We start from the raw sequence: 121,896 nt of genomic DNA, 5'->3' as shown, positions 1-121,896 counted from the left end.
GCGTTGCACGATCCATGTTTTATGCACAACCAGTAAATACGCGAGAAAGTTTTCAACTGAAAACTGGACCAATACATTGAAAAACTTATTGCTTACTGTTATTAAATTTACATCTAGGTTTTTTCATCGGAATACTACAGTGAGCCCGCAACACGATTTTTCACTCAGCCTTTACCAATAAATATCACAACTCAGCAATAAATTGCTTCACTCATATTTTTGCTGAAAAATTCAATTACAAAGCTTAAAAAAAGCTATATTCTAAAGTTTTACTCTTGGCTTCAAATGAATAGGCTAAACTCTATTCTTTGAATCCCAGTGGAGTCATTTAACTAAGAACGTCAGAAAGACAAAACAAGACAAACGAAGGCGACACAGGTGCAAACTCAATGTACACGGTCAATCGCGAGTGTGCGCCCGTAGATCATTGCTCTTTCTCTCCCTACCGCTGCTGCCGCTGCTGGCTGAAAGCGAGAGAGTGAGAGAGAGAGAAAGAGAGAGAAGTTCAGCAGCCCCGGGGAAGCGTATAGCGCGCGCGTGAAACTCTCAGTCTCACTCGAACCGCGCATCGAGCTACCTCGAACAACCGTGCGCCCATTCTCACACCTGATTCTCAACAATTTTTACGTGTTGTTCCATCCTTTCTTTTAAGAATTTACTATTCCATGTTCAGTGTAATTTTAGAAATGATTTTCTATATACTGGTAAAATAATTTGAGTTCTGTTATGATTTAGTTTTAGTAAAATAAGAGATAGTTGCCGTTTGCGTTTTAATACAAGAATTAAGTAGCAAGCAGCAGTGTTAAAGTGACATTTGTTTTATTCGAAAATATTTATTTTTCAAGGGCTAGATACAATGACGTGTAAATTGACAAAAAAAAATTTGATCGGCTGTTTTTTAGCGTGAGAACTATTATCAGATAGGTGCGAAAAAAATCACGATTTGAAAAAGTAAACAATTACAAAAAAGTGTTTACGACGGTATCGAAGACATTCAAGTGCTAAAGACAATTGCATTGAATTTAACGCGCAAAGAAATTTGGGAGAGAGAGAGAAAAGAAAAGGAAATATCTTGGCACTTAATTAGAGTGAGGTAGGTCGAAATGCAGTCAATTGACGTCTACAATACCAGAGCCTAAATATCCTTGGGAAGATGACGTGAGCTGGAAAGGGTCAGAGGTTGGTGTATGCGTGCGCGAGCCACACATATCGTGTGCATTCGCCCGTAACTATATGTATACACATACACGCGTGTATAACAACGGGGCGTGCAGTGCGAAGAACGTCAGTCGAGCTGCAAAGTGATGTGTTACTCTCTTCGCGAAGCCTGCTTTCGGTAAGCAATTTCATCCGACGTATACTATACCTATATATATATCATCTATATGTGCACGCGAGGATGTGACGTTTGTGTATGGTCCGAAGCGATATGTTCGCTCGAGCGTGTTTAACGAGTTCCTCCGCGTGTGCGCTCTAATTAAAATGATAGCTATCGGTATTTGTTGTATATATGCTCTGCCTCTCACTCTCTCGCGTGTTTTTTGCTCCTTTTGTCATTGCCCGTTGCTTTTGCGAATTGTTTCTGTTGCTTGCTGCCCTCGAGGCTTGATTTTTCATTAGGTTGAAAGAATCCAATTCGGATAATCATATCTAGTGAACTTTTATTAAGTTTATTTATGACCAAACAAGTTTGTTTAATGGAAATAGATTAGACGCCGCACTAACTCTAATTAGGCTGTAATCAAAGGCTAATTGGAAGCGCTACGAACTTGATTGAATTTCTATTTGAACTGGCGAGCTTTAGTCTTGAATATCCGGGTTAATTTGGCCAAATATTTGATCGACAGAGCAAGAGAGAAAAAATAAAAATGTGTTGGTAAGTATATATGTATATATATTTTTAATGACACCTTTTTCAATTATCTCGCTTTTATTGAAAAATCTTTTATTTTTGCGTCATACAGCATACGGAAATTAAAAACTCTTACCATGGCGTTATTGACAGAAATGAATGGATTGATTTTGATGAATTCCTTTTTCAATACGCGATTACACACACAAAAGTTACATTTAAAAGTGATTTATGTTATTCAGTTTTTCAGCTACAAAGATTGTATTTTTATAAAATATATTCGAAATATTGAACAAATTACAAGCTCAATGCTCTTGACGTTTATCTTACTGAAAGTGATGAAGTAAAAGCTCACTACGATAAGCTCCAAATAAAAAGGAGCAAGAATCTTTTATACAACATATGAATGAATAATTGAATTAACTCTTTTTTTTATTTGATAAATGTGCAAAATTCTAGAACTGAGCATTAATACATTTTTAAATTATGCAAAAGAAGAAGCACGCCTGAACATTTACGGGTACACTCGATTTCCAAACGTTACATGTTTTAAAAATATCCATAGCTCCATACGAAGAGTAAAAACAACAAATTATTCAGCCATAAAAGTTTTGTCACTATAAAAAGTTCTAACTAATTTGGCTTGGTAATACTAAAGCAATAACCAATAAGCTATACAAGCAAAATATAAACTAACAAGAAGGAATTAAGTAACGAAGAGTACGCCATACTCAGCGAAATCGCCACTAGGGTATCATTTGCTGTCCGCAGCATTCTACTCGTAGATACATGCCGTTGTCTACAGCTTTATGTGTACTAGCGTTGTTATTCTTCCCGCGTACGCGTACCTCTTAACGATAAGAGATCGTTCGAAAATTGCGTCAGCAACTAGAGGATTAGCAATTATATAATGTGCTCTCAGTTTCGTACCAACGACTTTAATTGTTAAAGACAGACCGCATGAAAAATCAAGTTTTCGTTTGTCGTCGCGTGAACGACGGATCATGTTATCCTCCTAGGGATTTCCTGTTAATCTGTGTCAGAATCCTCGTGTGATTAATCCATTGTTTTGGGCCAATGGTAGTGCGTGGGTTTTGTGCGGAATCCCCAGTTTGAAAAATTATAGCACGTGATGTGAAGAACAACAGTTCAAAATCATTTTCAATTATTGTAAATAAAGAATAATTATGATCTTTTGAATACATTTATTTTACGTTTTCAACATTAGAGTAAATCATTCATAAGTGTAAATAAATTTAGTTTAACGTTAAATAAATTTATTTTAAACCTATATATTGTGCATTCAAAAGTAAATGTAATTGAATAAAATACAAAAAGCAGCATTTTCCAGAGCTATACCGGCTAATGAAGGCTGAAAGAATGAACAAGCAAGAGTGTAGGACATTGGCGAAAATTAGAATTGCTTATATACCTAACCACGTCGAAACTTTCTCGGTACCGTTTCATAATCAACTATCGGAGGGAACGATTGGTTCGCTCGTACGTTTTTTCTCGCTCTCTATCAACAGAAAGATACAGGAATGATACGTATAATAATAGCTGCAATAAAAATATTTCGTACCATTGTTCGTATCAGTGGTTATCGCCTTTACGATCTTATATGATAAAGACTGTCAAGATAGTTGAGTATAAAAGTGACTTTTTGTATTTATAGGGCCATATTTTTATGTCAAAGAGAAACTTTTTGCTGCTCGAGTAGATATCTTATTACTTTGAACACCGAAAAGAAAATACGATCAACATATTTTTTCGAAGCACAATTTATAAACCGAGCGTTAGAGTATAATGATTTTCGATGTTGCTCTCTAGTAATGCACATAGGCCTTCAGTAGACTGGTGTTTTAAAAGGGAGATCGTCGACCTAAAACATTAAGGTCGGCAGGTTCTTAAAGTCGCACGCGCGTCCTTATCGAAAGGCTCAGTGATGACGGCAATGGGGTTGAAGCTACTTCATTGTCGCTAAGGGGGTGGCCCTACCAACACGCAATTTGACAATTAGAGAAGCAGCGGTTCTATATGTATGCTACTCTCCCCCTCTATACGGAGAACAAATGTGTATCGCTCGCCTATAAGGTAATGCCAGCCGGTCGTTAGTTTTACGACGAAGGCTTGTAGGTCATTCGATTGAAAGCTACTGTATTTACATAGAAGTTTCAGGAACTTCCGGGTGTTTCTGATGTATTTCAAATTCTGAAAATATTATTGAAAGTATTCGTATAAACGAAAAAATTTATCAATTACTTAAATTTCTTAAATATATCAAATTTCGATTTTTACCAATCGTCGACTTGTGTAATGTCTGACTAAACGTTGACCCGATCACTTAATTTCAAGTTAGTGTGTACATATGAATGATATTTTTCTTCATAATCCTTTATTAAATGTTATAGTCGATAAAAAATAATACTAAAAATAGAAATACACATCTGATTACCATAAAGAACGTAAAAAATTGTTCATATAGAAGAGATATATAGAATGCTCAAATATCCAAACTATATATCAAGGAAGCAATAGGTTTCTTTACTTATCAGGAATGAAATTTCGATATTGTAGCAGACTAAATTATACATTTCGTAAACAGGCATAATAAGTGGCGTTATTGAAATATTCCATAATACTATGAGCAAAGAAGTGGGAAAGTCATAATCCTTTGTATCCTAAAATATAGAAAAAAAGAGCGATAGCGAAAGAAAAGCACCGCGGGCAGAGGAGTAGAAATAAGCGGCCATCTGCATAATTTTCGCAAACAATTTCCCGTCTAGCTCGTATATAAATATTTGCAGCGTCCTCGTTCTCCGGTCTCTCGCTCAGCGTATTTCCGGGCGCAACGGAGCAAGCATCTTCGCCTACCCCTGCGTCTTCTCTCTTCTCTCTCTCTCTCTCTCTCTCTCTCTCTCTCTCTCTCTCTCTCTCTCTCTCTCTCTCTCTCTCGGACAGACACACTCAAATATAAGTCGAGCTCGACGATCTCGCCACGCTCTGCTCTGCTTTCCACGTATATAAGAGAGCGAAAAGTATGAGAAATTGAAAGATCAAAGATAAACGTCGAGAGTCACGAGAGCTCCGACCGAGTTACACTCGCCGCCACCTCCTTATAAACCGGCACGCCAGCGCACACGAAAATACACTTATGCTGGGACATTCATTTTCCGGTATCGTGCTCGCCGCACGTTTATACGGCGCTCGATTGAGACACTGAAGGAGAGAGAAAGAGAGAGAGAGAGAGAGAGAGAGAAAGAGAGAAAAGCTTCTCGCGATTCAAAAAGAAATTGCTTAAAATTTCAAATACACTGCGCGGCGCTCGAATCGATGGTGGTATGTGCAGGAAACCACGACATACTCTCATGTTGTAGGAGTATTTGGATTCTTTGAGCCTTAGTAGATTTCGTGATTGCGTTATTATGTTTGTATTCAGAAATCATTTTGTCCCTTTTTTGATGAAGCTGATATAATTGGGCTGTTCCTGCTATTACTGCGTGATTAAGATAAACAAGATATATTAAAAACTACTTTTCTTGAGACATTAATTACTACAGATAATATTCATTATGAATATTTAAATACTCAATGAAACTTTTCAAATTATACACAAATTTGAAAGTACTTTATCTATTTAAAAATATTTTTAAATTACGTACAAGGATCGAATAATAGTTATTTAGAAACTATAATATTATTTATATTACGACTAGTTGCAGACAATATCGATTGATAAACTAAATATGCTAAAAAATAAGCTATTGTTTTATTGATGGATACCGATCTCTCTATGAAAATATCCTATTCGATATATTCTTATCAGTATTCAGTTCAAATTTCGATATAAACCTCGTATTCGAATTCCCATTTTGATTAAAAACTGAAAACATTGAAGATCAACAAACGAACGAAGAAGTTCCTATCATTCACCTATTAAATTACAATCTTATAAAACGAATAAACGAAATATAATTATTATGGCAATCATAAAACTGCATATCGTTGTTTCGAACATTCTGATAACAATGTTATCAGATGATCTGATATTCAATGAAAATAGTTTTAAGTTATGACACTAAAAAAAATAATAATTAATAAAATCCATTCTGCAATGCAGATATGTATCAGAAATATTATAAAATCTATAGTTGTGTTAAATAAATAAGGAACGAAATTCAAATTACTTGAATTTTGTGTTTTTAAAGAGAAAACTCTCAATACTTTATATTAAATTATTCCTAAGCTGCACAATCAGTTGATAATATTGTTCAAGCGCTGCGCTGAACTATTACGCAACAAATATGACATTATAGTTGTTCGAAGAAATGACGAATTATATGTTTAGCTAGACAAAAACTCGCGTAAATCTTGAACGTTGTAAAAATATAATACTAAAAGTTAAAGCGGATGACAGAAAAAAGGGTAGCTCACAGTATATAGAGAGAAAAAATAATAATAGAATTTGTGCAGAAAAAAAACAATGCATCTTGTCTCATCTCATTTATGACTCGTGCGAGCGCTTATGCGGGCGGTTGCGCGGCGTTTGCAGGTCGAAACTCGTAGAGTTATGTTTGTCGGGTACTCGACTTTTTCTAGTAGGCTTGGGGAGTCCCGTGAGAGATTAAAAATTCCTGGGATAAAATGACGAGCTAGATTCGCAAAAAATTAACTCTAGTAGCTATGTGCGATGCCGCAGCAAGGAGAAGATTTAAAGAGACAGAAATAGTACTTGTTTTCCTACATATTATGCAGATTATATGTTCTGACACGTTGGATTAGTCAAAGCGGAATGTTGTTTGCTTTGCTGCTGCGCATTATTAGGATATCGGGATTTTTATGAGAAACTTGAAGCAGACTAAGTTATATGAGTAGTCAAAGATTACGAATAAGATAAAGTATGAAAATTTTAATTAAAAACTTTCCTTTATTATCAAATTGTAAGTCCTGAGTATGAAGTCTAGTGATAATTAACATAAATATTTAAATCTATTTGAAATCAAAGCATAGAGTCGATTCAATAATTCTTTTCTAAAAGTATTAAATTTACTTATATAACGTATGTGCAAAATTTTCGTAAAATTTGTACGGAGTTGCTATCATTCACTCAGGAAATTGATATTACGCAGGGATGGGCTGAACGCAAATGCGCAAACAGATGCAGCTTTCGCTAGGCTAAATACAATAACTGAACGACTTGTTTACCCTAACCTAAAGAATTTGAAAGAGGTCTTAGAACGCGCACACGATATTTTAATTTTGAAACAACGTTGGTTTTATAAGTATGATTACTTCTTGTATATCCATTTCTAGTATATTGACATTGATATTGTAAAACAATGAGAGGTTAACCAAAAATGATGTTATCATTAACTTGAATGCCACAAAACTTTGAAAATAGCACACATATTCTACATCCTAATGATCCGATAAATCATTACAGTTATTGGGTTGCCTCCTGGATCAAATTATTCTGGTCATTTCCATGCCTAGTTGTACCCTGCAATTTTGGGCTACGAGCGAATTGATTAGTGGTAGACCACGTGGAGCTGGACAGTCGATACTGTGATTTTAGTTTCAAACTATCATTAGAAATATGAACACCATTGTAAAGAACTATACTAATGGCTATTTTCATTCAGGCATCTGTATTATTTTTACTTAAGATAAAATATTACAAGCGCAAATGCTATTCCGTGATATTAAAATGAGATTTGATGTGGAAATTTAATTTTCCAAAAAATGATAATGGTTATATTGATATAATTTATTTATTAATTGTCAAAGTACGATGCTCTGCATTGGCAGATTTTTTCGGAGAACTTTTTAAATAAATATAACGTCAATTACGAGTGAATACTTTTTGATGTAATTAAACTTTTCACGATTTCACTAATTGGCTTTCAACACTGCTGGTTTTAAAAGCAGCAAACTGTGCAAACATAAATTACCGTGGGGCCTCGCCTAGCATCTAGAAAATTAAAATTTCTGCGCGAAACTCAGCCGACGTCAATTAACACCAAAATAATTCAAACCAGTCCAATAAATTTACATCGAGTGTGCGGTACATCTTTCGAAAAAAAGATCAAATTAACTTTTGAGAAGGCGTGAATTTATTTGGTGGTCGGTTGCGGTCGCTTGATTAGTTGTTCTGGTAGATTCACAGTGCGTCAACGAGATGTTTGATTTGTGCTGCAGCTGTTGTAGCTGAATACGATATGGAATTTTTTATAAGTATCTGGGAATGTCGTCAGATTTGAATGAATCACTGTCTGGCTTGCAGCTGAAAGTTCAATAATAAATTAGGAAAGCGCTCTCTTCGTTGTTAATATACCGTTGAATGATATCTATTGATTTCCAATATATAACATCATATATTTCTATATGTTCTGATTCTCTTCTATTTTTACTCGTGGAAAATCTGAAAATTTGATCGACGCATCGATAAAGTGTCAGCGAAACACGTTGCCGAATCAGCGTATTTTCAGAAATCTACAACACTTTAACGAAATTCGAACAATAGGTACACAAGACTTCTCTCTCTTTTTCAATTAATAGAGTGTTTACAGTTCATTGTAATTCTAATTCCATTTATTTCATGCGTCAAATCCTATCTTCAAGAATTGGGCTTGGGCTACGACAAGAAAAAACCATAAAGCAGTCACATAAGTATTTTCACGTTTTTTCACAATTTACGTATTTCAATTTAATTTTATTAATTGAAATTAGTTAACATTTTTTAGTTTACTATCATTGTTAGGACTCAATAAATATTATTTGAAATATAATCAATAAATATTTCATCAGTAAATCATTTACGCAGCCGACTAGTAGATGAAACAATCAAATAAGATTAAATAATAAATCGTTCTAAAATATTGATTCAAAATTTTTCTCCGTGGAAAAAGTAAAATTAAGCTAATAATAAGCCTTACCTCGATGAAATCCAAGCTTTGCAAAGATCTAATGTGGCCTAGGCCGAAAAAAGCTCATCTTCCCACAACACAGTAGCATAACATTTTGTGCGTAGCAAAAAAATCAGTTCTAATATTGTAAATTTCCAGTTTACATTCAGTCAGTCCAAGCGAAAACGAGAGCATGCTAGAGAAAAGCGTGCTCGCCGTTTCGAGTCGTGGGGGCGCTTTATTATTGCACGGTGGTCTCATAAATAAGAAAAATGGTCGTCTGCGGTGTGTGCGAGTGCCACTTGCAATTATGCAAAAAGAAGGGAAAGATAGAAAGAGAGAGAGAGAGAGAGAGAGAGAGAGAGAGAGATCGAGCAAACCAGAAAAAGAAGACTCTCTGGCGATGTATTCAAAACGCTACGGATACGCTTTTTAATGAGTCCTGGAGCAAAGCGATAAGCGGAAAAGATCGAGCTTAATAAGTTCAATTTGCCGACTTGAGCGTGCTGCTCGCTTGAAAATCTAGGTTAAATCGCGCAGATATTTCCTTGCACTCTCAACCTCTATACGCCGTTGCCGCTCTTGCTGCTGCGGTGACGACAACGTCGAGTACAGCAGCTCTGCCGCATGAATTTTTTATTAAAATTCTTGACGTGACGAAGCTTTTTATAGCGCTGCATCGTACGATGCGAGCATGCTGCTGCGTAAAGTCGAGCTGTTTATTTTTTTTCTTCGCAGTATTCACCGCGAATGCTCGCTGTAACTTGACGTATGATTGCTTGAAACTTTGATCATTAGATCACATTCGAGATGGAGTTATTTTTCATTTGCAGATGTCAACTGCTTTGAAGTATCCTTGTTACTTTCTTAAGTTCCATAATTTAAATGGACGTTGAACGAGTCCGAAGTGAAAAGATATAGATTAATATTTTATTTATATATATTACGATACAATTTCTTTTTTATTATACAATATTTGCTGTGGATAGTAATGTTTCAGTTGATTAGTTAGATATAGTTGACCTATGCTAACTGAAAATGTTCTTTGTCCACGAAACATAGCTTACCACTTTAACAAATGTATTTGGATCCGGAGATCTGTTGTATTTTTCCGTTTCTGGTAATACTTCAGTTTGTACTCCATTAAGAACTAATGGCAAACCAAAGTCATCCTTAAATAATATACTCAGTTGGTACATCAAGAAGAAAGAAAAATGATATAATTGATTTATAGTACGTTGCACGTTTCACCATTTTCGGAAATTTTTCAGAATTTCACACACAATTTAGTCGTTTAGATACGATATTTATAAATTAATATATTATAAATTTTACAGATCCTTCACGATATTCAGAACTAACATAAAGAAGTCAGGAAAGAAAATTATCCATACACATGGAGTTCATAGGTACATCGGTACCTATGAACTCCAATATTTCCATAATTTGAAGTTCAATTAATTTCTTACAAAACTATTCAGAACTAACTATCATGCACTGTTTATTCATTTTATGAAGAACATTTAAGCAAGTATAATCTACAATTGAAAAGTGAATGAAGAACAGTGATAGCACGATTTGAATCTCCGTTAACCTGGCGCCCCTCGGTAAATTATGCATTCTTGAAATAACTAATGAATCTCTCTAGAGGTTGTGCGCTCATATATCGAGAGATTCGCGTTCAACGAGTTAGCTGGTGTTATTATCGGAAAGCGAGTCTGTCTCTCTCTGCACGCGCGCCGGTAATGGAAGTTAAACACATATTAATAGGCACCGGATGTGAGGCTATAATTGCGCACGTTGCTAACGAGTCCAAATGGTGCTAGGATGCTCTGCTGGAGCAGTTAAATGCTACTTAACCGTCTGATCCTCTCGACGCATCTACCCTCCTCTTCCATACCTGTACACCAACGATTTCGACTAATCAGTGACTATAAGTAGCGAAGATGAAATCCTTCTCATTGACGTATTTATGTGTGTGTGTTGTCCGCCGCACGCTGCTGCTGGCTCACGACGATAAGCTTATATACCTACAGACGTTATATTTTGTGATTTGCAGTGTGGGATTAGAAGAGCTTTGGCTTCAACCAGCTTCCCTAATATCAAACCTGATCACGAGATTCTACTCTATCGAACGTGGAGATTACGAGCGTTCATCTAACGAGTCGTAATAAATATTCATTATGAATACTTTTCACATTATAAAAATTTAGCAAATTCATCAAGTTTCTTAGGATCTTCTTAATTCAACTGAGTATGCCGTGTCGTGTAGCTTCTAATCTCCATAAGAAAATTGAAAATTTTGCGATCACGTGGGGGATGGTTTCAACTCTGGGATATGCGAAAACGATGTAGTGGTAATGTCTCGGTAAAACTTTGATAACTTTTCAACTTTAGAAAAGTTGTGCACTTTCAAACTTTTCTTAAACGTTTTTCTTTAGAAAAAAGTGAAGAAGAAGAAACTGAATAGTAGCGTAGCTACTGCGTTCAATTAACTAACCAAGTTAATTATTGTATTTTTCAAAGGTAAGCGATAAATTCCATCGCCTTTTATAATATTCATATTACCTTTGTTTGTTTGCAATTTCAATTTGCTTAAATTTTATTTCGTTCAATAAGATTATATAATTTTGAGAAAATTGAAATTCCAGCTATAAATAATACTGCAACGTCAAAGAACTGTAATATTGAATTTAAAGACAAAGCATTTCATTATGAGCAAAATGTACAAAAATATTTCACTAAAAAGATTACAATAATATAATTCCTTTTCCGTCACGAGTGAATTGCTAGAGTTTTATTTTAAAAGAATGCCAATAACAAGAAGAACGTTGCTATTATCATATAGCAATTATGGAACATCAGTTTACACTTACATTACCTCTAACTCAAAGAAAAAATCGATTCAACTGATTTTTGGTAATGAAATCCATTTCTCTCACGAATCTGAGCCATTAAATTAGAGCATACGAGCCCTGCTCCTCGCCGAGAGACTCGTAACTTAATTAACTAAATAAACGTATAAAGCTGCATGTATGTATCCTAATAAACCTTCTCCAAGAAGATGCTTTCGTCGGGTTTAACCATGCTAAACAGAGGCGCAACCTATCACATTACACATTGCAACTTCGTATAACAACTGGATATGTAATGCAACTGTATCTGCACGCTCTACCTTTATATTGGGTTATATGATCTCACTAAGTTATGGCAACGGTTTGATGCATGGTTTAGATGAATTTTGAGAGAAACATATATGTGCGTGCACACTTTGCATATGTACCTAAGTGTATCATTTTTTATTGTTCTCTAGAAATAAAATATTCTATTAAAAATTTTGCTTGATCTGCGTTTGATAAGTTTGCTATGAAAAGCAATTGAAGGCAATGATTCGATTCGAATTTGGAATATTCATTAAGTAAAATTTTCGTACGAAACATCAGCTTGTAACTCTACCGTCTATATCACCAATATTGCACAGATGCCCGGTATGATTGGAGCTATTATTGGCAAGACGATATCTTGATGCGATATTGAACGCGGCCAGGACCGCCATTGTTCGTCGAAGGGGAGAATTCTTTTTGCTTTCTCCCTTTCCTCTCCGAAAATGCCTTGTCGATTTTTCATTTGAGATTCCAAACAACGATTACGCCAGCTGAATTGAAACCAGATGCGTGAACGCCAACCCGTCGTTTTTCTTGCGTCGCTCAACCGCCGCTAGTGTAAATGAAGTATTTCAAGAGGTTTTGATTTTTCGATGCTTGTTGACTGTTCAAAAGGACAATCCGCGCACTTTTATTTGCGGTTCAATTCCGTTACGGTAATGATTGCTGATTGAATTTGAGTCATTAAGTGCTTTGGACGATTTTTATTTTAAGAGCATTCTCATTAAAATTGCGACCAGTTTGCTTCTCAAGGTTGTTTACTTGTTTCAATCGACGGATTACTCATCGAAAAAGGCAATCAATTCCACGTTTGAAATAATGTCAATAAAAACAAAAATAACGAAATAATTTATTACTGTATAGTTAATCATTTGTAATAGCGTCGGCCGTCCTTGGCCGATAATCCTTTCCCGCTATCACCAAATTCTTTAAGGGAGAGGTAAGGGTAGCGGTGTATCGCTCCCAGCAAGGCAGAAAAGGAAAGGCGATCGCAATAAACATTCAAACCTTTTACCAACCAAATACGTTTATTATAAAATCGCTACCTTGAGCGATGACGAACCAAACAATCTATCAAACCTTAACCTAATACACAATAACTTCTTACCACTAAATGAGATGACCGGCACGTGAGCGCCTTGCCATCTCACAACCGACTCGATACAAAAATAAAGAAAGAAAACTTAACCACTAATTCAGCTGTGTCGGCTCGCGAGAGCCTGGCACAGCGCACAAGCCGCGAATAGCCAAAAAGGGTTAAAACCGATTAAGGAAGAGAAACGAGAGGAGAGAGTAAGACCTGTTAATTGACGAAGTCCACTGGGCTGGCACGTTGATCTTCTCTCTGCCGGCTGGTGACTTCCTTGGATATGGCGTGACTGGTGGACAAAGGGCCGCTTTCGAGGATACTCTTCTGGTGCGTTAGCTGGTATACTCTCGCTCGCGAGGTCACTTCCTTAATGCTCGCGAGAAGCGACGCAATAGTGCGTGAGAGACTGCTTCTCGCGCCCTCCCCACTCACTTACCTAATCAGCGGCACGCGGCACCGCCAAGCGTGGCCAGTGTCGCGCGCCTAGCCGCACTATAGTTGCACTATAGCAGCTCTCTCTCTCTCTCTCTCTCTCTCCTCTCTCTCTCTCTCTCTCTCTCTCTCTCTCTCTCTCTCTCTCTCTCTCTCTCTCTCTCTCTCTCTCTCTCTCTCTCTCTCTCTCTCTCTCGATGACTAACGAGAGCGCATGTTGTTGCGCGCTCCTGGCCACTAATACTGCTGCTGCTCTCTCTTTCTTTCTTGATGAAGAGAGAAACCGAAATATACGTGCGCCAGATGCCCGCCATGAACCCTTGCCGATGTCGGAGAGAAAGAAGGGACGCACGGTGTAGGCCATGACCAACTTACACCGCTACACACATTAATATATTAAAATAAAGTATTTAATAGAATTTTATCTAAAGAATCACACACATTTTGATTGTTGAAAAGTTTAATATTCGTTCATTTTCACTGCACGAATACAGAAATATTAGCTTATTCACCAATTTAATTCTATTCTTTTTTATAGCGTAAGCCAAAAGGACATAACATGTAAAAAAAGAAAGTGATTAAATATTCGATGAATTGAGTGCATAGACTATCAAGCAGTCGAGCGAGCGTAATCTCTTTTATCGAGGTGATTAATTTTGAAACGCGTTCGGTAATGGGACGCGGAATATGCCTCGTTCGCTTAGCGGAAAAAAAAAACGAAGCGTGAAAAGGATTCTTTTGCAGCGTGCAAACTCATGAATAGAATTCGTATTATTGAATGACGCGCCTGTACACGCGAAAGAGGCGTTTCTCTCTCTCTCTCTCGCTCTCTTTCTCTCTCGCTCTTTCGCAATCTCTCTCTCTCTCTCTTTTTTCATTCGCGTTGCAAAATTTCAACTGCGCCCAGACTAGTTCGATTTTCTGCATCGAATTGCCTGATACGAAAGGGATGAGGTTAAAAGAAAGAAGAGGAAGAGTGAAAATCTTAGCAGAAACCTGAGAGACATTGCTTCTCGCGCCCGACGAAGCATGAGAATTTTTCTTTCTTTTCTTTTCTTCAGTCTTCTTGTTCCTTCACCTTGGCTTAGTGGATTCGCGTGAAGCAAGAAAAAGCATGAGATTTCGTAGAATGTCTTTTTCTGAAGCCAGCGACCTTTCAATTTTTTTATCTTTACCTTCCTTGACTGAGTATCTGACTTGGTATGAAGTAATGTGTCGGTCGCACATGACCTAGAATGATAGTCCATCAAATGAATCACTACTTGTTTAAATATCCAATATTTACGTTTTATTACATAAGATATCTGTATACATTGAAATTCATATTGCTCGTGAAAATGGCCCCAAATAGAAAATTCAATATGTAGTCAGACAGACAGCCAAATTCTTTTAGTTTCAAATGGCGTTTCAGCTTATATCAGCCAGGACATACAACTTATAAAATTTGTTCAATTGTTGAGGAAATATTTAATCCTTAACAATTTGATTCATCCCAAAGCTCAGCTTGAAACCAGTGGGTATTTTAGTAAAACTCAAGTGAAGAGTTATTCGAGCATAACGGCCTAATAGAACACTACGAAAGTCTTTAGCTTCAGGGTGGATACTACTTGGCCCAAGCTTTCTCGGCTTCAAGCTGTGATTTTCATAGTTCCCTCGGGTGTTTGTTCACTCGTTGCCCTGCAAGATCAAATACGCCATAGCTACTGCTTCTGCGGTTACATCCACCTAAAAAGCGCTGCCAAGACATTCACTTGCGATTATTAAAACTATTCATCATCCCAGAGCTTATTGCGCTTTTTTCTACTATTGCCTTACTCTATTTTTTTCGTTGCTGCCATTTAAAATTCTTCAGGGGTTTCGCGAGCGCGGGCATGTGTGTGCGTGTTATATTTGGAAATATTAAGTTATTGCTGGGTGTTTTCTCTTAGAGATACCTACGTTTTATAATCAAATGAATCCTTGATATTTCATGAAAGTTTGTTAGCAATAATAATAAAGTTTCATTGATAAACATTCCGTATAAAAAGTAACATTTTCGATATATTTTACGCGAAAATATATTTAAAATAATTATTTTTAAATCTGGTTATTATTTTATTTTAAATTCAACGTCTTTTGCTCAAACCGACAATTAAAGCTTATTCTAGAATTGTGTTGAGTATATATATCTGAAAAGGTCAGGAAACGTACGACCACATTATGTCAGTTAAATTACAAACGTTTAATACTGTTTCAGTGGATGCTCATCATTGTAATTGAAGTGATGAATAAAATTTGCGCTAAGATTAGTCGCTCGCCAAAGTCTAGTACATAATTCAATCATTCCACAACGTGGAACATTTCTATTCCAATAACAGTAAATCTATTACCTCTGAAATTGTATGCCTGACGCATAGCTTTTAGCGAAATTCATTAAGTATTTGTGAAAAGGGCAAAATTTAACCGAGAGAGAGAGAGAGAGAGAGAGAAAGAGTGAGAGAACTTGCTGGTTCATTTCCGTTACTCCTCAAACATGTTTCTTTCCTCCTTACTCGTGATGTCTATTACTCACAAAGCGAATAATTTAAAAGCTCATTTGCTCGACCGTTTCGTAAGTTTGGTTAAAGTTCCATTTCCTTCTCTCTCTCTCACTCTCTCTAGATATATATATAATACAATATGTATATAATACATATACGCACACAATACACTTGCGCAGAGACACACACAGACGTACCTTTCTCTTTATGGCACGCGTTACCACTCCACGCAGAACTATCTCAAGATTCTAGAAGGCACGACGATTGTTATATAAAAGACAAAGCTGTGCGACTCAATGCAGCGAGTATCTTGTAAACTCGCTCTTTACGTCATCTGTGTGATCTATTTAAATTAAAAGATCTCTCAAGTAAATTTTTAAAACTCTTTAGCGCTAAAAAAATATTTTTATAAAATAATAATGAATTCCTGGAATTTATGGAATGCGAAGATATTGATAATTGAAAAAAATATAAAAGTTGGTTAATTTATATATCATACTTTTAGTTAAGTCTGAGAAATTGTAATAATATAAAAGCTCCACAAATATGCATGTGCCGTTCAAATTCATTTAGTTGTAAAAATGTAACTTTCTCAGTTCTGGATGTTGACATCAAGAGGTATAAGTGAAATAAAACAAAACAAACGATAATATATGAAGGTTTACCCGATTTAAAATAATGATAGAGTACGTAACCGTGATCATGGAATGACAAAGACTTTCTTACATAAACGTAAGTGGCTCGTTCTGTTTATTTGGCGACTACACATTATTGTTTTTAATTATCAACGCATCTATCTTCTTGTCTTTGACGCTTTCTGGACGGTCCCCACTCGGTCCCTTAGGAAAAATGAACCAACATGCAAGAGATGCGCACCCGGTGCCTCGGATCTGTTGCTGGCCGTTCACTGATATCGTTGGGCAATGGGCAGCCTCTGATGACAGCATCGATGCTGCGTGAAACTTGACGGTAAACTTCCTGAGTGTCGTCGTTTTTCCCGGGATGGAGCGTCAAAACGCAAAATAATGATGTTTGAATGACGGACTCAAATGTCTGTCTCACCTTGAAAACCAGCACGACGCCTCCTGCCATATGGCAAGCAACTCTCGCTGCGTGTCCACTGCGACTATTGATCTGTAATCGATATCAATAGCACGTGGCACTTTAAAAAACGTATGTTACATCATTCTATCGAATATTTGTCGCCAGAACTCAAATTACGGATATTTAAATTTACAAGTTTCATTACATCATAAAAGTAATGGATAGGTTTCAAGAAGTGTATATGGTCAATTTCAAAAAATATTGTAACTTAACGCAGATTTGGATAAATTATTACATTTTATCGAAATACATGATACGTGCTCCTAATTTTTTGATTCTATCAATCTAAGATATTAGTATACATTTAAACAAGAGCCCCAGCTAAAACAACTTGATAATAGCTTTTATCTCGTATCCTATTAAAGGAAAATAGGACAAAAAAAGAAGTACACAAAAATAATACCCAGTTGTTACTGTGAAAATAACTTACAACTTAAAGGAGTTTCAGAGAGGTAGCACCTGACGTGCATGTGTGTATATATACACGTGAGAGAAGTACGGAGAGAGAGAGAGAGAGAAAGAGAGAGAGGAGGATATCTTGTTTGGCCAACTTGGCTATTGGGATGTTTCTATCTGTCTTGTGGGCCGCCTTTGCCTTCATCGATTGCGACGTCCATTTTCTCTCGTACTGCCTTGCACTTGTTATCCTAGTTATAGCCATGTTTGTACTCATTACGTGCGTTTCATTTCGTTTTCCTCTATATTTCTCTTTTTTACTTTTCTTCTTTTTCCTTCTGCTCTACTTTCAAGTGGTGGGCGTCTAAAAAGCTTGATAATGCTCGTTGGATTTCCTTTCCGAACGTTTGCAAGAAGTAAATTAGAGTCGTACGAGTCTCTTGAGATTTATCGATAGGGGATACTTTTATACCATTATCGGTTGTATTTTACTTTTATTCCAGAGCTCGTTCATTAAGATCGCGTTTCAAGTTTCTCTCTCTCTCTCTCTCTCTCTCTCTCTCTCTCTCTCTCTCTCTCTCTCTCTTTCTCTTTCTCTCTCTCTCTCTCTCTCTCTCTCTCTCTCTTTCTCTCTTTCTCTCTTTCTCTCTCTCTCTCTCTCTCTCTCTCTCGAAATTCTCTAATTAGCAACGTGAGAGCATCGAGTGATTTGCAGTAAAATGGCGAATCTAAGGTAATTTTCATTTTGAATTGCTCTGTACTCACAAGTAATATCGTTAATTGCTAGAATCTCGGAAGAGAGAACCAGTCCACTTGCGGCTTTACATTTTAATGAAGTGTAATAAGCACACGTGAACGTGAAATCATAGTTACTATCAAGTTCGTTGTTAATAATGCAGAATGTAACTGTCAAAGTTTCTCGCAAAAATCAACGGACCGCCGATGCGGGAAGTCCAATTAGCTTTCAGTCTGACAGTTTCATAATTGTAACTTCTATTTACAGCGAACGGATATCAATAATACCAGTGGCAAGGATCTAGATAAAGCACAATGGTTTAATAGACACAGATGTTTGGAAAGATGCCGTTCTTAAAAGTCGCTTTACGCGCAACCAGCAAATATCCATCAAGCTGTTGCGCGTTGAGAGAAGCTACGCTCAAGTACTTACGTGACTTATCGATCAGTCAATATAACTGCTTTTGAGCCAATTGCAATTAGCGCTATAGTTAGGTGCACTTAGAGGTTCCCTATAGCTTCGAGGAAGGGGTCTATATAAGGGTTTAGCGAGCTACTCGACGGAATCATCGCAATTGCTAGTGGAATTTCACTCATGGGAGGCTCGCGGGCATCGATCATCAGCGTGCTAAGCTTGCACGAGTGTACTTGGATTATATCTGCTCTAAGTAATTTCACTGCGGGAAACCTAAATTTCTTCAATCACCTTCTGACTTTCCGCTAGTCATGCAGATAATTAATATTACTAATTATTCCGAAATGGTCAGTGATTCGCTCAAAAATTAATTTTGTTGATTGCTTTTCAATGTTGGTTAGCATTCATTGCGTGGCAACAATAACCATACTCTAATCAATCATTTGATTAATCTGTCGACATAGTATACACACTTGCGAACAGAGGCAATCCTCCAACAAAAAAGACCCGAGAGAGACTGTATTCCTCGTTGCGCAGACTTTTTTCGCAATCAACGAACAGCGAAGACCTAACTACCCCCCGACATAGCAGAGTCGTTCTATTCGAGTAATGATCGACGCGTAATCCCGAGTGCACAAAACTCGCGCGCGACACACGCGATTCCCCCGAGAGTCAACGGCTCGAATCAATACAACCGCGACAGCTGAAGTATCACTCTTATCCTCTTCCACTCTCCCTCGTCTTTTCCCCCTATCCTACCGAAAACATATTTTTTTGTTCTTCTTTTATTTACGCTGCTCCTTTATCCCGACAGCTTTTATTCTTCTCTTAGGTTTGTTCTTTTTATTTTTCGTGAGCTCGTCACGTTTCTATCCTCCTCTCTTGCTCCCTTTATCTTTTTCGTGCGGCGAGCAAAAAGCGCGCGCGCGCGCACGGTATTCCGCTTGAATTCTCTTTTCATTCGTGCGCTCTCTCCACTCTCGCAAGCAGGCCTATTCGTGTGCACGATTTGGCCCTGGGATATGTGGAAATTAGGTGGTGTGTATATTGAAAAACGTATAGTGCGTGGAAATATATGCGGGACATTTTTTTATTAACAATTTTTTTCTGATATGTACTTTGATAATTTGTCTTCAAACCAAGTACGATTCAATTCTTTTTAAAGATAACTATTGTTGTTTATTAGAATATTCAATTAGAATTTTGTTGAGTAGCCAGGTGAAAACTGAAAAACAAATTATACCTTCTCCATGTAAAGTTAATTAAGTTTCTTAGAGTGTGAAATATTATAAGATAGCAAAGAGATATTTCATTTTCTTTCTTTGGGAAACTTTTGACTCAATTTTGTCGTAGCTCAACCACCTTAGTTTGTTGAGCGAATCTTCGTTAAACGGAATTTTCACGAGAAAAGTGTAGTTGTATACCGTGGACGTATATATAGTATCCGTATCGGCTTTTCTCTCTCGAGCTCGTAAAATTTATATTTTTTTGCGACGATAATGACTTCATTATAGCGGAGCGCGCGCTCGCGAAAAATTACTTTCGGAATGGAGTAATAATTGGAGAGTTTATTTTGAGGAAAAAAAAAGAGCTAACAAAATATTACGTTAATGTTTATTACAAATGACGAAATTGATATTCCAACGTAAACTTACCCGTTTTATAAATTTCTTTAAAAAATTGAAATATGATCTAGTTTTTTTAACTTTACTGTTTTTAGATGACTTATTACGTACAAACGCAAAATTACTACATTGAAAACTAGATATATTCTTTTACCATGTCTTATATTCACTTTCACGTATATAACGGCTCGCACTCGAGAGAGGTGTGCAGATAATACGCACCAACGCGCAACACAAAGTCCGTCGTCCGAGCTCGGCTTGACTGATGATCACGATTACGGATAACGCCGCTTGTCGCGAGCGATTCGACTACTCCGAGGCGTTTCCCTTATATATGACACATTAGATGTCGCCCCGCTGAGCCTTTAAACTCTGGACGTGTGTGACAGGGATACATGGCCGTCGGCTTCCCCTTTGATGCTTGTTGCACTTATGGTTTGGACGGATATCGTACGTAGGCGCTTGCATACGTGTGTGCATGTATACACGTGTAATTTCATTGAAGTTTAATTTACAAAGAGGTTAGTGGTTGCCTCAACGACCGATATAAGACCACATCGCATATCGTATATCTTATAATAAGAATTTCATTAAGTACTTCCAAGCACATATCAATCTCTTATTCACGCTTCTTGAAATATTTTTTCCCGTTGAATAAATTCACAATCCAATTTTTGTTTATTTTCAGCATATTAGACATGCAATGGCACATATATTGATGGATTTTATTAATTTAATTTATTTCTAACTTTTCAAAAAAATTTTCGATTGCATCGCGCTTCTAACGATTCAGTATGCATATGGCACGGAAACTTTCGACTATTCATAACAACATACGTAACTCATATAGCGTTCTCTTATATAAAGTCATCAAAGATACCGCATAGTACACACTTGGCAAACAAAATGCAGCATATATATAAACTGTGGTGAACAATTGAATACGTAGACGTACACGTACATACAGCTGTATCCTTGTGCGTATATCTCATACTTACACGAACATATTCAGTAGCGTCTTGAGAACGTAGTAGAGCAGTTTCCATGGGTACAGGGAGAGCCTAATAACGCCATTAGATGCATCTAATCTGAAACTGCGGCATTGCACGAACATGCCAAATGCATGGGTTGCTATATATGTATTCTTGGCAAAGCCGAGAGATGAGATGCCCAAGGGGGATAGAGCAATTTTTACGAGAGTGCGAAGCTCGAGATATCGTCTTTAATTTATACGCCTCTCTCTCTCTCTCTCTCTCTTCCTCTCTTTCTCTTTCTACGTCGGCAGCTTCGTCGTCGTCGTCTGAAACTCATTACGCCAAGCGATAGGGCCTGTTTAAACTGCCTGCTTCCGCGTAATTTCAGAGGAATTATTTCTTCTCCCTCTCCCCTCTCTTACTCTTCTTTTTTAAGTTTGTTTTTTGTTGTTTACTGTCGAGGAATTCGCTGATTTGTATGGCGCAATTGTATTTCCGATGTTCTGCTGCTGCTGCCTGGAATGAATGGAATTGTAAACACTGCGCGCAATGTTTCGATTAACAGAAATACCGAGCTCGCGTGTATCTCGATCAAAAATCCAATTGTACCGACGTAAACGCGCGATTCAATCAATCGAGAGGCTCTTGTTGAAAATTTATTCGCAGCAGTGTATGTTTGCACAACCGAAATGCCGAAATGGGATATAACAACCAACTAAAACGCTACCAGTTCAAAGATACATTGACGGAAGGCATAAAAAAATTAAATTATTTTCATGCTTGCGTTTCCAAACAAACGCTATCGTTATTCCTTATAGTCAATAAGGGGATAATTGGATTGGAAATAAAAATGAGCATTAAAACTGGATACGTACTTCCTTTTTAAATCATTTATAAATTAAATTATCGTGACCTAAGTTGGTACAATCAATAATACCTTACGAACAATACACGGTCAAACTCTCGTAAATGGAATATCCATGACTATAGTTTTACAACGTGTGCATATTCGCGTTCAATTAGAAAATATCAGTCTTGCGATCAAGTGTCACAGCAACAGTACCTGTATACTTGGCGCATGCGATTTTCGAAGTCTTGAAAAGGAAGAGAGAAAAAAAATAGGAGAAGAAAGAAGCAGCTCGAACGAAGATTTATCGTCGAGCCGAGAAAGAAAATAGAGGGAAAGCCGTTTTTCGCGGCTTCACCGAAGAATTACGTGATCCGGATGCGCGATATATAACAAGCAAGCCTTTGCTTTCTCTCTCTCTCCCTCTCTCTTTCTCTCTCTTCGCGCGGTTCGCGCTAACGGACCGACGGGCTAACTACTAATGAAAGTTTTCACGGAGTAATTACTTTATTGATACGAGCGCAAGCGAAAGCGGGAGGCGTCAGTATGATTTTTCTCAATTTCGTGACTTGAAAGTCCGAGCGCTCTGCGAGGAATACGCTGACGTTGCTAAAGGAGATCCACCTTTACGGGAATAAAGTTCGTTACCTTACTTAATCGTTGGTTAATTAACGCAAATATAGTTGATGCTTATTTCTCGAGCACAACTTCAAGTTTTTTGTAATTATTTCATTTGATAAGGGAAATAATTTACTTTCTTACCTCGCGACAATTGCAATCAATTGAAAATTCCTCACGTACTTTCTCTATAAATGAAAAAGGACAGTGAGTAAACTTTTGATTAGAGACAAAAAAAGTAAACTACGATCACTTTTCTAATCCCGCGATACACCGATATCTTAATTAAACTATTTTCTCGCTTTTTCCTTCCTTCACATGGATCTTTATATAGCTTGGTATTACTAGAGCCGACGGTCCAAGAGAGAGAGAGAGAGAGATCTTATCCCCACAGGATACCGCGTAGGGAGGATTTATTTATAGAGTAACTATCGGGGACATAAGTTTGTCAGGTGTGCACCACCTCGCTCTTGGCTTTGATATACCACCACGATATCCTCGGCGCTGCTGTCGGTCACGAGGGAGCACAAGATGCTGCTTCTGTCCAGCGGTCTCGTGGCGAAACTTTACTTGCTGTCGCGGCGCTCAAGATCTATATATGTGTATAGCTCAGCTACTGTCGCGAGTATCTCACGTGGAAATTATATGGGATCGTTGTTGTCGCGAACAAGCAACCGTCTTACTGGTGGCGCGTACGAGAGCACGCGATTTCATGAGTACACGCCTGTTACGGTAATTGTTAAGCTAGCCTTTTAGCCGTGTTGAAGTGACTTTTAGACGCTTTGAGATTTAAGACTCGTTTGTTCGAGTTTCTTGAAAGGCCGGATAGATGATTAAAAAAATTTATTTTTGGTCAATTGAAAGCTTTTCTATTGATCATTAAGTGAGTAAGTGAAAATACTTCTGTATAGATGAATAGATGCAGAAATATGCGAATGCGATTGTGGAAGTCTCGAGCTCGACTAATTTCAGGGAACTATCACTGGCTGGAGCTTCGAAAGCAAGCGGAGAGAACGACGACATTCGATGTTATGAGAAACCGCGAGAATTTAGCGCTTCGAAGGAAACTCGTGACATCGTCGCTGCTGTGCTAATAATCTCCTGCGCACTAGTGGTATTTTGGTCACTCGTTGTACAGTGCCAGCTCTCCGTGTCGCTGCTGCAGCTTCGCCTTTTGTTAACTTTCTCGGAACTCTCCAATACCCATGGCATTTTCGTTGATATTTCTCGTTTTTTTTCAATTTCGTCCGAAAATTAGATAAAAATTGACGGCAATTTAATTAGCACCTGCATTGTACTTACAAATAAAAATTTAATATTTTACGATTATCGTCTCGTTCTTAAATTATTTTTAACAGATTTAATCGTAAAACGAGAAAATCTTCATTGAAAAGACTGTTTGTGAATGTCCGCTTTTCAATACTAAAATTACTAATTATTCAAAAGCACGCGAATATTTCATAGCCATATACTTTTATATTTTTATTGTGCATAGTAATATATTAGACAATATACTAATGCCTATAGTAATCACGATAGGAGAGGTGCGTTAATGCCAATATACGCTGTATGCAATCGTTGTTGCGCATCGACGCTCATCGACTGCCGTAACAAAGTATCGGAGGGATTATAATATTCGTCGGTACCGTAGCTGTTGTATTATATGAAAATTGCACGTATACAAAGCTAACTTATCAGATCAATTAGGGATGTTATTTTATTTAAACATGGATGTATATAGCTGGTGTGCTGCTGCCGGGTTAAATTTGCACTTTAGGCTGCTGCTCTTTCACTTGTTTCATATTCTGTTTGTTATGATAGAATTAATGCATATTATTAACATTGGTTGGATCTTGTCATGGCACATCCTGATATAGATGATAAAATTATTTTACAACGAATATGGATATCCATTTTCGATTCCTAGTAACCCACACTTATGTGTCAAAAAATTCACGGAATTTCGAGTGCTTCTGAGAATTATTTAAAGGATAGTAAGGACATATGACGCTCACGTCAAAAGTACCTCTCATTCATTAAATTGAATTCCTATTATGATATGACAAGATTGATTCTATCATCGTTTGGAAACAGTCAGAATATAATTTCAGATATTAATTGAACAGTCACAAAAAAATGATCAGTACTAATGAGTTTTCGTCGAATCTCGTAAATTTGACGGTAATGATGGAATATTGTGTGGTTGACATATTTAATAGGAGTGACATTTATATTTTGACGGAAAATTTTGGACATTCCCCATATAAATTCGCATGGAAAGCATAAAGAAAACATTTTTCCAATCAAAACAATATAAATAAGCGAGAAACAGAGATAATAAAAAATAGCAAAATCCCAGAGATTCGACAAAAGTTATGTTGCTAGCAGAGAAAAGGTTTAAGTTTGAAACGCAATCGGATTCAAATGAACGGGTGATCGCCTCTTAACCTAGTCCCTCTTATACGGTGCTGCTAGTGCGGTATGCTAGAGTGATTTTCTCTCCCCTACACTCACGCACACACTCATGGTAGCAGCAACGTTTCTCTGGCTCGTTTCGCGTTTTGCACTCAATGCAAATGAGTCACTATGGTCATTTACGTTTCCATTAGCCCGCAAGCTACACACTCGACCAGAGGACCAATAAATTCAGCTTCATCGGCACTGCTGCTGCTACCCGACAGTCTACCATTAAGTGGCACTCTCTCACTCTCTCACCCAGCTTTTGGAGCAAACGGTCACCCTTCGATAGCAGACGGCCACCTCTCCATTCTTACAGCGGACACAGGGGTCCCACTACCCAACAAATCCCCGAAATGTAACGACTTTTAAGACATCGCGAAGCTTATCAGCATTACGGACCTACCACTCTCTGCTTGTATGTTTCAATTTTCCGAAGCTTTCCGACATCGTACAACTGAGATGGAGCGTTCCTTCGATAGCAGACGGGCCCTTCTCTACTCTTATGGTGGTCACAAGGGTCCCGCTACCCGACAAATCCTCCAAACGTAACGACTTTTGAGACATCGCGAAGCTCATCGACACTACAGATCTGCTGCTCTCCGCTTACATTTATTCATTTTCCGAAGCTTGCCGACGTAGTACAACTGAGCGGGGACGTCCCTTCGCGATGAGCTTTGCGATGGATTGATGAGATCACCAGCTTTTGCGGTGAGTTTGATGGTTCGCTGATTGCTTTCGCGGTAAAGGAATATTTATTTTTCAAAGAACAGAAAATTAAGTGTATCTTATATTTCTGCTTTTATTCTTCTTTTAAAAATTCATCGATACTTTTAAAGTGATTTGATCGAACGTCATATTTACAGAACTTGTACCAACTAAAAGCAAATATTAATAAGTAATATTGTTATCTATGCTATTGAATCTACTTTCAGGAGAAACCGCGCACATTAAAGACCGATAGTTTGACATGACGCTGATTCATACTACTAGATACAAATTGAAAAGTTTTATAACTATCTTTATGGGTCTAGTTCATAAAATAAATAAATAATTTTTATTATAATCTATATTATCAGTTTTCTTATTTTCTAGTGATCAATAACTACTTGATTGCAGGATTCTCGTTGGTTCAAGTGAAAATTGTTGAAGCCCGCCTATATGGAAGTTCGACAGACTCATCGATGAATTCCCAGGTAAATTAATAATAACTAAAACTTGGCGAAATGAATATAGATTTTCAATAGAAATGTATAAAATATTATCCTTCCTACTTAATATAGAATGATGAAAATTCTGGGTCTAACAGTATTTCGAAAAATGTTAGAATATATGTAATTTTGAACTGTCATTTACACAATTGTTTTGATAACTTTCAATTTTTTATTGCTAGATATCTAGAAATATTACATTAGGATGTCAGTGGAAATGTGAATTTTATTGTATAAATGTTATAATAAAAGAATATTTAAATTTTTAAACAAAAGAAAACAATATAGTTATCGGGTATAGCTGTACCTCACGTATTATCATCTACCGTGTCGTCTTTTTTATTCTTTCTTTTTCACTCACTCAGCAGAATGCGAGGAGGCTTAATTGTTATAAATTGCCCTCTTTGGCCGGTGAAATGATTTAGCACGACGGTCTGCATAAATTGCAACAAAGATTTCGCTCTAAAAGAGTAATTTACGGGCTTCAACCTTATGCAGGATTTATGCGCGACACGAGAACGGCGCCGCTGTTCGCGGGATATTTCGCTTCTCCGGTTTCTCTCCATGACGCACACTACCTGCAAAGGAGACGAGCCCACCCGCTTCGCGCGTCGCGCTATTCATTGCGCTTCGACTTTGCCGGCGTGCAACATCTCGTGGCGCGCGTCCGCGCTCATTTAACTGTCATGCGATTTTGCCCGCGAGTTTTCTTTTCGGTTAGCTTCATTCGAATTTTTCACACGTACACGTCATATAAGTTTCTTCTTTCGACGGTATCTAATGGACTTACATAAAGTTTGACATCAATTTTTTCCGCAGTGTTTTGTTCTGCGCGAGTATCGCGCAACGAGTACTTGAATTCATATGCGGTTAGGAATTACAGCATCTAAAAGGTGAAAACACATAATAAAAACAATTGGGAAAACTGTTTGACTCTTGATCATCATAATTATAAAGCAGTGACACAGTAAAAGTAATATTCGTGCAATAAGAATGATCATGACAACGTAAAAACGAAAGCACAAAGCCCGAAGTAAGCCGAGATTTGACAATATACCTCATGTGTGTCATAAAGTCAAGCCATTTAATTTTCCAGTTCCTTCCTAGCCTCTCAGCTTTTGCTGTCGGGGTGTCGCAAAGACAGGCGCACGCTATTGCACACGTGTGCGCGTGTACGCCTGCAGTAATTTCCATGCGCTCGCGTTCTAATTCCTCCATTTAACAGGCGTGCGCCGCACTTCTGTGAAACTCGCGCCACATAGTCCTTTTGTGTCGTGTGCGCGCCTCTTTGACGTCGTCGTCGCAGTCTCGGGGATTTCAAGCCTCATTCGGAACCGCACCGTAACGCTCGCGAGGTTTTCGCTGCTGGCGCTAATACCACTAATTGAATAACGACGAGAGACGCTTTGCTTTTTAGGCTTTTGACGAGCCGCTTATTTCTTCTGCTGGGGATTTGGATTACTCGAGAGTTATACGACGCACAGCTGCTTTTAAAATGTTTTCGCGAATTCGAAGCTAAACTTTCACTGATTTGATTTGTTCAGTGAAAAGAGATTATTAAATTAGTTAACGAACATTGACTAGCTTTTCTAAAGTTATCTAATCATTATCCGTTTAACTCGGGGTTTCTTTCAAAATGATATTTACAGTAATATATAAGGAATCTTAAAAAAAGCATATCATAATTCGACATCGTTTCAATTTCCATGTTATAGCATCAAAAAATTTCATATTGCAAACTCATAGTTTTACAACATTACCACTTTGTAAATTATTCAATACCTAAATATAATCTAGAACCTTGACTTAGAACCGTGCATATTTATTTCATCCTGTTTTGACTCATGGTAGTAGTAAAATTAATTAGAACATGGTTTTTTGTGTTTTAGTTTTCTTTTTATAATTTATCGTCCTTTATCGACTGAATCATATTCAAATTCCTTGAACAAGAATAATCTCGAAATGTATCAGTATTACTTCAAGAACTATTGATATGTTGAACGCGATATAATTAAGAAACATCGATATGAAAACTGGCTACAACAGTCGCACGTTCAATGCTTGGTACTTAGGTGATAAGCCCGAAGGCGTTTGAAGATTGTACAGATCGAGCAAGCGAGTATGCTTTAATCACAGGCGTGTGGTTTGACCTGTTATCCAAAACTCCCGCAGCAGTAACGGCATCAACGAGAAATCGCATTCGCGCCTTGTATATGACGTGATCTCCCTTACCTTCGCATAAGCTCCCGCGTAGCGATATGGATAAGGCACGTACGTGGACGAGCGAGTGGGTCTGATCACTGCATAATTCCCACAGCTACAACTACCGGTATTTACCCACCGTCTATCTCTTTAAGGCAAGAGGGGATAAGAGCTAACTACCTATCTTTTATCCTGATATGGTGCTCTATTTTGGCTCAGCGTTCATTATAAGAATTCGCTCTCTAATCAATTTTATCCTTTATTTATATTATTACCGTGAAGATGAAAGTGATATTTTACCTTACTTGGAATATACTTTGAATTGTTAGCTTGTTTTAAGACCTAGCGTTTTAAGATCATTTATACTTGCGTTATCGTTTAAACTCAACGCCAAATTTACTATGGAAAAAATTTTGTTCCAAAATAACAACTCATCATCAACAGGTTGATTTTAGCGAACATTTTTCTTATTTATGATCGCAAAGCTAGGAAACACGCGGCTGGAATGGTGCAGCACCTAACAGTCCAAAAATCTCGGCACACGGAAGTATAGCTGTGAGGTCCCTGGTGAACCTACATCATACAAACCTCTCACGGTGGAGATGGGCTTAATCTGGAAGATGTCTGGCTGCAGTTCCGCTGGCGGAGGTTTATTGCCTCGTATAAACTTGCGCTTGCTTGCTCGCGCGTGTGTGTATGTGGCCGCGTGCGCGCAAAAACCGACCACAGCCGAGATTTACTTCTGTCGTAAGCTTTCACAGCACTTTGTCCTAAGAGACGTCACCAACACAGTCGGAGCGAGACTTTTGATCTGGCATATCTTACTCAATAATCTTTTCCTCGATACTTTTTTATAGTGCCTGCATCGTAAAACCCTTACAATTGGAATTTGCCAGAGAATATATAATTCGATTTCACACCTAGTTTGCATAATTCCTGAAAAAAGATTCTCGCGATCTTGCCCAAATCCTAAAATAAACTTTACGGTGGTAACACAAATTTTGGTCAGCCCACAATGAAAGAGATAGTCCGCGTGGAATAATTATGCAAATCGACTGCAAGAGCTAACACAAGAAAACAAATGAGCGCACTACTACAATTCTCTCTCACCAATGCCTATAACACTCGAAAACTTTGTGTCTGCAGCTGCTGCAGTTTGACGCGGCTAATCGGAGCTCTCTCTCTCTCTCTCTCTCTCTCTCTCTCTCTCTCTCTCTCTCTCTCTCTCTCTCTCTCTGCCTCTGCGTTTGTTATTACACAGATCCATAGGTCTGCACGGTTTGTTTTTTTGACACAATAAAGGTCATTTCCCAACTAATTTATTGCGTAGAATCCAAAACCGAAGTCTTTCGAATTTTAATTGTCTTTTTTTTATTGAGATATCGTAAATTGAAGTTAAGTATTTCAACCATTTTGAGATAGTATTAAAATATAATACATTAACCCTAGAACCTTGTGACCTGCGAGATCATAACCCCAGATCCTTAAATCACAAGTTTTTCAAAGTTCGAGTATTAACCCGCGAAAATATATCCCCGAATTCTTAAAACGTCAATTCCATAATACTCAAGTCCTTTAATCTTAAAGGCTATTACCTTAAACCCTCAAATCTCATTTTTCTTAGTATTGACTAATGTACAACCCATAGGTTGCAAGGCTTGACAATTTTCGACAAATTTTAATTTCAATTTCAGAAAAAAAGTATTTTTTGCGATATTACAGAACCTTAAATAAAAAAAATCGCTGTGTTCATTCTTTCAGGTTAGAATACCTTATAAATTCGCAAAAAATTGCTTAGGAAATAACCCTTAGTTGGCCAACAATAATCACAACCTATAATTTTGTAAATCTGTAGTATTATCATATATACACATATATATGAGTACCGATTTTGCCGTTGCGACAGATTAGCGCGTTTCCGTTTATTTTCATCAACATTTATTCGCTCGACCTCCTTGACGAGGAAGAGAGATAGAGAGGAGAGAGAGAGAGATGGACAGAAAGCAGCGCCAATGCATTTTACTTTTCATCAATAATCCGATCTCTGTCGCGATAATTTGGCATTAAAACGCCCTCGTGCTGCTGCGCAATATGCATGTCTGATAATTTCGTCCTGTGAATATGTTAAAACACGTCTAAATGAATTGCTGAAGAATACTTGCAGATGAATTATTCACTAATGACCTATGTAATCTCAACGTTGCAATTTTTCGATTAATAGAACAAATTTATCAATAATTTATTTATCAAACAATTTTCATCATTAAATATGTTATCGTATTTAATGATCCTTATGATTTGAAATTTAAATAAAAAGTAAAATGTACATGAAAATAGTACAACTGATTCAATCATTACTGCATACTACGCATGAGTATATCATTTATCAGTTATCCAATATACATATCTACTGCAACATGAAGCAAATGTAGGTGAACGAGCTAATGTAAATATTTATTCATGAATATATTAACAGTAAGGTAAAAATGAGAGAACGAGAGAGAGAGAGAGAGAAAGAGAGAGAGAGATTACAATCAACTACGTTCTCACTTGTGAGAAATGTTAGTTTGCCAACTCGAAGCAGGATGGTATTTTTTTTAAGAATTATAGAATCGCGAACGACAAACGCATGTAGGAGAGTCAGTCTGGAGAGATACGCCATTGGTGTAACACGCATACACGTGGCCCGCTCCGTTTTGAGCTTATTAAAGTTTGTATTTATAAAATAATACAGAGAGTCTCAACAATTTATTTACCATTACTTCACTCCCTTTCGTTTTATAAACTTTAAAATCACTAATGATATTGCATTTCAACAATGTTTGCCTGCAACAAATGGCACTTTTGCAGACTCGTTATTGCAAGTTTTATTAAAATAATTACTTTGATCACGAGATTATTATTTGTTTTTGTAATTTAATTATTTTGGATTATAGGGTGAATATTAAATAAATAAAGATGGAATTATATTTTAAATGTAAGTTCTTTATTCAAAGTGCACTAGAAAGGCACGTCTATATCGGAGAACTGTCCTGCCTTGACTAAAAAGTGAAAACAAGTGTTTTCATGATTCGGAGATTTTATCGCCCTTTCTCAATATCGGCGCTGTGAGAACGGCAATACTATACATACTACACTACTCTTGTTACACTTTATAGTTTTCTCGAAGTTTCGATAAGACATAATAGAAATTGATTTTTGTTCTCACGTCTGACTCATACACATACATTCCAACAAATTAAATATGAATTCGAGTTACCTTATCAGCATGAGAAATTCCTTTCTATAGTGTAAATTCGTTTTTGTAATCTAATTAATACTAGTGTCATTTATGCAATATATTAAACAAACACTATTTAAAAATGTCTTTCGGGAATTACATAAAGTCAATCAAGCCACGTGAAATCTTTTGAAAATTCAATTATCATGCCTCATCGCTAACTAACAATGTTTAAAGGATTTACTTCGATGACTATAACTCGAGTGAATTTCTCGTGAAAAAGAAATAATTTATATCGTGCTCGGCCAAACACATACAAACATACAAACATTATGACCAAAGCCAAATCTATACATATCCAACGAAATATCTGGCACTTTTACTGGATGGGGGTTTTGGCCTCGTTGTGTTTTATGATAATCCCCGCGGTGCGTGGATATTTTGCCGCGTAAATTTTTGCCTCAAAAACATAATCGAGTGCTTATAAAATTCGTGTAATCGTTATCGGCTTCGTTTTACATGACCGTGGGAGGCTTTAATAGCTATGCAAATGAAAATGAAATGGCTCCAGTGATACGATTATTCATCATTTGTTTCGTTTATACAGTTATTTTGGAAAATATGTCGTACTGATAAAAATTAACGCTAACGAATAATGCCTCCAAGTTTATGTATGTATCTCGCGTTCAAGAAAATTCAATTTAAAATTATTATGGCAAATCGTTTGCCAACGTTTATAGACATTTTTAAATTTATACGGATAATTATTCATACATTTATATGTAATGAATCAGAGTGAATGGCAGTTTTCAATTAATGTTTTACGAGATTATAAAACATTCAAGAGGTATCCTATTCATTCGCATATCTCCAAGTACCTATATACACGAAAGTAGCAGTACAACGCGCGACGATGAGGATGAAAATTTATTTCATTAAGTAGAGCTCCGCTGCGCATTACATCTAGCTTATTATGGATATATTACTCCATAACTGTCTTCAAGGGCGAGGATTTACTTCCAAGTCCAAACTAACCCCTGGCATAGTCACTGTATTTTTTCAACCCACTTTTTTCTGTCCAATACAGTTACTTATCTTGCTCTTTATTATTTCCCTTTTTTCGCTTGAATAATCTATTTAAGATACCGACGAGCAGTGCTCGCTTTTAACAGCAAGTCTGAGCTTTATGAAGCGCGAGAAATATCCCAACGAAAGGAAATCGAACGAAGGAAGGGAATATAGCTCACTGGCATACATACGTATGAGAGGAGGAAAGAAAAGGACTGGACTGGTGCACATGCGCGCGGACTCGATCTCCTTTTTTTTATCTTTTAGTTTTTTTTTTTACTTTATTTTATTATACGATGGACAAATTAAAAATTAAGGTATGTGTGATAAAGGAAAAAATAGGAAACCATTCTGAGATCAAATCGAACGAGCTACACACGCTCACTCGACAAAATTCAGTACTCTGAAGTTATTCCGGAAATACGTTTCATCATGCCCACTAAAGTACACACTACGAAAGTTGACGTATGTACAATAAAAAATTTCTATACGAGACTCGATTGCAAAAACGTTAGCACACGAAGCGCGCGCACGCACGCACACGCACACGCGCACATAAACTGCACATGAGCGACCAGTAGAGTTACTAACGTATACATTGTAGTGTAGAGGTCCAGACACAGGTAATCAAGACAATAGCAGAGAGAAAGAGAGTGTGAGAGAGAGAACATACAAACATCGCGGGCAATAATGAAGCTACGAGAGTGCTTTATCCGAGGAAATTTGCATTGGCGCAACACCAAGAGTCAGAGCCGCCGGCGGAACGGAAAAAAAGTAAAAAAGGAAAAACAGTCGGTACGAAATGGCTCAGCTGTGTGTATATATGTGTGTGAGTGTTTTATTGGCAGCAGCCCGAATAAATAGGCGCTCATTTTGCCAGCCATAAAAATGATGAAGCTTCCAAGCGGGATATCGCCAGATTCAAAAGTACTGCTGCTACATACATATGGACGAGAGACACGTACGTGTTGTACGCATTGGAAATCAATGCGTCGTTCATTCTGTCGCACTAGCTCGGTCGCGACCAATCGTTTGAAAGCCTCTGCATTCTTGGTAGAAATGCGCTGCGATCGATTATTCTTTGAACCGCGAGGTTTCCGCGAGTTTTTGAATTTTTTCGTCACGGTATGTCGAGTTGATGTATAGGCTTGCGATTTTTTTAATCACTGGAATGGAAAATTTTTGTGATTGAAGGCATGCTTTTGAAAAATAGCGTACATTTCATATTTCATATTTCATATTTTTCTTAGTTTTTTAATGCATTTTTATGTCTAAGTCACTTCTTAGAATAGGCTGAAGTTGTACAAAAATTTGATAAAATAATTCAAGGGATTACTATCTTCAAATGTGGAGAAAAATATATGGATAATTCTTAGCTATTTCAATCAGCTCATTAATACTGAATGATGGATTTTCTTTAAAGTTGGCACAATTATTGTACATATAAAAGGTCATCATTCTCCTAAATTTTTATAGCAAACTATCAATTAGATCAAAAGTTATTAACTTAAAAAAAATAATAACAATTTTTCAAAAGGCTGTATTTTTAAAACTAATAAATATATAGGGATCAACTTTATTTATTTGGCGTAAAGTCTTAAGCTTTGAAGATATTTGTATTTTTTTCTTATACAAATTCAAATATCTCAAAAAGTACTTTTTTTTTATTCTTGCATTTATGCATTTCTGAGGATATTTTTCTATAAAAAGCTGTTATAAAATTCAAATGCCCGACATAAGGAAACACGTGGCACTAATTAAAAGAAAACACTCTGACATTCGTCCGAACGCTCGTGAGTTGCGCATTGATTACTAAATGGGAATTCAATCCTTAAAAGATACGCACTTACCGACATCACTTGAACACGTGGTACAAGAAGAAAGGACGCCTCCTAGAGTAGCACAGTGTCAACGTTTCGATCACGGCCGCGGCCCGCACTATGCTGCTCCTAACGGTCGCGGTGGGCCGGTTTGCCGCAGTTTTGGCTGCCCTGATACAGAGACTCCCCAGAGGATACTGCGTGTGTCTCCAGTTAAGTCAACGGGTGCCGCTAGCCCTTGTTGCGGTTGTCGGTTCGCCAAGTCTCAGTCGCAAGGAGACCCACATAGGTGCACGCACGCAACGGCGTTTCATAGGAACGTAGTGGAGACGCAAGGCGCTCACATTCACGCACAGTACGTGACGCAAGGGACACTCAGCGCAAGACAACGCAATACCGAGGAACGCGAACGAGATCGTCGATGCTAAGTTGAACTCTGCCGGTACACAGAAACGCAAAAGTAAACACAAAATCGATAGCAAGAGAAAGAAGGTGGTGTTAGTGCAACGAGTTGTCACACAGAGCTGAATTCATTCTTCCGCTTTTCCGAGCGGGTGGAAAGGAGGAAATGCCCTTGCCATATTGGGCCTTGTCGTGGGCAAGTTAAGAAGACGCGAAGATGGCACGCCCAATTTCGGATTTGACTACCGGTGCGCTAATAACCATGTGACCCTTTCTTATGTCGCAACGCGAGGCATTCACCGTGTCACACGTGTTGGCGTTCTGGTTTGTTTCTCGTACGTGACGAACTTGGAAAACCCAAAGCTGGAAAGCAGCTTAATTCCACGTGTTTGAAGGAAGCGAACGAATTGCATAGTTGAATACGTTTATCTTGCTTTCTCTCTGATGTTACGTACATGGAGCACTCATACTGCAAACAAATATACAAAACTACGTAGTTTTAAGCATTGCTTGCAGTGTTCAATTATTCAACTTCAATGAATCACTTATAATTTTAACTTTCACACTAGCATTTCGAGCAAACCTTTTCACTTTCCCTCCAATTCTATCACAAGCACTTTTACCACGACAGCTCGCGAAAAAATACCACTCAGCTTTTATTCCATAATCGCTATAGTGACTAGTTAAATTAATAAAACTACATTTATTTTTGTATTTTCCCGCTGCTCTATCTGACACGTCTATAAAATAATCAAGCAATTTAAAAACAAAAATTTTGAAGCTAGGATATTCCTAATACGTATTAAATCTACATGCTTCGGTTACATCATTGTGTGAATCGTTTGATTACCTTTTATTTTATATTTTTTTTTTATTTTGCGACATTCAACATTGGATTTACATTTTAATTATGTATACATACGTAAATATTGTGAAATTCTTTTGAAACATTAATTAAAATCCAATCTTTTGGTCGTAAACTATAAAATAAGGAAAAGCTTATTTTAACGTTAGGGTATTGATTCTTAAAAAGTGTGAAAGCCTTGTACAATATGTGAAACAGTAACAAAAATTCATAAATTACCATTATTTAACTGTGTTCTGATTATTTAATGATCACACTCTTAACAGAAAAATGTTTTCTTTTCGTAAAATTAAATGCAAGTTAGAGCATAATTTGTACTGAACCAAAATAACTTAAAATACTTTTATGACTTTGAAAATCACTTTATTATTTTTAAAGTCATAAAAGAGACAGCTTATATGGATTTTAATGAGACAGAACGATGAAAGCCGTTAAAAAGACCCTAAGACGAAGTTAAAGGTCTTTTATAGCGACCACGGTCTAGCGCCGAGCGTTCTAGCGCTGGGCCCGCTCGGTATCGCAAGGCAGAACGTCTTCTTTTAATTAGTGCCACGTATTCCTTTATGTCGGATACTTGAATTTTATAACGGTTTCTTTATAGAAAAAATCGTCAGGAATGCGTAATTTGAATAACAGGATGCAAGAATTGGAAAAAACTATTTTTTGAGATATTCGAATTTGTATAAGCTAACAACTTTTTGTAATAAAAATTATCGTTTATCGTTTCAAAGCTAAAGGCTTTACACGTATTTAAAAAAAATAGTTGTTTCCTACATTTTTATTAGTTTTTTAAATAAAGCCATTGAAAAATTGTTATAATTTTTATAAAATTAATAACTTGATCTAATTAATATTTTGTTATAAATATTCAGGAAAATTATGACCTTTTATATACATAACAATTGTACAAAGTTTAAAAAATCTATCACCCTGTATTCTTGAGTTGATTGAAAATAGTTAAAAATTACCCATATATACGAATACTGTCGTTTATAAAATAAAAAAGAAATATTATACTGTCGTTTTATAAAATATAATACAATTCATCGTAAATGCATGCTAGCATATTTATGTAAGTAATTTATGAAAAAATACCGTTGGAATGCATAAGTGAAGAAGTTCGTAGCTAACCTACATAAGTTTTCTCGAAAAATTCTGAAAACTCACGAACGAAGTAATTTATCACCAAGCATAGCATTTGTATCGCGCTAGCGTAGATCGGCGACTCACGACAGGTAAATTAAGGACAAGCGTACTCTTGTATTATGTTTTATTTTTTTCTTCCCTGAGATCTCTCCCAGACGATAAAAGATAAGCTTGAGCACACGGCAAGTCCATTGTAGATGCGTAAACGAATTATGGTCAACTTTCTCTTGACGGGCAAAGAGAACTACGAAAGCCATCTTGTTATCTACATACGGAAGAAAGAAGAAAAGAAAGTGAGCTGTTTGGGATCATCGTGAGAAGACTGTGAAAAATAGAGAAGGAAAAAAAATTCAGACGAAAGTTCGCTGCTAAGTTTTTTTACTGACAAGATAAATTATATGAATGTCTCAGTCGGCCTACCAAAAAATGTTTTCCTTAATAAAATATATTACATTTCTTTTACCATCAAACGTGAATGTTCACTGGGTAAATATCCTAAAAGATGTTTAAAATAAGGAAATGATGAAATTGGTATGCTGTCTAAAGTAGACATTTGTTAACACCCATTAGTATATTCGTTACTTATATATGCGAACATAAATTTGAAATTTATGTGGGGCATATTCATGTATCCTATCTATACAATAATATAGATGGAAGCCTTTGCTAGCTGAGCATATTGGACTTGAATCAATATGAAGTAATTGATAGTATGCAAAATTAATAATAATTGATAAAGAGTGGCTTGCAACTTACGAATAAAGAAGTTAACTAACATTTGAATTTGGCATGAATACCATTGAAAAATTAATTTGCTAAACGCTTGATTTCTGGATTAATCATATCTGGTGGAATAATTTATGATAAATAAAAACTTGTATATTCATTTTGGGAAATCAATAGAAAAATATAAAATATAGTGGATAAAATACATTAATATAAGAGGAAAAATTAAAGTTTTCCCGGCAACGATGATAGTGGGTTTTTTATTAATGAGATTATAATTATAATACTATAGATTACTTATTTTCAGTTTAACAAGTAATAATGACAAGTGTCGAGAGTGAAATATCTGATATATTGTTCATTATAATGACTCGACAGAATGCTGTATAAAATTCGGTTTAAAATATTATAAAAGCATTCAACAATAAAGACATAAAAGAGACGAGCGAACAGTCTATTTGTATGTTCCACTCATTGCAAGTGTATCGCCTCTTAATGATCAACGGCATTAAAATGTATTCAAATAACATTGAAATAAGATGCAAGTGGAGCGCTCGGAGGAAGCGATCACAAGATAAAAAGAAAAAGCTCCGTCGAGTGGAGAAATCTCAAGCGTCGAATTGGAAAACATGGGTAATGGTGGGCGCCTTGCAAACAAATGAATACCACTACTACCATCTTCCTTCCTGCTACTGGTGAAAGCGGAATGAGCAGCATTGCAAAAGCCTCTTTCAGGCGATTTTCATTTGTTATCCCTGCAGACTCTCTTGACGTTTTTGTCGGGGAGAGGCTACAAAGTTCGCTAGATCCTGAGAGCTCCGAGTTAGCTCGAGTGGCAATGCAAGTACAAGCATTAAGCTAAGCTGTAATCGTCTTATTTCTTCGTGTTAAACCCTTCGTGGTATAGTCTTTTGTCATATATCTTTCTACTTGTCTATTTGTATTACTAAGATACAATTTTCACGTCTTCTCTAAGTTAGGTTCAACTATTGAAGAGCTTTACATGTAAAATTCATTTCATGAATATTGTAGTAAAAGTAATTTAGATAGGAGAAAATCATGTTTCTTTTTCCAGAAGGCGAACGCATTATTACGCTCGGATAACATTAGAACAACAATACGTCGGGTAATAGCTATTGCATGACAATTATAGTAGCACGAGGTTTTTAAACACAGCTGTTTGAATGTTCTCAAGCATAAATTCTTCCATCTTCCGGAATCATATTTTACGCCACAAAACTTTCTTTTCTGCAATTGAGAATTCTATTTGCAGCGAATTATTCAAGCACACAAAAGCTTGCCACGCGTGCACATATATAAAGGAAAAAGCTCTCGTTCGCGCAAGCGAGGGAAAATATGCTTTCGTTGTCCAAGGGCTTACGTATTACATCGTTATAAGCCGGCACTCTCGAGTAGCCGAGCATTTTGCCTGGGATTAAGAGCCCATTTTACCTTCTGGTAAATATTTTCCATTATATACGGTAACATACGTATATGTATAACCAAACATTGCCTCGTCAAATTTACCGTCTCGATAAGCGTTCGAAAGAAAGCGACGCTAGCTGCGAGAGATGTCGGATTACGCCCAACTCTTTTGTCAAAGACTTTACTCGAGAGGAGACTGCTCGACGGATTTCTTAGTGAGATCCTTGAAAATTTCTCTCTCGCTTATAATCCTCGCTTTTCGAAATAACTTGTTACGATCTTATAACCGAGAAAAGTGGTGTTATAACATGACAGGTGTCCTATTAATGTCGAATTAATCGGTTACTTAGCTCAATACTTATAACATTCTGAATTGTATGCCCAAAATACTTTCGCACTATTCTACATGTGATCTGATTGTATACGAGTATTTTCAGAAGACGATTCATTTGGTTTGCTTGAAGTACGAATTTTCATAGTTGTAAGTTCTTGTATTTAATTGTAGTATAATAACAAAAAGACTTTTTTCTTCACGACTGAACTAACAATATAAAGTCATGCTCAATCTTTTGAAATTTTACGATCCATTAAAAGCCGCTTGAAAACGGTTAAAACCTCAGTCACCGCAAAAAGCTCGTTAACGACAAAAGAGGCTGAAAGCGTTGCAATTCGCGTGTACGTCTCTCCTTTGCTCTCTTCCTTCTGATCGTTCCGATTCCGCTGCCACTGCCGCCACCTCTGTCAGCAATATTCCACATCGATAAATGCCAATTTCGCTAATGTACCCTCGATCGATCTTTACTCGCCCGAACATTAAAGCTATCTCTATCTCTTTCTACGTTGCTATCTTTTTTTTCTTCCATTCGAGTTGCTCGTTTACCATCTAGTTGATTCTTCGCATCTTTTTACCTGCTTTCAATTGACTGTCTTCGATTTTTAGCTATTCGACTGTGATTGTGAATCTCGATTGTGAATACTGAATCCACATGCTTCAATTTGAACAAATTAATTAGTTAAAAAGAAAAAGATGAAAATATAAGTAATTTTTTTTTCTCTAAAATATTCGAGTGTATAAGAAAATTTTATATTTATACTACTCCACAAAATCATAAAAGCTTGGTTGAAATGAGAGGCAAAATTGCCCAAAGTCAAGCAGTAAACGCAAAGTGGCGCACGAAATATTCCTCAGTGACCTATATACCCTCAGTTCTGTTTTTTGCTTTCTTGCTTCATTTGTTTCCAAACAATCGCATACCAGAGTATTTTTTACAAAATGCTGTTACGATAACATATATTTCTCCGGTCCACAGATCTACGGTATCACTTCAAATTTTTCCAAATTAGTTTCTAACGTGCAAAGCTCAGCACTTTTTTCTCTAGTATATTTCGTGATAGGTCAGTATCAGAGAATCCACGTGTTATCTTTATCTACTGAGCAATCGGTAGGCTGGTTAGGTCGACTCAAGCAGGTGCGACCTTTGTAGCAGAGTCTCATTTCCAGTAGAGAGCAAACTTTCTCTTGCTGAGAGAACTCTCGTCCGGCGAGATCGTGCTGATTCGCCTCGAACGACTTCTCTCTCGATCCAACATAATCCCCCTACCGATTATTAGATCGTAGTCCCATCGTCATCAGGACTTACACGAGGCTCATTCTCTTTCTTACGGAGCCGATACATTTCCGTGCTAGGTAAGCTCTTAGCGTACAGAGCGGACCCTTGTAAGTGCGGCACGCTGCCGAGTTTTATGGAGTTTACGCTAGAGTGTGAGATATTAGGTCAAGCGAAGAATTTGATTTACGATGTGGAATAATTTCGTTACGTTGTTAGCTGCGGAGAGCCATTTTCATCAAATAATACTCATGGTTATATAGCATTGTTCATGCAAAACAGAAAGATATATTGCTCTAGCAAAAAAAATATGAGAAATATGTAAATTTTATACTTTCACAGTGCATGCTGTAAATAATATTTTGGTAGTTGCAAATTAGGCAGGAGCGTTTGCATTTTTTATAAATTTCAATATGTAGGTCAATAGCAGCTCAATAGCTGCGCAGCGTACTTAACTTTGTAAGTGCGTAGCCTTAATTTTAACGTACAGTGCTCTCTCTCTCTCTCTCTCTCTCTCTCTTTCACTCTGATGGCTTGAATGTTATCCCATATACTTGATAATTTTCTCAACCGACGCTACTCATGAGTTTCATCGTGCACGAACTTTCCGTAAGATCCAATTTCGCGATGGGGCAAGTAGCCTTTGAAATCGACTGAGAGTAATTTTGACTTTGCGGCATTATCATCGCATTCATGCTTCATAATTTCTCTCTCTCTCTCTCTCTTTCTTTCTCCCTCTCTCCTAGTCCCGATTCCATCATTTATAACATTTTCAAGATGCCCTTGATGTATACGTATCATACTGAATAATACGTGAAAAGTAGTCTCACAAATTTTAATAGTTATCAATACAGAATTCAACAGCAACAAGGAATACTTATTTATTACAGATTTTTTAATACCGGCTGGCGAGAAAATTCTATCTAGAGTCGGCTAATTACAAAGTGCGAATAGATGAACAAGAGGTGATTAGCATGACATAGTTCAAGCTTGTCGTGCTAGCATATGATAAGACGATATTACTTTTGCCGCGCGATGAAAATTGAAAAAGTCGCGCTTGTAGCCTATTGGGTTATCGTGTTTATCGCGCCGAGACAAAAAAAAATCATTACAAATTGTCGGTAGCCTGGAAGTTTTCCGTCTATTTTCATTGTCGAAGGCTCGCGTGTTACCTACCATTACCAAGTAATTTAGAGGAATCATTATTGGGCTTTGAGGACAAAAGAAAAATGTCATATACGCAAGTAATTTCTCGTATGACTCTTTTTAAATTATATTATTCAATCATTTAATGAACCTACCAAATTACACGATGTAGACAAGTCTATAAATTCATCTAAAAATAGTTTTACGAGCAATGCAGCGAAAAGTAATGATTATTCAAAAATATATCTAACCATGCGAACATAATATTGTTTCCAGGCGAAGGGATTCAACTGGGATAGTGTAATCCATCGTAAAAATGACTCGACAGACCGATGAAAACCGAATGAGGCAACGATGCCTAAACATCGATTAAATTGCGCGCTCGATTATAAAATAGTCGCCGGTAGCCTCAAATGAGTTCCGGCGAATTTTGCCAAAATTTCCGGGCGATAGCAGCGAGAGAGATACACGTTCAAGATGCGCCTACCATCGCGAAGGGTATACAACTCCGAATCGCGCGCACCTAAGTAGGTCAGCGATAATTGAAACAGCCCGTCGTCGTCGCCGTAGTCGTCGGGTGATTGCGTGAGATTTTCATTAAGGGAGCTGCCGCCGATGTGCGCGCGCGCTCTCTTAGACTATCTCCTCTTGCGCGTGTAATATAGGCTTCTGTTTGGCCTCTATCTCTTATTCTCTGTCCACTAATATCTTCGCCTAGCTTGGAGATTGGAAGATCCTTTAAATTGTCTGAATATTCATTTGAATAAATAAGAATTCCAAACTGTCGCTAAATCTACTAAAATATTGTGCTGTGGTTATTCAGTGATGCGCACCAAAATATTTCAGCGAATTTCCAGGTCCACTCAACGCTCTCAAGATTTAGCTTTTTATTGTTCTTTTCATGTTGATGTGTTGAAAAATGTTTATTGATCGTTGACTATAATTATAGCATAATTTTTTGAAATAAATTGCAAAATTAATCGAATTCTCACGAAATATGATAATCGAGATAATGTGAAAAACGCTAAAACTTGAATATGACGTTAGAAAATTTGTCAGAAAATAAGAGGCTTTATTCATGATTCTGTACGAAAGGCAATGTAAAGTTTGCCGAAGAAACTCCAGTTAATTAAAGGAGCGGCTATTAAGTATAAAAGAGGTGAGAAGCGTTCCCTCGGGAGATGAGAGGCGGAAAACGGACGTGTGTCATGCGGTAGAAAGACAAGCAGCTAGGATTAAGGAATATGACCCACCTACGCGAGCAACCTGACAAATTGAGTTGGGTTAGTTAAGTTGAATTCAAGATAGGCAAGCAACGCTGCAGCACTGCAGTGCTGGATTAGGCGTAGCCGCAGCGAGTTAACTCGACGATATTTGGCTTAACGTGGGCTCAACACTGTGACGACACCTTTTTTTACTTGCTGTGATTCTTCTTGTTCTTCTTCTTCCTACAAAACTCACGCGAGAGTAAAAAAGGTTTCATCAAGGGGTAACTACTTTGTAATTTGGAACGCTAGCAAGAGAAGAAATTCGAGGTCTCTGCTGAATATCGTTCGAAAAAGTTGGCGACAAGTTTTTTTCTTCCTTTTCGCTCGGTTGCTCCTTGGCTCTCATGTCGCACGTTTTCAGAGAATGAAAAAGTGAAAGTACTTAGTTTGATAAGAAGTCAGAATCGTCTACGTGAGGGTGAACTATGAGTGATGCTATGGGATAAGATTTGAGGTTTCGTAAAATTTTTAAAAGTTTCATTTTAATAATTGTAGTAAAAATTTGGACTTTTGCTTTCAATTTTAGCTTGATAACAATTGAGGATGCAAATTAGAGAAATTTATTTAGAAGAAGATATATAACACGGCAGAACCTTAAAATCCTATGTGTTTAAATTTAAACGTTTTAAGTGTGTAATTGTGACGTCACTCATAAGAAATACATTGTCGCTGAATTTAAACGTTTAGAAGTGTTTAAAATTGAGGACAATGTATTTCTTATGGGTGACGTCATATTAAACGTTTAAATTTAAACACATGGGTTTACCGTGTAATGAGTTCGAGTAGTTGGCTAACCAAGGTAACTTTTGTTTTTACTTGTACCTATACTAAGGGACTAAGTTATTTCTATCTATTTATGTTTCTAATATTTATTTAGATTGTGCTATTTATAAAAGAACATTCTATCTACTTTAATACGCAAATCTAAAAAAATTAGATTTGATCAAAGTGTAGATAACGAACAATTTGATATTTAAAAAGATTTCAATAATTGAACTATGCGAGTTTACAGTGTGTGAGACTAGAATTTGAATAATTTATAGATAATATCAATTTTAACCATTCTTCTCATATATATTATTTTAAAAAACTCAGAATCGATCTTAAGTAATTAGAATAGTATATTACGATACAAGTGCAGGAACGTAGAGTTTTGTATCGTGCGGCGTTCTACGCCCGAGCGAAGTGAGGGTGGAAAGGCACACGAGACGAGAAACTCGTACCCGAATATGTGCCGTATTTTTCGGTACGACGTGTTGGAAGTGCGATTTTCAACGCACGTTTTTCGTTTAACGTGCGAAAAAGATGCATTTTGTCGAAGGATCAATTCAACAATAAATGAAACTGTCTATAGTATATCAAGAAACGTTTTTTATAAAAATAAATAATTTTTCCAAACTTTATTCATTCTTTGCACTCATTTATTATTTTATTTATATCACAATATAGCAAAAGATAATGTCAGATTATTTATGGAAAACGTATGAATTAATCATCATGGGGATTACATTTTATCGCACCCGTCATAAACGCAATTTAGTGAACTTTTTTTTCAATGCAACATCTATTATTGTATATTTGAGTTTATGATATTTAACTTTTGTCAATAAAGATATTTAAAATACCTTTAATTATTTTGAATATTTAAATAAGTATGAAGCATAATTCGAATTATTGATAATTAAATGACACTCTCAAAATAACATGAAATAATCAATACGCCTTTACAGATTACCTTTTTTGGGTGTGTCTGATAATATGAACTTTATCCATTGTCAATAAATGCTGATAGATCAAACATTTTCCGAGTTTCTTTTTATATAATATCCACGTAGTTATATCGGTACATATAGAAACGGAAGCTCGTTTATGCAGACACGCACGCAAAGAGAGGCGGGAGAGGAGAGAAAAAAAGTCGTCTGCTTGCTTGGTTCAGCACAAGCTCACGCGTAATATAAATACACCGAACGAGCTCATGTCGGGCAAAACATAAAGCCGGTCATAAATTTGTCGGCAATAATTAGGCCGAGTTAATTGCCTATCATTTGGGCGGCGTTACAATTCATCACAGACGATTTTATCGTTTTGCAAGCTGAATCAATAAAAGTTCTTGGGAAAAGAGGTCATGTTTCCTCTTTTTATATTTTATTTTTTCTTATTCCACGCCAAACGCTTAATACAGCTTCAATTTGGTGACGAATTTCATAAATTAATGTTGAAAAAATTTAAATGTAAATCTATTTTCCTTCTACAGTTTTTGGGATAAAATTTTCATTGAGAACTTATAGAAGCTGTAAATTCCAGCTCTCTACTCGATATAAGATTTTGATAAACCAAATGCCACTTCACCTCAGCAGTTTTATGTACTTTTTTTCTTTTCAGGCAGCATTTATCCGTCAATTAGATATCATGTAAAAGCTATCCTGGAAACAATTTCATTTATCGTTGAGCGTCTGCAAAAAACAAGCTTTGCCGTATACCTTTTTTCGAAGGTTTCTTATTCGGAAAAATGTAATTTATATTAACGAAGTATCAAACTTCAACGGTATCATTGAAAAAAATTTCCTTTTGATATATGTAAAAAAACACAGTTTTTTATCAAGTATAATCTTTGATTTATGAATTTCTAGTACATTGACAGTTAATTAAATGCCTGGTCGTCTGTTAAATATTCGAAAATCGAGATCATACTAGCGTCACTCGTTAGCGTCGAATCATCCGGCTGATGAGAGAAATAACGCCAACGATCTGTGAAGAAAATACGCTAATCGATTAGAGAGAGAGAGAGAGAGTGTGTGTGTGTGTAAGAGAGAGAGAGAGAGAGAGAGAGAGAGAGAGACAGACAGACAGACAGAGTGAGAGAGGGAGAGAGAAGCAGCAAGTGAACTAACCGGGTATAAGGGTTTTGCCGGCCCGAAGCGCATCAACCTACTGGCGCGCGATAAACACATCACCTAATTACTCGCGGTGGCTCGCTCGACTCGACTCTCTCCCTTGCGCCTCAATAAGCTCGTCTTGCCTGCGTGATACACGCATGTACTCGCGCTTGGCTACACACTTCACCAACACGGTCGCTTGCATGTGCACTTGGGTTATAGATCTGTATGGGCGTACGTGTATGCAGAGAGAAACCTGATGTACACGCATATTTTTAATCTGCACGACGTGGAGTGATCAACTTATATATTTTTCATAATATGTTCTCTCTTTCTTCCTTTATTTCTCATCGAGATACGATGTATGACTCAGGAAACATTATTAATTATTAAAAAAATTATACTTTATTGTGCACGTATTCTGAATAGATTTCTGTTCACATGGGATATAAGTATATATTCTTAAGCGTGTATACATCGTATTAGGCTGTGTGATTGCCTCGATAAAGTAGCGTGAGTTCTAAGAGAGCTTTTGCCTCAACCTGCAAGCTTTAACCTCAACGGCGCTGCTACGAGCTTTCGTGCATATCGTGCAGTCATTACTGGAACACAGAAAGTTGTGGAGATTAAGAAAAAAATCATAGCTAAGTATAGGAGACTTGCAAGTACAGCGAGAAAACGTCACGTAGACAACGTTCATTAAAGAATTCAATTAATCACTTTACAAAACTGTACCGCACCAAACAAGATTTATTTCTATAGATTTTTGTGATTAGCATATGTACGACGCGGGTTGCCATTATAAATAATAATAGTAAGTCATGTTATCCTTTGAAAAGTTTACGTGTATTATGAAGTAACTATTGGATGTCGTGAAAAAGTATTCGTGATATTCCAAATTGCATGTTATTTTTTTCGCTGATATTGATATTTGATAAACAAAGACAATCCGCAAGAGATAATTTTTTAAAAATATTTTACACGTTTTCTCCATTTCGCAAACTAAATTTAGCTATGGCATATGATTTTTATAAACTTAATACGAATCTATAAGTAGTTGCTTATATATATCCCTACAATCAAAAGGAGCACCGTCAGTATCAGAGCACCGAGCAGAAAGGAAAGTTCGGTTTCTTTTCCGCTAGCAATACAACACGCATTACCGACAGCGAATGTCATGAAAAGTTTCGAGCAAATATTCAAATCTTGCTCCGAGTGCACACGCGAGAGAAAAAGAGATGAGAACGAGCAAAAGGAATGACATCGAGAAACAATTCGCGCGCGCCGTAGAACGATCGCTTATCGTAATAAAACTCTTTTGCTCGTAAAATTGACACCAATGGAATTTTCTCGGCTGCTATATCATAAATTTGTTACTGCTTTTCACGTTGCTTGTTGCGTACAATAAGCATTACGTTTTTTAAACGCAAAAATGCTTTAACTGAAAAAAATACCCTCGTTGTTATTTCGTTTAACTACATCCGCGAATACTTCTTCTGCGATCTTATATTTCATTTTAATGTAAAAGAAAAAACGAAATTAGAAAATTGTATCCTAGTAACTTTTTTCAATACGTAGATTCCGTAACATAATATTTGAAGAGTTCGTACGTTATTGCGTCGCATTTTTTCAGAGAGTCGTGTATTGAGTATCCGTATACCAATCAAACAAACCTTATATTATGTATCATAATATCGTTCTAGATCACCGGGGCTATACTCTACACGACATGCGTAACTTCAACACGAAAATATTGATTCAAAGCAACAAATTTTTTTGTATACATACCTAGCAGTACCTCGTTACGTAGTTTCCGAATAGCGGACGATCTGCTCTTGTGTGCTTGATTCAAACCTCGAAAAGAAGAAATTTTCTGCTAGTCATGGCTGGTGTGGCTTCTTTCTTCCATTTCAAGAGGTTCTCTTTTTTTTTAATTTCTTTTTTTAGCTGAATCAGCCTTAGATTTTGTTGGTTGGGAAAAATGCTTTTAGGGAATTAGATACGTGTAGATTTCGTGGTTTCGGCACGTGAAAAAGTTTCAATTCACGATAATGGAATGAAAAGCTTTTCATGCGTCACAATAGAACGACTCACTCCATTGATTTTTTTCGTCAAAGGGACTTTTTTTATATGAAAAAATAGTTGTCAAGAAAAAGTAGGCTGAAAATGTGAGGGGTGCCACAGTGAGAAACGAAAAATAACTGTAATGTAGTTATTGACGATGTCTCTTAACTCGATTATGTTAAGCGAAATTCAATAATTTACACGAGAGGACTCTAAAAATCAAGTTAAATGAAAATCAAAGTCCTGCACGTAAATATAAGTACGCAAGTATTCTCGAGTAGTAGACCCAAAGGGCCGAGTTATCAATGAAAAGGAAAGAAAAAAATACAGAGAGAAGCGCTAGCGACAAGCCAATGGAGTCTTTCGTGTAATAGATATCGGACAGAAAGGATCACGCGAAGTTTGAGTGAATGGTTAAAAAAATCACGTGCATAACAGGATTTGCCCATCAAAGTCATATTGTTAAGTCCGATAGGTAAATCTGGGCCGAAATGCTTGGGTTTTAGTTTGAATGGCATAAATTTGTATGCTAACATTTTTTTCTACTCTCACTCAGCACGAACAATAATATTCAACATCACTATTGATATTGTGAAATTGATTTAAAGCGTTGAAATGTTAAATATTGCATATACAAAACACCTTGAACAAAATTCTCAATACATTTCATTCTGTAGACAGAAAATTCTTATCGAGAAAGCTGAAATATTCTCTCGTAGTGAAACATATGCTATTGCAGTAAAGTGCAAAGTCTCTTACTACGGAAGAGCTCTGGCATCGTATGAAATTTTAAAACGCCACCTCTGAGTCGCGAAAACAAAAGCAAGTATGCATTAACATGCGCGTTAGAGCAGTAGCAGTAGAAAACAATCGAGTAAAAGAGTCGAGTGCAAGGAGTATATGTATAGAGCATGTCAGTGAAGGAAAAAAAGCTTTCCTTGGGGGCAAAAGAGTTCGGAAAATCCATTCTCGACAGAAGGTGTCATCGTGTTGTCTTGCAAAAAGCTTTGAACTTTTTATTTCATTCACAGTGGACAGTTTGAAAACTTGGCCTTTTTCGATGCATTCGCATTGGCTCCTTTTCTTGTATTCCTTTATATTTTCTTTTGAAGAGAGAAGTGAAGTGGCATTTGTAATATTGCGGTATTGCGCTTTCGTGAGCTCTGCGAGTAAATTAAAAGGCTGAACTTTTCAGACTAAGAATCAGGATGCCACTGGCGAACTCTTCTTTGTAATTAAAGTGCGCCGTCTCGCCGATTGCCGATGACAGGCTTACCGAGTTAGTTGGCGTTAATTACGTCAAGAGATTAAATTTTTCAGTAAATCATTTTTCTTAATGCTCTTTTTACCTTTCTGAACTCGTCGACTTTTTTCACGAAACATCTTATATTTCAAGAACACTAACAAAGAAATTTATTATATTTTGTCGGTCTCTATCGAATGTTTGGATTTCATTTAAAAAAATATAATATCAACTTTATCTATATTTTTAACTAGTAATGAAAAGTAAAATTTCAAAAATATATTTTTTAATAAACCATGCTGGTTTTATTCTATTCACGTGTGTGATTAAATTCTTATGTCGTAAATAATTTTTTTTTTCAAACAAATTATGATGAGAAAAGTATTGCATGATAAACTAAAATTCCAAAGAAACAGAACATTTGAAACATTCAATTGACCTATTTTAATAATAATTTGCTATATTTCGAATATAAAAAAGCTTTTCATTATTGCTTATTTGGCTATACGACATCGTAACATGAGAAGGAAAATAAGAAAATTATAGATAAGATAGCAGGAATTTAATTCGGGTGTTATTGATAGGATTCGTCAGCAATATAGCGTCGAGAAACCTTGTGTTAGACGCTCGGAATGGGTCCGTAGCTATGCCGTATATATATTAACTGAGCACTAATCCAGCCACTTGTAGGTATTGTTGGCAAGAGACCATCAGAATGTAGATATACGTATCGCATTTAGAAACCTGCAAGAACATCGTATTTATTAATGTTTATTTCGCATAAAATTTAATTGCGTCATATTCTCTGATCTATGACAGTTCCTGGCACTTTCTCGAAAATAATATACATAATTCATGGGTCAAAGTGTGTTTCGTTGAATAGATCAGCAATTGATCATGATAAAGAAAAAGCTTGTTTCGCGTAGCTCGTAAATAAACGTGCATAGATAGAGAAAGAGTGAGAGAGGGTAGGAGGGAGGGAGAGAGAAGTCGTTCTGTGCACGATGATACCTGCGCAACAGCTCGAGTAGTCCTCGAGCTTTGTGCAACTTTCTCGCGTAAACAAGATACTCGTGCAGTTGTTCAACGTTTCTATCAAGCGTTCTTTCAGAAATAAAATCCGATTTCCTGGCAACACGTGTAGCAAACTTCAATGGCGCGTCAAGTTTGACGACGTCGTCGTTGTCATTCTTCCTTTCTCTGCTTTTTCTTTGATATTGCTACGCGAGCTTGTTAAATATAGTCGCAGCTGACGATATTCTACGCGCTGGGCGACAACGTACGAGAATCTGTAAACAGTAACTCTAGAGAGAGAGAGAGAGAGAGAGAGGAAAATTATTTATCGTTGTCGCAAGTGTATACGCGACACAACCTCATTTTATAGATGCTTTCTTTACGGCAAAACTTGCGAACAAGATATAGTCAGAAAATGAAAAAGTTGATTGATTAGATTGTGACGATCGAAATATTTTTCATCGTCGACAACGACGAACATGCCTATTACACTTTCACGAGTCGGAGTTTTTTATATCCTATCGGCTGAGTACGTGTATTAAGATTCGATTACTTAAATGTTTTTTCATTTAATAGTCAATCAGCAAAATATCTCACAATTAACGTTTATTTCTGAATTGTCGCAATTACTCCTTCCTTTTTAATAACAGATTGCAATCACAAATTTCTTACGATAAAATTAAAATAATTTATCCGCTCGGCGAGTCTGTCTGACGAAATAACAGATAGTCAACTTCGAAGTAATTACTTATCGAGTCAAGCGATCACCGCAGAAACCTACATTAATTAATTAATCCATCTAAAAAAGGAAGATCCAAGCGATCACGATCAGTAGACGAGAAAACGAGACTAATCGTGGAGAGAACAAATTAGTCGATAAATTGATTGTCTCGTGCGCACTAGCAGAGAGGAAGAAACCCGGAGCGTATTTTCGTATGGAACGCAAAGCTAAATTAGAGAGGTGAGCTCTGTATGATCGATATAGATGCGCCTAAGTGCCGTTCGTATATATGTATGTATATCGTGCATGTGTGTGCGCGCGCGCGAAATTAACAATAAGCCAAACTCGCTTGCGTTCCATTACGGGTCCGTCATTCAGCCTGCCACGGAAATCGATTTAACGAGCGAGAGAGAGACAGAAAGCCAACGAGAGACGGAATAATGCTTAGTAAATTATGACTCAAGCGCCGTGAAACTATAAATATACTCTAACGTCCAATATTTTACTCGTAATATCAACAAACTTGATGATTGTAGGTGCCTTATTACAATTCTTCTAATCTAATCTTATTTTGTCGTATCCCTCTATTATAGTACACTCGTAACCTAGTGAAATAGCCTAGCTATGAACTAATTAAACTTATTACAGAAATACATAGGAGGATTTGAATTTCCTTAAAATAATTTATATTCAAATTATTTTCATTTATATATTCTTCTATTATTATTGTTATACGTGATTGTTTCTCTCTAAAAAGCAACTGAAGAATTGATAAAAAACTTTTGAAGAATATAGTAACTTTTAATTATGATTTTGTTTGTGATTTAGCGAGCAAACAGAGGGGAAGTGCGAGTGGTGCACAGTACGCGTTCTGCACAGCGTCAGCTGTTACCGTTCGGAAAGGCCCCGGTGATTTTCAGTCTCGTTCAAGCAAAGTCGGAAAAATCGAGAATATTGAATGGAACCTTAGTTTGCGAGGATATATTTCGACATAAAATTTGGTACTTTACAACTTTGTTCGAAAACTGTCGATATTCACTATGGTTTCGGAAATAATGGGGAAAAATAAATTTAAGGTAGGTTATTCGCTAATTTCCATTATTTCCCGGTCGATTTAGACTCCAATATTGTATGCATTCAATTCTACGCACAAGAATTATCCTTATAATCGCATTCGCAGAGACTGATTAAACACTATCAATTCCCAGGCCATTTTACTGGACTATTGAATACGTAACATTTTAAACTGTTGGACAGAGATTGATGTGATAAGAAGTTGATTACTATTTGTTAAAAGGAGAGATATAAATCTATTAAATTATTGGACATTTTTTGTCACAATGGAACTTGAAAATTATGTATTGATAAAATAGGAAATTTCAAAACCGCAGTAGTAGTTTTTCACGATTGAAGTAAAAAAAAAGTTTTAAATTGTAAAACGACTATGAAAAAGTAATAAAAGATGACACATCCGTTGTGATGTATTATAGTTAAATTCATATTCGTATTATACGAGTGAAGCGTATTATACAATGCCGGAATGATGATATGCATCTGAAGTTATAATGTTTTGCTCGTAGAATCTGACATTTGAGTGTGAACGTATACATCTTCTGTTTGTTTCGTTATATCAGTTTTCAATGTTTTTTTTTGCGATAAATATATACATTATACCGATAATAATCATTAACAATACTTAAAAATATTTTGATAGTATTTTGTATGTCGTTCGACAACATGTTCGAATTAACATTATAATATGCGTGTAAAATTTTCTCCTCCTACGTCATATTCAAAATATGATGAGAGAGGTGGGTCTATATATTGATGATTATTGGGAATCAAAACTAATGCGTACAGACATCTAATGACGTAGTTCTTCAAGTGTCAACAACGATAACAATAACAATGATAGCAGACGTCAAAATTAAAAACTATATCAATGGTAATATGGGTTTACCAAATAATAAGAAGAGTTAATTGTAATAAAATTATCTAGCTAATTATTATCAAATTTGTTACTCTTCATATAGTTTATATTTCGATAAATACGAAAGGATAAAGACTGTCACAAGTATTGCTTCATTGTAAAACTAACGTTTGTCATGGTTATGATGGAAATATTGACCGACATTTCTTTAGCCAAAATTTTTATAGAACATTCTAACATTATAATTATGATCTTGATCATTATTAAAGAAAAATATAATTTATCTACAGATATATTCCATATAATATTCCGAATAAAATAAGAAAGTATAAAAAATACTATTTACTAAAAATCCACTTTATTAACTAATAAAGCATCTTATACTCGCATATTCAATTCTATTAAGTATAATCGTTAAAATATTACCTTTAAAGTGATAAATAAAATTATCGAATTATGGTTCCATTTCGTTTTATACAGAATTCTGTAGAAGCGTAGTGTGATTTTCCCTATACTTATTAGCTGATTTTGCGTAAAACATTTGCTAACTACCTCATAAATTCATATTACAGAAACTCGCGCATCTAATGGATGCGTAATTTAATTATTGCTCATTCGGGTGTACCAAATCAACGTTCTATATCGCGCATATCATCGGTTAACAAGTGCTTAATGCTTCGCGAATAAGATAGCGAACATGCATATGTCTTTCTCGCTATCCGTGTCAAGGCGAAATATCATTGTCGGTCTACTATTGCGGCGTATTTAATTGTGAGCTTGAAGGCATAATTGCAATTGTGATACTTTTCTTTCCTCTTTTATAACAATTAGAAGCTTTTAGCTTATGAAGTTGTTACTTTTAGCGCAATGGAACACTGGTTCTGCTCTTTCATCAATCAATAACTCTGACTGTTTTAACCGGATGAGATCAAACCTTTTGGGACAGCTATCCATCCGCGAGTTCCATCTTTTAAACTCGATCATTGTTACCTCACATCTTGATCATCGCAGTTCATTCTCACAATATCAAATAATGTTGTATTTGCGCGCGTACCTCATCGCGACAATGAAAATCTCTCTGTGCATACGATCGCGTATTACAGGCGATAGGACGCTTGAGGTTTCCGTGGTAGTAGAGACCGAGAGACGGAATGAAACAGAACGAGACAGAGAGAGAGAGAGAGAGAGAGAGAGGAGGGCATATCATCGCCATCTGGATATTGCATCGCGGCTGGCCAGCTATTCGGCTGCCAGAGGAAATTGGAAAACAGCAGCCAGCGCGAGCATCCGGTGCAATCTCTATCTCTTTCTCTCGCGCTTGCGCGATTCTCTTATTTTACGGTCACTTTGCCATTCTTTTTCTCACTTCACTATCGGTAACCCTCTCCTTTCGTCTCTTTTTTTTCATCCCATGCGTCGACAGTTTAATTCCCATTTTCACTTTGTGCTATTTTTTCTAAAAATTCTTTTGCCCTAGTTATTTTTTGTTGCGTGCTTATTTTGTCTTAGTTTTCTTCACCTTCCTCGCATCAGGTTTGTATTCAGTGTTATCTTATGTATACTTTTGAAATTAAATTTTCAATTGTCTTGAATTAACGTATCATAGCCACTATCGCGATGACTGGATTTTCATAATTTTTTCTATTACAAAAAAGACAGAATATCGTTAATACTATCGTTATCATCTTATTGAATATTGAACTTTTATTATAAAAAATTTTGTTTTTTGTATTTTTAAATACCATTTCTTAAAGTTTTCCATCTGATATACCTTTACCTTTTCTCCTCGATTTTACGGAGCTTGGTTGCATCGATCGTAATTTTCAAGAGTACGACCGTAGCCAGAGTCTCGATTCTAGCGATACGGCACGAGTGAACGCGCAAGTCTGTATACCTGACTATCACAGTGGCCACTTGGCGAAATCACTAAAGGCCAACTAGAACAGAACAAGACTAGGTGGGTGGGAAGATTTATACGCCATCCCAGTGGACCTAGCCGTTTCGCGTTGTTGTCTGTCACTTCGTTCTTTTTTTTCTTTTTTTTCTCATTCTCAAACCTTGTAGTGGTATCCACAACTGAATCCACTGAACTTGGTAAGAAAATGCTTGTAAAGACGCTTGAGAGACCATTGTGTGGACAACATACTCTCGCATTTTGATAACGTTGGTACTTGCAAACTGTGATACAAGAATCTTATTGAGTGCTTTGTTGCTTAAACATAAAACTGGAAGATTTCAAAATCAATAAGAATGGGTTTTATCTATCTTGATTCGGTGCATTCGTAGTAAGTATACTGATAGAAAACGCGCAAACCGATAATTGTAAAAAATAATTTTAATTTGTAATTTTTGCAACTAACCGAAACAACAATATTACCTGTAAGTAGTAAAGGTAGAATCACGTCAGAAGTGAATTTCGTGAGATTATATCGCGCTTTTACAAAGTACTAACTTTAAAGCTGCGCTTTTCACTGGTATTTCCAGACAAAGCGGGTATTTGCGGTTCCGAAATACTAAGTATCTAGACCTAAAAATATGTAGAAGAAGAATGCAGCAGTGAGTCCAAAAAAACTTTCTTTTTCCTTGAGCTTAATCTTTACAAATCAAAGCGCTCCATTACGAAGATTCTGCAGAGTTACGATGAATCTATCTTAAACTATACTACTTCTTCTACAACTTCTTCTACCGTTTCTTTCGTTTCTTTTTCTTCTTTTTAACTTTCATTACCCGCAGTTGCGAGGTTTCAGCTTGGAGGCGCAAGCTAGCACCTTCCTGACCTATCGATGAGCTTTTCAGGGCAATTACAGCCTCCTTCGACTTTCGGGACGAGAGCAAGCGCGTTCGCCACGTTATATCATACTCTCCGACGAAGTTGGTCTTTCATCTCCTTTTTAAAATGAAGTTTCATTCCACGCGCTCATACCTCGCCAGCGTAGAGTAGTGGAGCTTCCAAAGTTTTCGAGAAGTCGACGAGGAAGAGAGAGAGAGAGAGAGAGTGAGAGAGAGCAATGCGGAGGCGTTCTCTCTCTTTCTCTCTCGTTGGTTTTCGGCGTTTACTGCGCCGATAACTATACTAATCATCGTTGCCTTTTCTTACCAGTTTCTGTAATGGCCTTTGAAAAGTTATTTTTAATTGGTAAAGATCAATTGTTAAGTTCCAACTTGTCTACTAACTGACATTATAAGTTAATAAAAATAATAAACTTATTTTCACCTTCATGTTCATAGTTATGACTATAAAAATTGCTCAGATAAAAACCGCACATTAATCAATCACATGAAACACGTACAGTTGAAACCCGAGAATGAGCGAACGAAGTTGTGAAGTGGACTAAGTCCCCGCGGGCAATAAATCATCAGCTTGGCGAGTGGAGCCACCAATAACCAAAGATTGCAACATGCACACCGTCAAGAGTTGAACGTGATGTTATTGAGTTCCGGAGATGTGTATATACCATTAGACAAATCTCGAAAATATTGATTAAGTTATTATTTATGGCTGATTTTGTGATTAGTAATAACATATTTCAACATTCATACCATAAGTTCATTATATATTAACGGCTATTTTTATTTCTATTATAACTGTTAGACAAAAAGTTTCTTAAGTAGTTTTTCAATTGAAAAAAGTAAATTTTTACTAAATATACTTCATAGCTGCTGTTCAATATCGACAGAACTCTCAATCTCTTTATCGCATATAACTAGTTCGAAAGCTATAATAAAAAAATTACAGTTTAGGCCGAGTTTTTAAAGTGAAAAAAGTTTAAAATGATATCTTTAGAATACCTCCGTTTCCATCGAAATAAAGAAAACTTGTCATGTTAACTTTGTAGCTGACTGGCTAACCCACTGAAATGTGATAATAAAATCTGGCTTCAAGAAATTATTAGTAGCAATTTGCTCGCGAATATTTTTGGAATATCTGCGAATAGAATCACTTACTGTAATGGATTTAGTTTGCATGAAATTGTCGAGTAAAATATTTTTTCAAAATACTTACTGTCCAAATTATTAATTATATTATCACGTTCACGTACAGAGAATATCGAATATTTAAAATAAATGTCAGTACCGGAGCGGTAAAAGTATATGAGTATTAAATTATTCCATGTTGGACTGAGTTTGTTTCGTACATTAATTCTACATGATTTGATTCTACACAAATTTTCAAATTTTATTTATTTAACGTGATAGTTCTTTAATTGAACAAAAACACAAAATAGTACTTATTAAGAAAGAAGATAGTATTAAACATATAAACTTTCTACAGAAAATTTATTTGGAAAATAACTGTTCCAGAGTCATCTACATAAAATATTCCAAAAATAAATAAACATATAAAAGATATATATGTTTCATATTCTACCCATTGATAAAAAATTATTCAATGTACGGTTGTGGCAAATATAATATTTTATGTTAATTAATTTTTTGTTCATGTTACTGCAGAAAAATATGTCAGATAATATTTCGTTTTTGAAGAAAATAGTAGTTCATTGTTTTTGTGATCAATAAATTTGTATAAAATCAAATTGTGTAGAATTTATATCCGTACAAAATGAATCTAGTCGAATATTGCTAAAGTTTTGTAAAAATATATGATTTTTCCAGGAATATTGATTACGAAATCACGAAAATGGCGATAAATATTAAAAACTGTTTACTATCGCTGCTGATAGAATTGAAAGGTGTCTAAAATGGTAAAGTGGAGAATACATTTACAGAGGAGAAAAAAAAAGAAACTTGTTTGAAATTCAAGTAACATTTCACAAGCCACGTTCTTTTCCTTTATATGACATACCGATACCGACACCGTCAAGCTTGCACACGCCAGCAAAAGAAAATTCCACTAGCGATATTTTGAGCGTTCGAGACACGCGCGCGAGTCCGCTCAGGGCTCGTAAAGCAGGCGTGATTAAAATTTTTCATAAAGCCGTCCGACATTCTTCTACCCCCTTTCTCTCGTTCTCTTATCCTCTGGGGCATATAGACTGGACTTGCCGAGCCGAACTTTCGAGCAGCCACTTGAAAACTTTTCAACTTTTACCCTTACCATTCGCCTAACAATGTAGCCATTCCTCTTGTTCTCTCTCTCTCTCTCTCTCTCTCTCTCTCTCTCTCTCTCTCTCTCTCTCTCTCTCTCTCTCTTTGCAGCTCTTTTGGCGAACGCCAAATGACGTATTACTTAGCTCTTTTGCGAATGGAGTTTCCAGTGGATAGAGTGTTTCGCCGCAGCTTTTTGAGATGTTTGGCTTTTACGTACGCTGCAGGAATTTTTCTGATAGTTGAAGCTCTTTTTGTTTTACTGCTGTAGGTGAAGCTTTGATCTATAACGATCATGGCAAGTTTAAAATATTTTTGCGGCTATGAGGTTTTCACTGGTTACCGCTCACACTTTTAATCGTTTATTAAATTACATCATATTTTCTGGTAAATGTATAGGGATTGTTGTATTACCTTATTAGTTTATCAGATTATGGACATGCAAAAACTTTGAACATTGTACGCGATAGATTATTAAATGATATTTCACTCATTCAGTCAAGTTAAATTTAACTGTGAAAATTTCGGAATACCTAATAAATCAATTAAACTCTCAATGCTTTCCAAGTTTTGCACTACTACATTATTCGGAACAGCATTGCAATATTCAATGCTGCTCATTGGTTTTCCGCAAGCTATATTTAAAGTTAGGAACTGAATATCAGACAATATAGCTATTACATCGATGCATCATGGTTTAGAATGTCAATCTGTAGATGTTGAAAATAAAATCGACGTTTATAATTGTTTTATTTTTGAACTCGATAACCGAATGTATTCAAATTTTGTAAATATCGAACTGTTGGATTATTATTGCGATGAACTCAACAATTGTGAGCCTTCAGTGAATGGAGGGCACACGCCTTGTAAACGTCGAACTGAATTTCTCGCTCGGCGAAACAGCAAGAGACTTTTAAAAACCTGGCGAGCGCGGTAATCATCTTTGTTTTTCCTTCAACTCCCTCGACAATCTCCATCGAGGAAGCGCATTTTCCGAATTTCCCCTTTCTATTTAGCTTATTTACCGCATATTTCAGCGTCCCCACGGCACATACTCAGATTGCCTTTAGCAAATCTTTGTCCTAGCTCCCGCTGCCGCTCTCTCGAATATGCGGGATATTATTTAAAATGGAAAATGCTCTCCGAGGAAGACGACAACGACGGCGTCGACGGTGGTGGTACGTATTGGAAAACGATTCGAAGCTTAAAGATAAAAACGTCGTGCTTTCTCTCCCTCTCTCCATCTCTTCTTTCTCTCGCGTGCAGCCTCCCTTTTCTTTCGTGCGTGATGCGTCGGCAGACAATATCGCACCGAAGATTTTCCTTTGATTTTTCGCGATGACGGAGAGATTAAAAAAGACTGGAGTGACTGTGTTCCTCATCCCATCTGACGCAAAAAACTCCGTCATATTATTCGATGGGCTTTCGTCATTTGCAGTAGAAATTTTTTTACATGGAATTTTTTTCACCGTGCAATTGTTCTTTTATCTCTTGTTGGTTTTATTCTGACTTTTTGATGAATCATTGGTTGAAAACGTAAAAATGTCTTGCGGACACGTATTATTGAAGTGCTTGAATAGACACATGAAATGCCTTCTGGCTGTTGGTAGTGCGATGTAAAAAAATATACAGCCTTCATGTTGGAGTTTTGGTGTTTACTTTTTTGAACGCATCCGCAAGAGTAGTTCATCTTCTGAATAAAATAGAACGATTCGTGCACAAAATATTTGTTTTCGATATATTGATATAAAAACTTTGTTTTAGAAAATAGAAGAGCAGAAATATTGCTCGAAAATAAACGATACGATATTTATTTACTTTCAATTTAGCTAGAATTTAATTATTAACTGAATCGAGAAACTAATCCAACAACGATTTCACCTAAGTGTTTCTGTTATAGTCATTGTAACAATTTTGATACAAAGAACCCGAAATAAAGAGCTATTGTTCTGTATCAATCGAAAATAGTACAATAAAAAAAATCGCAACCTCCGACACCAAGCACTGAGTCAGCGAATTGGTCTGAGCTTTCGAAGTTTCTAATTTCAAAGCTCGATATTACAGATCGCACATTCTGTAGCGAATGTGCAGACTAGCGAAAAACAAAGAGAGGTAAAATGGAGGGGCGGGTTCGGGACAAACAACGAATGATTGGTCGACGAGCCAAAATATTGCCTGCGAGGGAAAAAATAAAAGAAAATAGTTCATAGTGTTGTTCTGTTCTACATTTTACAACTTTATAAGCATTTAGTATGGAGTTGATGAACGTATTGTTACATTCAATATTTAGTGAAATTAAAATCGTAAGCGGCTCCATTCGGTGTTAGTGAAATTTCCACGTCCTAAAGCAATGTTTATTCAAATAAAAAATATTCAATGCAGAAACTGATTCTACCGTCTATTAAGAGAACTGTATTTTCAGTGCATTTCGAACGAAATATAACGAATTCATTATACTATGCATGTAATCTGCCACTCTAAATAATCATGTATAATATAATTTACTAAAGCTGAAAGAGATTGATCGTGGATTAGAGTTTTTGAATTATTATTGTTAATATTCTTATAAGTTGTAAAGTGGTAATATAACGTTGAACGTTTGATTTAAATATTGAAGTGAATGTACTAAAGTTTAAAGGAAACATGATGATTGTTATTGTTTTATTTTCTTTTCAAACTGCATAAAAAATACTTGAGGCCTGCTACAATTTTATTCCAAACAATAGTGTGTCGACGCATATTCCCTATGTTCCAGTGACACAAAACGATATTAACAAATATTCAGTATATTCCGAAGAAATGAATGATAAAAGGTCAGAATAAAACGCTCGATACTGTAAATAAACGATTTCTTTAAAAAATCCACGGTATTTTCATCTTTGTAATCGAAGATTCCGCGTGTTGAAAATATACCAATACGCTTGACGCGAGTACATGCACGTGCCACATACATATCTAAAACGGTGACGCGGATCCGTCGAAATAACCTGCTTGTAAACTGGGATATTTTTTTACGCTGTCGCTCGCTTGAGGGCAGCACGCCACGCCCACCGAGGTCGAGTGTAAATTTTCGATGATCGATGATCTCCGCAGTGCAAATAAACCGCGCTGACAGTTTGCGATTTCACCGAGGGCGCGTGCGTGATTCAAAAGAAAATAAAGCGGGACCTGTATATATACATGCTGCATATACACAAGTGAAACCATTTCGGCCAATTGAATCGACGATCGGCAATAAATATTTCGTATATTCCGCAGCGTATACCACACACAGGTCAATGAACGTGCAATTTCTTTCTTTTTGTTTCGCGGTTGAATGGCTTTTACAGAGAAAAGAAATTTCCTCGAGAGTTTATTATTTTTCACTGTGTTTCGCGCTTTTAATCAGTAGACTTACGATTCATTACCGCTGATTTTGTTTACTTATAATTAATACATTTATTATCAGATTCAATATTACAATTTTGGAAAATCATTTTCCACGTGACGAGTAGGAAACTCTCAGGTATATATATACCTTAATTTTTGTGAAATAACGTATCATCTATGGAAACTGAAAAAGAAATAAATCAAATCAATATGACATTGAAAGTGCCATTGTCATACGAACCAAACCGAAATGTTACAATGCGGTACTTACCCTCGGAAGTCCAACTACAATTCAAGCGAGAGAGAGGCAATCGCAAGGGTAAAAAAGGGAAAAGTGCATAAGAAAGCGACACTAGCACTTTATTACCTTTCTACCCCTCTCGCCTAAACTCGTAAGTAGCAAGTACGCGTATTCCAGTCACGCGTTGCAAGTAATTTTTCGTTTACTCTTCTCCGCGCTGCAGAGAACATTTTCTCAGCGCGGCGGCGCACCGGCAGTCAGGACTTTCAGGGTTGCATCGACGGTCCGTCACTCGATAAGATGCGATATATATAGTCGCAATCACCTCTCTCTCTCTTCTTCTTCTCCACACCTTTACTTTCGGATATATCTAAGGCTCTGTATTCTCAACAGCAGTCGCGGAACACTCAGTAATGTGCTTTGGAAAATTTCGTGACGGCAATGCCAACAACGCCATGCACTACTATTCGCGTTATTGAGAAGTACCTCCCCCCCCCTCTTTTTTTCTCTCTCTCTCTCCTCTGCGTTTTTACTCTTTTCTTTTACTTAGGTTTCTTTCTCTTTTTTTTCGTCTCGCTGCTGCTGCTGCGCTGTGTTTAAGTACTTTTCGATGTCGGATTTTATAGTGCTGAGTTTACGGTAGACTGAGTGGGTTTGAGTGACCTCTGATTGCTTCTCGCGCTACTTTATTTTGCAGGTACTTTTTTGCTTGGGCTCGCAAAAAAATTTTCGAGAGATTTTATGTAATGTTAGTTCGTTTATTTATTGTTCAATAACAAATAACGATTAAAATGTATCGAGAATTCATGTTTCTGTTAATAAATAAGTGCTGTCAATACGTAGAATGCTGAATTTGATTCGTTATTCTGTTCGATAATATTTACAAAGCATCTACTATCAAGTACGTAATCGATATTCTCGTCTGCAGCAGAGTTAGCTGGCTGTCAGAATAAAGTGAAGAAAAAAGAGCGGCATGAAGATTCCAATGCGACCCGAGGAGAGAGAGAAAGAGCCACTTACTCACCTAACGCGATGAGTAATGAACTTAATACGCCAGCGGAGGACGATAAACCGCAGTACATCGCCACCACTAAGCGGTATCAACGCCCGACCAGGCGATGATAAACGTGTGTACGTGTCATTCAACTTGTATATATATGTACGTGACTTTTATCGTTTTTTTTGACAGCGTTTGTTGATGGCTTACAAAGTCGCATCTGATGTGTGCGAGGGTAGAAAGATGATGTTGATGGAATGTAGTGTATATATATATATGTGTATATATACATATATATGTGTAGAGGATGAGTAAAGATGATAAAAATTTACTTTGCAATGGCGCGTATATGGCGATGTCGTGTTTGACGTCAATTTAGAAGAGAACCCAATTGCTGTTTTGCTAGATGCTCGAGTGACATGGCATACTACGATTCATACGACGAAAAGGCTACTGTACTTTTCTTTTTTGATAAAAACTGATTTTTGTTTCATTGCTATATTATTATTATTATATACTAATATTATTTACTGTTCACGATCGAAAACATAAAATGAAGTTGCATTACAATCTAAAACAAAATACTGTCGGTAAGATAAAATGGAAAATTGCACGTGTATCCGTACGAAAATGTAATTTTGTGACCAGCCAGTATTCTAATAAATGCTTTGAAAATGAGCATGGTTTGAGCTCTTTGAAAATCCAAATATTACACCCTCTTTATATATGTGCAGTCGAGTATAAGAGCACGAATTCTGAATTCTCAAAGAGAAACTTGTGTACGCGAGTCGTCTTCTCCATACTTCATGACTAGCTTTTCCCTACGAGGCTACAAACTTACGCGCCCGAATTTCACGTGTACTTTCCCTCGTTGCGCAGTTAAAGCATGATTTGCCTGTAAGATATATACCAGTAGTTGATTGAAGCTCTTGTAATATTCATTGGGCCACGCAGCAGCACAGAAGCTTCTTCTACTAACATAAAATTGAACTTCTGGGACTTGTAATCAACAAAATGAAATTTGAAAGTTTGCTTTTTACCTAATCATTCCGTTTGGCTATCCTAATCTAGTATTTATGAGCAAAGTTTATTTGAGAATGCTTGGATATTTTTACAGAATCGTCTTAGATTCTTGTGGAAAGTCGTAGCACATTCGTATAATAGTAATAGGCACTAGTGATTTTTCATTGTTCAGGAAGGTTCGTTACAGTCCACTTACGTAGCAGTAGCTAACGTATAAGGTTGGGTGACGCCAAGCAAGCACAAAACCACAATCAGCCGGCGAGACTGCAGGACTGCCAGGCTTCCCGTATTTCGCTAATTGTCGCGGCTCATTGGCGAGTATCCAGACGCTTTTCGGTGGAGAGAGGCAGGCAGCCCTCGTGAATGCGAGTCATTAACGTACTTAAAAGTCCTCTTGAATTCCCGAGGCAGCCGCTACTATATGTACACTATATATATCGCGCGGCTCGAAGACAGAGACGTGATGCGCAGCCCGAGTCGAGGCTAGAATCGCTAAGCGACGACGCGCGAGCAGAGAGGCGCCGTAATTGCAGCTGCTGCTACTGCTGCTGAGAGGGAATGCATTCCCTTCGCGAAATCGCAAATGGCCGCTGCAATTACCACTGGCGAGTGATTGCGTCTGCTTCCGCGTGCGCGCGCTTGTTTGCGTCCACTTCCGTGGGTTTTCCACTCTTCCGAATGAGATGCTTCGCCGGCGTGGAACATTGCCCTGTCAACTGATTATTATACAATATTTCATAATGCGCTTCAGCATTGTAATTTTATCCTGTAACTATTTCATTGCCCATTGGCTAGTAAACATGATTTGATTTTCGTAATCTCATGCTTATAACTTTGTACTCACTTTAACTCCATTCAGCTTTCCGCACGTCTCTATTTAAGCAGTTCAAGTGTATAAGGTTTAATGGGGTAATCAAAGTAAGTAGCTGACAAAGCATCGATGCCGGAGAAGAACAAAGGAGTTGCTATAGAGCAAAACTCAGTGAAGTTTCATTGAGCTCTTAATTCTTCACTTCCAGCCTTCAAAGGTAGTCCAAGTACGCATACGTGCGCCCAAAAGTCGTTATCAACTAATTGAAGGGCATCTCCGGCTGAAATTACAATGGCCTCTTCTTTCGTCTTTCGCTGCTTTCAATTGTACGCACCATTCCATAATTTTCTACTGATTTTCTGGAAAAATATGAATAGACCTTTACTCAAGTTTATATCTCTTAATTATGGCTTTTAAAAAGATAATAAGATATTTATTTTGATTGTAAAGAGTACGTTATTACTCTTGTGAAAATCTATTCCATAAAAAATTGCCTTAACGCATCTCTTTTCACGCTTCGATGCAAGGTCTTTACTTAAGCTCAGCACGTACATAAATACCAATAGAAAAAGTACATTTTTCTGGCCGCCATTGCTATTGCTGCAGGTGTGCGTGCTCCTCGTTTTCTAGATGCACCTACGGGAATACAGAGAGAGAGAGAGAGAGCGCGCACATCTTGTATTCTTGAAACGTGCTGGTCGGTCGCGCGATTGTCAGTCACAGACAAACAGAAATAAGGTCAAGCACGCGCGTGCGGATGATTTGCCGATGAATTTCCGAAAGTCCCTGTGAAAAATTCTCTTTTACAGGATAATGGACCTTTCGGTGCATTATAACCAAAATAAATGTTTATATTTTTGTTTATGGCTCATAATTCTCTTGCTGCAGATGTATTGTATGGAAATTGAACAAGAAATGGTGGCAGAACCGGCAACGGTTTTGAAACTGGAAAAACTTAAATGTATAATGAAATGATAGTGAAAATATATCGAGTTTTATTAATAAAATGGCTTCATTGATAATTTATTTAAAATATACGAGCCAATTATTTCAATGAATTTTAACTCATTTCATTGCAAAAAAAAATTCATACTTATCCTCTTGTCACTTCATTATATGATTCCAAGAGGAATCAAAACCATTAAACGCATATTAAATTTCACTCGAAAATTCACTCCACCCTTGTTACGTTAAAGTACAAGCGCGGTCTCTTAAAACGCAGGAGAAATCACCAAGATAAAGGATAGATTTGCCAAGTCGCGTAATATCATTTTTGACGGGTCGCGAAAATCGAGTTCATAAAATTAGAGCGTCGTGACGTTATTAAACTTTTCCTCCGCGTGCAAAGCCCCGACTAAGTAACGTCCGCGCGCTCATGGCGCCTTTGAGAGCGTCATAAATGCAATTGCGCCTCGTTGCGCGAACGGGCGTGTTCCACTTTTTTCTCTCTTTCTCTCTCTCTCTTTTCCTTTCTATACACGAGAGGGAGAAATCCTCAGTTCTCGCGTAACTACCTCTCTGCGCGCAAGCGTTTCTTCATCGGGAAATGGCTAAGGCCTTATTTCTGATTGGGGCGCTTTTTTATTTTTAAATTGAGCAACGCAGCAAGAGAACAAACAATTACGACGTCTGTCGCTTAACGCGACTAAGCTTAATCCTTGGGATTTATGAAGAAAAATATAAAAGACGCGCGGACAAGACAAACTGTAGCTTCTTGGCGAAAGGAGGGAAGGCGATAGGAGATGAGCAGTAAGAGAAAGACGTGCAGCTGCAAAACTTTCCAGTCGCTTCCTCGGCTCTATCTCGTTAAGCGAGGATTTGGCGGTTCCTCGAACGGGATAATGAGGAATACCTCAGACTATCTGTTACGGCGAGTGCCTATGAAACGCTTTTGCTCTAGGCAATTATGACTGGATTTATTACCATCCGACTGAAAAAGTACCGGGAAGCAGGTGTCTTGTAAGGAGCTAGACAAAGTAGGCTTAAGATAAATAAAATCTTGATGGATTACTCAATCCTCAAAGTACACTCGATTTTTCAAATTATACAACTCTGTAGATATACGTAATTGCATGATTTTGAAATAAAATACTATTGCGTAACAAATACTTTACATACTAATGAGTCAAAAATTAATCAATAACGAAACTATCAATTCGATAGTACGACGATAGAACTGTTATTTATACAAGTGTGCCTAGACGATTGCATTGTAGTATCTATGCAGAGTAATTGATCACTATTCAAACAATCATACATAGACATTTGGATTATGTATAAATTGCAGAATAATTTATCATTCTTATAAGCTTTGTATTTCACTGCAGATTTTTTACAGGATTTTTAAAAACACCGACAATAATTGATATTCATCACGTCGCAGTCACATTTAACGTATGAAAAAGTCTCGTCTTTGGAAACATGATCTGATTTATTTTCAATTCTTTTTTATCTTCCACGGATAACGTGCTACTTCAATATACATAACCCTACTCAACGTCGGCCATATCAAAAGAATCCGCCAAAAAATATCGCCGGTATACTATGATTTGCGCAGGGACTATACAGTGCAAGTGGTATATGCGTATATCGCGTCAGCCATAGAGAGTCAGACGAACAAGCTCTTGTATCGCGCTTGCTTTAATATTCGCTGGTTCGCAGCGTAATGCACCACTCAGTCGCGTCATATGACTGCGAACACTAGCACGTTTAACCGTTCTAGGCTCAATGATTAAAGCGACTCACCACGTCAAAGGCTAGTTGACAATTGTGCAGAGTGGTGCAAAAACCGTTGGAAACGAAAAGAGGTACTTGTAGCTTTATACTAACAAAGAAATTTTCTGCGCTTTTACAGTTTGTTTCACTATCCAGGAGAACTACATAGTTTTTATCCAATATGCCACATTCCCATGTTAAAGAAACCGCAACAATGCCGAATGCGTTGCAATTCTTCAATAAATTTTCCTCTTTTCCCAGGCCGTTGGTGAGAAAAATAAAAGCGTTTATCTTATTGGGATGCAAGCCGCGTAAGTAAATGTCATTGGCGGTACACACGAGTGTAACGTTCGTCGCGGGGGGTGCGAATAGAACCGTCTTTCCCCGTGTGAATGATGCATCAGGCTGTGCGTTCGTAATGCTGATCACGTACGTGGCTTCGCGCAGTCTACCCGTGAGAAGCCTCGAATCTAGCGATTGATTTCTTTGTTTTTCAAATGGAAGACTACCAAAAAAAAGAATGCCAACTAATGGCTGTTGTGCTCTAACAATGCTGCGGCTAGAAAATCCATCGTTTCAGAACAACAATTTCGCTGTACCTAGTTATAGAATGGATTTTGTGGAAATGCGAAAACTTTCATAAGCTACGGAATCGTTATAATGGATTTTGAGTCACATATATGCGTTGTTATATGGAGTTCGGACTCGAATGATTTTAACGAATCTCTTTTAATTGTCAAGCTTTTCACTGAGTCGCTATAAGTTTTTGCTTCGTTAAAAAGTCAATTCCACACAAACCCCAGGAATGAATATATACTCGCTCGTAAAGTTACGTCAGTCTGAAACTTTATTGAGAGCTTTATCAATGCAAATGAGTTGAATGTAACATTATTTTTTTGTTCGTGTAGTATGAATAGAATGTAGACTATTCGAGTATTTCAGTCGATAATACTTTTTAAAAATGTTTTACGGATAATACAAGATTTTATTTCAGAGTAAAAAAGAACTTATGAATAGAAATATTAATCGATAGTCTCCTTGTTTCGCTAATCTAGAAGATAATTTTCTCTTGACTTACGGGAACAAATATACTTTCATATCGTTCATATATGTGCATATATGGAGAAAATAACATTCTCTAGATACAATTATTTACGGGTTTGATTGCAGATTCAGATAGAAGAAGGCGATAATGAAAGTGCTGGACTCGCGAGACTGGCAACGACGAGGTAGAAGTTACCGGCGGCGATCGATTCGAGGATGAGGTGCCGATCGACGAGGAGGGCCGCCGACTAATGCTCGTTAACATGCCGGCCCTCACACTCATCCTTGCTCTTCTCGCCGTCACGCCCACCACCTATGGACTTGATCTTGGTGAGTTGAAGCTATTATTCTTTTTTTTCTCTCCACTTCGGTACTTTGTTCCTTTTTTTTTCTTCGCTGAAAGCAAGGTATTATAATTATAAACGTAAAATGTTTCAAAGAAATTATTTATTCATAAAAAGTCTTAAGATAATATTAGATTATCATTACTTAAATTTAATAAATGAGAATATACATTACTAGAACGAGGAATAAATATTTTAGAGGTATTATAATAGAACATGATTAAAAAATTTTTTCCAATAATAATAATACCAACACGGAGTATAAAATGAAATGAAATTATAAATATTTAATATGAAAAACTACGAAAAAAATGTTCATTAAACACAAGAATAGAAATCCGTTTTAAAATGCAAATAATATTCGCACGTCTATGAAAACTGAATTTGCCAGTTTGACCGGCAACACACTCGAAGTACTTAGCATATTTGCTTCTACATTATATTTCCGCCGCGCGCGCGAGCTCGTCACTTGATTTTACCGTCCCCGTCATAAAGCACTTGAACATGTCGACAGACTTACTTCGAATTTATTACGAAATTCTCGGCAGTGTTGTATGATACTGAGAATTTTACTAGCACCATAAACAGCGAGTTTTCATTGCCCCTATATAAATTACAGTTAGTAAAATTTTTAACGTACTTTCAAAACTTGTGCGTCCGCTGAGTATTCTGAAAAATGAAAATTTTGATGATTTTTCTTTTTTAAGCCAAACTTTTTCCGTTATTGAATTCAAAACATTGTTATACAAGTACAAAAAACCCAACGAAAATTGTTAGAAAACAAGGAAAACGACGAATAAAATAAATAGGTTAGATAAGACAGATATTTATTCAAGATATCGAGGTTACGTTGACATATTTGTCTGGAGAAACATCTACTATCAGGCTCGCAGCTCCTCGTAAGAACAGTCTGTAAACATGGAGACGGAGCGTCGATCTACCGAAGCCTATAACCTATAGCCGTGGAATACGTCGGAAAGCAGCTGTATATAACAGCTTTCTCCGTTCCCGACAACGAAACGTATTGCGCTTGTCTTCAAAGTTCGCACGCAAACTTAGACGGTACATTTTCCACTTAGAGGAACATCCAATATCGTCACGATTTCTCTCTTCGTATGCGTCAATATATCCGACCTTTATTTTTCTATATTTTCACTTAAATTCCAATTCAGCCGTTTGCTTGAGCTTTTAGATCTTAGATTTCCAATGTATTTACACTTTTCAAGTACACATTTTTATTTCGATATGATCGCGGAATTTATTTATTTGTCATTTGTAATACTTCAATTCCAACACTGTAAGAAATTTTGTTTTAAAATTTTTAAATTAAATTGCAAAATAAATCATTTATTGACCTATGCTGTATCAAAAAATTAATAATATTGCTCAAATTAAAACAATTATCACCGTAGTTGAGTGATTGATTATTTAAAAAAGAAATTAAAGCGTAATGTGATGAAATCAAAAAACCTTTTTCTTCTTTTGAGTGATGGTTTCACTTTATTTTCAAATTAGTAAAAAGTTATTCAAAATAAAAATAAATTCCTCCAATTAAACAATTCTTTAATTTTTACTACTCAAAAAAGAATTAAATAAAAGAAGTTACAAGGATAAAGTCACATCTACATAAAAGTGAAACTGTTTAAGGAATAACGAATACCTTCATATTGTATTTATTAATATAATAAAACTGTAAGTTGATAAAACACGAAATTAAAGGAATTCGTCTTTTGACCACGATGGAACACGTAAGCGATAATTTTTCTTAAATTCCTCAAATAATTTTGCCCGTTTATCCTCTACTCATCAGCATTCCTTGGCTTGGCAATATCATAAGAGACGCGAGCGCGACGACGACATACAAAGCTCGTGAGAATCAGACGCGATGCGCCATGCCACCAGTAGAGAGGACATTGTGTTTCTGTTATGGCGTAAATGAAATGTCAAGCGCACCCTTGAATTAACAATACTATCTAATGGTCTTTCAAAACCAGAAGCACGTTGCGCGTGTCAGAGCGAACCTTTCGTTATGGTCCTTCATTTTGCTTACTCCTTGGATCTCTCGCCGCCATCTCTTTTTACCTCTCTCACCATGAGATTTTCGCTCTTTGTATCAGATATGCCATCCTCTGTGAATATCTTTGCTTTACTATATTGGTAGAAATTTCGCTCCAACAACTATTATTTCAGCAAGGATTGCTCATTGAAAATTATCTTGAAAATGATCGTGAATTATTTACATCATAGAATGATTCACTAGTTTCATTTGGAAATGACTTCATATGTTATTATGTTTCGAAATATTTTATTTTATTGACTGATTGATTGATCAAAACATTGACCGTTGATGCTACGATCTTCCTTTACTACTGCTTTATTATTATACAATTGAAACATTTTACTGCTATAAAATATTTCATCTCGTGTTTTCGAAACTCTAGACAATCATCTAAACTCTAGAGATACGAATTCGGTAATCCATAGCCATCAAATTCAACTGCACGTAGTTAAATTCGAAAAGCTAGCTAAAACTTTTGATAATGTTTGATAAGCCTAGCAACTTCAACTCTCTCAAAATACATCAAATAGGCGCAGTGCACGAAACTACTAGCATTAGATTGAGAGTAAAATGGGGGGGGGGGGGGAGAAAAGAGAGTGGATTGTCGCTGGCGCAGTAAAACAGAGCAAACACGAGTAGTGGGTTAGCGTAACGATGCTCGGGGTGATTTAACTTGAAACGAACGCAGGCCGGCCCACATAATTCACCTTTGCCCTGGGAGTTTGTCCCAGTAATGCGCAGACTAAGGCGGACACTGAGTTTACGCAAAAGGCACATACACTCACACACACACACACATACACACCGAGAGCTAACTCCGTTTAGCGACCGCTAGCCTGGCTATTTTTATACTCACGCGTCCGGCTAATCCGACATCCGGTAAATTGTGCAGTTTTGAAACTTTGCCACAGTGCCGCCATAAACGAGCTGGAGCTTAAATGCTGTACGGCTTAGTTGCCTACTGGTGTAACGCAATGAATTGCCATTTGCACCAGCTTGCTGACGTTTTTATATACGCGATCGTTTGCGTAATTTTTTTACTTAATTACCTGTATCGAGATTTTTATTCAAATTATTTTCAACGTTGTAGTTAGTATGTATTAAATATTTAAACGTCGGTTGTGAAAAAATATTATTTAGATATATAGTTGATCTAGAAACTTGCGGACGACTCACTTTTAATTAGTTTAAACTGCACTATTTTAACGAAAAACTACGTATCATCGAATTCTTTATTAGTTAGGAGTTCTGACGTTCGTTTATTTGATTATGAATTCTAGTTATTCACACATTTATAAGCATATCTAAGTATAGCGAGCTTTTCAAAGAACTTTTCAAATGACAATTCGAGATGACAGTATAATTATATTATTATTTGCATTATTTGATTAAAATCCATATCTGCAGACGGCTTCTAAATTGAAAAAGACGATATAATTATAAATAATCTCACGTGCTTTAATACAATCGATCGACAGAGTTATAACTATTCTACAGTGTTGCCTTCCTTCGAGAACTCGCCGCAAGGAAATTCCCTGTCGAAAGTCAAAGTGTTTTTATCGAGAAATCGCACAATTGTTTCAGGACAATGCACGACGGCGTTGGGCATGGAGAGCGGCGAAATACCAGACGAAGACATCACAGCGAGCTCGATGTACGATCCAACCCTCGGGCCAAAACACGCCAGGTACGTTTGTATATACATACGCAAAATTTCAACAACAATCATATCAGCGGCACGTCGAGTCTCGAGTGAATTGAAATACATGCGCGCCGAAAGGCTGATGGACGTGGTGCGGCGATACACGGGTTTAATGCTTCGCTGAATACGTATCGGCCGAGCTGAATATTGCTGTCTAGATAAGTTTCATGTCGCTCTTCGCATATGCCGTTTAGGACCTCTACTGCTTTTCAACGACGTTTATTTGCCGGCGAGTCTTTGAATTCTGCTCTTCTTTTGCTCGCTCGCTATCATCGTTTTTCTTTAAATACTTTTATTTAACCGGGTTTAAGAAAACTTTTTTTTCGTTTTCAATTGATTCGAGTGCACGAAAGATTTAAAGAGAAGAGCATACGTACAATCTTTGAGAGACGATTTTTCGGAAACTTGACCTGATTTATGCCTATAAGTTTTTTGAATAACATCGGAATAGAATAGATGAGAGCGGAGAAAAAAAACAGCAAATTGCATCGCCTTGAGACGTCTAATGGAGAAGGAGAAACACGTTAGAGCTACATCTACAAATTGCCTCCGATTTCCACGGGGCACCTCTGCATAATACCTGTATTAGAGCCGCGAGCTTGGGGGTCTTACGCGGCAATAAATCTGTATTAGGTCGACTGGGCTCTGGTGAATTCGTATTCAGCGAAATTTCCGTATTTTTTTCCTTTCTTTACCTTCCTCAAATCCCACTCTCTCTCTCTCTCTCTCTCTCTCTCTCTCTCTCTCTCTCTCTCTCTCTCTCTCTCTCTCTTGACTTTAGCAGCGCGATAACGTCGAGCGCTTGAAAACAACGTTAAAAATTACGCGGCTAACGGAAGCGAGAATGATGCATGAGCGAGTCTTGAGAGAGAAACGAGAAGTAATTGTGTTTACGTCTTGCAGCGGGCTAGCTATATAATCTAGACTACGCGGGCACGTTCTCGGAGTGAAGAAAAAAAGAACGAGATGAGATGAAACAAACGTTATTTGAAACGTGCACGGAGCATTCGTAATTTGCAGCATTTCGTCAGATGCAATTACACGGTATAATTATGCGCTGCGTCGAGAGAGAGATAATGCGGTTTAGCCTGGGTTTGCAAAAGTTATAAGAGTGAAAGAAAAAAAAATTAGCACGTCCTATTGGTCGTGCTAAATCGTCTAATAAATCGAGATCCGCTTGTACTCATTACTCTATAAGTACTAACGGGAGTAATCAGATCAAAGGAACAGAAACAGAGCTGCATGTCTTGAAGGAAGAGAATAACAGCCGCGCGCTCTGGTTAGCGATCGATAACGTTCGGTACAGTTAGCATTTGAGAGGATAGCATTTGATAATAGCATTTGCTATATATACATACATTCACGTCTACCATGGAAACATGAGAAACTTTTTGAGCAAGTCCCGAGTGGCCATTCGCATCGCTTTAGCCGAAAATGGGATTGAAAGCAACAAGCGCATTGAAAATTCGACAAAGCGCGCGCAAGGGGGGCTAGGAAAAGAGAAAAGGCTTGACGGGTCAGCAGAGTCTAAAGGGAAGTCGTAGAGGGTTCAAAGGGAAACGCTTTACACCAAAGAAGGGTGAGAGGGATGTATCTCGATGAAATAGATACAAGTTTCTGATAAGTGTAGGCAAAGATTAACGTGAAAAATCAAAGTACATACATCAAATACATTGGAGATTATCTTGAATATAATTATCTCTGCTGGAAATGTTGCTATTCGCAATCGTATTTATAAATACTTATCAATCATTCAATAAAAGCAACTTGAGCTCAAAGTTTCAATTAAAAATTGCAGTACAGCGATGGGTGTTCAACTTCAATTTCAGCTTTAATTTGAGCGTCGAGTACAACGAAGAATGTAACGCGTGCGGACAAAGCAGAAATAAAATGAAACTTGCGCGTCCGCGTCTGCGTGCTCATGTGTGTGAGTGTGTATGAGGAAGAGAGTGTGTATGAGCATTAGAAATGAAGAGTTCTGTGGGAGAGCTACTGGTGCGAAGAGAGAGTTTGAGACAAAAGCCGGAAAGCGCAAACGAGAGAGAAAAAACGTCGTGGCCAAAGAGGATGGAAGAATTGTGCTCGCAGAAGTATTGCGCGCATGATACGTTTACTCGGTGACTTTCAGACTTGAGCTCGAGAAAACTAGAGAGAGAAAATCGGGGGGAAGGTGAGAGGGAGATTGAATGCGCCTGAAGGCTTTTTTCCTCTCTCCCTCCCCCCTTCCTCTTGTTATGGCTCAAAAACGGCGTACGCGATTTCAGTCGTTCGCTCTCCCTTTTCGCACGCCCTTTATTCCCTCGGCGCTTTTGCCTTGCACACTTGCTCTTTTGTGCCATTTCATACACCCTTTCGTATATTAGCTTTTTTTCCTCTCAATCTCGCTTTCGACAGCTTCGTCGTGAGAGTTCCACCGTTGCGGCTCTTTCGTTGTATTTACGATTCGCACTGCGAAAAGAAATTAGCCAGTAGAACATTTATTCGAAGTTGTAGCAATCGAAAGATTCCTTGCTTTGAGTTTATTGATGAAAAGAAGCAAAGTCTGAGCTTACTTGTTTTATTATCTCTCTACATCGCCTGCCTTTCAATTTTCCAGTCGTGGTTGCTCATTTACACGGCATTTACCTTTTATACACGTCTTTCACCAACGATGGCGCGTGTTACACCTGAGTGATTTATAACTGAGGGAGGTTCGCGTATCACGCAAATAGCTCGCGACACGGTCACCTACCTCAAAGATTTATCATCGTTCGCGCTTCCCCGAAATACTCTCACGCGCTGCCGCTAGTAATACTGTTTCATTGAGTTTTTTTTCCGAGTGATGTCACCCGTTGACTTTGTGATAATTCACATTGAATTTTTTATAAGCTTTTCAAATTCAATTTTTTCAAATTGCAATAGCTTTTCAGCCGAATGAGAAGAATAAATCTTAACTTGCACTACTACTATTACTTACAACAATCTTTTGCGAAAAAAATATTGAAAACGAATAATACATCAAGCGTTAAAGCTTTGAAATAATACTCCACTTCTATTAATTTATGAATTGCCGAGCTACCATCAAAAGCAAAGCAAACAGTATAACTGATTGAACTTGTAAAAGCCAATGCGGCTCGTTTGTCTCTTGCGTGAAGTATTATCATCAGTAAAAGCCGCCCTAACAATGTGAACACATCAAAGTGCGTGCTTTTTCTGAAAGTGGTGGTACGTTCATTTAGACGAGAAAGAGAGAAAGTGCGAGGGCGCAAGAAGCTTGGAATTCTTTTGATAACAAAACTCGCATTGCCCCTGAGAAAAAGACGCGAGAAGATGAAAGTGGCCGCGAGCCGAGCGCAACTTGAAAATACGTGTTTTTCGGAACGCTAAGCTTTCTCCTTCTACCGTAACTAGCACCGGTACAAACTCTTTTTCTGCCCGAGAGCTTTCTTATTTGCAGCTAATTCTTTATTCACGTGGTCTGATCTTTTCCTCCGGTTCCGCAGGTTAAGCCATTGCCTATTTTAGAGAGGTCTTTCAACAAATAAAATTATATTTTTAGCAGTTGTTAAAAACGTCGAATTTTGCAATTTAGACTCCTTATTGATAATTAAACTGTTAGTATCAATCATTGAATTTGTGATTAACGTAATTGAACTTTTCTCATCAAAAATAATTGGATCATAAATTATCGACAGTCCGAAAATACCAAAGTTGCAGGATAACCATTCTCATGTTACGATTACTCGCTCGTTCGAATGATAGCATCATCTGTAGGGAGAGATTTTATAATGAAATCGGTTATATTATCCCGGCGTATTCTGAATGACCGTCAATGGATCGATTTCTTGTAGTTTGAAATGCAACGGTACCATGCGGTACAAAATATCAAATAACTAAATTAACTAATATTCGCAGATTCTAAAGTAGATTTCTTAAATACAAAATTACATGGATCCAAAGCAGATAAAATAATACATCTCTTATCATCCAGAATTTAAAAGAACAATACGTAGCCAGCATAATCCGACCAAATAGCAGGAGCATCGAGCGCGCGCAGCACCGCTTCCATGTATGCAAAGCAGTCGAATCAAAATTCAAAACGTCAGCCTTTTTTTTATCCAAGCGTAAAACTATTCGTGAGCACATTGTTACGCCGTTGTATATCTCGTCTCTTGTGCACAAAAATGAAGCATAAACGCGCAAGTAGGAGAGCAGATAAGCGCGCGTTACTGCTACTATCACTGTGCACAAAGGTGAAAAGTGGGTCGTCGGTCGGACAAAAAAAAAGAATGTCAGTTGGCCCGTATTTTCTAGCACGTGTATGCATGCAAGTTCGCGAGGTTTGCGAAAAATAAGAATTTGATAAAAATATAGAGCTGCCGTTGCTACCGCCACGTGCAAGAGGGAAAGGGAACGGTTTTTATCTGGGCTGTTTGTCATGTTACCTACTGTTTTAATTTTTTTATTTTTTTTGCTGCTGCTGCTGCTTTAACTGACACAACGGCTCAGTAATAGTAGATGTATTTGTGTTTTATTCATAAATTAATCATTGTTTTACATAACATAATACATTAGAGTCACGGTAGTCCAGTGGGAAAGAACTGAATCCTGTGTGGAAGAATTCGCGAGGTCAAGCCCTAAACGTATGAAAATTTTCAGAAATTACATTTTAATATACTTGTTATTGCGATTAACCTGTATGTCCAGTCTCGATCCATGTAAAAATTCTGCTCCCATAGTCTTCCCGAATGGTGGCGAAGACTGATTACATGCCTCTCACAACTATAGGAAACCGATAATATAATGTATATAGGTACATAGTATACTTCTACAGCGTCCAAAACAAACGTATGTTATTTTTTATTTTTGAGTAATTGTATAAAAATGCACTATAAACATCACATAAACAAAGCTACGTATTTAAGAATAAAAGACTCAAATCGACATCAATCAATTTTTCGGGGTTTTGTTGTTTAGAAACGAAAACAGATATAAATAACTTTTTCTATCGTTGTATTACAGGTGAATATAAAATCATCTGCATATAAAACAATATATATTTTTTATAAATTTTCTTTTCTGAAAACATGGATGAGAGATTTTCGAGCGCAGAGAAAAAATTCTAAAATTTTTTACGTAAATTCCACTGCCGGATGTTCATAAATTGTTAAAATATTTATACTTTCTTTAAATGTTAAAATATTTAAACGTAAGCAACAAACATAAAAATATTACTTGCCAAAAAAATAAAACAAGAACAAACAAATATTTGTGACGGTTCGAGTATTTCGAAAAATCTGAAATCGCCAAGCCAGCGAAAAATTTCTCTTTCTCTTTTGCCCTGTATAGACGAAACACTCACGGCATGTATCCACTTCTTCCTGGCGTTTTTTTTTGTCATACCGCGAGGACAGGCGAAGCTACAGCCACGATAACGAAAATCGATTTCATTCACTTCCGTTCTCTCGCGTATCGCAAGCGCGCTGCATGCGCTTCACTCTCCCTCCGTACGTGCGAATGTTGCCAGTCGATTTCACTCGGTGATGTGAGCGTGCGTACATTGGCCGCACCCAGGTGCGCACGCTTGTAACGTCACGCTGCTTGATAATGGGGTCACGTGTGCGTATGCATACTACGTGACGAACGCCACAAATAAAATTCAATGTAAATTATTTCTATTTGGAAATCTGATTATACGGCATTCCTGTAAATACAGATGAAATCGTGACCACCATTTGCAATGCATTCGAAGAGGGCGTTTCTTTATTTACAAATAGTAGAGAACTTTTTTGAGAAAAATACTCTTCGTTTGTCCTTTGACAGTGGGTATGAATAAATTGAAATATCAAAAGCATCAGCTAAAAGCTATTCGAAAAATAATGCAAAACGGATGAAAAACGAACAGAGCACGAATGAAAGAGAATGAAGCTAAAGGTTAGAGTTCTCTTGTCGAGTATATGCCGAGTATATGAATAAACGAGAAAGAATTTTTACAGATCATTTAGCCAATGGCATATTTGCCATTGTGCATTTTTGGAATGTAGGAAAGAGATCGCTGCGAAAATACAGCGTGGACTTATATTTTGTTAGCCACTCTTAAATGCTGTTGGTGGCCCCAACTGAAACGTTTGTTTGACTGCTGATCTGCTTCGACGGTTAATTTAATTGAATTTGATCAATACTCCTATTGTGCGAGAAATTAATTTTGTTTTTTCCCTCAATATTCGAATAAGAATTAATATTAATGTGCAAATAAGAATAATAAGTAGCTAGAGGCTTGGAAATCTTGAAGGAAACCTATAGCTTATCCACGACTAAACAGTAGTAGATTTACCAATGACAGAGCATGTCATATGCCATTATAGCCATTATTCTAGAATAATTGCAGTTGGAATTAATCTCTGTCAAATTCTAAGGATACTATTTATCTCGACCTCGATGATTATCTTAATGAGGTAATGTACTTGAACTCATCTTCATAATGAGGATATTATGAAAAATGCAATCACGTTTTATTCTAAATGCATAATTTGGTAAAAAGATAAAAAAGAAAATAATTTTTATATTGATTGCGTATATGAATGTATTCTTACTTCAAAGTATGACATAATCGTTACAAATAAATTAAATCAGTCCATATTACAAGTATTTCTTATTGCACCGACAACTTATAATTGTGTACTATTGAGAAATGTTAAGCAATCGCATTTAATAAAACACTTTTATAAAATTTTAATGAGTTTCCCACGTCAATTTACTCTTTGAAAACATTTAATGAGATATTCACTTACAGATGTCAACATAAACTGGATGAGTTCTAGAATTTTATGGCAATTATAACCAGTATATTCTTTCCAGCATTCGGCGTTTTTTTTTCTTTTTTTTACAGCGACACGCTCGCACGTGCACACAACTTTTCCAGCCAATGTTTTCTCCCTCGGGCAACTCTCTGTTCTTTTAGCTCTCCGTTTCGCTGGCTACTTCTCTTTGATGACTAACAGACTGCTGCCTCCCACTTTTTTCCTCCCTTTCTCTCTTTCATCTCGGTTGCTCTTTTTTACGACAGCTTTGAGCATAAATACACGTCGACAACACTTTGCGAGGAAAATAATATTCGCGGTAGATGGAAAGGAAGATTTGATTCTCAATAGGCATTAAGTAAACTAGAAGACGTGACGGAGGTAGACGGGAGAACGTGACTCTTTAAAAGGTCCTTTCTCTTTTTTCTCTCTCGCTCTCCACCTCGAAGGGATCGGGTTCTTGCGCTTGGCCCATTTTCTTTTCGGGTAGGGGAAAGCTTTGCTCGCTGCCCCATTGAACGCTGAAAGAGCCGAAAAAAGACGAGTCGCCACGCTCTACCCCTTCACCTCCCTTCTTCTTCCATTTACCCCGCCGCCAAATTGCTTTCACTGCTCCAGCAGCCTTTTGGGTGCTGATGTGGAATTGCCAGCGTGAATGCGTTACGTTGATTAAGATTCTGCTCGGACCAGCTGAATTTTCTTCAAGCGCAACCTAGTAAAAACTTAATACTCGACGTTTTTATTTACCTTTCATCGCTCATAAGTACTGTAAAATTTTCTTTACATGACTCAACTTTTAATTGCTTTTGAAAAGTATGTTTCATAAATATTTTTAAATGTGAAAAACATTTGCTCTCTATCTTATATATTTAAAAATACTTTTAATTTATAATTTAATCAGAAATATGTAGAAAATAAAATTTTTTGAATTATAATAAGAGTGAGTAAGTTTTAATAATAAATACAGCTTGTAATATCATTTTTTGTGCAAAAGATCTATTCATTTTTTAAATGAGTTCACTAGTATTCTCCATTACAGAGTATCAATTTATTGCAAACATTAACATATACTTCATGAAGCTTCATTGAAAGTCATTCTATGTGCTTTATCTAAACGCCAAATAAATCCTTAATTTATTTTGCAAAGCTCTATTAAGCTGTTTGTACAGACGAATTCAAGTAACAGCTACCTCAGCATTAAGTAATTCAATTAATTTGCGTTTTGCTTAAGATGGTGCTTACGTGTATTGGCTTGAAGTTTTTGCTTTCAACAAAAAAAAATCCTGTAATTGCGAGTATTGCAAATAGGCGCTTTTCATTTGAAAAAAGAGAAAAGAACTTTTCAAAGCCTAGTATCTTCGGGTTGAGGCCAAAACGGCAGATTCTATCTGAATTTTCTTTATTTCAAGCAAAAAGGAACTTGAGATACGGTATATAGTGTAACTGGTAAAGTTGTAGAAGCGAAATAAAAGAAAATGTAGACTAAGGAGAAGTCAAAGGTACTCGAATTTGATTACCTGTCCCTTTTACTACATAATGTCAAAAAGTTCAAAGGATTTACATACTTTTTTATTACAAACGAAAAAAGAATCCAATCATTCTTTGACGGATCTAGTTGCATGTAAAGCGAATCCATACCTCTTTCAATAGCGCTGAATTAGGCAAAAATGCTGAAATTGCAGTCAATCACATGGTTCAACTTACCATTTGCGTACAATTAATTATAAATAACAACTTACCAACGTTATCGGATAGATTGATTCCACAAAGAAAACAAAAAAGAAATCCAGCGAATTTCCACGCGCATAGACGCAATTCCATCTGGATATTGCACTGTCCGAGCATACATAGACGCACATATATAGTCATATACGTGCGGCTAGAGGCATGGTCAACAATTGGACATCGAGAGCAGTATAGCCCTAGAGCGCGCTTGCGGTTAATTAGACAGCTATGCTGTTAGCGTTGTCCCAGGCATTCCTGGATCTCGTGCGCTACAGCCCGTCGTCGCAATCATACCGTTGACGAAATACAACTCCGCCTCCCTCCTCCCGCCCCTTCCTCGAATAATCCCAATACATGGCTGTGTCGCTTGCGTTTCGCTTAGTAGAGCGCTGTTTGAATGTAAAACGGCTCTCTGACGTATATTTCCATTTCCGACCAGTTTGCTCTTCCGTTATCAGCCGATGAAAGTGGTACGTACAAGAGAATGAAATAATAATAGTGCCTCAATCGTTTTCCGTGATTGCTCCGTTGATTATTCAAAATTATGGATGAGAAAAACATCGTTGATAAGCGGACATTAAAGTAAATAAGGTTGTCCAGTGGCGTTTTAGATTCGAATTAAAAACGCAGCCCCCGCGCTTAGCCAATTTACATGGCACAACAAATAAGAAATCTAATTAGACGCCACACAGCGTGAACTAATTAAACGAAAGCTCGGGAAAACCTAAAGCTTTTCCCGGAAGATACGCTTCCGACTATAGAGTAGGGAAAGGTGGGTGTCTTGCGGTGGAAGCTAATTATGGTGAAGGAGTCGCGCATCCCCAACCTCAAAATTTACGGTACTAGCCACGTAAGTGTGCGGCATGTATAGCAAGCGAGAAAGGAAGGGGGATTTAGCATATACGTTGTTCGGTCTCATCAGACGCAAAGCACATTTGCATTACTAATCACCGCGATCGTTATCACCACGTGGCACTACTACTGACCGATTGCAGCACAGCTTGCGACGTTAGCTATTCCTAATCGTCAGATGCCATATTAGCCTCGACTAGCTTTGCTGTGTTTACGAATTCAAATGATCCCGGTTAAATGGACGGGTGGATCCACATTAATCGTTGTGATAAGAATTACGATTTTAGTAATTTAGATCGATATCCTGATTATTTGGGATTGAAAACATCGAATATGTAAATCATCAAACTAACGACGCAATCTCTTCCATTTATTAAATTTCATGAGCACTAAGTTGTTATATTAAATACCAACTCTGAAACCGATTATTACAAGTCCGTTTGTTATTGTCGCATACCATCTATATTGATTTACAGGTCAATTAATTCATGGAATAGATAATGATAAATAAAAAAATTGTGATTTCAGATTACGAAAAGACAGAGGCGGAGGCGCATGGTGTCCGAAGAACATGATCACGAAAGAGGGAAAGGAATATCTCGAGATAAACTTACGTAAGCCAAAAGTTCTTACGGAAACTCGCACTCAAGGTCGTTTCGGTAATGGCCATGGCGTTGAGTACACCGAAGAATACTACATCGAATACTGGCGGACTGGATTCACGGAATGGCGTCGCTGGAAAAATCGGCGTGGTATGGATGTAAGTGTCGAGTTCTTTTTGTTCACGGAATTCTAATCTTATTGTCGAATGTAATATTTATATATGTTAGTGGTCATGCCATTCAGTACCATGAACATAACTTTTAAAGTTTGCAGAGACTAATAAAGTCTATGAAAACTGCATGGCTCATCATGTCGTTCATACATTAAACTGCGAGTGCGCTTGTGCATTATAAACAAGTTCATAATTCGACGATCGACAGCCGCATGTGATTTATGATACGAGAGTTCAATGGCTCACAGCTCATTTATTATGCTATCAAATTAATCAATAGTATCGAGCAAAGCTGACTTTTCATTGCCACGCAAGGCTCATAGTCTTCTTCTTAGTCCGCAGTATTCGTCAGCAATATGATTTTCTCGCATTTGGTTAGCTCCATAGAAATTTTTAATAAAATAAATAACAAATATTCATATATTATTGTAGAGACTACGTGGAATATTCATTAATCAAATTTTTTTTTTTGCGTCTCCACAAATATTGATCTGTTCCACTATATCAATACCTAAGCCGCAACAATAACTATATAAACTCGGTTAGATCGGAGAAAACTCATCAACAGCATGAACACCCACAAGAATTATGTAGAACGACTGGTGATCGTAAAACAGAAAGGTATGATTTTTTAAGCAAGGGAAGGCTGTGTAGCTCACTAATTGCGGCGCTCAAATCGGCTCCTCATTTCGCATTCACATACGTATATAACTATATGTTTATATACGCCAGCAGCGGCTGCTACTGGCGTCAGTTCATATTAATCGTAAATCTGCGAGTATGCGACTCCCACGCGCGCTTGATTAAGCGAACGTAATGCGTCTCTGTCACCGAAAGACCAGTGTGCAACGCTTGACAAAGCGACGCTTGGCCCCGCTTGTAACATGTAGCTGCACAAGCGTCCCGCCTATCGATTTCGACTGATGACGATGATTTTCGCCATGGCTCAAACTCACCCTCCCCCCTCCTCTCTCTCTTTCTCTCTCTCTCTGTTCTCTACTATCCGTTACAACAATTGACGCACGCGCCGATTGCACTTGTTATTTTTTACTTGGCTCTTCCTTTTTTTCTACTGTTCATTTGATCACATATTTATGTTGATTGTTGGATGTCATTCCACGCGACTAAGCAAAAACGTAAATTAGCTGATGCATCGGTATTTGCTAATTTTTATTTAATTTTATCATTCTACATACGAAAAATTTGTTTAAGTTTCGTGCTATAAATAAAGCACAACATATAAATAGTGTTCTAAAACTTTTTCCGATTCGGAAGAGTTTTCATTGAATAATAGCTGTTTCGCCCGAACAATTCTGCCAAGTCAGTAGGAAATATTACGCGGAGGAGAAAACTATGAAATCTCGCAAAATAGAGAAGAGTTATAGCGAGATGAAGAGCAAGAAAGGCTTTTCTGCTCTTCATTATTCGAGCAATGCCTCCGAAGAAAAGGCGCTCTTGATATCCATGTGCCTTGAAAAGTGAATGGCACTGAGCCCGCAAAGACGTAGCTCCCATTTTCACGCAGATTTGCTCAAAGTGAGACCCCGAGAATCTTTGTGGAGCCTTGAAGAAAAGCCTTCAGACAGCATTCGCTCGACTAGAAAGCTCGCAAAAGTAAAGCTGACGAAATATAATAGAACGTTTGGAGCAAAACAAATGTGTCATTGATATTATAAGCTAGAAGAAAAATAATAAGGACAATGAATTAGCAGAAAAAAATGTTTCTTCGTTTTTAATACTAACAAAATCGTTGATCTTTTCTTTTCTTTTTTTTTTAAGAAAGACTCGCCGAAGTTATTGTGTAACATGCTGGAATTTTCTACGAGACGTTGGCGCGAAGAATAGAAGTCAAGAGTCCGGCCCTGGGGGCATGCGCGCATACATAACTACATCAAATATGCTGAATACTTTATTGTGCCATGTAAGTTCTAGCAGTGAAAACGCGTCAAAAATGAAATGAGAGAGAAACGAAGCTGAAGCTAACGAATACTGAAAGGCTATTGTTCGCTTACCTTAATTTTTTATAACGTACTTTTTTTTTTGAAATTTCAAGTCTCTACAGTGAATGAAGTCTCACGGGGATGAATTCTAGAAGCTTAGTAATATTAAATTATATAATTGTACAGTGTCATATTAGTAGGTGTATTAGAGGGATTTCGACGATATTCAGGTTAGAAAATAAAAGGCTAGTCCTCTTGTAAAATAAAGTAAATGAATTTATAACGAACATATCGACTTTACTAATGTTAGATTGATCTAAAGATTAAAGATTTAAGGATAAAATACATTAGTTTCTTCCAAGTATTACAATTCATATTTAATATTATAAATGGCGATATATTTATGCAATTAACTTAAAATGTTCTATTTTTAAAGAATAGCAAGAATTCAGAGCAGATTGTTTAAGTAAACAAATTAAAAAAATTTGGGGATAGTGGAATCGCAATGAAAGAGAAGGAAGGAGACCACTTCTGGATTGACGGCTTGGTATACGACAGAGCGAGGGAAATTCACGAGACGTGTATCAGCGGATTACGGATTACCGGGGAGCGCGAATGCGAGCGCGCTATTAGCGGATTACCGCAGTGGCGCGGAAACAATTTTCCACCGTCCGCCGTTTTTTCGTCCTCTCGCTCACGAGGCGCATACGCCCTGTGCCTTTTTCCATCCCCGAGGCAGATGATTTCCATCGTCATACTCGTACTGCTTCTTTTTTTTTGCAACCACCCATCATGTTATTTTTCTTTCTTTTTTTGCATTTCTCTTCGTGCATCTATCCGACCCCGTATACGAAGCTTTTTGAGCTCGGTGAGCTTTCATCAATATTCTCTCTACTGGAATGAGGGGTACCGAGGTAGTGGATTATATAGGCTGAGATTGACGTGTGATTGTCAACTTTTCAAAAATGTTCCATTTCTGGAATATGTTTACAGTATATTACAGCGATAAATCGTAATGTTTTATCGATATTTTCAGGAAGCTTTGTGAGATTATTCAGAATATTTTATTGGGCAGAAGCATTGTAAAATTATGAACGATTCAATGTTAACTTATATTTTTGTCACAAACGATCTGAAAATAATTTTAATCAAAACCTTATCATGATTGTAAATATCTGAAAAGACGGCCATTTGCTATCTTAAAATTTTAGCTTTTAATCTCAGAGTCAAAAATACGTTGAAATAGAAGTGATTCCCCTTGAAAATCACACTACTGTTTCCATGATAGCAAAATCTCATCATACATCCCAAGACATTTTCGCGCATACAGAGGCAACTTTGCTTAATCTAACGCTCAAATAGCGCTCGTCTCTCTTTTGCACACAGCATCTCCGTCATCTCACTTCTGCATTCCTTGCGCTTTCCGTCCTTGGGCGCGACGCTCTTTGTTTGCTCGTTTTGTGAGGCAACGGAAGGGGAGTCGCGTTCGTTCGACAGGAGGGCCACTCGTCTATGCTGCCTACTTAAAGGTGTGAGACGCTTACTAACGAACTCCAAATCCTCCTTTGTGGATGCTGACAGCGTACATGTATTCCCTCGAGGGATACCTAACGCCACAAACATCCAGCTTCTTGTATACTTCTTCGTTTCACAAAATACAACGTACACTTTAAAGCAATGGAATAAAGACAACCAATGATTAGATTATAACCTCGGAGTATAACATAATACCGAATGAGAGGCACAGTGTGATAAATAATAAGGTTTCCATCGAATTGTTTATCCAATTATTTTGAAACTGAATGCCTAGAATATCATCTTTATTGCCAGCGCCATTGTCTTAGAATTCAGTGGGCTCTTTGACTTTGCTTACGAATGCTTGAATATAATGGAATATTCTGAAGCTCCTTGCTTCCTGAAAGTGAGTCGTGCAAAGTGCGCACTTGCGAGGTGTTGAAATTAAATTGTTCTTCATTAGTAGGTACAAAGAGAGTCAGAGACCAATTTCGACCCGCAAACAGATGAGAGTTCCGGCAGCGCTCGCCTCTTATGTGTGCACAGGGTTAAATTATGCGCGCACGCAGAGTAATTGCGGTTGCAGAGCTGTTTACGGAAATGGTGCATACCGCGTCAGGCTTGCCAAGTGGATCAACTCAATTCGCAGTGCATCGTGTCCTCTTGTTTTCATCTTTTTGCTCATTAAATCATAAGAAAATCATTCCCGAGTAAATTATGTCATGCATAATATTAATTTTCAGGTATTTCTAATGTTTGTATTAAAATATTTTCCCCGTCACGATATCGAAAATCGGAATAGAAAACTTGTAAATGGAAAACATAATTTATCGGTTGACACTTGCGATGTGCATGGCAACAATAAGAATTTTTCGCTAAGGTGTCGACGCCAGTAAAGCAAATTCTTTCAAGAGCAAAGCAGAGCAACAGCAGATAGCAGCCAGTGTCCCGGATGTTTCCATGGGTTAGCGTGAGATGTGAGAAATTTCACTTGCTCGAAAAATCCTGCCGCAGAAAGAACGTCTGCGCGAGAGCGAGGCGAAGAACAAACTATGGTCTACCGATGCGCTTCTCCCTCCCCGTATACGAGTATACCGTGTTATTCTCTTTTGCGTTCTAGCAGCCTTTAACCTTGTTTTTTCTTTGGCACTTTTTATACGGTTACGTGTAAAACAATTATATGCTGCAAACGAAAGTCACATACAGTCAATTGGATTGATTTTTCTTCACTTGCTGAATGTAATACAAGAGAATAGACGTTTTTGAAGCTTATATTAATGTCAAAATATCAAAGTCGTCGATATGATATTTTAAAGATAAATTGAATTTTTTATTCAATACATAGCATTAATAAAATAAAAGATTAGCGGAAATTTGAAAAGCCAATGCTGCTTTGATTAACTAAACTTAAATTCGAACGTTCGTTCTCGGAATATATAATTAATCATTTCAATTCATTATCAATCCAAATATAAACGTTCATGCTCAATTGATGCAATCATTTTATACGTTTCCTCATTATAATTTAAAAAATAAATTAATCAGCTACGGCAAGACTCGCCGATAAAATCGGACGTGCATTTCCGGCAACGAACTGTGTGCGCGTGCGCGCGTGTGTATGTGTATGCTTGAAAGTAAAGTGGCACTCGGGGACGTTCGCGGGTGCGCAAACTTGAGCCTTATTGAATTTACACGGAGGCTAATTCGAAAATTGTTTGGCCCGCTTATGACATACGTTACTAGTAGGAGCGGGCCTCGGCGGCCTTATTTACGAGGATCGATGCGTTCTAGTCGACCCTTAGAAGCTGTCGACACGAGAAGCGAAATTACCTCTCGGCGTGGTGAACTTGTCGCCTATATAGCAACAGCACACACCGTGTACTGCGAATATTATGGCGCATTAGAGAGGGAGCCGAGGACCGGCTTGAATGGAAAGTCTGATCAGCTGCTTCGATAGTGTACTTGAAAATTATAGTTGATGATTTTAGAGCGAATTCGATTAAAGTTAAATTTAATTAGCGAGTAGATGATGAATGAACGTTTTATTTCCTTCTTGAATTCAGTCAACGTCTAAAAATTATTAAAGCAAGTATTAGATTATAAATAAAATTCAAATCTTCTGGAATGTCAATAATTCTATTATAAAAATATATCGATACTGTTCAACGATTATTTGCAGGTGATATCGAAAGAAAAGCTTTAAAAAAAGATATTAAACATCGATGATATAATAAAATATCAATAAGTGTGCTCAAACACAACATAAGAAGCATAATCTGTTCATGAGAAATATAGCACGAGAGAAAAGATAGCCAAGGTAAAGCCAAAATACCTGCTTACCTACCACAAGAACATCCAACGTGTGTGCGGGCGCGTCAGAGGTAACCATCCTTGTATACAGACGTATCGAAAACTATGTATACGTATAGGGATGCAGCGCGCGAACAGGAGGTGGAGAATACGAGCGCTCGTACAACCACGTAATACGAATAATTAATACGGCTATAAACAAGCTTCGGTCCAAGAGAGAAAGCTCCTGGCCAGGCGATACTATCATCCTGTATACCGACGCATAAAATTGATACACGCGCACACAGAGTCGCCTGCGCGACCTATCACGTTCGCGCCCAGCTAGCGCACGATGACCTCAAATTAGGATTACTCTACCACGTGAGAGCTTAGTCTCAAGTATAGCTCGCTTGTTACTTCTTGTGGCTTGAGTTTTATTCAATTCTGAATATAAGAATTTAATATAAGAACAATGCTTCCTAAATATCATCACTTCATTCTTAAGGTCAGGAATGTTATCCTTGAAATAAAGAAAAAAAACGTTCTTTTAGGAAATTGTTCTTTTTAAAATAAATAGGTGACTGTTTATACTGAAATTCAATTTGCTTTAGTTCAGAAATTTTTATGTATTTTATATAATTTAACCAAAATTACATCTCTCATCTCCTGCGTTTACTGTTTGCTTAATTTGAATTGCATAGCAGAAAAATCAAATTAAAGCAACGATAAATTTACAAAGAATTTCATATAAATTAATTACATGACAGAACTAATAAATATTATAGAGATAATAAAAATTGATATATTTTACTTTCAATCAAATATTTTACCAATGACCAAAAAAATTTAATTTGTTTGAATAACATCCTTCATGAACATTGAACGTTATTAGAATGTCCAAACGAGTTTTTATTAGATTGGATTAGAATGATTATCCTTTTAAGCTCAATAATAAATATGATGATAAGTATTGATATATGCCGTCATCTAAAATCAAATACATTGAGCAGCAACAAAAAAGATACGAAACCAGTAAAAATCTCTCTCGCGAGTGAGAGTGCACTTTGAAAAAAGATAGGAAGATTTACGTAAGCCATTCATGGAGACGTAGATTCAGATCCAGAGGGGGGGGGGGGGGGGCAAAGGATGAAAAAAAGCGAAGTCCGATAGAAAAAGCTTTGGGAGAGTGGCGCACTCTCTCTCTCTCTCTCTCTCTCGGAGAGGTGTGTAGATTTAACGCTCGAATTTGCATTTAGAGAACCTGCTCCGGTGCCATCGCGCGGCATCCCCAGAGCTAATCGGATTCAGGGAGAAAACGGGGTCGAGGATGCGCGAGGCGAGATTCTCCCTTCCTCTCTCTCTCGAGGCAATAAACACACGCTCCATTGGGTCTGGCGGCCAACCACCACTCGCGCCGCCTCGCGACCGCCAATTAGCGTAATTCGTTCGGCCACTGAATGTATTGTATACGTATTGTCTGCCGCTATTTCGCCATGCTTTTCTTGTTAGCGGTATGACATTTTAATATCTTTTTGGAGGGTATTTAACTTCCTTCATGAGAGCTATCAAAATTTCATCTGTCTTTATGGAATCTCCTATTTTGATCATTCCATTTAATGAAATTATAGTGATGAAGGAGGAAGTTGTATCCGTATAATTTGGAAAGGGTAATCATTCGTTACTGGTACTTCAATCAAAATGTTATTGGATCTGGAAAAAACCTGAAATAAAGATGTCTACGTATTTGTGGAATAGAATCACAAATATATAAAGCATTTTTGAAAATATTTCAAAATGTAGTCCATACAACCATAATTTGCCAAGAAAAATCTACCTTTGCTCGTAGATTTTCCACTTGTACGAACTCACGGCTATACGTTTTGATTGCAGTTGCTGGTAGGAAACGACAATCCACAGACGGAAAAGGAGCAGAGCTTCGATCCACCCATCGTGGCTACCAAAATCCGTTTCATCCCCTACACATCGCACATACGCATCGTCTGCATGCGGGTCGAACTTTACGGCTGTCCTTGGACTGGTAAGTGAAATTTACGATGTTGAATTCTTTTTGAGCCATTTCTTATGTCTCGCCTTCCATATCCTTTCAATATCTTTTTTTCTTCAGACTTCGACGACGACCCGATGCTTATACGCGTCTTGATACGGTAACATACGAACAGCAGGCTCTACGAGTCACCGAGTAATACGCGATTTACGAGATACATAACGGAAGGAAATAGAAACACACACTCACACACACACACACCTATATATATATATATATATATATTCGACATTTCGCCGAATCGTAAATTACTTCCTCTATTGTGTTTCATACCCTTCTTTCCTTTCCAGCTCAAAGCTGCTTTTTATGTGTTCAGGCCGATTTTTATTGCCTCGGATTTTCTTCCTCAAAGTGCATTTTTCCCTGGAAAATAAAGATTAAGACACAGCAAAAAAAGAAGCTACGGGCTATAAAAATACAAGTAGATATCTATCCGGATTTACTCTGGATAAATTAAAAAAAGCTCATTAATTTCGGGATTCGACGCTGCGTTATTCTCTGAATGAAAACTAATATTAGATCTTTGTAATACTCATATGAGTTATTGAACTACATATTTTTATTTTACTTAATTTAAAACTTTTGAAAAAGTATCCTCAATAAATTCTAATAGCTTTGTTTCTAACATTGAAAAATGTTAGAAATATTAGTTTTTATTTATATGAACTAACTATATGTTGTAATATCTCTTTTACTTTATAGAAGGTCTTGTCTCATATTCGATGCCTCAAGGTGTAGAGCGCGGCTCGGAGCTGGATCTCACGGATCGTACATACGATGGAGTTGAACAAGACGAATACCTTACTGGAGGTCTTGGCCAATTGACAGATGGTCAGAAAGGACCGGATAACTTTAGAGCAGACCTCAATAACAATGGTAAAGGTAAGTTAAGTACTTACTTCCTTCAAGTTCTCGAAACATCTTCATTATTAGATTTGGAATGAATTCGAAATAATATTCTAATTCAAGTAAATGTAATTTGAGAAAAGTGACAACTGTCTATTTTTAAAATTTATTTTGTAATTACAAACACTAACATCTTTCTCAATACAATTTTATTAAATTGACATATTTCAGAATTTATTGCAGCGACAAAAAAATGTTTTGAAAAAATAGACGATTATTATATCATGCAAAATATGAATGATGATGTGGATAAAAGTGGTCGTCTAATATTTCATCACGAATATATTAACTTTCACAAAAAAAAACCCGAACTCACTGAAGCTCTGCAAACTTCTCTCGATGTCTCGTATATGCGTGCATCTCCAAATTTTCATTCAGCTGCGAAATTTGCGTCGGCGATGTGCCTCGGATTTAGCAGACGCGATGCAAATTCGTATGGTCGAGTTGAAGAAATAGAGAGAAAGAAAAAGACACTGAGCACTTTTCAAATAAAAACGAAACGCGACGATACTGGAATCGTCAAGGAGGGTATAGAGAGAGGTAAAGAGAGCGGCAGGAAGAGAGCGAAGACTGTTACGAATGCAACGAGCAAACAGACTCGTTGCGCTTGGATCCGCTTCGATTTACATACATATTGAAGTCGAGCTGCTTATACTCTACTACTGTTGATACATTTCAGTGAGAGGTTGCACATGGCTGCACTGTGTGTACTTTTTATTAAAAAATAACATTTCTTATATAAATATTGCGGTTTTATTTTTCATTTCTAATATTATGGAGATTTATTATTCATCTTGATTTGAAGTTCCATATACTTTTAAAACTTAAATTGCTCATGAATAAAATGATAAATCACGGCTTTTCTATGAAGCTAAAAAAAAAAACTAAATGTTAAACTCGTGGTGAGGGTAACCGACGTATAAACAAACGGACTTTCGTAGACTCGATTGTCAGCGAATGTTTCGGTTTTGTTCGAAGAGGATGCTTTGAGAGGAACTGTATAGAGTTTAACGTCGTTTAATGCTTTTGTACTCGAGAAAATAGAGGATTGCAGTGGTTTCTGTGGAAGCAATTAAAAATCTCTTTGACAGCTTGTTACGTAACTCCAATTCAGTTGATTTTCTCCCAGAAACTATATTCGTGATTTGACTTTTTCAATTATTGCAATGATAAAATATTGAACAATTAAATGTTTTGTATACATAAAATACCTACATAATGTTTAGCATAATTAAGTTCTTATTAAACTTGGCATCGTAATTTATTCCAAATAAATTTTTATAACTGTTATATCAATTTATTTTCATAGGCTATGAATGGGTTGGTTGGAGAAATGACACGCCAAATATGCTAGGGCGACCCGTAGAAATCACTTTCGAGTTTGATTACACTCGAAACTTTACAGCAATGCACCTTCATACTAATAACTTTTTTAGTAGAGACGTTCAGGCAAGTATAAAAAAGTTATCATTAATCTACTTAAATTGAGTTTAAAATAAATACTTATTAATGCATTGCCTATTATGGTCAATATTTTCTCGAGACTAGTTATTAATACAAATTATTGTTAACTTCAGCTTCATTCAATGATGTCCATGGAAGTATAATTGAAATAATACTAACAGAGTTTTAATTAAATCATATACTTATAATTCAAGTTTACGTATAAGAGTTAAGTTCTCTTCTGTAGATTTTTACTGTATACTTTAACTTTATATTAGACTTTAACTTTATATCATTGGTAATAGTTTTAACAGTGGACAAATGAATAAATATATGAAGAGTAACTATTAGTGGTATGCTATGATTTTGGGCAACCATACTTACAAATTCGAGACGTCCAATTATTTAGTATTTTCGAATAATTTATGACTGTACACCTCTACAGAGAAAATAAAAAATAGAATATACCTTCATGAAGACCTGATTAATGAAAAACGATATTACAGGTGTTCAGCCACGCGAAAGTCTACTTTAGTAATGACAACACACAATTCAATGGCGAACCCGTGCACTTCTCATACGTTCCTGATCTTATGTTCGAGCAGGCTCGTAACGTCACCATAAAATTGCACTCACGATCTGGGAGATTCGTTAGGCTGCAACTTTACTTTGCAGCACGTTGGATTATGCTCAGTGAAGTTATCTTTGATTCAGGTAATGTCAGTTGCATAATTTTTTTATTTTTACTCGGCTGTAGCGCAGTACAGCTTGGATATAGAGACAGAAATTATAATTAACGTTGAAATGGATAAAATTCTGTTGCTGCGCTACTGTGTAAGTAATGTATCATGGTAATCCGTCACGCAATTTTTTCGAGTATATTCAACTTTGCATAGGGTTAGAAGCTAGTTAAAATTTACCCTTGTAAAACTATGAAAATTAAAACATTACTTTTTTTGGAAAAACATAATGACATAATTTCACCAACCTGTTTTTAAAAAATTTTTGATTTTTTTTGTAGTTGTCTCAGATTGGAATAACAGCACCGAGGAAGAAGATGTCAAGGTAAAAAATGTGACGACATTAACAACAGTGATTCCTTCCCATAACACGGAAGGGCCTTTTCAAAGAGATGAAGTACAAGCAACATTCAATAAGGACGACACAAATGTCAGCGTTTGTAAGTAAATTTCGATTTTTTCCTTGGTTACATTTTTTGACGATACGACTAATGATTTAGACTAAAGAATTATAACTTAATTTGTTTTATATCAATATTTTATTATGTTTAAAAATCGATCTACATTTAATTTCATCGCATATTTTATGAGCTATGCCCAACTGCCTACTTTAGTTCCAGATAAAAGTAAAGAACCAGAATCAAGACAGCTTATCGGTTTAGTAATTGGGATATTAACGACTGTTATCGTTATGCTTTTGGCTGCCATCGCTTTCATCTTTTATAGAAACCGAAGACTTAAAGCTGCTCTTTCACCAACGAATTTCTTCAACCAACAAGGTGAACTAAAGGTATATACAAAAACTAGTATTATATAACTTATAAATGATAAAACTTATAAAACTTTATCACGTATCAAGTTATTGTAGAAGATTCATTATACGTAACAATAGAATATTTAACAATATTTTTTCAAACTCTACGACATTAAATTAAATTAATTTCATATAAATGCATTAAAATCTTACATCTACAAATTATAATCTCAGCACAATTTATAATGCGATGTAAGTAAATATTGATAATATAGATAATTATCACTGAAAAATAAAAAAGGTTGATAACTCCCAAGTTACCCATTGCTGCTCCAAAGATTAAACAGTTCATTCTCTGCTTTTTCCATTTCAATCTAAACGCTTACAGTCGATTAAACACGAACTAGTTCTGTAAATAAATGATTCATTGCTTGTTTTTCTAGAGCTCCGGTACGTGCGCCAGTCACGTTTCTGTTTTTGGCGCTTCTTTCTCATTTTCCGTTCCAACCAACACTAGTGCTGTTATTTATTTATTGCCTTTCACTTCACAGAAAAAAGTAAGAATATAAGGGCTGAAGAAAACAACAAGAGATTAGAAATGCCAACATTAGTGCCGTTTATATAATCTACTTATTTAGTAATACATGTAATATCAGTTGTAAAAAACATCTATTCTTATGCTTGTTAAGTAATCATACTATTTTATAGTATCATTGAAATATTATGTTAGCTTTATAAATAACTTGATGGCAACATGCTATTCGGCCCTTTTTCAAGTTTCTCCACCATCCTATTTACTCTTGTTAGTGCTTGTATTTTGTTTTCGCTAATTTTCAAGGCAGCAGCTGGCAGCTACAATTAACGTCAAGAAGTTGAGACTGACGTAGCCACACAAATCGACGCTGTTAGTTTGAACTTCTTGAGTTTCCGTATACCTCCACATAAAAGCACAGTATGTGCTGTCAAAAGGTATCTGCCAAGAAAAACGAGTTTTATGATCGTAAATATTACTTTCTCTTTTAAATCATTGTGGACCTTTCAATGCCTTTCTTTCTTAGTGTAATCTTCAATATTATCAAAATCAACGAAAATATTTATTGTAATAACTTTACCAAATTAAAAAGATGCATATCAACTGCGCAAGATGCGTAAAAGCTAATCATCTGCAAGCTCATATACTACAATGTTTGATTTATAACCTTCTATATACTATTATCAGAACGAACTAAACATTATCGTTATCAACTGCAAAAATGTGGGTTACATCTTTATTCAATGGCTCGTTTTCTTCTTTTCATTCTTTACTCATTGTTCACCCGAATAAGTAATTCAGGGAGAAGAGTTTTTCAAGCCACTTAATCGGCTTTAATCTCTTAGGCGAGGCAAATAGCCAGAGAGAAGGAGTAGTTTACTCTCGGCCAAAGACGCGAAGTACAGTCGTTAAAGCTTTCCGCAAGATCATTATGGACGGATAGACCGAGTTCCTTCGGTCATTAACGTCATGATTTTAACCATCTAGTGAGTAGTAACAGAAGTTAAAGTGAAATTCAAGAATGTCTCAACAAAGCTTAAATAATTGAAAGTCTGAGGTTGAGAAAGAACTGAATTTTAAAGTAAATATCTTAAGTGATCATATTGAATTTTATTTCTTCTGAAATTATTTTTTTATGTGAAAGTCAATATTTATTACAGAAAAGCAAAAAGGAGTAAAGCTCGACCAACTCTTCTTTACCCTTATTAAGAATTGATAATTTTTTAGTTTCATTTTAACATACATTTTCAATACATAATTACATACTTCAAATCTGGAATATTTATGAAAAGTTGAGCAACGTACATATATAGTTACATCGACATAGATAAGAAAATAAAAATATATAAAAAAGGATCGATAAAATATGCATCAGTCATCAGACAAACCATTCTAAGAGCATCTCTGTCAGTTAAATTGGGGCCACTCGACGGCCTGAGTTGCCTTAGCTGTATACAGCAGTATCCCCTATCATCCCTTGGGAGAGCGTATGCGCGACTCTAGCATTAGCCACCTGCTACTTGTCTCGGGAGAAGACATTCCGGCGCGCGTGAGACCCCACTCCGACCGTCTTCAAACGATACCTCTTCGTCTTGAATCTCGCCTCCGACGATACAAAGGCGCAAAGCGTTTCGTTGCCGTGCGCGTTGCATTACCTGGGGATTCAAGAATAGAACCAGCGGTTACCTTGTTGTGCCTGTATAGTCGTTTTAGAATGATTTTTATATAAGATTTTTATGATCGTGGCAATTAATTAAGATATCGTAAAGTAGGAATGTTACAAATATTATCATTTTCAGTAGTATAAATTTAATACTGTCAGACATTGAAAGTCGAAACAACAAAAACAATATTAACGTTTTGAGTGAAAGAAATATTACGTTACTAATATTTGACTTTTTTCATCAATTATTTGTATAATTATTTGAAAATTTGCAAAGAACCAATATCACTCTATATATATCGAACAATAGAGCACATCTGCCGCGTGAATAATAAGTGGAAGCTAAAGAAATCAATAAACAGATTGTAACTATTTAATTGATTAAAGAATACTATTAGTGTCCATCAGTCACCTGTTTGCGAAAGAACTGATCATTAATCTCATATTCAAATATTGAAAGCAATGCCAATAATGCTCTAATTATTGTACAGACTACATTATAGCAATAGTCTTCGCTTATGCTCGACAACACTTACAAGTAAAGAGTAAAATATTCTAATTTTATTTCTTTAATTTTTATTTTAAATGAATATATAGGACAATATAGTAAACTTAAAGTAACCACTTTAATTTATTATTTCTCTAAAATAGATAACTCTCCCTAATAAATAACTAATAAATAATCAAGGTCATTTTAATAACATTTTTCACTATTTTTTAGCAGAATTTACCAGAATTTTAAAGAATTTCTTATCACTTTTACTTTTTACCGAATGCACCTCAACCTTTGTCCTCAAAGTATACGCAAGTGAAAAAGACTGACGGTCTAGATTATGGAAATTTGGAGTTCACGAGGAACAGTGCAAAAGCGCTCTCTGAATATGTAACATCAGTCCTTTAACGACACGACAGCGTGAATTGAATATCCGTTATGTCTTGTACTATACTGCAGTAATATCATTTTTGAATCGGCTAATTCTAGTTTCAACGTTCTAATTTTTTATTTTAATACAGGCTATATTAATTATTAAGCGGGCTTTATATATTACGAACAGCTGATATATTAAGAGTAGTTTTCTTAGATTTTATCGAAAGACTAAATCAAGTATTCAAGTTAAGATACATGCAAATATTTCAAAAATATAAAATACATTATGCATGAAACAATGATAATAATAGTAATAACATTCACTGGCGTCGAAGAAATTTTAATTGGATATTCCAAACTTACGAGTTCGCGTGTGTCCGGCATACAAATGAAATTGCATTCTCTCGCAGTAAGTCAAATATACGAGCAAGCGTGCAGAAGAGTAAACAAAACGAGAGTCAACGGCTATAGTTGAAATCAAATTGGCTACACATAGTAGTTGATAAATAGATCCCAAAGAGATTCAGTACACACACATATATATATATACGAAGTATAAAGACAAATGGTTATATAAACACTAATAGTAGCTAGCTCCAAGATGCGTTATCAACTGAGCGTACACACATACTAAAATATTCTAACGCACGCGCGGGTTCTCGTCTACACAGGTCTCAGTGGATGAAGGTTTCGCCGTGGGCAGTAGCGGCGTGGACAAGGGACCAATTTGCCCCCCACTTCCGTTGCAGTACCATCCAAGCGCTTACGCCACCACGACCACTCCGCAGCTTCACAAAACTACTGCCTCGGACTATGCTGGTACGTTATACGAGTATTACCAAGTACACTATAGTGGCTTGCCAGATAGCGACGCTGCTGTTTACATCCGGGAGTCAGTATTGTCGCTGCGGCTGCGTATTTGTTGTTGCTTGCTCTTGCGGGGACTACACCTCATTGTCCACGGAAACACGGTGATGCTAAGCTTAAATACTCATTTGACCGTGCAAGCTTTTATTCATTTTGGTGATCGGATCTTCTTTCGTGGATTTACATTCTTATTATTATCTTCGATGATCTCACGGAAAAAATTCAATATGGCTTTTGCGACTCTAGATGAAGAACCAAAGTCAACGTTAAATAATTAATCGACGTCCATGAATCCTTCTTATCTTATGCTTGTAAAATATTCACTGAAAGGGACTACGAAGAAAGAAAGCCAAGGGTCAAGTGAAATATCTTCGTTAAAATATTTACTCTGGGCAAATGCGGGAGAACAACTCACAGAATAGTTCCATTCGAAACTCTAACGAGCAAGTTTACTGTCCGCCCGCTCTTCTTTCTTTCTCATTGCGCATGGAGGCGGTGAGAGAGAGGGACGTGAGGTTTAGGCGTGAAATTCACACGCCAACTATTCCGTCGACTCGCACATACTGTGCTTTGGATGAAGGGCGGAGAGGAATAACGCGTTGCTACGTCGCACTCCGAATTTACATACCGTGAACCCACCTCCTGTACACTTTCCCCACAATGTATACATATACTACGCGATCACGTAGATATCGTTGAAATGATTAACAAGCAATCGATATAATTAATTAGATAGGTTATTGAATAATTAAGGTATTTCATCGGATTCTTCTAATTAGAGAGAAATGAATTTATTATAAAGTAATTTCATTTGCGAAAGCAGAATTTCATCCAGTTTTCAGGTCAACATTGTTATTTCGAGAATTTTTTACGCTTTAAATAAGTATTCATAGAATTACCATCTTGAAGTTTACAAAATAACTCTGTTATGAATTTAAATAATAATAAGCGTAATAAAAAATATAGTTTGCACTGCGTGAGGTAATTTGTTTCTTGCCAATTTTTTCGTTTCATATCTCTCACAAATTGTACTATTGAAGAATATTGAAATTAAATTTTATAGTAATTAATGATGATAGACGTAATTTATCAATAATAAACAAAACATAATTTAATACAACTGCTGACGCAGATAAAAAAACTTTTACATGTGTTTATTCTTGAACTAGTAGTAGAAGAACCAGAGAATCGTTCAGTCATTCCACTACTGCTCAACACGGCGATCAATCTAAGCCGACCGATTCCACCCGCAGCACTGGAGTATCCATCAGGCAAAGCACCGCCTATTCCGCCACCACCGGAAAAGTATTACGCCAGTTCGGAGATCGGCAAGGTGAGAAAAAAAATAAAAGAAGCGCCTTCGACATGCGAGAGTTCGCTACCTATGCAAATTTCTCGACCTTGTTAATCACAGGGGGTTCGTTAACCTTAATGCACGCTGTGGAAGGCTCTATTCTTTTCCTGTTGTGTTTACTTACACATCTACTGTTTCGTGGCTAAAATGACGATTTTATTTTCAGAATGTGAAGAATATTTTAAAGTTAATCTTGAAGGGTTTTATTATTAAAGTGTAAAAAATAATAGGTTTAGCTAAATATTCATCAAGTGCATTTTAATCGTATAACTTCATAGAATTTATGTTTTTTACTACAAATACGTAGTTTAATTGTTCGTCAATGGGTTAATGAATTAACTGTATAAAACAGAAACAGAACATAAGCTGTCTTTTAATTTCTGTGCAAATATTTGTGTACAAGCAAGCTTAATACGTTCGATTATAAGATTCAATTATTTTTATTTTAGAGCCCACCGCTGCCACCATTACCCGCATCGCCGAATCCGAGCTGCACACCGCCACCTCACAGTGGGAAAGCTTCCAGTAGTCTGAATAGTTATAGTCCTGAAGATATGATGACTGAGGACGATGATGATGCTGTTGCTGGACTACTTGATTGTATAATATTTGACTTTCCGCGAGAAAGGCTGAATATTGTTGAAAATTATGGATCTGGTTACTTTGGCGAAATACATATTTGTGAGATCGATCGATTTCCCGGTTACGATGAAGTTTTTAGAAATACCACTAGCGATCTTGTTGTTGTGAAGTCATTGAAACCGGGCTCATCGGAATTATTTAGGTAAGTGTTCTCGAATTAAATACAATTACTTGAATTAAATATAATAAAATATTATATAATATTTAATTTAATATATATAATAATAAATGAAATATAATAAAATGCTTATATTAAATATAAGCATGGAAATATAAATTACCAATCAAAGAGGGTAGCAATATGGTTGAAATATTATTAAAACCAAAGATTACCAGGAAGAGTAAAATAGGTTATATATCTTTTTGCTTATATAACTGACAAAACGTTAAAAATTCAATTTCTTTATCGTTTCAATTTTAAAAATATATCAACTTATTCAATTATAAAGTGACACTTGAAACGCAAGAATATTAAATTATATTATATTATTAACCATTAATAGAATGATAAAAAAAGGCATAACACTCGCAGAGATAAAGTACAGATATAGTCATAAATGCTTCAATTACCCTCCAGTTAATGAACTGCACTCTCGTTAAAACTTTCCACGATACTCAAGCGCTTTCTTCTTCCTACCTTTTGGATCCCAAGTGTTGTTTACACTCCACGACCGTCGAACTAAATGTCGCAGCAATTTTATCTGGGAAAGAAAGTTTGCTGTACCCGCGGCTACGATCGTTCTAAATTCACTTTGCTCCGATCGTTCTAAATTCACTTTGCTCCGATCGCGACGACAATTGCACGAGTTTTCTAAAGAATTTTTTCTTCGCATTCAATTTCACGCTAGATTAAATTTGCTTGACTAATTTTTAAAAAATTAAACGTTTTTTTAGATTAATTTAGATTAGCTTAGCAAATATTTTGTATATTGTATTTGTATTACAGGATAGAGTTTAGAAAAGAAGCCAAAAGACTGGCGCGCATCAACGATCGCAATGTCGTACGGCTGCTAGGCGCCAGCCTTGACAATGATCCCATGTGTGTCGTTTTGGAAAATTGTGAACTTGGAGATCTTAACCAGTACCTGCAAAGTCACGTCGCCGAGACAACTACCGTGCAGACAGCAAAAACATTGAGGTAAATAATTAATACAAGAATATGTGTTCATAGTCTTACTTGTACAAAGAGTCATTTCAATAAAATATACTATTTACCTTTAAAACAATAGTATTAATACGAAAAATTAAAAATAACATCATATTATTGAAAATAAAATGCCATGAAAAGTAAGAATCGATAAACTATTAGATAAATAAAGTTATAAAAAAATTACATTGAATCTTGGATCGCTATCTGATATTCTTGTCTATGATCATGTAAAGTACATTTACAGGAAAATTACACGGATAAAGAGACTGTACTTAAATTTAAATAGCGTAGTAAAAGTCTTGAAGCGAACGTACGTTAGGTACACTGGGAAATTGGAAATCGATTTGCTGTAAAACCTTTATGTAAATAATTACACATTTTGGTATATTTTCACTTGCATACAACTTTAACAACAATTAATACAAACTAATATTTGTAAGCCACGTAAATTCAGTAAGATCTACCATAAGATTGAAGTACTATCACATTGAAAGAATGGAATTACGTGACATACGGGTACAAATCCATACACGCACAAGCGTAATTACTCAAGATATTTATGGAGTGGAGTCACATACACGCACAGCCCGAATCACACAGCTCATATCTACTGTGCGCGCCCTAGCGAAACTGTTTGCTCTCATTGCGCAAACGCAACACCGGGAGGGAGAGACCGACTGTTACTACTACTGCCAGCAAACACGTGCACGCGACGAGTTTACACGGGTATATACTGCCAAGGTGGACTGTGGTTGGATGCAATATCGAGATTGACGAGCTGGCCCCCAAGCTTGACACGACTGCGGTTTTCTTTGTTTAGGATCGCTTTCTTTCCATACGCGAGCTCTAACGCAATCAGGCTTTAGTCGCGTACATGCTTGTCTAGTTGTCTCCGGCTACTGACCCAGATTTTCCATTATCTTATCAACAATTCAACGCATTCAATTCGATTGCGAACAGCGTCTATCGTGCTTTAATTTGCCTGTTTCAGTTTTGGTACTCTGATATACATGGCTACTCAAATAGCATCGGGCATGAAGCACCTCGAGGAAATAGACTTCGTGCATCGGGATCTCGCTACAAGGTAAGAAAGTTCACCAAAGCGTGCCTGACACGCGATTCACAAAGTGACGCCGACAGCTCGGGATTCCTTCCATGACTTTACCTGACTCGTTGGCGTCCTAAATTTACTCCACTAAGCCTGAGGGCTTGTTTTCCTTTTTATCTTGCCTCAAAATGTCATTGTGTATACCACCACATGTATACCACTAACTTTTACCAATATTTGCTTTATTCTATCAAAAGGTTAAAAAGACTCGTTTGCATAATTGTACACAGGTTTCTTTTTTTTTATTGGAATATCATGAAATCACGATAGAAAAAGAAATGAGAATTTTTGTTCGAAAAGCAAATATTTTGCGATTAATTAAATTCATTTAATGTAGCACCAACAATATCTATTATTTCAAAAGAAACTTTCAAGTAGTGTCTTGTTTTGAAATTTTTGACGTAATTATCTTTCCAACAATACACTCTGTTGAAAAAGCAGAATTCACAGACTAAGGTTGTTAACTATCTTAACTTATCTGCAAGTTGCAGCCTCGAAGGTGAGCTTTAAGCTCCGTTTTCCGGTCGAGCGAGGGAGATTAAAAGTTTTAACTAATTGATCGGAAAATAGAGCGACTTGTTATATAGCTTCCTTCTTCAATATCTACATCGAATGACGTGCAGTAATTATAACTACTCTGATCTAATGAGAAGATCGATGACAGTACTAAAATAATGAAGTGGATTAAATTGGGATGATTGATTATATAATCTGGCTTAGATTTTATTTTTATCAGCCATTGACTATTCAGTCAGAATTGTTATTAAACGATGCCGTACATCAATTATTATTCTTCAACAATTTAAACATTTTAATTATCCTTTTATCGTCATCTGTAATGGTTCTTTGAGAATTTATAACTACATGTATCTGGGTTATTTATCTTTTATAAAACTGAATCCTCAACAACTTTATGTTTTCAAACAGTTTCCAAGCGAATGCTAGTCGTTAGCATGGCACTGGCAACTGCAAATATGAGATAGTAGAGTTTGCAGTTGCAATAAATCAACCCCTGATGGTAATTCTCAAATACTTTAAAACTACGTGATTGAGAATTTTGTCATTTACGATAATGAAATATTAGAGATCAATAAATAGAATAATATTATCCCGTGATAAAAATAAATTAGTGAAACATCGATTGTTATAAAATACATCACAACGTCTGTGATTAATATCAGATATGTAGAAATAAATCTGATTTTGGAAAATATTTCAGAAACTGCCTCGTAAGCCAAGGACATTTCATAAAGATCTCGGACCTCGGGCCAGGTAGAAATGCATATTCGGCGGATTATTTCAAGATTGAAGGTCGATCAGCACTACCCATACGCTGGATGGCTTGGGAATCGTTACTTCTGGTAAATAGATAGACTATTTTTTATGACCTTTGTTATATGTACATTTCAATGATTTCCATTTGATACGTCCATTCGCAAAAAAAAAAAAAATTACTTTTCTATTGTTTGAACGTCCATCAAGTTAGTTTTTGTGAGTTTTACGAATGAACGGGTTGATTGCTCTTTCGTGCACTTTGATCGAGAGTTTGGTTTATAGTTCTGAAACAAGAGTGTACTGATTATTTTCAATTATTAATGTTACTGAAAAGCTGTTGTTCTACCTTTTTGCTTTAAAAATGAACATAATATTAATCACATTTCTCTTTCTATAGTATGATTTATTTACTGCTAAAATTATGCTTTCATACAAATTTCGACAAGAAAGGTAGAATTTCATATAGCTTTATCTTTTCTATAGATAAATGAAACTGTTAACCGTCAATAGATGCGATTTAACATAAGTTGTAGAATAAATATAGGTTGCTAGATGAAAATTTAATTAATTAAGTTTAATTTCTCAGACTTTCTATGAAGTTAACGGCTATAAGGCTGACATGCTTTTACATAAATAACAATGAACGAAGGTATTGTTTATTTCTTCTTTAATGGAAGATTCAATACAACATAGCTTTTCTTTATTATTTAAACAATTCCATCAAGTAAATATACAAATATCATTTAATAAAGTAGAAGAAATGTTATCTCGAAGATTCCACTCTTTGTATATAATACATATGAATTTTCTTACTTTTTTCAGGGAAATTATTCATCCAAAAGTGATGTTTGGGCATTTGCCGTGACATTATGGGAGATCCTTACATTTGCGCGTGAGCAGCCATTCGAAGAATTGCCCGACCACCGTATAGTTGAAAATGCAACTTATTTTTATCAGCAAGACGAGAGAAGGGTAATATTTTTTTATTTTTACACATTTCAAGCACTTTATCAACATTTTCCGCATTGTCTAACTAAAATCGTTCGATATACGTTTAACAGATAATCCTGCCACTGCCAAAGAACTGTCCAAAAGAAATCTACGACTTGATACGCGAGTGCTGGCAGCGCAACGAAACAAACAGGCCAAGCTTCCGTGAGATACATCTGTTTCTGCAACGTAAAAATCTGGGCTACAAGCCAGGCAGCGTTAATCAGCGCAATGATACTTGATACAAAGAACTCGAAGGCTGGAATTTGATCCGGCTTTCTATGATGGGCGAGCTCAATGGCAATTGGTGGGAGCCAAGTAATAATGAAACGCTCCGTTGAAAGAAAATAATGCGCGCCGAACGACACTAAGAAACAGAATAAAGAAATAAAAAAAATGGTGCTGACACATTAGCGACAGCAAAACAGCAGCAGCTCGACAATAACCGCGCGCTTCCCTACTCGATGTGTATATGAGATTACGTAGTTGTGTCCTCGAGTCGATGTTCGATAACGCGATCCTCTCAGACCCCTGATTTCTTCTACTTTCTTTCAGTCTCTCTCACCTTCTCTCACTGGCGAAGCCGCGATGTATTATACGTGCCATTGTGGATGTGTCACTCCTTTTCTTCTCTCCTGTTTCGTTGATAGTTTTGTGTTCATACTTTGCGGATTTGCAATGAAATATTAATTTTGTAATAATTTGACTACGCGTACGATCATTGTATGTAAATAAGCATAACGTCAATACGCTGTGAACTTAAAAAGAAAAAAATAATATAGATCGTCGACAAGAGTAAATTAGTTTAGTGAGGTCAAGTTAATTCATTGTGTTTTGTACAATATGATGTTATGCAAACTTATAGTTTGTATTTTAAGTTTTATTATTTGTGTTATTAGTTACGGTTAGTTCTATTCAGTTTTATACTATTTGATACGAATACAATACTACAATATTAATATGAACATACACCAAAAATAAAAAAAGTGGACGCAGCAATTATTGAACACTATTTATTGTTAGTTGGCATTTCCACCGCACGTTTGAAATATAACTCTGTTAACTACCTTATAAATTTATAAGATTGTACCCCATGTAAATGAATAAAGTTATGATAATAAACTGTATTCTCTTATTATACCATTTATTTTTCGTATAAGATCATTTATTTTGTGTTTTAAAATAAATCATTTATATCACGTCATTCGGACAAAATTGAGTACTTTGGTTTATACTTTATCTATCTCAACCAGGTGACTCAATGAATAGAATTGCTTCTCTTTTCTTTCCCTTATTTCATGCACAGACACTAAATATATATTTACCGCGCGGGGCGATATATTAAGATTATATAAAAATATACCAGGTGCATGGAGCAATATATTAAAATTCAGGAATGAGCCAAACAAACCTGCCGTGCGGAGCAATAAACCAACTCAGAATTAGGCAAATACGAAGAAAAACAAATTAAGGATTTGTTATCTGAGGTAAAACTTACTCGTTATTTTTCCTTAGTTAGAAACTATCTTTTCTTACAAACAGAGCTTTGCGCGTTCGGTCTTAACTATAGTTGGCTGGCAAAACGGACACACGTGGAAGAGAGAACTCCTGGGCCACGCGTTCGCGCTTTATATCCTTTGGGAGTAGTGAGTGAAAATCCCTTCTTTTAGGCCCTTGGTGCAGCTTCATTTTAGATGATGGGAATGGTGAAAAATTCCTTCTTTCAAAATTAGGAAACCTAATTGGCTAGAGGGCGTGAATTTTTCCGAAAAGCGAGGTCAGTTCTTTTTTAATTTGAACCTTTTCCTCCAGAGATGGCTCTCAACATATCGTTTCTGTAACAATAATGATACTATTGTATACAAATATTTCACGCAAAACGACTTATAAATTATTACTTAAAACTAATTACAGTTACTAATTACATTTGCTTATTTAGCTATAAATCAAAATTCACTTGCACATATTTTATTATAATTACTTATAACAAAATTTGCATTTAAAAGGAAGACCATTATCAAATGTATATGCGTCATTATAATCATAAGTTTTGACTTATATCGATACAAGCAATGATTATTTAATACTACTATTATTGAATACGTGGATACTTAAATTTATCTGGCGCGGCTGATATACATAATTTTTTTTGGATTCTGTTTATGTTAAATGCACAACTTCCATCTATTATTATCGATCAGGAAGGTATGTGTATTGTAAAACAAATTTATTGATGTCACAGATAAAATTTATTAGACATAAAAAATCTTCTTGAAATGAGGAGGAAGCTATTTATACATACAAAATAATAAAGAATTTTAATAAAATGTAATGTAACTGAGGCTTGATTGGTCTGTACAAGTGATTGTTCTTTATGAAACGGCGAATTTACTACGCGGCAAAAATCGAGAGCTCTCTTTTATTTTTACTTAACGATGCAATGCACACGGGCGAGAGAAGGTGCTCCAGTAAGTGTTACGCGGTGGCGATGTTTCGAACATCCCATGATCAGTACCTACGACCCTGGACTCGAGGGCAAGAGTGACCACCTCAGAGGACCATCATATCCTCAACTAGCAAGCTAGCTAGACTTCTTACATCGTCACACAGGTATAAATAAATATATTTATTATTAATATCAATAATGGAATAAGAGTATTCAGATTAAATGTAAATCAAATAATTAATCCTATTATACTTTCCTCTTTTTTTTTATAATTTTCTCTCGCCGTTTATTTTTCTAAATTTCGTTCATATACTTGTAAACATTGTATCGCAGAACTGTCTTTCTTTGTCGAAGAGGCTAACAAAAATCAAAGCAGTAACATACTTATGATCGTTCAAGCATTTAATAACTCTCTTTAAATGTTTGAGAGTAGGTCTGATGACAATTGATCGTGCAGTCATAAAATTTGAGTTGAAAGATTCTGAAAACATGCATAAATCGATAATCGATTACTACGCTGAAGTACGTGATAATTAGAAATATATCAGGTTATAACGTTGTCAGTTGCTATGGTTACGACTTGAAAAATTTTGTGCAGCCGTTGCGATTCATAATTTCATAAAATAATTCAGTAAAGTTATCCGGAACAAGTATGAAATCAAAACTTACAAAATTAATAATTAAAAATTAATCAATTTCATACATGACAGATATATTTAAATCAAATAATTTCATCATATTATTTTATCTCCATACTTTTTTATCCTCCGTAATTATTTTATTGTTATGTTGATCATAAAATTATAGTTCAATTCATGCATTATGTCAGAATCAACGAACTGGAAAATGAAAATATAAGATATATAGTGTAACATTTTATTCACTCAACTGTAAACGCAGTTTGAGTTTAAATGCAAATAAAGGTAAGTAAAACAATGATTGAAGCATGACATAGCTGCAGGTATGCATACACCGGCCTTTTTCCTGGTAAGGTCAGCAAGTTCTCATAATTACCGTAGCAGATCGTGTACGTTCCTATACTAACATCACGAGTTGCAATGAGCTGGGATACACATACACGATTGCACAGCTAGCTTATAATTGCACACGTGTGCGCCGAAATCTGCAATTTAGCTGTGCAAACATACACGCTACGTTGAAAACAACTGAGCCAACGTTCATTGGAAATATAAGAATACAACACAACGCAGCTGCAGGTAGGTCACTCGTGTATTTTATTGGCAATACGTCGAATAAATGGAGACTCATTTCAAACGACCCTAGTCGTAAAAATGACAAAGTTGCACTGACCCTATTGCATGCGACTACCACTGATGTATACTACTGAAGACTTGTCGGATGTTCGCGTGTGAAGTACTATTTTACGTTAGCGACATATATGCATGCTATAAAATTGTGTTGGATCAAATTACATGGTAAAATTAGAATAATTTTTGAATTTTTAGTGTCGAGAAATTTCATTTTTTGTAAAAACATGAAAATACAAAATCACTTCAACGCGATTCCGTGTGTAGGTGTGTCTACTTTTTACGGGATACAATGCTGTATAATATTTCTCTGTATTGTATGATACTATCTGTAATTAACAGATACAAGGAACTCATTAATTGCATACAAATTAAGTTGTCATGAATTACTTTTGTATCTATGAAAGATTTTTATGAAAATTTTAAATATTAAAAAAGACCAAATGAGTCAGAGATTAAATTATTTTCGAAATATATTACATTGTTATGTCACCGCAAGATGTAACTAGTACTCGATCATTGATGTTACTTACTCTGAGCGAAATGAAAACTAGAGCATTCCAATAGAATTATTATAGCAGCTTTACGATTTCATTTGAGTTTTTTTTAATGTTTTATTAGCTATAAATTTTTATGCGTATAAATTTTTGTAAAATCTCAAGCCGTTTATATAGTCAGATTGAATCTCTATTATTGAATCTCAATATTGAATCTCAATATTGAATCTCAATTTATCAAAGAATATATTTAATCAACTAGTTAAACGATTCTGCCACTCACAAATGTTGATACGCTGTTTATGGAATATCGTCTATAAATGCGAATAAGAAAAACTTTTAGATGTTAAATGCTTAATTTGGAGTCCTATTTATCAAATCTTGAGTTAATTAGAAATTTATTTATCATTTCCGAAATTAAAAACAAAACATAGATTTAAATAAACTAGAATTTAATAACATCAGATTGTTGTCAAGTTACTCGCTCATAGCAGGAAGGAGAAACGATAGCCTAGACTTGGAAATATTGATCGAGCAATTATTCTCTGGAGTGTTACGGCAAGCATGAACGTGAAATAGATTGAACTGGTGACATGTGAAAGTCTAACACAAATACCGTGATCATAATACAAAAATTCGTAGAGCGCTATGCAACTTTTACTAAAATTGTATTGTTGATTAATGTAAATATTGATACATTTAAAAAAAGTAATGTAATTGAATTGAAGGTTACCGTTGCTCTATAATGACTGGCGTCACTATAATGCGATTTTAAATTTATAATATCGTAAAACATTGCATCACGAAATACGAATGAATTCAAAAATCAATCAGCTAGATTTTTCTCATAAAGTAAAAACAAACAATTGGCTTATATTTTCATTGGGATTCCATCCGTATACATAAAAAAATCTACTTATATTTGTTTGTTTAATTAACTCGGAGCAGTTTTCAATTTTCCTCAGCCATTACATTTTTTTCCCAATTATCTTTAATAAATAGTTTTCTTACGGTAACAGGATAATATTTAACACTGCAAATGTACTTGGAAAACAGATGAAATCGCGTGCTGGGTATTGGAAAACGATTCGGGACCCTTGAGACAAAAAGGCGGTTGTGCAGTGCGTCATGACATTTTCTATCTCGATATCTTTTGATTTTCCAAGACGGCTGCGCAACCATAGGTGCGCTATACGATATATATATATGAATTTCTCAGTATTGCACTGCCTGCTCTTATGGTATGCAGTGTTGTAGCAAATATCGTTTACACTTTTGTTTTGATTGCACGTTGAGTAGTTTATCATCAAGTTAAGTAAAACGCCCTACGCACACATTTCAAAGAATACTGAATTTACATATCTATTGAAAAAGGCTCTCTATCATTAGCTGGTATTTGTATAAACTAACCATACATTTCAGTACGCCACGAAACTCGTATAAAACCACAATCAGCCTAGACATTTCCTTCTGTATTCCACTAATTGTAATAGTTCATTGGCGAGCATCCAGTTTGGAGTCCATTTAGCCACCATGAATGTAAATCATTAATCTGCTCAAAATTCCTTTCTAATTCTTGTGTTGAATCAAAATTTGTACGTTTAATTGAATGAAGAAATAATATTCTATAAATTGAGTTGCAACATAATCACAAATGTGGTTTTTATCAAGAAAGAAGTAAATTTAGATTTTAATATTATTTAAAATTAGAGATATTAATATTAAGCCTTGTAATAATGATCTGTTTGCAATTGATTCAAAATACTCAATAGCAGTTTATTTCAATCAGTATTTAAAATTTTCTTTGGAATAATTTCTACATTGACGACTGCATTAGCGTGAATTTTTAGCAAAATGACACTGACGCAGCGTGGAGACTTGGTTGTTTTAAAGAGCAATCAAATCGTTCTTTATGGGTACTTCCAAGTAGAGAGTCGCGTATAAGTGTGCGTTGAAGGGAATTATTTTCAACTGATTTAAGGGAAGTGAACGACTGGAATTAACGGTAAGCTTAGTTCGTCAATCAAATGCAATTTCGCGTGGCGGGTAGATTTTGGCGTCTAACGAACTTTAACCCTCATAAGACCAGTGAGAGAAGGGCGAGAGAGAGGAGCATCGACGTTTATTGCTATTCATACTCTCTTCAAGTCCGCTTAAGCATGGCTGTAAAGCTCAAGAGCTTTCAAACAGGCGTACCTTGCAGTCCTTTTCCTCTCGCTCAGTTTCCTTTAGCTCGAGCTTTTCGACCTAGAGTATGTGTGTATCTATGTGCAGAAGAGTCTGCTAGGCCGATAAATCGCAGTGAGGATCACGATGACATGCATTAAGAACTTGCTTTTATTTTCTTTTCATTCGTATATCGTTGCACCCACACGATTATCACTGCTTACTTGGAAAGTGAAGTTCAATCGATCATTATTCAACTCGGACCATTGACTTTTCAAATAATTTCTGAGTTAATGTTATGAAAGCTCGTATCATTAATCACACACTAAAGGGTCTTAGTTACCTATAGCATTTCAATGACTTTAATTATGTATACCCATAGCCTCAATGCAATGATTTATTGTACATCATCCATATGAACGCATTAGGTTATCGAATGTTCTAGTGGTTAATTAGACAAGGATGATGTTTGCTTGCGCATAATTATTATTGTCTTTATAGGAAAAACTTGTGACTTATTGTAATTAAATCATTAACGAAATACGTATCGGATAATTCCTATTGAAATTATTTTGAATCTGCGAGAATGTACGAAATGTCACCATCCTTGATTGTTTTAAATAATTTATGCTATAATTTTGAAAATAACTAAACTAATTGAGAACAATATTTTGTTCTACAAACAAATTAAAGCTCTCTAAGCTGCCTCTATGTATATTTAAGATCACGTTATGTGGGTTCCCGCAAAGTAATTGCGGTTTTACAGATGTTTGCGGAAACGAGGAAAACCGCACAAGTATATAACTGCTTTTATGTGCCTGTTCATATATACATTGAAAATATTAGAGCAATTGTTCCACCTGATAGTTGGAATAGTTTCCAGTTTCCCTCTGTTGAACGTTCACATATTATACCTATACTAAATATTAATATATGATATTTAATTGAAGATTTCTTCAGCTTGTTAAATTATTTCAATATTACGTTTGCATGTATGTTCTAATTTGTTTCAAATCATCATATTTTTTAAATTCAAAATACTTTAGTTACTTAAGAATTATTATTATGATTCTGCTGTAGAATAAGTGTAGATAAAATTTATAGCAAACGAGTTTCAAATAACATGAGTTTTCAACTGCAAGTAGCAATTATAATGAACTGGTTGTTCCATTTGCATGCAGAATAATTTTCTGAGCAATCAAAATATACAATGTAATCAATAAGCTTGCCGAGTTCTTTCCTCTTGATCTGTTCTGCAATCTCCTATAAGATCCGAGTGAAAGCTCCGCCAAGTCAGATTTCGCGGAGACAGCATAAGAGAAAAGCCCCTAAGCCGTGTAACAGAACTCTTCTAGGTCGAAAAACTCTTGACTTTACCTCTCAGAAATCGGTAATTTTTTTTTCGAGATTATTGCTTTTTATTCGCAAGAGTTTGCGTAAAATAAAAAAGTTTCTATCTTAAAGCTTTATCATTTACTTACTTTGCTTTACTAACCACTAAAGAGAAGTCTTCAAAGTCAAGTTATTTACAAGTATCCAGATATAATTTCGACCCAACCCCCCTTCCGGGTAAGTTCATCTAATTTCATGTTTATATTTCGTATCTTCGTACTTTATATCTCTAAGTAAGATTACGCAACTACTTAGTAACCTATTCGGACGAAGCTACTAATTAAATTGCAACTGAACTTTACTTCAGCTGAGATGATAAGTTTGTTTGTTCAGTCAATTATTATATGCGAAATTTAGTGAGCATGCTCTGATATATTATTTTATACAAAAGAAAAGATGTAATTTAAATATTTATAAATTTCTGAATTTATCTCTATAAATGGAATTAATTCCAAGTGCTATATGTAAATCATTTCAGTGTCCAGTAGAATGATTCCAATTCAGTCAGACACAAAAGCCGGAGCCCGAATAAACAGGAATAAATCAAGGATAGAGCAGAGAAAGTGCACTTTACCCTGGGAAACCACTATCGACAGGATGGAGTGCCGAGCTTGCACATGCAGCTCCCTGGTACGCAGATCAATTCAGAGTGTGCTCGACCGCGAACGTCTCCGTCGCGATTTTCTCTCGTAAGGTAATCAATAGACAACCGTTGTGTCAGGACAAAATTATCTATCGAAAAAACTTTAATCTTTTTCTTTTCTGATGTATTCTTTATCTTCTAAAAATATTTTTTTTTAATAAATTTATTTGCTATTATCACTTCTGACTTCTAATATTGTTGTTAGTCAAATCAAGACATTCGGTTTGAAATAATTGATTGCGGTAGTGCATTGGTATTGAACGTTAGGGGTCAAATTATTTAGCTTTTCCCCGTGTGAGCTAGGCTCTAGCTATTAGGTGGCGAATCGATTAGCGGCAAACCACGCTAAACAACCGGACACGTGAGATCATGATCCTGTGGCAAATCGGTCACCCACTTATAAGAAAACAAGAGTATTTTTGAATTGTACATCGATTCCATTTCAAGACATGCATATTTCAATATTGTACCTCCTATGCCGATAAACCGGCAAGTCATTCTCAGTATTGAAATTGAGGTTTTACAACGAATTAAGAAAGAATTGATATAGCATTTTTTCTTGGATATTTTTAATGTAATCGATATTTGTTAATCAATATTTATTATTAAAATATGCCCAAATATGGATATTTTTATGTATTTTCCCTCACTATTAATTTTTTTCAAAATTAATTCATTAGACAAACCCTACAAAGTCTATAATTTGTAAAAATAAAATGACATAGAAGTGGATGAAACACAAAGAATTAATATAAAGTAACGCGTGTAATTTCGTGCTAAATTTAATCAATCGATAAAGTCGTTTAAGCAAGGTTGGCAGTTTTTATCGCTTTTTTTACACCTTTCTCTTGCGTTTGATCGTTATCCATTGACGTTAATAATAAACTTCCATGAAAGAAACGCAAGGGTGTGAAGCAATGTCACGCGCATGAACATATATAGGTTTGTAAAGCTTTTCCATATGCTACAATGAGGGCTGCCAGTATACAGTGTTTTGTACGGTAGTAAGCATCTGATCCTTTCGAATGCATGCCAATAAGATAAATTTATTCGAAGTGCTTTTAAAGTGCTGTCAAGTTTTTCGTTTTATATTGTCAATGATATTGCGAATGTATTTGTACCGATTTTTACCGCTGCTGCGATGAAATTAATAGTTTATGGAAAATGTGTAAGTTCAAGTTTTAATATGGATTAAAATAAACAGCTATTATAAATATCATAAGCTTTGCATGGTTTTTCAAATAACTTTGTGTTAATTGGTATGGACATAAAATCATAAGAGTACACACAAAATATTGTAGCACTGTTAATTTTTTATAGTGTGCATGCTTTTGTATACGAGATAGAAGTTATTTTTCTTATTATAATGCAAACCACGTAAATAAATGTCATTGATGGAACATATAAGTGTAACTGTTTTACGAGAAAGTGCAAATAGAACCATCTTATCCTCTGTGAATGATGCATCAGAGAGTTTACTTGTGATGTAAAGCACGTACAAGGCGCAGCTGTCGAATCAAGCGGTGAACTAGCAATTGATTTTTCGTTTCACATGACCTACAAGCAGGTACTCCCGAAAAATGAAAACATTCGTCATTATTGAATATTAGATCAATTGAAAAATGCATATCTCTGAGCCGATCTCTAGTGGATAAATCAATTTTTTTCAGAAAAGATTATCTGAAAGCCATCCTAGTGGTTATTAAGAATTTTTTTCATCGATTTTCAATCAAATTCGAACCATCACTCTTTCATGGAAATATTTCATTTGATTCAATATATACCTTCGATATTAATTGATAATAGATATTATAAATGTAATTCGATGGCTAAAAAATTATTATTTTATATTAGTTATTTTCAATTGTGATTAATTGCAATAAAATTAACGTTATATTTTGCCTCTATTTTTATTGAACTTTATTATTTAATTTTCATAAATTACAGTAACATAAATGATTTTCATTTTCAGATTTCAAAATATCGAGACGGTGCCACAGATGAAATTCCAATAATCAATAGAATATAACTGTTACGTCTTACGACGCATCCTTTTTGTAACAACTGCACACTCGTGAAATTCAAAGCTTCTAAAACTATTCGCACGTCAGCAGAAAGCTGACGAAACGCGAGGTAAATGACACTCCGAAATAAAGTTGTTACACCTTGCGACACATCCTCTTTTGTAACAAATGCATATTCAGGAAATTCAAAACTGCTAAAATATTCACACGTTAGCAGAAAGCTGACAAAACGCAAAACAAATAGCACTCCGAAATAAAGCCACCGAGCACAAGAATGTATATTCAGCAAAAAACAAAATGTCACAATTCAATACTGACCTGAAAATTAACATATAAAAAGCAATGAACATCATTACGAGTCAGTTGATCAGTAGTCAGTCAGTCAATAAGTACCTGTAAGACTCAACTCCGTACACACTGGTCCGACAATTGGTGATCATTTTACTTAATAAACTCACGACTGGTACAAAGTAATATCGTGCAAGTATTATTCAACAACCTATCCTATTCAATTCAACAAGCAGTTAGAGCCTGCTACACTCATACAATCCAACAAGCAGTTAGAGCCTGCTACATTTTATCAACAATTAAAAGCTACAATTATCAAGGTAGTACAATTATCAGACATACATTTCCACATATATTTATTATAAGTGAGACATATCCGACCACTAGTCAACATATTGGAACGTCTCATTCATTAGCTATTCGTAGTTGATGCACGAGACGTAACATAACAATAATAGGAATTATCATTGTTCGTTGTGAAACATAAGTAAAATTGTTTAAATGAACAGCTGTAGAGAAATATTTAAGCTAATAAGCTTTAATATCATTTTTATAAAAATGATATTCCCAAACGCATGTCATATGCAAGTAGATTATAAAATAAAACATTTTATATTAAATAAATATACCAGCCTTTCAATTAAATTTAAATTAGTCCTTCATTTATGTATATTCTGGGTTTCAATTATTTCATCATAATTGTCTTCAAATTCCTTATGTACAATATTTAATTATTCTAAAAATAATAAAAATACAAAATTGTTAAATATTTAAATTTTAAACCTATATACGTTCCTGACATGCGATATTAGTGCAATTACAGTGCCGATGAATGAGCGATGATGAGTTACCAGAAGATGCTCAAACAAGCAAAGTTTAGCGTTTCTACAAGGTAGACGTGTACTAGGAAAGAGAGAGAGGGAGAGAGACAGAGATATGCTTCAACTAAGCACGTACACAATATAATCGAGCTAGACACTATAATCCATTGTAGCTCGATTACGGCCAAGTACGTTCCTTCCTAGGTACCTAAGATCGCGAAATTGCCCACGAGAAATCTCACTATGCACTTATCTCTCTCTCTCCTCTCTCCCTCCTTCACTCTAGTCTACGTTGCTTCTCTCCGAAATTTTGAGCTCAATGACACCTACTTTGCTGTTTAGCTTACGACGTCTTTGTTGATGAACTTAATTCGCGTATTGACGTATTATTGATGCAATATGTTGCAATTCTTCTGTGCAATTGTTGTATTATTTAATAAATTTTATAAATTCGATATAATTTAATGAACAGATTTGAAACTATATCCACTTTTAATACTGACAATTTTATCTTATTAAATTGAAATTTCACCTTCAGTTAAACTTTGCTTAATCTGGCTTGCTTTTTGAATACACATCTCTTCGTCGTGTTTTCGTATTCCTTATATATCTATCCCTTGCCTAAAGCTCTTTGTTTACCTACTTCTCGATGCTAACCTACCTTAAAGTTTCATCTGAAATGGAGACTCAAAGGCATGAGATGCTTACTAACAAAATCAAAAACCTCCTTTTACAAATAATTCTAGATGCTTGTCTAAATTTAATGTATTTTGATCTACGCAGAAGTTAAAATAATTTTAATTATCAAATTAAATTGTTTCTAAATAGTTTATTTTCATGAGACAATGGAATACTATAAAAATATATAAAGAAATATCTTATCACTTGGCTTTATACGCGCAAAATATGCATATTATTAACATAAAAAAAGAAGACAATTACAGAAGAATTTCAGCTCCCAAACAAATTAAGATTTTTGCTTTCTTTGTGTTAGAAATAGGATGCGTGATTTTTATTATTAGATTATAAACTGTTATTACTGTTATAAAATGGATTATTATTATTTTATTATACAATTATTCATTTTGTCTTAAAAAGAGACACGCGAAAGCGAGGCGACAAGATTACAAGACGTTGACCTTTAGCTTATAAATCTATAAATTTTAGTTTGTTCTGCTATTTGACGCCAGATGTATTGGCTATGAAAGGTTATCTACACACGATACAAAAATGTTTTTGAAATAAAATTATAATTTGTTTTTATTTATTTAATAATTAGCAAGCTATGAAGTTGCCTTTGGTCCATCAGCAATTCCGCCTAATTTTAAATGCGAAATTACCGTTTACGAAAACAAGTTTTAGCCGTAAATGTTGCATCCGCCCTTCACGTGCTCAAATAAACTTTGAGGTCATACCTAGCCGTGCTCTCTGTGACAGGAAAATACTGGTTTTCCGAGGGGAGGATTCTAAGACATCAAATCCACAATTGTACATTCCATGTCGTGACGGAAGAGTGTCATCCCTTGAAAGCTGTAGTACAATTGTCAGGTTGACCTTCGAGTTTTCTAACCAGGAGATTCGGGCATTTTCGAAAGCTGAAGAGAATACTTAGAAATTCGGTGACTCTCAGATCCAGAATTTGAGAGTCGCCGGGCAGCAAGACTTATGACGCGGAGTTTCATTTTACACGAAGGCGGGGATTCCTCAGGGAGGACCCAGACAAAACTAGCGTCGACAAGAACAGTCATTGTGTCTTTTGACACGCTAGCGACAGGTTAGTTCTTGTTATACTGCTAATTTTGTTAAAATACAATATTAACTGATCTTTTCGTTATCCTTATTGTTACGGATGTATTTTGAAATATGCTCTCACAGAATTTTCGGACAAAGACATTGAGCTTAGATCATTTCATTACGCCACGGACTGTTTTGCTAATCGATGCGCGCGTGCGATATCGAACTCGAAAACAAGATCGAGTGACCATGCGTAGCGGCATCGACACTCTCATTTCTAAAAGATTCTCTTATCTGCCGATATTTGTCAGTTGGTCCCTTTATTGTTAAATTCAATTACAGCCTCTTCGAAACTCGAAACTTAAGCAACACTACGAATATTGTTTACTTAAAATAAGCGTATGAGAGAAGCGTGCGCCGCATCAAGCTGAGTTATGATTTAGAATCAGATTTTACTATTTAACATTGCTACGATCACTGCCTCAAAACTCGCCAAAATGCATACATCGCTAAAAAAGATGGCAAATGCATTGTGGCAACCAGACTGGTTGAAAGGTTACCTTTCAAAGCTGATTGCCGACGATGGACATTGAGCGCCCGTCACCCCGTTGTTTGAGCCGAAAGCCGGCAATATCAAACAACGCAACACGAGCCACCAAAACACGGCACAATCTTTAGCGCGCGGTCGGAATCATCAGAGACTTCGACTCGAGCCAATCAAACAGAGTAAGGAGCAGTTGATACGTGAATAATGAAACCCCATTGGCAGGAGGTCAAGAAGTTCACGCCTTCGACCTTCGTGCGAGGAAAGGGAATTGAGACAAGAATAAATTTTTTTTGCATCGGACTCAGCTGGCGCGGCGACGCGCTTGAAACTTTCTAGATCCGGCTCTTAAAAAAGGCAAGTCGCTTATCGTTGAGCACGTGTGCGTTAATCATACTCTATTAATTGTACTTCCGTCAACTATACTGTATGCGCCGTTTGCGCTTCAAGGCTAAGAGAGAGTGTGCCTGTGTAAAAAAAACGATGCTCCGAGAGCAGAAACTGTAAAAAAAAAACAATCAACGATGGTCCGTAAATCATCACGAATGCCGCGCCGGCCTGCAAGACATCCGTTAGGAATGAGTGCGATTAGAAGGTTTCAAGCACTTTTTGTCCGTTCGCCTTAACAACCCGCGTTGTAGATGTCCTTCGTCTAGTTAAACAGCTCGAATTGCTGTCCGCTATTTATGATGTTTTCCAACAAATATAACAGCGAAACATCATACGCCATAACAAGTTGATAGAATATCTTTCATCTAGCAATCCTCGGTCTCATCACGTCTGAGGAAACTCAAATTACTTAATGACCGACGCGCGCCATAAAATCGCTGATTTCGGATTCGCCCACAGGGAATGGGCCCAGAGAGTAGGGAGGAGTTTTCCGTGCTTCCCTCGGTTCCCTCGATGCCAAATTGAGTATTATGAGTAAGTTCGATTTGAACACTCAACAGTTAAGCACGGCTAACTCCGCTTATCCTTGCCGGTTCGTAGATCGCTCAGTTCCGCGCCGCGCCTGCATCAACTAGAAGGTATGTGGTTGAGAATCATCGGACGACGAAAACTGTGTGATCTGAGAGTGATCGAGCGTGTTTTGTCATCAAAGGCGTAGAGTGTAATCGTCATTGTGAGTAAGGGCCAATTGCGTTGGCTGGTGACGTCTGCGCGTCCCTGAGGTGTTGCCCGGTATTCAACTCCGCCCATTAGCTCGGCAACCTAGGTGTTACCGCAGTTCGTGTGTGCCCGAGACGTCGGGACTGCGGTGCGCCCGTGTGTGTGTGGGGCAACACCTTCCTTCCTAATCACCTGCGAGGACGAGTGAGTGTAAGAACTACCTGAATGGCCATTCAAGCGTGCGATGCGACATAGGCTTTGCGAGCCTCAATTGACCATCGTATGTACCTATATTTATCAGTTGAGGACTCTCTCTCTACCTGCATTTGCTGTGCTAATGTAATTCCGTCCGCGAAATTCACTGGTAGGTGTTAATAGTTTACCAGCGTAACAACTATTTTGTCCGGTTTGCATCTATGTAATTGTTATATCATTAGTTGTACTTGTGGCTTGTATTTAAATGGCTTTTCCCCCACTCATGACTGGGGTTTTTTATGCCGGCTAAATATAACGCATTCATGCATTTTCTCTTTTTCATTAAATAAATTACAATCATTAGTTAAACTAAATCTCAGCGTATCTATTATAAATTGCACACGCCTTCCCATCCTGATCTGAATTCCCTTTTGTTTGTTATTTATGAGACTTTTAATTAACATCTCATTTATAAGCATTGATACTAAACATATACCTTTGTAAAATTTAGAGATACAATTTCCGTGCCGACATAAAGTTAATCATTTCTTAATTTTAACTAACCCAGTTTGCGATTGAGATTTCGAACTTTTATAAATGTAATTTGTATCGTTAGTTTTAATTGCAAACTTACTTTGGTTGCGAGTGTTCCGGTTTATTTGTTATATTTAAGCTATTTTATTATGAGTTGAATAAATCCGGCGTTCTTATATCTAATATTTTAAAACTTCCACTCTCAGTCCTTCTCACCCTAACACTTATATAAAAAATACTGTATTTTCATTCATTCTTCATTCTCTCTGTAACTTTCGCTTTGTTCGGGTGTGGTGATGCGCGAAGAAACTAGATATACTGAGCTAAATAAGATTTTGCGTTTTTTTTTCTTTTTTTTTTCAATATATACACCAACGCTCAACTTTACTACAGTGCGAAACTACAGTGACAGAACTGTCGCTACAATTCCTTATCCAAGCGATACAAGTACAAGTCGCAGTCAATGAACCAGCTCGCGAAACCACAGGATCTTACCCGTTAGAGTGCTCGGAAGCTTCCGCCGCCACGGCCACCGCTTACTCAGCTCGTTCCTGTTTTCTTTCCAGCGTCCACCCCCACTTTCGGTGAGGGCGGAGCCTTTTGGGTCTCTCGCTTTCGTCTGACCGTCATACCGTTAAACGGCCCTGGTACAACCCCTTTGCTTGTCCCGTCCACGCATGTGACTCACAAGGCAAAGGGAAGGTTTCCCATAGTAGAGTCAAGTGCAATCTTGAAACAAATGTTCCGAACCGCCTTGTCGAGAGAAGCCACGGGATGCACTGTTGCACCAGTGCACACACGAGCGGCCAGAGTGTAGCATCGGCGATGTTCAATCAAAAAAGCCAGCCGAATGAGACTACTGAGCACCCACGTTCGCGACCTATATAGCTGAGTGCCGTGTTGACCGACCCTTCCTTGATCCCTTTCTTCTCCCTGGGATAGATACACTGACTATATGGCTCACCTACACATGCATACTCACACATAAGCGCGCACACATGTATATTTTATTTGTCCATCTGAGAAAGTTCGCTCGCACACATCATTCACACATTTTTCGCCTGTCCCAAACCAACGCTCCCCTAAACACAATGGGGCAGGCACGCAAAGATTTAAAGGCACATTCTTGTAGCTGGTGCATACATGTCGCTCACTCTACCCCATCATGCCGGCTAAGTTTCAGGCCGCATCGTAGCCCGCGATTTATTACGGATACCCGCCGGAGTGTGTCAGGCCCCATTGTTTATGGCACGTACCGATTACTTTCCTATCGTCTCTTCCGACGATGCGACACCAAACGCGTTTTGGATTTTCCTAAGGCTCGCCTTTTCTTTTATGACTGTTCGGTTTATGCTAACAGAGGAAATAGAGGAAACGTTTCCCCGGTTTGTCGCGAAGATGGGCGCCTCTCACCGCTCTATCCCTCAGTTTATTTTTTATCTTTTACAAGTTTTATTAATTCAGTCTAATTTTTATTAATATTGAAAGAAATGTTGTGTTTAATTATCCCAACTTTAACTCAATTTGAAATCACCTCGAACATTCTGTGAAGTCATTGCTGTTA

The 121,896-nt window shown here is 36.4% G+C and overlaps 1 protein-coding gene across 3 annotated transcripts; it reads left to right on the top strand.

Annotated features, from left to right (window-relative positions):
• The first annotated feature begins 567 nt into the window (after positions 1 to 567).
• On the top strand, positions 568 to 105,773 carry LOC131663841 (discoidin domain-containing receptor 2). 3 transcript variants are annotated; one of them, XM_058934541.1, is made up of 19 exons: positions 568 to 1,336; positions 26,253 to 26,329; positions 68,460 to 68,663; positions 72,321 to 72,423; positions 82,323 to 82,554; positions 90,204 to 90,351; positions 91,081 to 91,254; positions 92,594 to 92,733; positions 93,234 to 93,441; positions 93,749 to 93,907; positions 94,082 to 94,257; positions 97,956 to 98,103; positions 99,321 to 99,484; positions 99,955 to 100,289; positions 101,094 to 101,285; positions 102,289 to 102,381; positions 103,625 to 103,766; positions 104,503 to 104,652; positions 104,742 to 105,773. In XM_058934541.1, exons 3-19 carry the CDS (start codon positions 68,585 to 68,587, stop codon positions 104,910 to 104,912), a joined length of 2,814 nt encoding a protein of 937 aa, XP_058790524.1. In that variant the 5' UTR covers positions 568 to 1,336; positions 26,253 to 26,329; positions 68,460 to 68,584; the 3' UTR covers positions 104,913 to 105,773. The 3 variants fall into 3 exon arrangements, with proteins under 3 accessions (XP_058790524.1, XP_058790523.1, XP_058790522.1); XM_058934540.1 differs by having other exon boundaries at positions 91,081 to 91,260; positions 99,324 to 99,484; XM_058934539.1 differs by having other exon boundaries at positions 91,081 to 91,260.
• Positions 105,774 to 121,896: the final 16,123 nt, after the last annotated feature.

The sequence above is a fragment of the Phymastichus coffea genome, unplaced genomic scaffold (genome assembly GCF_024137745.1).
Source record: "Phymastichus coffea isolate CEN01 unplaced genomic scaffold, Cenicafe_Pcof_1.1 PCOF00039, whole genome shotgun sequence".
Taxonomy (NCBI): domain Eukaryota; kingdom Metazoa; phylum Arthropoda; class Insecta; order Hymenoptera; family Eulophidae; genus Phymastichus; species Phymastichus coffea.
This window is presented reverse-complemented; position numbering and strand designations above follow the sequence as displayed.

Bases quoted from the DNA above. Each gene is read 5' to 3' on its own strand.
- LOC131663841 (XM_058934539.1), top strand. From the start codon at position 68,585: ATGCTCGTTAACATGCCGGCCCTCACACTCATCCTTGCTCTTCTCGCC. The intron at 93,442-93,748 runs GTAATGTCAGTT...TTTTTTTTGTAG, and splicing joins TGAAGTTATCTTTGATTCAG to TTGTCTCAGATTGGAATAAC. The intron at 94,258-97,955 runs GTATATACAAAA...TCGTCTACACAG, and splicing joins ACCAACAAGGTGAACTAAAG to GTCTCAGTGGATGAAGGTTT.